This window comes from Lytechinus pictus, chromosome 16, assembly GCF_037042905.1.
Source record: "Lytechinus pictus isolate F3 Inbred chromosome 16, Lp3.0, whole genome shotgun sequence".
Classification (NCBI taxonomy): Eukaryota; Metazoa; Echinodermata; class Echinoidea; order Temnopleuroida; family Toxopneustidae; genus Lytechinus; species Lytechinus pictus.
This window is the reverse complement of record NC_087260.1, coordinates 1292113-1433695: the sequence shown is the minus strand read 5'-3', so window position 1 is coordinate 1433695 and position 141583 is coordinate 1292113. Positions and strand designations below refer to the sequence as shown.

Below are 141583 nucleotides of genomic sequence, written 5' to 3'. Positions count from 1 at the left end.
TCAGCAAGGTGTGTTGATATATCCCTCCATCTTCCCTTGATTTGTTAGATGGCAAATTTTTTTTTAGCTAATCATGGATGTTAACTTAAAAAACCTCACCATCAATTCTAACAAAATATAGTGTGTGGTTGCCTATATTAAGTGGTGTTTTTAGTAGAAAAGTTTGGTAAAGTGAAAAATAAAATAAACATTATTTCAAAATACTGTATTACTATAAGGAAATATGTTTTTTGTCTTTGGTCTTCATTTTAGTCTATTGCAGTTGATAAAAGTCTGAACAACTATACACATTCATATATTAAATATTTAGTGCTTTTCCATTAACATGCTTAGAGCGCTTTACAATAATATGACAAAAAAGTAAATTCTGCTCTTCAAGTTCTTAATAAAAAAGATATGTTTTAAGTTTCTTTTTGAAAACACGTAATTAAAAACATGAACAGATAGGGAGATTATTCTAGATACTGGATCCAAACCCAACAGAGTGAAAGGGGGGGGGAGTTGTATACATACTTATTGGACCACTCTTGTTTCCTTCTCACAGGTCCAATTCATTTGATATGATTCCTGCAGTAGCCAAAATTTCCAGAATCTGCTACTTTCAGTCACTGTACTCCCTTTGCTCCTCGACCAGACTTCTTCCTAATTAGTTTTCCAACACTTGTGTATATGGAATCAATCCTACCTTCAATTGCTTTGATGTATTACTCCTTCAGCTCTGAAGTAGTCCTCTAGCTCAGACTGTCCTACCATTCAATTGCTTTGATGTATTACTCCTTCAGCTCTGAAGTAGTCCTGTAGCTCAGACTGTCCTACCATTCAATTGCTTTGATGTATTACTCCTTCAGCTGTGAAGTAGTCCTGTAGATCAGACTGTCCTACCATTCAATTGCTTTGATGTATTACTCCTTCAGCTGTGAAGTAGTCCTGTAGCTCAGACTGTCCTACCATTCAATTGCTTTGATGTATACTCCTTCAGCTCTGAAGTAGTCCTGTAGCTCAGACTGTCCTACCATTCAATTGCTTTGATGTATACTCCTTCAGCTCTGAAGAAGTCCTCTAGCTCAGACTGTCCTACCATTCAATCGCTTTGATGTATACTCCTTCAGCTGTGAAGTAGTCCTGTAGATCAGACTGTCCTACCATTCAATTGCTTTGATGTATTACTCCTTCAGCTGTGAAGTAGTCCTCTAGCTCAGACTGTCCTACCATTCAATTGCTTTGATGTATACTCCTTCAGCTGTGAAGTAGTCCTCTAGCTCAGACTGTCCTACCATTCAATTGCTTTGATGTATTACTCCTTCAGCTCTGAAGTAGTCCTCTAGCTCAGACTGTCCTACCATTCAATTGCTTTGATGTATACTCCTTCAGCTGTGAAGTAGTCCTGTAGATCAGACTGTCCTACCATTCAATTGCTTTGATGTATTACTCCTTCAGCTGTGAAGTAGTCCTCTAGCTCAGACTGTCCTACCATTCAATTGCTTTGATGTATTACTCCTTCAGCTGTGAAGTAGTCCTCTAGCTCAGACTGTCCTACCATTCAATTGCTTTGATGTATACTCCTTCAGCTGTGAAGTAGTCCTGTAGATCAGACTGTCCTACCATTCAATTGCTTTGATGTATTACTCCTTCAGCTCTGAAGTAGTCCTGTAGCTCAGACTGTCCTACCATTCAATTGCTTTGATGTATTACTCCTTCAGCTCTGAAGTAGTCCTCTAGCTCAGACTGTCCTACCATTCAATTGCTTTGATGTATACTCCTTCAGCTGTGAAGTAGTCCTGTAGATCAGACTGTCCTACCATTCAATTGCTTTGATGTATTACTCCTTCAGCTCTGAAGTAGTCCTGTAGATCAGACTGTCCTACCATTCAATTGCTTTGATGTATACTCCTTCAGCTGTGAAGTAGTCCTGTAGATCAGACTGTCCTACCATTCAATTGCTTTGATGTATTACTCCTTCAGCTGTGAAGTAGTCCTGTAGATCAGACTGTCCTACCATTCAATTGCTTTGATGTATTACTCCTTCAGCTGTGAAGTAGTCCTGTAGATCAGACTGTCCTACCATTCAATTGCTTTGATGTATTACTCCTTCAGCTGTGAAGTAGTCCTCTAGCTCAGACTGTCCTACCATTCAATTGATTTGATGTATTACTCCTTCAGCTGTGAAGTAGTCCTCTAGCTCAGACTGTCCTACCATTCAATTGCTTTGATGTATTACTCCTTCAGCTGTGAAGTAGTCCTGTAGATCAGACTGTCCTACCATTCAATTGCTTTGATGTATACTCCTTCAGCTATGAAGTAGTCCTCTAGCTCAGACTGTCCTACCATTCAATTGCTTTGATGTATTACTCCTTCAGCTGTGAAGTAGTCCTGTAGATCAGACTGTCCTACCATTCAATTGCTTTGATGTATTACTCCTTCAGCTGTGAAGTAGTCCTGTAGATCAGACTGTCCTACCATTCAATTGCTTTGATGTATACTCCTTCAGCTATGAAGTAGTCCTCTAGCTCAGACTGTCCTACCATTCAATTGCTTTGATGTATTACTCCTTCAGCTGTGAAGTAGTCCTGTAGATCAGACTGTCCTACCATTCAATTGCTTTGATGTATTACTCCTTCAGCTGTGAAGTAGTCCTGTAGATCAGACTGTCCTACCATTCAATTGCTTTGATGTATTACTCCTTCAGCTGTGAAGTAGTCCTGTAGATCAGACTGTCCTACCATTCAATTGCTTTGATGTATTACTCCTTCAGCTGTGAAGTAGTCCTCTAGCTCAGACTGTCCTACCATTCAATTGATTTGATGTATTACTCCTTCAGCTGTGAAGTAGTCCTCTAGCTCAGACTGTCCTACCATTCAATTGCTTTGATGTATTACTCCTTCAGCTGTGAAGTAGTCCTGTAGATCAGACTGTCCTACCATTCAATTGCTTTGATGTATACTCCTTCAGCTATGAAGTAGTCCTCTAGCTCAGACTGTCCTACCATTCAATTGCTTTGATGTATTACTCCTTCAGCTGTGAAGTAGTCCTGTAGATCAGACTGTCCTACCATTCAATTGCTTTGATGTATTACTCCTTCAGCTGTGAAGTAGTCCTGTAGATCAGACTGTCCTACCATTCAATTGCTTTGATGTATACTCCTTCAGCTATGAAGTAGTCCTCTAGCTCAGACTGTCCTACCATTCAATTGCTTTGATGTATTACTCCTTCAGCTGTGAAGTAGTCCTGTAGATCAGACTGTCCTACCATTCAATTGCTTTGATGTATTACTCCTTCAGCTGTGAAGTAGTCCTGTAGATCAGACTGTCCTACCATTCAATTGCTTTGATGTATTACTCCTTCAGCTGTGAAGTAGTCCTGTAGATCAGACTGTCCTACCATTCAATTGCTTTGATGTATACTCCTTCAGCTATGAAGTAGTCCTCTAGCTCAGACTGTCCTACCATTCAATTGCTTTGATGTATTACTCCTTCAGCTGTGAAGTAGTCCTGTAGATCAGACTGTCCTACCATTCAATTGCTTTGATGTATTACTCCTTCAGCTGTGAAGTAGTCCTGTAGATCAGACTGTCCTACCATTCAATTGCTTTGATGTATTACTCCTTCAGCTGTGAAGTAGTCCTGTAGATCAGACTGTCCTACCATTCAATTGCTTTGATGTATTACTCCTTCAGCTTTGAAGTAGTCCTCTAGCTCAGACTGTCCTACCATTCAATTGCTTTGATGTATTACTCCTTCAGCTCTGAAGTAGTCCTCTAGCTCAGACTGTCCTACCATTCAATTGCTTTGATGTATACTCCTTCAGCTCTGAAGTAGTCCTCTAGCTCAGACTGTCCTACCATTCAATTGCTTTGATGTATTACTCCTTCAGCTGTGAAGTAGTCCTCTAGCTCAGACTGTCCTACCATTCAATTGCTTTGATGTATACTCCTTCAGCTGTGAAGTAGTTCTGTAGATCAGACTGTCCTACCATTCAATTGCTTTGATGTATACTCCTTCAGCTCTGAAGTAGTCCTCTAGCTCAGACTGTCCTACCATTCAATTGCTTTCATGTATTACTCCTTCAGCTGTGAAGTAGTCCTGTAGATCAGACTGTCCTACCATTCAATTGCTTTGATGTATTACTCCTTCAGCTGTGAAGTAGTCCTCTAGCTCAGACTGTCCTACCATTCAATTGCTTTGATGTATTACTCCTTCAGCTGTGAAGTAGTCCTCTAGCTCAGACTGTCCTACCATTCAATTGCTTTGATGTATTACTCCTTCAGCTGTGAAGTAGTCCTGTAGATCAGACTGTCCTACCATTCAATTGCTTTGATGTATTACTCCTTCAGCTGTGAAGTAGTCCTGTAGATCAGACTGTCCTACCATTCAATTGCTTTGATGTATTACTCCTTCAGCTGTGAAGTAGTCCTGTAGATCAGACTGTCCTACCATTCAATTGCTTTGATGTATTACTCCTTCAGCTCTGAAGTAGTCCTCTAGCTCAGACTGTCCTACCATTCAATTGCTTTGATGTATACTCCTTCAGCTCTGAAGTAGTCCTCTAGCTCAGACTGTCCTACCATTCAATTGCTTTGATGTATTACTCCTTCAGCTCTGAAGTAGTCCTCTAGATCAGACTGTCCTACCATTCAATTGCTTTGATGTATTACTCCTTCAGCTGTGAAGTAGTCCTGTAGATCAGACTGTCCTACCATTCAATTGCTTTGATGTATTACTCCTTCAGCTGTGAAGTAGTCCTGTAGATCAGACTGTCCTACCATTCAATTGCTTTGATGTATTACTCCTTCAGCTGTGAAGTAGTCCTGTAGATCAGACTGTCCTACCATTCAATTGCTTTGATGTATTACTCCTTCAGCTCTGAAGTAGTCCTCTAGCTCAGACTGTCCTACCATTCAATTGCTTTGATGTATACTCCTTCAGCTCTGAAGTAGTCCTCTAGCTCAGACTGTCCTACCATTCAATTGCTTTGATGTATTACTCCTTCAGCTGTGAAGTAGTCCTCTAGCTCAGACTGTCCTACCATTCAATTGCTTTGATGTATACTCCTTCAGCTCTGAAGTAGTCCTCTAGCTCAGACTGTCCTACCATTCAATTGCTTTGATGTATTACTCCTTCAGCTGTGAAGTAGTCCTCTAGATCAGACTGTCCTACCATTCAATTGCTTTGATGTATACTCCTTCAGCTGTGAAGTAGTCCTCTAGCTCAGACTGTCCTACCATTCAATTGCTTTGATGTATTACTCCTTCAGCTGTGAAGTAGTCCTCTAGCTCAGACTGTCCTACCATTCAATTGCTTTGATGTATACTCCTTCAGCTCTGAAGTAGTCCTCTAGCTCAGACTGTCCTACCATTCAATTGCTTTGATGTATTACTCCTTCAGCTGTGAAGTAGTCATGTAGCTCAGACTGTCCTACCATTCAATTGCTTTGATGTATTACTCCTTCAGCTGTGAAGTAGTCATGTAGCTCAGACTGTCCTACCATTCAATTGCTTTGATGTATACTCCTTCAGCTGTGAAGTAGTCCTCTAGCTCAGACTGTCCTACCATTCAATTGCTTTGATGTATTACTCCTTCAGCTGTGAAGTAGTCCTCTAGCTCAGACTGTCCTACCATTCAATTGCTTTGATGTATACTCCTTCAGCTGTGAAGTAGTCCTGTAGATCAGACTGTCCTACCATTCAATTGCTTTGATGTATTACTCCTTCAGCTGTGAAGTAGTCCTCTAGCTCAGACTGTCCTACCATTCAATTGCTTTGATGTATTACTCCTTCAGCTGTGAAGTAGTCCTCTAGCTCAGACTGTCCTACCATTCAATTGCTTTGATGTATACTCCTTCAGCTGTGAAGTAGTCCTCTAGATCAGACTGTCCTACCATTCAATTGCTTTGATGTATTACTCCTTCAGCTGTGAAGTAGTCCTGTAGATCAGACTGTCCTACCATTCAATTGCTTTGATGTATTACTCCTTCAGCTGTGAAGTAGTCCTGTAGATCAGACTGTCCTACCATTCAATTGCTTTGATGTATTACTCCTTCAGCTGTGAAGTAGTCCTGTAGCTCAGACTGTCCTACCATTCAATTGCTTTGATGTATTACTCCTTCAGCTCTGAAGTAGTCCTGTAGATCAGACTGTCCTACCATTCAATTGCTTTGATGTATTACTCCTTCAGCTGTGAAGTAGTCCTGTAGATCAGACTGTCCTACCATTCAATTGCTTTGATGTATTACTCCTTCAGCTGTGAAGTAGTCCTGTAGATCAGACTGTCCTACCATTCAATTGCTTTGATGTATTACTCCTTCAGCTGTGAAGTAGTCCTGTAGATCAGACTGTCCTACCATTCAATTGCTTTGATGTATTACTCCTTCGGCTGTGAAGTAGTCCTGTAGATCAGACTGTCCTACCATTCAATTGCTTTGATGTATTACTCCTTCAGCTGTGAAGTAGTCCTGTAGATCAGACTGTCCTACCATTCAATTGCTTTGATGTATTACTCCTTCAGCTGTGAAGTAGTCCTGTAGCTCAGACTGTCCTACCATTCAATTGCTTTGATGTATTACTCCTTCAGCTGTGAAGTAGTCCTGTAGATCAGACTGTCCTACCATTCAATTGCTTTGATGTATTACTCCTTCAGCTGTGAAGTAGTCCTGTAGATCAGACTGTCCTACCATTCAATTGCTTTGATGTATACTCCTTCAGCTGTGAAGTAGTCCTGTAGATCAGACTGTCCTACCATTCAATTGCTTTGATGTATACTCCTTCAGCTCTGAAGTAGTCCTCTAGCTCAGACTGTCCTACCATTCAATTGCTTTGATGTATACTCCTTCAGCTGTGAAGTAGTCCTGTAGATCAGACTGTCCTACCATTCAATTGCTTTGATGTATTACTCCTTCAGCTCTGAAGTAGTCCTGTAGATCAGACTGTCCTACCATTCAATTGCTTTGATGTATTACTCCTTCAGCTGTGAAGTAGTCCTCTAGCTCAGACTGTCCTACCATTCAATTGCTTTGATGTATACTCCTTCAGCTGTGAAGTAGTCCTCTAGCTCAGACTGTCCTACCATTCAATTGCTTTGATGTATACTCCTTCAGCTGTGAAGTAGTCCTGTAGATCAGACTGTCCTACCATTCAATTGCTTTGATGTATTACTCCTTCAGCTGTGAAGTAGTCCTGTAGATCAGACTGTCCTACCATTCAATTGCTTTGATGTATACTCCTTCAGCTGTGAAGTAGTCCTCTAGCTCAGACTGTCCTACCATTCAATTGCTTTGATGTATTACTCCTTCAGCTGTGAAGTAGTCCTCTAGCTTAGACTGTCCTACCATTCAATTGCTTTGATGTATACTCCTTCAGCTGTGAAGTAGTCCTCTAGATCAGACTGTCCTACCATTCAATTGCTTTGATGTATTACTCCTTCAGCTGTGAAGTAGTCCTGTAGATCAGACTGTCCTACCATTCAATTGCTTTGATGTATTACTCCTTCAGCTGTGAAGTAGTCCTCTAGCTCAGACTGTCCTACCATTCAATTGCTTTGATGTATACTCCTTCAGCTGTGAAGTAGTCCTCTAGATCAGACTGTCCTACCATTCAATTGCTTTGATGTATACTCCTTCAGCTGTGAAGTAGTCCTCTAGATCAGACTGTCCTACCATTCAATTGCTTTGATGTATACTCCTTCAGCTGTGAAGTAGTCCTGTAGATCAGACTGTCCTACCATTCAATTGCTTTGATGTATTACTCCTTCAGCTGTGAAGTAGTCCTCTAGCTCAGACTGTCCTACCATTCAATTGCTTTGATGTATACTCCTTCAGCTGTGAAGTAGTCCTGTAGATCAGACTGTCCTACCATTCAATTGCTTTGATGTATACTCCTTCAGCTCTGAAGTAGTCCTGTAGCTCAGACTGTCCTACCTTCAATTGCTTTGATGTATTACTCATTCAGTTGTGAAGTAGTCCTCTAGCTCAGACTGTCCTACCTTCAATTGCTTTGATGTATTACTCCTTCAGCTCTGAAGTAGTCCTGTAGCTCAGACTGTCCTACCATTCAATTGCTTTGATGTATACTCCTTCAGCTCTGAAGTAGTCCTCTAGCTCAGACTGTCCTACCATTCAATTGCTTTGATGTATACTCCTTCAGCTCTGAAGTAGTCCTCTAGCTCAGACTGTCCTACCATTCAATTGCTTTGATGTATACTCCTTCAGCTGTGAAGTAGTCCTGTAGCTCAGACTGTCCTACCATTCAATTGCTTTGATGTATACTCCTTCAGCTCTGAAGTAGTCCTCTAGCTCAGACTGTCCTACCATTCAATTGCTTTGATGTATTACTCCTTCAGCTGTGAAGTAGTCCTCTAGCTCAGACTGTCCTACCATTCAATTGCTTTGATGTATTACTCCTTCAGCTGTGAAGTAGTCCTGTAGATCAGACTGTCCTACCATTCAATTGCTTTGATGTAGACTCCTTCAGCTGTGAAGTAGTCCTCTAGCTCAGACTGTCCTACCATTCAATTGCTTTGATGTATTACTCCTTCAGCTGTGAAGTAGTCCTCTAGCTCAGACTGTCCTACCATTCAATTACTTTGATGTATACTCCTTCAGCTCTGAAGTAGTCCTCTAGCTCAGACTGTCCTACCATTCAATTGCTTTGATGTATTACTCCTTCAGCTCTGAAGTAGTCCTCTAGCTCAGACTGTCCTACCATTCAATTGCTTTGATGTATACTCCTTCAGCTGTGAAGTAGTCCTCTAGCTCAGACTGTCCTACCTTCAATTGCTTTGATGTATACTCCTTCAGCTGTGAAGTAGTCCTGTAGCTCAGACTGTCCTACCATTCAATTGCTTTGATGTATACTCCTTCAGCTGTGAAGTAGTCCTCTAGCTCAGACTGTCCTACCATTCAATTGCTTTGATGTATTACTCCTTCAGCTGTGAAGTAGTCCTCTAGCTCAGACTGTCCTACCATTCAATTACTTTGATGTATACTCCTTCAGCTCTGAAGTAGTCCTCTAGCTCAGACTGTCCTACCATTCAATTGCTTTGATGTATTACTCATTCAGTTGTGAAGTAGTCCTCTAGCTCAGACTGTCCTACCTTCAATTGCTTTGATGTATACTCCTTCAGCTGTGAAGTAGTCCTGTAGCTCAGACTGTCCTACCATTCAATTGCTTTGATGTATACTCCTTCAGCTGTGAAGTAGTCCTCTAGCTCAGACTGACCTACCATTCAATTGCTTTGATGTATTACTCCTTCAGCTGTGAAGTAGTCCTCTAGCTCAGACTGTCCTACCATTCAATTACTTTGATGTATTACTCCTTCAGCTCTGAAGTAGTCCTCTAGCTCAGACTGTCCTACCTTCAATTGCTTTGATGTATACTCCTTCAGCTCTGAAGTAGTCCTCTAGCTCAGACTGTCCTACCATTCAATTGCTTTGATGTATTACTCCTTCAGCTCTGAAGTAGTCCTGTAGATCAGACTGTCCTACCATTCAATTGCTTTGATGTATACTCCTTCAGCTCTGAAGTAGTCCTGTAGCTCAGACTGTTTACTGGACTGAATCCTGCTGAGTTGACATTGTCCGGCTCTCTCTGCATCTCTCTCTGCAATAAAAGTCATGAAACTGTTTTTAACAAGCAATCCATCCACCTAGTGTGATGGTCGAGGGGACAGGTCAAAGGCCAAGCATCCCTACCTTATTTTCATTCTTTCCCCATGATGATTTTGATTGATGTGTATGATCGGACCTCATGAGTCATGGCCTTGGGTGCGAGAGATCGAGACGATGAGACATGCATCCTATAGCTAGCCGGCCAGCCATGCACACGTGTAATATTGTGTGTGCATGTGCACACACAGCACAGCAGCCATGTGACATAATGCAACTGGTCATGTAATTCGCTAAGAGTAATGGTTTCACTGGGTGAGAATGTCCAATTTGTTTACAGGTAAAGGCTAGTCGGTCCATTAGGCCTGGTGATGACTGTGATGACATGCAGAATATTTCTTCTTTTTTTTTGGTAAAATAATCTGTTCAGTGTATTCAGATATCTTTCATATTATCTGATTATCTGACCATACATGTAGATAGCCCCCCCCCCCCCCCCCAAAGAAAACCCTGTAGAGTTCACGTATTCCATAAAGTCGGTGATCTGGAAATAATAGCTCAGCTGTGTGTAAAACATTTTGATTTGGGGCCCATTTAAAGAAAACATTAAGATGGTAGATGGAGACGGACAAGAAGACGAGGTGAGTTAGAGGGAGAGAGGGGGGGGGGGTACAAAAGAAAAAAATGTATCAGATAAAGAGATGAGAAGACTAAATTGATGATCTGGGGGTGGGATGATATCAGGCTGATAATTTGATTGTCATTTTTTTTTTAAAGGGGAAAAAACACTTTTTTCTAAGAGTAATTTGTTTCAGATTATTCTTCTCGATCAATAGGCCTGTCACATTCAAATGAGTGTCTGTCCATGTACTCCGGGCTGAAGGATGGGGCCGGATGAGTAACCATCCCTGATGGTAAAATGAATGACCCAAGATTGACAATCTGTTAGGATGGATAGGGGCCTAAGGATAGAAAAAAAATGTTTATGTTCTGGGGCGACACCAGGGTATTTTGATGGGGGGGGGGGGGGGGGGGGGGTCAGGTCAATTTAGAGGTTACATATCTTTCCTCAATTTGTGGGTATGAAAGCATAACATGATGCAGATCTCGTTTTTCAGTAACCTTTCTTCCTTTATTTTGCTTCTTTTACCGTAAGTAACAGCCTATTAACTGCACCTTTTTCTGGGCGGGACAGAAGCAAAAGTCGGGGCGGGGGGCGGTTTATCCACAGTGATAGGTCTGAGCCAGTCGGCCTGAAAAACAAACCATGTCCATTTCCCCCTAAACGAAGGTTATTCACAGGGAAATTGGTTTTGGTTTATTTTATATAGCCAACATGATATTTGATGTCTGTTATGATGACAAGGCTTGAGAAAGACTCAAGAAAATAATAATTAGCAGCCTGTCGTAACCCCTTCTGAACATGTACCGTAGACATCTGCCAATTCACAACACATCGGGTGGCCGGGCATAGCCGCCTAGCCCTAGGGCAATGTCATTTAGAGGGGTATGAGCCGTGGGTGTAGATGAATTGATCAAGAACAGCAGATTTCCGTATAACGGTAATCTTTTTTTATACTTTGAAATCTTTATTAACTTTGTTTCTTGGTATCTCAAATATGCATGTAAAGGTGAGAAGGATTTAGAAAGAGAGTGTGGTGATTTTTTTTGTGTGTGATAAGTTCAAAGTTGGGGGTGCGTTTTATATTCCGTTACAGTATTTTCTTTTTGTACACTATTTGAAACATCACTAGCTTGATCATCCACTTTTGTTGTAACATTTAACCTGGACCTAAAAAATTATTTTCTGTTACAGTGATTTCATTTATTCTATGATGAATGTTCAGCCCTCATGTTGTCTGTTTCAATCAGGGAAGGTATCCAGTTCAGTTTGACCCCTTTGGAAGACCCAACCAACGAGTATGCACCTCCTCCGAACGTTGGATACCTAGAGATATTAACAGAGTTCAGCAGTAAGCTGATGAGGCAAGATAAACGTACTGTGTAAGTCAGCCTTTCTTCATATCATGTATTAACCCCTAAAAGAGCCAGGTTATTTGGACCCATCTCACAGCCCGGGGGGGGGGGGGGGGGGGGGGGCCTTCGATCTTAAGAGTGCCGTGAACATTTGCACAGTGGTAGTGTGCGATACAATCTACAAGGCTGTATGGTTAATTTTTTTATAATAAGATTTTTCATTTAATGAATCAATTATGCTAATTTATTCATGAAATAAAACATTTTCTCTAATCAACTATCATACTGCCTCAAAACTGCTAATTTTTATTCACAGACTCTTTGTAGGATCCCAATCAAATGTACTTTAAAAAAATTTGGTATCGCCATTTTTTTCTTATGTATTTTATTGTTTTTTTTAATTTCTTCTGTATTTCTTTGTTTTTCGACGTCTGTTTTTTATTGTTTGTTTTATAGAAATTGTTGCAGACTTTATTCTGATCATAAACAAGACAAAATTGATAAAGTTAAAACAGTAAAAGTAGAAATAATGATACATTTATGAATTTTGGCTAAATACACAATTTGCATTGGATTTGTACATGAATTCACGTTTTTGAGCAGTGTTGGGTCCGACATGCAATTACATAATGTTGCATAATTTCATACCCGCGTACCTGGGCACCACAAATTTGGTCTCAAAAGTTGCGCGAGATTTGAAAGTAAAAAGTAAGCGAGCGGCGCGATTGAAAAATTTTGCGCGGTGTACTTTATCGTGAAAAATGTAGAGGGGGGGCGGAATCCGCCCCCGGGCCTTTTAGGGTTAAAGCCAAGTGTACAAAATGTGATGCAATTGCATTAAGATCAAATTGAAACAATGTTGCCAATCGCATTGCATGTCTGTGCACATATTACAACAGCTTGGCAGTGCGCTGCATCTCATGGCGCCTCTTCGTTTGTGCGTATGTTGTCTTCGCTTCAGCAGCACAGCAAATTGGCCATGATGTCATCGTCTAGGACAAATCTGATTGGCTGAAATTGGCAAAATCACAGAAAGATTTGACATCTAAAATTTTTGGTCTGCGATCCTACCGCACCGCAACAAAGCGGGTAGGAGTTGCAGCTCGCTGTAGTTTGACGCATACACTGTGATTTTCTTGCAATTGGAATTTGATGCGTCAGGGCTTAATAATAATGATTATAATAGCGCTATTATAATATAGCGCTCTATACTTTGTGTTTCTAAGTGCTTTATTGTAATTAAGATTACCCTGGGTCATTGGATCCATCACTGTTCCGTTTTCTCATCAATGTTGAAAATGTTGTTCTCTTTGATATAAAAACGGTATCTTTCATTGGAAAACCTTGGTCTCTTTCATATGAAAACATCATCTTTGATGATCATAGATTGCAATACTTGGACAAGAACTTAAAGCAGGGCATGACTGAACAGGAAGGGGAGGAATGTACTCCTCTCAGGATCTATAGACATTCCTTGCTTCAAGGTGACCTGATAGAAAGACCACCAGAAATGTGATAACAGAACAACACTTAAACATCAATTCAGAAAATATTGTTATTTTTTATGTGAAAATGCTCTTTTTTATGTACAAACCTTTTTCTTTTTCATATGAAAACATTGCCTTTGACAATATCTTTCATAGATTGCAATACTTGGACAAGAACTTGAAGGAGGGCATGACTGAACAGGAAGGAGAGGAATGGGCTCCTCTCAGGATCTACAGACATTCATTGCTCCAGGGAGACCTCATTGAAAGGCCTCCAGAGATTCCAAGGGTACAGAAGATGGGCAAGAAACAAGCCAAGGGAATGAAGAGGAAGATGGGCTTGCATGGAGGTAAGGGGGCTATTAGCTTAGTGGTTGATCATAGGGCTGATTGAACCTACACAATAATTAATGCAATCAATCATAAAAATCAGCTCCATTATCAATCTCCAAGCCTTATGTTACGAAAGTTTTAGCCAGGGCATGCCGACACATGTAGGATACAAATTGTGAAGTTTAAAAGATATGAATTCCGATTTAACTTAGTTTGGGTATAAACTGAATCTGTAGCAGTTGTTTGTAAGATGCGGCCTGTTTGACAAGAACTTACAGTATAGCCAAATCAAATTCGAACTAAGATTGATTTCAAATTTTGAGGTTTTCTTAATTCATATACTGAAGACAATATGCTGAGAGTATTTTTTAGCTTTGGCCTTCTCATTTTCTTGCTGTAGATGAGAGTTCCAACGACCAATGGTTATCACGAGATGCTCATATGAACGTTACCGGTGCTGCAAAGAGACTACGAGGAGATGAAGAGACATCACTTCAAGGATCCGATAGAGATTTTGAGTGAGTACATATAGTTTTAGTCCTTATAATACATTACATGTATCTATAATACATAATGGTCGATGGGCTGTATTTCTGTACCTATAGATTTGACTTTGACCTGAACTTGTATAAAAAATACCTCTATGTTGGAAGCTGATATTACAGGGGCCCTTTGCAGTAAGAGTTGTGATCATTTGCAACTTAAGAAATCAAACACAACAACATTTTCATTCAATGAAACATGGGTATTAGGGACTTGCACTTGATTTCTTGAGTTGCGTTTAAATGCAACTCTTTCAGCAACAAGCTACTTATGAAGCAATTGTACTGGCGAATCCAGGGCACATCCGCCCCCCCCCCCCCCTTTGAGAGGCATAGTCAAAATTTGTAATGTAAATTTGTTGTTCTAACACAAGTGTACCCCCCCCCCCTTGAAAGCGAGGACCTTTTTTCTTTTGCTTGTCAAATTTTCCATGGGAAAATGTGCCCCCTCCTTTTGAAAATCCTGGATCTGCCCCTGCCTAGAACTATTAAACCTTTCATGAATTTCTATTATCCATGTCTTATGATTGGGCTGAAGTTCCTTATACCTTTACAGCATCTGTTTCTGTGTCACACCCTCTTCACTTCTGTGTGATCTTTAATTCTTACCCTCAGTCATCTTTTCCCTCTCATTATGCTGTACATCTGAGCCCCATGTTACAAAGATTTGCGATTGATCCGATCAACTACAACTAAGGAAGGCCAGCAACGTCACCATATAAAATGCATGTTTGTTTAAAAAAAAATTGATATGATATACATTGATTGTTTTCTTAAAGATTCAGTGTGATTCTCTTTGTTTACCAAAGAGCTTGTGCAAACTTCCTGTAGAAAAAATTGTGGTATGGATGGATTTCCATACAGTTGAGTTTGATTGGATCAATCGTAAGTCTTTGTAAGACGGGGCCCTGTATTCTTTCATTTATGTATTTCAATTGAAGGGCACGACCTTGGAAGCGTTTCATCAACATTTTTTTTCAGGTCTGAGAAGCAAAGGTTGTATGGAATCTATTGCAAAAAGCTCTTTCATGAGAAGCCCCCTAAACCTAGAGGAGGATCTACCCAGATTAGCCACAATATTTTGGATGGGCCCACCATCGTGCAAAAACAATGTTGCCCATGAAATATTCTCATATTTTACCCAGCTGGATCTGCCACTGATCTGACCTCCCCCTCCCTTGGTAACAGTGTCATCCAATGTTCAAATCCAAGGATTCAATGCTAGTTATCATCAGATGGCAATGATACAATCATAACTATTATACAGCAGGGTTTAGAACCTGTGTATATTATCCCCGTAACACTGCAGCTAACATTAGATGAGAATGTATAACCCATGATATGCATTGCTTTCACAGGATGGAAAGCACAGACCCAAGCTCACAAGCCTCCTTGGCCTCTTGGCTTAATAGCCAGAGGACCAGGACCAGGAAAGCTAGGGCTAGACATAGTTATCAAGGCAGAAATCAAGCAAGCAAGGCTAAGACTAGGGACAGGTACAGGGTTAGATTTAAGTCCAGGAACAGATATAGGATTGGATCTAGTCCACAAATGTGGGGTTTTATTATGAATATTTTCCCCTCGGAATTTCAACAAAAAACAATTTACATAAGAACATACAAAGAGAAAAGGAGCTAGGATGTTTACACTGCAAGACCATGTTGAATAGGAAAAGAAAAAGTACATTTTTTTACTATAGCTCTTGTCGTCAACTGTTCAACAGGATTTTTTATGGGACCACATTAATTCGAAACTATTGGTCATGGGGCCCTTCATCAGAGTCTTTAGTCATCTACTGTTATGCGCCTAGGAATAGAATATTTCTAGATAGATGGCGCTATATAAATGCCTATTATTATTATGATTTTTAAAGTGTCTTTATTGTCTCACCTGCATAGCAGAGTGAGACTATAGGCGCCACTTTTCCGGAGGCGGCGGCGTCAACATCAAATCTTAACCGAAGGTGAAGTTTTTGAAATGACAGCATAACTTAAAAAGTATATAGACCTAGTTCATGAAACCTGGACGTAAGGTTAATCAATTATTACTAAACATCAGGTCACATGACCAAGGTCAAAGGTCATTTAGGGTCAATGAACTTGTTGGGGAGTCAAAATCGAAACCATAACCCAAGTTTTTGAAATGTCATCATAACTTAAGGCCACCGCACACCTTACTTGTCTACGACTGGCTTGCGACTGAGTGAGGGGAGATGTGACGTCACAGCTCTTGTCAGCTTGAGAGTCGCATACCGGTCAGAGACAAGTCGTAAGGATTTGACATGTCGAATGCTTCTGACTGAATTGCAAGCTCAATCCAACTTCCAGCCAATCAGACAGCAGAGTTGCATGACGCGTATATGAAATACAACGCGCATATGCTGTAGTAATCGCCATTTTCTTAGTTGATATGGCAAGAAGCAAAAAGCGCATGCGCGAGTCGCAGACAGCATGGTAGTCGAATCGCAAGGTGTGCGGTGTCAGGTTTATGACTACCTTGCGATTCATCTCAGTCGCAAGCCAGTCGTAGACCAGTCGGGTTGTAAGGTGTGCGATGGCCTTTAGAAAGTATATCATGGACCTGGGACCCGTTTTATAAAGTTGTTCGTAAGTTATGAATGACTTTACGCATGACTGGTGACCGTTTCTTGAGTTTAATAATCCCTATGTAGCTGACTTAGCACCTAAAAACATGTTTCAGTCGTGCGTAAAGTTGTGCGTAACTTTACGAACAGCTTTATGAAACACCACCCTGGTTCATGAAACTTGGACATAAGGGTAATCAAATATTACTGAACATCCTGTGCGAGTTTCAGGTCACAGGATCAAGGTCAAAGGTCATTTAGGGTCAATGAACTTTAGTCAAGTTGGGGGTATTTTTTTAATTACCATGATAACTTTGAAAGGTTATGGAACTGATTCATAAAATTTTGACATAAAAGTAATCAAGTATTACTGAACATCCTGTGTGAGTTTCAGGGCACATGACCAAGGTCAAAGGTCATTTGAGGTCAATGAACTTTGACCATTGTGGGGGCATTTGTTGAATCACCATCATAACTCTGAAATTGTATTGGTCTAGTTCATAAAACTTGGACATAAGAGTAATCAAGTATCTCTGAACATCCTGTGCAAGTTTCAGGTCACATGACCAAGGTCAAAGGTCATTAAGGTCAATGAACTTTGGCCATGTTGGAGATGATCATTAAATTGCTGCCATAACTTTCAAAGTTTATGGATATAGGTTATGACTTGTGAACATAGGGGTAATCAAGTATCACTGACAAATTTTAGGTCACATGATCAATGTCAAATGTCATTTAGGGTCAATGAATGTAGTATTGTATCATTATATGAATGGTGTTTTTTTTTTTGAACAATTATTTTACAGTAGTATTCAAAGTCAGCACTGCTGCTATCTCAAATCATGTAATTCAGATGAGACTGCCAGACCCCCCCCCCCCGGCCCGGGGGGGGGGGGGGGCTTTGGGCCTCAGAGGCCCCCCCCCCCCTCAACGATTTGGCAATATTTTTCGCCGCGCTGATTTTTTTTACCGCGCCGCTCTCCCAATATACCCCAGCCTAGATAGGGTTAAATTTAGGACAAATAAAAAACTGAAACTAATGGCCATGGGAGTCTGAGGGCCCTATACCAAGGAATTAAGGGACTTTAGTCAACTGTTCAATGGAAATTTTAAGGATTCTAATGCATGTAAGTCAAGGACCACAACTATTGTTTATGGGATTCTGGGTCCCTTCATCAAGGAATCTGGGAATTTTGTCATCAACTGTTTAAAAGTTTTTTTTAGGATTGTTTTTTCAAGTCTAGGACAACAAAAATTTGAAATAATTTGTCAGAGGAGTCAGGGATGACTTTTGTCAAGGATATTTAAAATGATTACATGTTTTCAAATTTGAAAGTATAAGCTCTTCTTTTTTTTCTTTTTGCCTTGAATTTTTTATTCAGAAAAATAAAATCATTCCTGAGAAAGTGCTAAATATCCTCAAATTAGGAATTCAATTATTCAGAGAGTATCAATAGATATGGAAAAAAAGGTATAATGCAGGCAAAAAAATTAATTTTTAATTTTCGGGGGGCTACTTTTCACAACTTACTGCCTAAATCTACAATATTGGATAAGCTTTAATATTGCAATGAATGGGGTTTTTCCAGGTCTTTTTTTAGCTTCCTTAGCTCTTCTGAGAATTTTAGAGGCAAAATTGCCCCATCCCTCGTGTAATCATTTTCCCTGGTGTAATTGTTATCTCACTTTCGTAAAATAGGGGTGTAAAAGAGATATCCCAATATAAATCATGTTATTGAATCTTTATCAAACCAAGAAAAACTTTGATGTGAATTACATTTATTTTCTGAGGGATATTTTGGTGTTTTTTTACATTGGGGCATCAGCGATTGCTGATTTTTTTATTTTTTTTTGCTATTTCTCTTATTTGAAGGGCTACTTTTTGCAATAAACCAATTATATGTTAAATGCAACCTACAAGGAGAGGGTGTGAAACCATGGACTTTGCAGATTTGATGTATGATTGCATTTATTATTGGGCCCTTCTCAATGTATATGATGATTGATTTTCTTAATGTTCTCGAATATCGCTTGTGGCAGATTTTAGGGTTAATCTAGTAAAGATAATCAAATGATATAATTATTTGTAAAATTTATATAGCACAAAGTGTTTCTAAGAGTTGCATGCTATTAGCCCGGCTTCAGCATGGCTTACTCTCATCGGGTGCTCAAGCATTCAAGGAATTCCTTCCTAGTGAGTACCCATTTACTACACCTGGGTGAAGAGTGGTAAACGTACATAAACTCCTTGCAAAATGATGGGAGTACTGCTTTGTAATTCGAACCCCCGGATCTTGTGGTTCAATGTCTGGAGACTTATCCACTGAGACACAAAATCTCCAAGATAGACGCCAAAAGCATTCCGTTTTGGGAATTCTAGGGGCAATTCAGGCTATGATGAAGGCAAAATCACCCGTCACCTTATGTATTTCTTAAGCTGGATCAGACTCTAATCCTGAATTATTTCTTTAAACCAGGCACCCTATGCACCAAGAGGTCGATGAAGAGGATGAGGAGGAGGAGGATGAGGAGGAGGAAGATGAGGATGACTTCCATGAAGGACAGGCCATGCAGGTTTTGGTGAGTGTCTGTGTATGTACATGTACTGTCAGACCCTCCTGTCTCAATAAGTAGAATGATCAAAATGAATTTTGGTAAAGTCCTTATGTCTGCCAACTTTAATTCTCTTATGCTATTTGATAAATCTGTTCATATTAATCACACATGACTCTATAAATAATTGGTATATGAAGTGCCAAAGTGGAACAAACAAATATCTAGCATCTTTAGCTCATCCGTCACATGATCATGGTCAAAGGTCATGTTGGGTTAATGGACATAGTATTTCTTTATCATATGAGTGTTTTTTTTTTTGTGAATAATTATTCAGTAGCTGTTTTCAATGTCAGCACTGCTGCTACAATACATGTATATTGAATCGCGTAATGCAGGCAAGACTGCCAGAGGCGCTCCACTTGTTTTTAAATTTGATAGACATTTCAATTTAAAAAAAAAAACTATGACTGTCCACAAATGTTATCTTGATTTGTATTATCAATCATTGTCTTTCTTTATAAAAAAGTTGATGACCACTCCCCCCCCCTTCCAAAAAAATATCATACCAAAAAAAAAGATAAAATAAGTTAAAGAATAAAATAATTCATTTATTACAAATTATAGAATATTTAACTTCAATACTCTTGCACATTTTTTGTATTTGCTAACTTGATTAGTTTAATCCTTGTGTTTTATTTCATGTTTAAAATATATGTACATGTGTAATCTTTATCTGGCTTTGTTATTATCACCATGACTCTTACTCCCCCCCCCCCCCCAGTCATCAAGGTACCGTTCTACCCCTAAAGAATTCCCAGCCCATGTACACAGGCACAAGCCTCTTGCGTTTGAAAGCAGTGGGCGCGCTACCAAGGGCGCTCTGAAGGAATCCTTCAAAGGCACCTTCATGGGTGCAGCTCCTACAGGTTGTTTCAGGAGGTCCAGGAGGAGTAGGAGAGTGATTCTTCCAAGCTATGATGAGGATCAGATGATGGCTGACCTGGTGGAGGACTATGATTCCTCAGAGGACTTCATCTAGGCAGTTTGCTTGTTCAGGTTGTTGGCTGTTGTGTTTAATTCTTGTTGCCAAACATGTTCAGTTCCAGTCCTCAAAAGACTTCACCAAGGCAGTTTGTCCTGCTTCAGGTTGTTGGCTGTTGTGTTTATTTCCTGTTGCCAAACATGTTCAATTCAATTCATGTTTAGTTCCAGAATACTTCATCAAGGCAGTAAGGTTGTTGGCTGTTTTTTTTCTTGTTGCCAAACATGTTCAATTTGAAACAATTAATGTTCAGTTCCAGTTTGTTGGAAGTCCCCAGAAGACTTCCTCTAGGCAGTTTGTCCCACATCAAGTTGTTTCCTGTTGTGTTTATTTCCTGTTGCCAAACATGTTCAGGGTTTCAGCTTGTTGGATTGGAAGCATGGTTGGCTGTTTTCCCAGCCAGTTCAAGTTCAGGATTTTTTAAACAAAACTTATTCAGTTCTGTAGTACTAACCCATCCCGTTTAAAGCCTGTCTGTTCTTTTCAGTTTTAAATTTGATGTTTTTTATTCATAATAATAATAATAATAATATAGGGTATTTATATTGCGCACATATCCACCTTGTTAGGTGCTCAAGGGCCTCCTATATTACCCGGCTAAGCTAGGCGTTCACAGCGCACACAGCTTCTTGAGGAATAACTTCCTACCGGTACCCATTTACCTCACCTGGGTTGAGTGCAGCACATTGTGGATCAGTTTCTTGCTGAAGGAAATTACGCCATGGCTGGGATTCAAACCCACGACCCTCTGTTTCAAAGTCCGAAGACTAATCCACTGGGCCACAACGCTCCACAAAAAGAAGCTGCTGAAAACTGCTTATCTAAAAAAAGAGCCAATGGAGTAAATTAGAGAGTCAAAAGGGGCCTAAGCTTTCGATCCTAGCAGAATCTTCGTCGGAGGCAAAATGACAAACATATAAAGTGGAACAACCATAATATAGACCACAGACATTAAACAGCAACATTAGAAACAGGGAGACAAAAGGGGCATTAGTGAGAAGAGATGACCAATCAGGTTAATGAAGGGGATGAAAGAAAAGGAGAAGGCAGACACAAAGGGAAGTCCCTGGTGTAAGTAAGGCCAAAGAAAGACATCAAGCCAAGAGGGATTAAGATTTAGTATTAAGTATTCATTTTTACCCTCTTTTTCATTTAATTGAAAACATGTTCACCTAGATCATACCTACCAACATCTAGAAATTGAAAATCCTACTCTGATCTTAATCCCTCTTGGCTTGATGTCTTTCTTTGGCCTTACTTACACCAGGGACTACCCTTTGTGTCTGCCTTCTCCTTTTCTTTCATCCCCTTCATTAACCTGATTGGTCATCTCTTCTCACTAATGCCCCTTTTGTCTCCCTGTTTCTAGTGTTGCTGTTTAATGTCTGTGGTCTATATTATGGTTGTTCCACTTTATATGTTTGTCATTTTGCCTCCGACGAAGATTCTGCTAGGATCGAAAGCTTAGGCCCCTTTTGACTCTCTAGTTTTTTATTTATGCGTATTCAGTCTTTGCCGTTTGTTTGTCTTTTCCTCGTCTTTCTTTTTTTTCCCCTTCTCATTTGTATTTTGTTTGTCTCACAATAATTGAATTCTTGGGTTTCTTTTCCATATTTTTGTGTTTTATACATTTTGCATGAACACAATTTGTATGTTTATTTGTGGTTCTCTAAAAATCAAGTACCCGGTATTCATTTTTACCCTCTTTTTCATTTAATTGAAAACATGTTCACCTAGATCATACCTACCAACATCTAGAAATTGAAAATCTTACTCTGATCGCGCGATTCCCAATTTTTTCCGGGAAGGTCAACATTGTGCAGAGAAGATAACCAAAATTAATAAACAGCAGCGAACGAGCAAAAATTTTGTCCTTTTCAAGACAAATGTCTAATTTTGTAATGGATTCAGACATAAAACAAAATCTTGATTTCATTCTTTACTTTTATTTTCTACTAGTTGTCACTAGAAAGCAGTATAGAAGCACAGAAAGCAGCAATGTTTGTGCAATTGTAATTTTTTTTTTTTTTCCATTTATCTATTGACATGTAAAAAAATATACATTTTTGAAAATAGAGATGAATTAATATTGACAAAAATAGTCACAACACTTAAGATGCATTGTGAAACTTACTAATGAAAATTTGTATTCTTTTTGTTTGAAATAGACATGAAATGAAATACTCCAAAAATTTGTTTTGCCCTATTGATCGTTGGCCCGGCAGCTGCTAAATGTGAATTTTCCCCCTCCAATATCAAAATTGTATTTTACGTTTTAGCCCACTTTTTAATCGTAAAAATCGTAACAAAAGCCCCAAAATGCGATTTTATAGTATGGGTTGGTAGGTATGAGATACCCAAATTTTTTATTCTAAAGGGGAAGTTCACCCCAATGTCATTTTTTTAATTGAGAAAAAAAATTATGAATGTGTGGCAAAAGATCAGTCAAAGAATAACAGAGTTGATCAATTTCTAAAGTGAGCAGCTTTCCCCATGTCATATAGAATTAATTCCATAACATTCAAATAAAGTTGAATGGTTTTTCAAGTACATTCATCATCAGGCACATCATCATTTACTAGTACTCAATTCAATTTTCAATTCAATCATGGTTTATTTCATATAAAAACAATACATGTTACACAGCCAAAAGGCATGTTTATGATAAAATTTTCACAAGTCATACATGGGTAAAAGCAACAATTACAATTTAAACAGGTACATGTAAGGATTTGTTATGTTTATACATGTAGATAAATAATTTTTGAAGAGCAAGTGTGATAAAAATTCATTAAATATAATGAAATAGAATTTTAAAAATACAATGGTGGTGGTGGTTATTTTTTACCTGATTTCTAAGAAAGCATGAATGCTTGTAAGCAAGCAACCAGAGGACCGACGGCTTAAGGTCCTCTCCGAAGGACCTGGTACTGAGGATTAATGCCTTACCAAAGGGCACTAGCGCACCAAGTGGGAATCGAACCCGGGTCACCGGAATACGAATCCCCCGCTCTACCGACTGAGCTATCGCGCCTCCAATGTTATAAAGTGATGAATAGTAAACAATTAAAAATTCAAATAGTAATTGGATTAAAATTGACACGAAACAATGACAAAAATTTGAGTTGATTACACGGCTATGAAAGTAAAACTATTCAGAATTTAGTGAATCAATGAAATATGGTATTGCACTATTTTAAAAAAGATCTGTTGTGCATTTTATCTGAGCAAAGTTTGGAACACTTCTTAATGATATTGAGACATTATTACTGGTAGCCAGTTATTACAGTGAGAGTTTTTTAAAGACATTTAGCAAACTCCACACACAGATTTTTTTTGTCTTCATTCTAATCCACATTTTGTTAGTGCATTTTCATAGTCTATATAATTTTAACCAAGAATTATTATGCAAACTTGCTTTAATGAAAAAAAAATTGAAAAATTCATTAAAAATTTGGAATTCATGTCATAAATCATATGGAGCCGCTGCTTACTCTATGACATCACAATTTCTTAGATGGATTTTCGTCAAACCTTCATCCAAAACTTTAACTAATTTTTCCGCTGTTATTAGAACCAAATTATGAAAGGTGAACTTTCAGTATTTTCATGAGAGCAACGAAGCACCTTACGATATTTTTTTTTTTTTCCATGGTAACAGGAGGACATGCAGATGGGAACATTCTAAGGATCTGAGTCATTTGGAACTCTATCGGCATCTCTCTATCCTGTCAATGCCCAGCTCACACAGATGGTAGAAAATTAATTTGCTATTTATTGAAACTGAAGGAAATGATAGTAATGATGGTATTTATCCCATGTTAAAGAATGTCAGATTAAGAAACGGATTTTCATTCATGAGCAGTTGTTTTAAAAGAACAAACTAACATCAAAGTAATACCTCAAATTTATCTGTTCTTCAAAATCAATTCATATTTAAAGAATGTAGATTATTTGCAACTCTAATTATTATTTCTGATTACATTTAAACATTCATAGGCCTGAAGAGTTTGTGTATGTGTGACTTGATCATATGCTTTATTTTTAATTGTTCTACTCCCAATATGTCCAATTGCCAACTTGTCTACTATCATTTGGTCTACCATCAGTTCGTCCACTATCCACATGGTCTACTTGCCATATAACTAGTTGGTCCAATAGCCATTTAGTCCATATACCATTTAGTCTAATTGGCCTAAGTGTTAATTGGGTTAAATTAATGAAAATAAAATGGATATTAGACCAACTGCATATGAGACAAAATGGTCGTAGATTTTGCATACATTCGTAATTCCGAAGGTTTGGATATTCCGAAGGTTCGTTATTCCGAAGGTTCGTATTACCGAAGTTTCGTAATTCCGAAGGTTCGTTAGTCCGAAAACGAAATGAGGTTCGTAATTTTGAAGGTTCGTTAGTCCGAAAACGAAGTGAGGTTCGTAATTCCGATGGTTCGTTAAACCGAAAACGAAATGAGGTTCTTAATTCCAAAGGTTCGTTTGTCCGAAAACGAAATGATTAACGAACGTTATTTCATTTTCGGACTAACGAACCTTCGGAACAACAAACCTTATTTTGTTTTTGGATCAACGAACCTTCCGAACAACGAACCTTATTTCGTTTTCGGATTAACGAACCTTCGGAACATCGAACCTTATTTCGTTTTCGGATAATCGAACCTTCAGAATAACGAACCTTCGGAATAACGTCACAAATGTTCGGATTAACGAAACCTTTTACGTTTTCAGATTAACAAACATCGAGGTATAGGCAATTTACGTGTTTCGGAATTACGAAGTGTAACCGTAGATTTACTGGTGATTAATTAGACCAAGTGATGATTGGACCAAACAGATTTTAGGCGAAATATTGATGGACGGAATGGCATTAGACAAAATGAAGATAGACCATGTGTGGAGTGGACGAGTTGGCAGTAGATGGATTGGCAATTTACCACAAAATATTGCTATAAAATGAAAACCATTCCATTAATGAATGGGTAAGGGGGGTTATTAGATTAACAATGAAAACCTATACTTTGCCTTTGATTCTTTATTCATTTTTCAATTAAAAAAAAATAAGTTTTACATTAAATTAAAGCCCATCTTAAGCTATGGTAAAGGATCAAAATGAATTACACTCTAGTTATCGTCTTACATTCCAATCTTACAAAAGTGTAGTGGTTGTCAAATCTCTTGTTTTTCTTATAAATGTTTAGTTTGAATTTTCTTACTGCCCCCTCTCAGTTATATATTTTTTTCTTTAAAAGGGCTTTAGAGCATTTCCTCTTGTCATTTTCATCTCATTTCATTTTCTTATGAAGTGCTTTATTATCAAGATGACAAAAAAAAATGCTGTTTTGCGATTGACCACCAGATAAACTTGAAATCATCTCAAACTGCAAATTTTATAATCGAAACACCTTACAATATTTAATCCTCAATATCATAAATGTTTTAGGGCATATTGTCTAGTAATGGATTGGATTGGGGACGTGTATTTTTGAGGGAGTCGCCAAAACTTGAATAGGCTTTAATGCTGATTAATTGATGAATGAAATATAAATGTTTCCTGGTTCCAGGATACGTGTATATTATTGATTTTTATTTCGTGTTTGAATTAGATAAACGAACCATGTAAATATTGTATCATACCTTTTTATGATATGTGTTCTCTTAGTAGTTATTGTGTTGTCACATACAAACCATTATGTGAATGAAATTATTATGTCATGAATACAAAATCATGCTGTTCTTGTTTATAGGTTATTAAGTAATATTAGTAGTGATATTGATACACAGTCCTTTTATTGTGCATATTTATCCCTGTCTGCTTCCAAAGGATACTTTTACGCTAGTTTTTAGCATTGTGACCTTACAGCACACTAGCATTTCATACGATCAAAATCCTGCAGGTAGTCACCCGGGTTGAGTGCAGCAAATTGAGGATCAATGAAGGATCCATGGCTGAGATTGGAATCCACAGCCCACTTAACAGCAATACTCCACTGAATTTTGAATGTTGGAAAGGAAAAGAAACTGCTATATTGCATCTCTAGAAAAAGTGGTCGACCCAAAGGCCTCTGATGGTACTAAATGTTGTTGACATATGTATTATGGAATACACAAATTACAGAAATATGTCCTTGTATTTATTGAAACAAGCCATTTATGGTAATGTATATTTAATTGCATGTTGGTGTTTTTGTTAACTGTTATTGAGACTGTGTACAGTATTGTACATATGAATGGGTAAGAATACCAAATCCATGTGTTCTACTACTAAAGTGAGTTTTTAATAGACTTCAAATTTATGTATTAGCATAAGCATGTTGGTTTTTTAAAAGTTTTTGTAAAAAAAAAAATGATGAAGCTGTGTACGTGTACAGTAATTTAGATTGTAATATTGTACGAGTTCAAAAACTTTTGTGGAAAGTTGAATAAAAAAAAAAGTTGAATTATACAGCATTTTATCAGATGATCATATTTTGTCAGCGTCAAAAGACATATGAATTGGATACACTTTGATTAATGTTGCTGAAGATGAAATTGACAATGAAGATGATGATGTTGATGATGATGATGGTGAAGATGATATTGACGATGAAGATGATGATATTGATGATGATGATGCTGAAGACCTGAAGCTGATATTGATGATGATGATGGTGACGATGATATTGATGATGATGATGGTGAAGGTATTGATGATGATGGTGATAATAAAATGACAACAGTGATTATGGTGATGACGATGAAAATGATCGTGGTGATGTGTTGGTGACATACTTTATGTAGAAGTGCACTGCAATTTGAAAAGTCCATATTTGATGAGAAAAACGGAGATCAGAGAGTGATTTTTTTTTTTTTTTTTTTTTTTTGCTCGAAACTGAGAAGTCCATGAAACGGGAGACTGAATTGTTATGAGGAGTAAAACCTTGAAATGGAGGGGGGGGGGGAATGATGTTTCAATGAGCTTGAAGCATTAAATAATTTATTCATATATTATTCTAATCCACCCCCCCCCCCCTCTGTACGTCTCCACACTGTCTTTCATATCGTGTCACTGCACAATCACCTTTGGCAAAACATTTTTGCTCACCGCAGACAAGCCCTAAGGCTAATATGCCATTCAATTATCTACGAAAATGTGGCATTCTTGCACCGACACGATGATACGACTCTTTTGTTGTTCCCTCTTATTACTAACCCTAAGGTTATTTATGTATAACTCTTATTTTATTTATAACTCCACCCCATCATTCTTATTTATAACTCTACCCACGTACATGTACCCCTCCTCACTCTTATTCATAACTCTACCCCACCCCTCCCTCCCTCCAGCATCCTTACTCTTTTATACTTTACCCCACGTACCATCCCTCTTATTTACTCTACCCCACCTCTCCTCACCTTTTATTTATAACTCTACCCTACCCCTCCTCACTCTTTTATTTCTCTACCCCCACCCCTTCTCGCTCTTATTTCCAATTCTACCCCACCCCCGGGGGGGGGGGCACTCGACCAAAAAAGTGGTAGGGGTGTGCCGCGGGCGAGACAAAAAACGAAAAACGGGGGCCTTGGAGCGGGCTCATTGTAAAAAGGAGGGTCCTCGGAACGGGCTTCGGAACTACAAATGTTTGTATGTGAAAACGGGGGTCCTTGGAACGGGTCGCCTGCGTACGAGTGCGTTTGCATCCCTATGGAACGTATATGCAGCTAGCCCGACTGCACGACTGACGGGCGCGCTAGCGCAGAGGCGATGTTCGGACAGCGAGCTGCGGCCGCTTTTCACCAAAATTGCGACCGGAACGGCGTAACGGAAAATATGCGAAGCCATGGAGCGGATTTTTTTCTTCTTTTTTCTCGAGAAGAAGAAAATGCTATGCTCTGGAGCGGCTTTCTTTGGTTTTTTTTCTCAATAAGACAAAAATGCTATGCCTCGGAACAGAAATTTGAGTGTAAAAATGGGGGTCCGCGGCACATACCCACTATGCATTATATACTGAGTGCCCCCCCCCGGACCCCACCCACTCTCTTATTTATAACTCTACCCCACCCCACCCCTCATTCTCTCTACCCCCACCCCCTCCTCGCTCTTATTTCCAATTCTACCTCACCCCTCACTCTCTTATTTCTGACTCTATGCACTCACCCCCTCTTTATTCATAGGCGGATTCAGGGTGCCGCCTCCCCCCCCCCCCCCTATTGGCGGAGCAAACAAAGGAAAAAAGGGGGAAAGAAAGAAAAAAAGAAAAAAGAAGGGAAAAGAGAGAACAAAGAAGGGGAAACATAAGAGAAGGAAGACGAGTGAACGAAAAAAGATGAGGGGAAGACTTGGAAAATAAGTTTAAAAATCTTTCATGTCACTGTTAGTGTACAGTATAGAATTTCGCTCGTGCTTCGCTATCGCATTGCCTTTTAGGTGATTTATATATCTTGCTCAATATGGAGCATAAATATCAAATTTTGAAGTCAATATACAAAACATATTTCAGCTCAGATATTCGAACTTTCATCATTTTGTTTGATTTACAGTTTGATTTTTAAAAAGTGCTCTGTAAGAATTAGTTTTATCTTCTGAATATTAACATTTTCTGCTCGCGCTGTGCGCTCGAAAAATTTGATTTGTCAGGTACCTATTATTTTCCTGTATTCCATAAAGTTCTCAAAATATATCTCAATATTAATTCTTTACTAAAAATCCCAATATCATGACAGTTTATCAAAAATCTCGGCTCGCGATTTGCGCTCGCATTGATTGTTGAAACTATATTAACTCATGCATCTTATTTTGTAATAGTTTTCAGGCCATAATATAAATTAACAGATTTCGCGTTCTCAAATAAGATAATTTGATAAAGAAAATTGCCCCTTTTTTCAGAATGGAATATCGACAAGTTTCATCTCCCGCTTAGGAAGAGAAATATGAAGATATTCCTCATTTTCATATGATGACATACATGTAATGTTCTTAGAATGTCCCTGTCCTATGTCAAAACTCAAAGTAATAATGAAACATATCAGATATTTTTTTTAACTGATTCATATCCACCTCGATAATTTTCCTATAAGTGCTTGAAATACAGAGCTTAAATTGACCCTTTTTCAGATTGGAATATCAAATATCGCGCTCGCTTTATTGATTTTCATGATGAAAAAAAAAGGGTATTTAGAATGCCCAAATTCTAGGTCGAAACTCGCGCACGCATGTTTATTCAGACACGCAGCTTGTTTTCTTTTTAAATCATTATGAGGCTTTTTTCATGATTATATCCAGTTTCAGATCAGATATCAATTTTTTTCTGCTCACCCTTTGCGCTCGCATTATTAATGTAGGTCCAAATTGTAGGATATTTTCCTACCCAATTTTTTTCATGATTTACAAAACATGGAGAGAGTGTCCCGTTTTTAGGTTTGAAATCTCAAGTTTTTTCAAGTTCACGATCAATTGTTTGGTTATACACTTATACCGTTCATGATTACAAAAAGTGAATAGAACGTTAATTTTTTTTAGGCCGGAACGTCAAAAATTTCAGCTCGCGCTTCGCGCTCGCATTATCTAATCAGTGAAATATATGGCTGACTGCAAAACGTCCTTACAGTTCCCTCTTCGACAAAGCCAGAACGCATAAAAATTTCTGCTCGCGCTTCGTGCTCGCAGTATATTTTAATTGTTCAGGTTCACAAACATTGCCCAGAATGTTAACTGAATTTTCAGGACAAAATACATGAAATTTCAAAATTGTTTAGCTTGCACTTCGCGCTCACACTATTTAAATAGGGCTTATGACATTATTACACATTTATGTTGTTTATAAGAACAAAGCTAAAAATTACTGTTAGGTCATGGGTATTTTGCCCCCCCCCCCAAAAAAAAAAAAATAAATAAATAAGAGAAAAATTTCACGATCACGAAAAAAAGAGAAAAGGGTGAAATATATTATTTTCCAAATATTATGTTAAAATCTATCACGAACTTGGATTTTTGTAATAAAAATCTCAAAATTTTTGCTTGCTCGTAACTTCTTATTAATTTTACGCAATATGCCATATCAAGCCCCCTCAAAATTTCTGGCTCATTTACGCCACTGGGACGACCCCTTTAAAGAAACAAACAAAAATCAACTTTGAACGGCAGATGGGCCAAAATATGGGTGAAAAAAATTCGCCCCCCCCCCCTATTGGTGGAGGCTGGATCTTCCCGTTATTTATAACTCTACCCCAACCCTCTCTCCTATTTCTAACTGTACCCCCACATCCACTCTTCTTTCCAACTTTACCCCACCACATCACTGTCTTATTTTCTGACTCTACCCCCACCACCCTCTCTTATTTATAACACTACCCCCACCACTTGCTCTTATTTCTAACTCTACCCCACCCCTCATTCCTATTTCTAACTCTACCCAACCCCTCCTCTTCACTCTTTTATTACCCCCACCCCTCACTCTCTTATTTATAACCCTACCCCACCCCCGGCCTCCTCTCTATTTGTCTTTCTCCTGCTCCCCCTCCCATCCCCCCCCCCTCTCTCTCTCTCTTCAAACTTCAATTTTCTGCCCCTGTTTCTATCCCTCTTCAAAGTATTATTTAAAAATCCATCCACATGAATACTCTTCTTTCCAATATACAAATCTTTTGGACTTTTCTTGAAATGAAGTACATGTAAATAATTTGTTCTAAATACTCGTAAATCAAACACAAGGACATATCTGAGGTTTCATTGTAAATTGTTTCTGTTTTGTTTTGCATTTATTATAATAGTCCATGTTTCAAGGAGTATCTTGTCAATGAATTCAACAGTCAAATTTTCCTTTAGCCCAGATGATGCAAGGATTTCAGTAATTTATCAAATAGTCAGGGAAAATAACTGATTATTCATTTAACCCTAAAATGGCCGGGGGGGGGGGTTGAATCAATCCCCCTCAACATTTTCTGCGATCATTCTGCCGGGCGAAATTTTTTGACCGCGCCACTCGCAGAGTTTATACTTTTAAGTCTCGCACATCTTTTGAGACCAAAATTACGACACCGGGGTACGCGGTTCCGAAATTACGCAACATTTCGTGAGTGCATGTCAGACCAAAAATTGTTCCAAAAAGTGATTTTGTGTACAAAGTCAATGCAAATTGAGTTTTCTCATCTTATTCATAAAGATATGATTATTTTTACTTTGAACCGCTGAAATCAATTGAGTTTAGCATAATTATGCTTCAAAAAGGCTGTGCAATAAATCTGTTGAAAAAAACAAAGAAAAACAAAAGGTTGAAAAACAAGGAAATACATAAGAAATTCATAAAACAATAAAATACATAAGAAATCGATTTCCAAAACGAAGTTTTTTTCAATTGATATTGTTAAGAATGCTACAAAGAGTATGTTTGCCAAAAATTAGCATTCTAGGAGCTTTATTTAGTGAATTAGAGCAAAAAGTATGATTTATGCACAAATTAGCATAATTAATTCATATAAAATAAAATCTCATTATTTTGGAAAATTTTACCATACAGCCTTGTAGATTACATCGCACACTACCAGCGTGCAAATTTTTGCGGCGCTCGCGCGATCGGCGGCCAAGATCTCGGGGGGGGGGGGGGTGAATCAACCCCCCCCTCCCCCCGGGCCACAGAACAGCCAAAAAAGCCCGGCCTAGTTTATAGGGTTAAAGAAGCAATCAGCCTACCCAGGTCCATCTGATTCTTCTTCCTAATGTCAGCAGCCAGGGGCGGATCAAGGATTTTCCAAGGGGGGGGGGGGGGACATTTTTGTACAGGAAAAAATTGACAAACCCCCCCCTCCCCCCAGAAAAAAAAAGTTCTAAGTAATGAAGATCAGTTTGTTCCAGAAAAAATTTGACAAGCCAAAAAAAATTCTCAAGGAGGGGGGGGGGTACAAGCTCCTACTTAGATCTGCCAGTGGCAGCTGTTTACCTTTTTGTAAATAACACACAATGATTCATGCCTGGATCCAAGTACAAGTTAGCCTCTTGTCGAGGCCCTGTCGGCTGCTTTCCGAGCGAACATGGCGAAGCAAGGGAGGGAGCGAAACAGAGCGCCGCGAGACAGGCTCGCGCCAGGCCTAATTCGCTTCGCAAATTAGAAAATCCCTTTCTTCGCTCGGGAAGCAGCCGCCAGGGCCTCAACAAGAGGCTAAGTACAAGTGGGCACATTCAGCATAGAATGGTGTGTTTACTTCATGCACGCAAACACACACACATTAAATAATAAATTAGATACACAAATGCACAGTGGCACACACTGAGGGAGTGAGCGTACCGTGCAATGGAAAAAAAATGTACGGTTACAGTGCAATGGAAAATAAAAATATTAATGCAGCAATGTACTGAACAGCTTTCAGTATGAATATGAATGCAGATCATGTACTTCCAACCAATCAAATGACAAGAATCTGAGTTGTATAAATAAAGATATTGCGTAAGCTTTCCTGACATAGCATTCTATGGTATTAAAACTCTCAGAAAAAAAAAAAAAAAAAAAGTGGCAAAGACCAGTGAGCTGTAATGACTAATCAGATCATCTGTGCATTGCCTTCCTCCAAACATTAGCTATTATTTGGGCTCCTGTCTATCATTATGAATACTTTGTTGCCCTTCACCTATAAAGGAATATATAACCAATGTCAGTGAATGTGAACACCACCTTGAATGGGTGAAGTTTAGTGTTGACCTTTAGGTGTTAGTGTAATGTCAATTTTTAGGTTGGTGCTAGGTCAACAATGTACATAAGGCCAAATATAAAATGAAGTCACTCAAAGGTTAGCAATTAATCGTACAGTCAATTTTTGCGATTGATTGAACATTGTGGCGAATGGAATCAATCATAGATAAACGTTCTACGACCATTGCTAATCTTTGTGTTACGTGCCCTAGGTCCATTGTTCAATTCTTGTGTTCTTGGATGTTTGCTAAGGTGTCCTATACTGATTTCAGCCCCGATTATAAAACTTCAGCATTGAGCAGACTGTTGGAGTTAACAAACTTTGTCGGATAAAGCGTCTGGCAAGTCTTTTCATGAAAAGCTTCCACAGTCTCTCAGTAATTGTTTGATCCATAGAATAGTACTGACTGATGATCTTGTGTTCTTCTGTAGACCTCTCTAATCTTGGAAACTTCTTGATGTGTTTCACAATGTACTGCTTAAGTTTTGGCATGGTGGAGAACTCCCAATTTGCAAACATTGGGTGATTTCAAGTCCGGTGTTGGCGTTGGTGTTAGTGTTGGAATTTGGAGTGCTTCCCCTAGCTCCAAAACCTATTCTGAATTTGTAGAACTGATCCAGATCACATTATTGACATCTCAACAACCAGTGAGTGACTTTTCAGGACCATCTTCATTTTATGTTTAGTGTTGTACTCATGTAAAAATTGACCTAACACCAACACCAAAAGGTCAACACTGAACTTGAAATCACCCAATGGTAGTAATAGCAAGAAACTATCCATTCCAACAATTCCATCCAGTTCTCTCTGTAATTGTTCAATCCATACAACAGCACTGACTGAAATTCTTGTCCTTTGTATTCTAAAAACTTGGTCACTTCTTGATGTGACTTACAATGTGTTGTTTAAGTTTTGCCATGGTGGAGAACTTAAGTTTGCAAACAACCTTACTGATAGCAAGAAACCATCCGAACACGATTTCAATCCAACATCCAACATGTATTAATAGGCCCGTATTCTGAAGTCGGGTTTAACTTAAACTCAGGTTTAAAGTTGTGGTTTAAGTATGGATAGCCAATTGTTACATAAATCACTAACAGTAGAGATATCATATTTCAGCTCATTTGGCTCTCAAATCACTCATAATTGTCTTGGAAGTATAAATACATGATTGTCTTCACCATCGATAAATCAGGAAAGAGCACAGTAAACATAAGAAACATACAACTTAATACAAATTTTGACACTTTTGGCTTCCCATAATTCTAGCACAGAGTTAGACCATGGTCTAATTTAAACCTGACTTCAGAATACGGGCCATAGAGTCTAAGGACAATTCCATCCAGTACACGCTGGTAAATGTTCAATCCATACCACAGCACTGATTGTTGTCTTTTTCCGCAGACCCACTGAATCTTGGCCGCTTCTTAATGGGTTTAACAATGTGTAATTTAAGCTTTGGCATGGTGGAGAACTCCTATATAAAAACATCAGTAGTCATATATCGTCTGAACACAATGCCAACCCTCTCTGTATCATTGAAGTCTAATTCCGTTCAGTTCTCTCACTTATCGTCCAATCCGTACAATAGCACTGACTGATGATCTTGTTGTCCTCTTCCGCAGACCTCTTTAAACTTGGTCACTTATCAATATGTTTTACAATGTGTTGTTTCAGCTTTGGCATATTTGAGAACTCTGATTTGCAAACATGGCATCTGGAAAACAAAGAAATATAAAAATTTCAATTAAATCAAGCACAAGCAGTGAAAGAAAAAAGAAAAAAAATAGACTCAAGTATATGTTGTGACCCCATCATTGTAATTATTATGCGGAACTAGAACAATATTCCGCCCTTTAACCCTGTCTTAACTGGGCTATTTCAGACCAACATATACTGGGGGGGGGGGGATCAATTTGACCCCCTCAGATTGCGCAATCGCCACGCAAAAATCTGCATGCGCGTACATGTAGATCCGGATGTAAACTCCAAGACTGTACAGTAAAATTTTCAAAAAATTAATTGCTTATATTTTTATATTAAAGCGTATGAAATTTGCCCTAATTTGGGTTTTTGTGTATGTTTTTGCCTTTAACACAATTTATAAAGCTAGTAGAATGCTAATTTTGGGTGAAAATATAGAATTTCACATTTCTAACAAAAATCTACAAAAAAAAAATGCCGACAAATAATTAATTTTTTATGTATCTTGTTTTTTTAATCCTTATGTATTTCTTTGTTTTTTCAAACCTTTGTTTTTTATTGTTTTTTCAATGAACTTTGTCGGGGATCCTTCTGCGATCATAAATAACATAAAATAAATCTAAACCAACCAAAGTAAACAAGTGGAATGCCTCTGGCCGTCTCACCTGCATCACGCGATTCAATATAGCAGCAGTGCTGATTTTGAAAACTACTATAACTCGCACAAGATGTTCAGTGATACTTGGTTACTCTCATTTCCACGTTTTTTGAACTAGACCAATACACTTACAGAGATATGATGGTAATTCAACAAATACCCCCAACGTGGCCAAAGTTCATTGACCTTACATGACCTTTGACCTTGATCATGTGACCTGAAACTCGCACAAGATGTTCAGTGATACTTGATTACTCTTATGTCCAAGTTTCACGAGTCAGATCCATAAACTTTCAGTTATGATGGTAATTCAACAGATACCCCCCATTATGGCCAAAGTTCATTGACCTTTGACCTTGGTCATGTGACCTAAAATGCGCACAGGATGTTCAGTGATACTTGATTACTCTTATGTCCAAGTTTTATGAACTAGACCAACACACTTTCAAAGTTATGATGGTAATTCAACAAATACCCCAATTTGGCCAATAGATCAAGGTCAAAGGTCATGTAAGGTCAATGAACTTTGGCCACGTTGGGGGTATTTGTTGAATTACCATCATATCTCTGTAAGTGTATTGGTCTAGTTCATAAAATTTACCCCCATTTGGGGAATCAAAGGGTTTGATTTCCCATTAGTCCGCTAGTGCCCTTTGGTAAGGCATTTAAATCCTAATAACCAGGTCCCTTGGAGAGTACTTTAAGCCATCGATCCTAGCATTCATGCTTTCTTAGCAATAAGGTAAAAAAATCACTACCATTTACCATTTTAAAGTCTGTTGTAAACCATGCGATAGCTACAGTACAAATCTGTGAAAACACTTTTTTGATGAAATAATAGATATATAAAAGCATTCTCCCAAATAAGCAGAACTTTGTTATTACTATTTATTACTCAATATGGTTGTCAAAAAGAGGAAATATGGAATTAGGGATTCAAACATTTGATCTTCATTCTGAAATTCAGACTACATCCACCAAGTGACTCTTTTGTATCCTTTCTTCAAATTATTTTACTCATTCACACACGAATAAGAATCACCTAGATTATACCACACAAAAAGGAGACTCTAAGCTTCACAATGATAAACATAACTCATTTGTAATACTTTATATATAGTTATATAGCACTTAAAACTTACTTTATCAGCAGCCCCTACTACTCTACAGTAATACACTACAGCATAATTATCCTGGCTTTACATGTAGCAGAGCAGCTGTTACATGCAATGCATATCAAGGAATAAATTCCTAACAGGTAACCATTCACCTAACGTGGGTTGAGGGCAGTACAATGTGGGTAAATTTCTTAAAGGAAAACATGCCATGGCTTGGAATTGAACCCATGTCCTTCAGAGTGAAAGACAAAGAGTTATATCCACTAGACCAAGACCCCCACACAATTTGTATGTGATTCCACATTCATATCTGTGATAAAGTTAAAGGACAAGTCCACCCCAACAAAAAATTGATTTGAATAAAAAGAGAAAAATCCAACAAGAATAACACTGAAAATTTCATCAAAATCGGATGTAAAATAAGAAAGTTATGACATTGTGATTTTCGATTGATTTCACAAAACATTTATACGCACATCCTGGTTTGTATGCAAATGAGGAGACTGATGACGTCATCTACTCACTATTTCTTTTGTATTTTATTATATGAAATATGATATATTCTAATTATCTCCTCATTGTCAAGTGAAGCAGTAATTAATTCCTCCATGAACATGAAGAATTAGCACTGTTTAATATTATATGATTCAGTCGAGTCGGTCCCTTTGGTCAAATCTGTAAAAAAATGAAATATTGTATAATGCAAACAATAAAAAACAAAAGGAATAGTGAGTGACTGACATCACCGAATGACTCATTTGCATGTGTGAGTTGTGCATATCATTATTTTGTGAAAAATAAGCGAAACTTTAAAATGCCATAACTATTTTATTTTACATCCGATTTTGATGAAATTTTCAGTGTCATGCTAGTTTGATTTTTCTCTATTTATTCATATCAACATTGTGCTGGGGTGGACTTGACCTTTAAGATAACATATTTTTAATTTAATTTCATGGGGGAAGCACTGTATAGTTCAATTGTACCTTAAAGGTAGCTTTAAGAGTTCATCTCCCTTCCGTCCAGAGGTATCAACACAACCATTTTCTTCCAACTCAGCTATCAATTCTGAAGAAAAAAAATATGGGATGCTGAAGTGTAAATGAAAGAATAACAGCTTAAAATTATATGGGCAAAACTTGACCTACTTGCCCGACTAACCAATCCTGAATGGAAAATCCCCATTGCTATTTATATTTGTTCTAAAATTCTGCTTTTCTTTATGCAGTGTAGCTCTTTGAACAAACCTATAGAGATCATTTGAGTGGTACTAGTACTCTTCTTATTTTTTATATTCCTTTTATATTACAAGTATGAATATGAGAAGGACCATCTCTTGGCTAAAGTGAGTTAAACCTGGTATATTGCTGCTTATAATACATGAGCCCACCTTGTATGTAAATTAGGTATATCAAGGAATTCCATCCAAAAGTGCCCCTAAACGAACAAAAAAGTGACATACACAAAACTCATCCCATTTTTCTTGATTTACTTGAAATGAACTTTCATGAACTAGGGTCTTTCTTACATTTGAAAAGCATTGGCAAATCAAGAGCAATGTTACATGTGCATTTCTTATTTTACAGGAACCAATCAGATGTGTTCTTACATAGTTGTTATCCAGTGGAAACTTCGTGTTACAGGGCCATAAACCTAGTGACATTTGATCCTGCGACAATTGCTCCAGGCTTAATTTTGTAGGGTTATTATGGTTAGGGATGCTATAGGGTGGTTTAATGTCATGTTTAGGGTTTTGGGTTAAGGGAAGGGTATGGGTTGAAGTTGGCCATTCCATTAGTGTGTGGAATTTAGAGTGGAGCGATTGTCACCAGAACTAATGTCATGGAACTTACCCATGGAGTCTACAAAGTAATCCGTTGTGAATGAGTTCCAATGCTTCTTGGTTTTGAGGCAGGGTGAATCAAAATCCCTTGAAATGGCATGTAGATGAAGGTGGCTATATGCCGAAAATAAGGAAATTTAAACAAAATCAAAGATCAAATTCATGTCAATGATTCCACAAGTTGGGATAATCATCAAGAAGTCTATGTAGTATGCCTGGCAATTGAGTTTGTAAACTCCCCAGGGAACAGACAAAGTGCATAAACTGTCAGTTGACATGCAATAATATATATCTGTTGACACTTACAGACGTATTTCATGAGGAATCAAAGCAATTTTTTAAATTCAAATAACATACAAACATACAAACAAATAATGAATGCTTTTGAGTGTAATGGATAAAATATATTTCATGAGGTGAAAGATGAAATGATCCATTCAATAAGGTGTAGCTCAGTTGAATGGATCATTCATTTTTATCTTTCACCAAATAAAGTATTCTGCCCATTTCACAAATGAAAGAACATTCATATTTTGTTTATATGACACCTAAAAATAGATCTTTGTAATTTGACATTTACAAATTTGAATGTAAAAGTGCATAAAGAGCAAACGAGGTCTGCTCATTGTTGCATACAAACAACTCAGGAACTGCAACAATTTGTAGCATCAGCGGTCTCAGTGAACATGGATCAAAAATTGAATGATCAATCGATTCCAGAAATTGCACGGATGAAGACAGCATTGTAAAATGGCTGAATAATTGACATCAAACAAACGATCAAATGCCAAGATTTTATCTAGGATAACGATATGTCTAGGATGGATACCTAGACTGATAGCTATTAAATGACACAGACAGACAGACAGACAGACAGACAGATAGATAGATAGATAGATAGATAGATAGATAGATAGATAGATAGATAGATAGATAGATAGATAGATAGATAGATAGATAGATAGATAGATAGATAGATAGATAGATAGATAGATAGATAGATAGATAGATAGATAGATAGATAGATAGATAGATAGATAGATAGATAGATAGATAGATAGATAGATAGATAGATAGATACAATGTAGACAGATAGAAAGAAATTAAGATGGATGGATAGATGGATGGGTAGATAGATAGATAGATAGACAGACAGACAGACAGACAGACAGACAGACAGACAGACAGACAGACATATAGATAGATAGATAGATAGATAGATAGATAGATAGATAGATAGATAGATAGATAGATAGATAGATAGATAGATAGATAGATAGATAGATAGATAGATAGATAGATAGATAGATAGATAGAAATTAAGATGGATGGGTAGATAGATAGACAGATAAGAGGGAGGGAGAAAGGGTGTCCACATCATTAAATATCTCAACATTCAAATGCTGATAACTTTCTTTTCAATTTCTTCTCAAATTTTCATTGATTAATTTCTTCAATTTTTTATTTTCACAGTACATGTAAATTGAGATAATTCCATTGTGAATATCTCTTTTTTAATAATAAGCTCAACAATAAAATAACAAAAAAAGCTCGACAATACCACTACTTTCTTATTTTACATCAGAATTTGATGATATTTCAGTGCTATGTTCCCTCAATTTTCCTATAATTATTTGATTCCACTTGAGCTTCATAAATGATGGCAAATGGGAGCATAAAGGAAAGAACAAATAAAATTGACCAATATGGTCACATGGTGGTAGAAAAAGACTTTTACCTCATACTTGGTATTGCATGATATCCAAGCTGGTACTTTAAACCTTCCTCACTTATAGACCTGTAAAGATTTTTAAAAAATAATAATACAAACATCTGTATAAATGCACAGTACAATAGCAAATAGGCATAAAAGCAATGGTGCTGTGGTAAGGTGCTTAACAAGACATTTGAAAGTCCAGGGTCTGATCCCTACCCACAGCACCTACATACATGAGCAAGGCATTGGATCAATAATGCTCTTTTTATGATGACATTTCAAAAACTTAACCTTCAGTTAAGATTTGATGTTGACGACGCCGCTACCTTCGGAAAAGTAGCGCCTATAGTCTCGATCTGCTATGCAGGCGAGACAAAAATGGATTAATAACATGTTTCTAAAGCAATTCAATTCAAGGAATTACCTCCTACCAGGTACATGTACCCACCTACCTACTCACCATAATTTTTTAAAAAGACATTGAATATTTCATAAGTTATCATTTGGAAACCAACTCGCATATTTAATGAGCTGTGACCTTTGACCTACGGACTCCGAATTCAAACTTAGCCTATATTTTGGTGTCATCTACCTACACACCAAATTTTTTTTAATCCATTGAATATTTTTTTAGTTATTGCGTGGAAACCAAGTGGGGGGACAGACGGAAGAAAGGATGGACGGACAAAGCCAACACTTAATGCCCCCTCCGGACTTCATTTACGGGGCATAAAAATATAATTTTTTCACTATTTTTAGCCAATTTGAGGAGTGAAATAGTTAACGGTAATCTAAAGTTCATACTACATTCCATGGGTTAACCCTAAATAGACAAGGCTATTTTGATGCCTAAAAAGACTGAGGGGCGGCTGATTCAGCCCCCTCTCCATATGATCTCAGCCGTTGATTGCACAATCGCGACGAAAATTAGCACACGCGTTACACATTGGATAATCTACAAAACTACAAGATAAAATTCTGCGAAAAATGTCTGATGATTATGCTAATTTATGCATAAAAATTTTGCTCTAATTAACTAAAAATAATGCCCCTAAAAAGCAAATTTTGGGTAAACACTTTAAATGAATCTGATCAAATGTACTACTTCTTCAACCGGATGCTTCGGATTATGCTGATTCATCTCATATCTCTCCTTCTCTTGTCCAACATATTGAATGGCTTGGAATCCCCAGAAAACCTTTAATATAGGAGACATATCGCTCATAGAGGCAGGAAAGGGGGTTGTCGGAGAAGAAAAATCCCTTCAAATTCCACACCGTCTTGTATCCCTGATCATCAACGTTTAATGGAATGCACATTCTATAAAGTCTACTGCTCTATGTGACTTTGTTATTAGTCATCGATTGGATTTTTTTTTTCTTGACCGAGACATGGTTAACTGGTGATCATAGTGATTCTCGCACCCTAGAACACACTTTGTAATTAAATTTTTTTTTAAGCAGGTATTTCTGCATTTATTAATAAATCAAAATTATAAATATATAACAATGACACATGTACAAGGTGACAATTGTCATAGAAGTTAAGTAGATATAGACATATTTCATGTAAACAATAACAAATAAATTTAAATGCAGAGGCCAGCTATCGTAAGCTGAAAGCTTGAAATAATGTTGCATCACTTTGTACCACGCGGTCACTCGAGAGCTGGTGGTGTTATTTTTCTCTGTCATGATGGGGTTAAGATGAAACTCAATGTTGGTCAAAATTTTAAATCTTTTGATCATTTGGACATGAACATTAGTTCCATGAGTACTTCATTCCATTTAGTAGTTATTAATCAACCCCCCTCCTAATCAAAGAAGAATAAACTTAATAGCGCGATGTTTTTAGATGATTTTGGTAGCTTTGTTGAATCACTTTTGTCACAACCTTGCAAATTTCTTCTGGCTGGAGATTTCAATGTCCATTGGGACTTGGCAAGAGATTCTGAAGCAATTATTTTCCGTGATGTGGTGACTGCTCCTGGTTTTATGCTTCTACCCACATTGCTGGTCATACTTTGGATCTTTTAATAACTGACAGCGTTGACTCATTTTTTTCATAAGTTTCTATTATTGAGGAGCTTTCTTCTGACCATGCGGCTGTGAAGTGCCTTATTGATATTGCCCACCCTCCCCCAATGTGGGAATTTCTTTGCTATCGCAAGTTATGCTACGTGGATATATCGTCTGTTAAATCTGAGATTGTGCACACTTCTCTTACAGTCTCTCCTACTAGTGACCTTGATTCTCCTGTGGCCCAGTACAACAGCGTACTCTGGGGTATACTGGATCATCATGCATCAAAAATAGCGAAAGTAATTGTTGTTCGTCCACACTCTCCTTGGTTTACAGATTCTCTTCGTGTAGAAAAGCAGAAAAAACAGCAACTCGAACGGAAGTGGCGAAAGTCTGGTCTGACTGTTGACTAAGTCATTTATCTAAAACAGTGTAGCATTTATCGCGACCAATTGTCAAATGCCAAATTCAACTATCACATCAATGAAATCTCCCAGTGTGATGAACGCAGCCTCTGTAAAACTTTGTCATGGTAACCAGACTCTTAAGCTACCGCAGCATGAGAATCCTACTTGGAATTTGCAGACAGATTTGCAGATTTCTTTGAGCAAAAGATAAGAATGTTGAGAGCTAAAATTAATGCAACACCCTTACATGTACCTCCACTTTCGGTTCAATTGCGTGAGGCCTATCATTCTAATTTTACTTCGTTTGACACTATAACACCTTTGAATGTTTTGAAAATAATTAAGAAAGCTTCTCAGACAGCCTGTGATCTTGATCCATTGCCATCTTGTCAACAGCTGTTTTTCCTTATAAATTTAAGGAAGCTTCAGTTCAACCCTTGTTAAAGAAACCACATTTAGGTCCTGAAGTTTTGCGTAACTATCGTCCTGTTTCTAGGATCTTTTGTATCTAAGCTCATTGAAAGAGTGGTAGTCAGTCAAACTACGAAATATCTTGATGAGAATAATTTGTTTAATTCTGCTCAGTCTGCATATAGAGCTTTCCATAGCACTGAGACAGCCCTAGTCCGTGTCCAAAATGATATCTCATGTCGCCTTGACAAGAAGCAAGAAACCATTTTAGTACTTTTAGACTTTTCTTCCGCTTTTGAAACAATTGATATTTGCTTATTGAGCAGGTTATCCTCACAGTTTGGCTTTGGTGGTACTGCTTTGAAGTGGTATGTATCTTACTTATCTAATCGTTTCCAGACTGTGTCTGTAAAATCTGTGAATTCTGACAGACGTAACCTGTGGTCTGGAGTCCCATAGGGCTCTGTGGCTGGTCCGTTGATTTTTAAAATGTTAATATCTCCCCTTCAGGACATCATAAGGGCACACGGTATTTCTTGTATGATGTACGCTGATGATGTTCAATTATATACCACTTTTAGTGCTAGGGATCGCTCTTGTGCTATCCAAAAAATGGAAGACTGTTTGAAGGATGTTAGAACTTGGTCATTTCAGAATAAGCTTTCTTTAAATGATTCTAAGACTGAACTTGTTCACTTTCATTCTATTAAAAAGCATTGTTCTGATGTTCCGAAAATTAGTATAAGGATCGGGCAGTCTGTAATCAAGCCTTCAAATAAAGTGCAGAATCTTGGTGCTGTCATGGATTCATCCCTTTTCATGTCTCAAAATGTTGATGTTATATGTAAGTCTGCCTTTGTAGCTTTAAGAAAAATAAGTAAAATCTGTAGGTTTCTTGACCAGAATACAACCCATCATCTTATTCATGCTTTTGTCACATCTCGCTTAGATAATTGTAATTCCCTTCTCTTTGGCCTTTCCACAAAAATGACTTCAAAGCTCCAGCGCATCCAAAACACCGCGGCTCGTCTTGTTTCCTGTGTCCCTCGTTCTTCCCACATTACTCCTGTGCTTCGCAAACTCCACTGGCTTCCTATTACTTCTCGTATCACCTATAAAATTCTTCTTCTTGCTTTCAAGTCATATCATGGTCTAGCTCCTTCATACCTTTCTGAACTCCTTCCTCGATATCAGCCAGTTCGAGTTCTACGTTCTGCTTCTCAATCTCTTCTTTCTCGATCTCATACTTCTTACAAACAATACAGTCACTGAGTCAGCTTTCTTTTTCTTATGCAGCTTCATTTCTTTGGAACAATCTCCCCCTACAAATTCGCAATGCTTTGTTAATACATTTAATGTTTGCTTAAAACTCATCTTTTTAAGTGTTAAATTGATCATATCATATGTTTATTGGCCCATTTGATGGTATTTCTTTATTCATGATCTGGTGAGAATGAGTTGCAAATTGTAATATTAGTCTTGATACATTTTATTGTGCAAAGTATTTCTATTTCTATTTCTTTTATACGTCATATTTCCTTTCTCTTAACCACGTAGAGGCAGTATGCGGTATATAAAATTGTTATTATTAATTATAAAATAATAATACCTTTACGAATTTGGCTAAAAACACTATTTGCATTGAATTTGTACACAAAATCACGTTTTTTTAGCAATTTTTGTTCTGCATGCACTTATGAAATGTTGCGTAATTTCGGAACCGCAAACCCGGGGGTCGCAATTTTGGTCTCAAAAGGTTCACAAGACTTGAATGTAAAATGTCATTAAACGCGGTCGAAAAATTTAGCATGGCGAAGTTATCACAAAAAAAGTCGAGGGGGAGCTAAATCAGCCACCCCCCCCCTCCTCCCCCAGTCTTCTTAGGGTAAAAGACAGACTTACTCCTTGATGATCTTCTTGCCTATTTTATGCATGTGATTTAGAAGAGGAAGATGTTCAGCTTTAAGAGCCTTCAAATTGTTGATCTTCAGTCTTGGACAAACTAAGAAATGGTGTCTCGCCTATAAAACGAAGCAAGATATTAATACAGTATCAGTTTTCATTATTTCATACAATCTAGATTTATTATTTAAATTTTCTCATTGATATTTACTACTGTGATCATCATCATTACATTGTTATCACTATCATCAACAGCATCATCATTATTGCTTTATTGTTAATAATAATAAAAACACAGCATTTATCATGCGCCATCCATCTAGCAAACTATTTACGATTCCATTATTATTATCTTCATTTTTGCTTTTTTTTATTCATAATCAAATTAATCAGCATTATCATCATTATCAATATCTTATTATTATTTGTAAAGGCCTATCTATTTATTTTAATCATTATCATGACTGAAATATTATCATCATATCATCACCATGAATCTCTAAAAGGGGGTCTTATTAAAGGTCAAGTCCACCCCTGAAAGATGTTGATTTGGAAAAATAGAGAAAAATTAAACTAGCCTAACACAGAAGATTTCGTCAAAATCGGATGTAAAATAGGAAAGTGTGACATTTTAAAGTTTCTCTTATTTTTCACAAAACAGTTATGTACAACTCAGTGACATGCAAATAAGACAGCCGTTGATGTCCCTCACTCACTATTTCTTTTGTTTTTTATTGTTAGAATCATAGAATATTTCATTTTTTTAGATTTGACAGTAAGGACCAACTTGACTGAACCATATAGCATTAAACAGTGCTAATTCCATATGTCCAGTGAGATATTAATCCTTATCATTCACTTGACAGTGAAGAGAAAATTAGAATATTCTATATTTTGTACTCTTGCTGGAGGACCAAAGAGCGGAAGTACTGACAAAGTAAGAACCTTGTCAGTTAGAGGTCAGGTGAGCGTATTCCATCAACTCAGAACTGCATTATGTGTAATGCCAGCCATGATCTTTTTGGCTGTCAGGAGTTCAAGAACATGAATGCTGATGACCGCTTTGATTTTGCCTTCAAGAAAAGGTTATGTTTCAATTGCCTCTTACCTGGCCATATTTCTTCTAGATGCAACATCAACAGAACCTGCTCTGTTAGAGGATGCGATCAAAGACATACAAGGTTTCTACATACTGGGAGAAGGATGACATCATCTCCACAGCGCCCTACACTTCTCAGTACAAGTGACGCGTCTACCTCATGAGGTTAAATGTTCAGAAAGGCTTCTCATTAAAGGGGGTCGGGATGTCGTGTACAGGATGAAGTTTTTTGTAATTTCTAATTTATGATGACTCTCTTTGTTACATTTTGTAAATTGATTTTATTTAGATTTGAACTCACTGATTGAGGGCGTATTGTTTTTTGTACAGTCATGGAAAGTGTGTCGCTTGTCCGAGTATTTGTTAAATTTCTCTCAATTTGGTGATACGAGCCCAATGACATTGAACCATGAAGTCTCATTGCGCACACATCAACACACTAGACTCGGACTGATTCTTGGATTTTGTTTTTACGTATCACACGCCACATTGTCCTTGGGGACAAATGCTTGAATTTTTCTTACACTGTTTGTTTCCATTACAGCTATTCATCATATAACTTGGCTCTTAAGTAGATTTAATTCTTTTAATATTTTTTTTCTTAATCAAAAATAAAGATTGAAAAATGACAATTTTCTTGCAATATAATTTTCCACCAATAATGGACGTACATAAAAATATGCCCAAAATTTTTTTCCTTAGTTTTTGAGCGCTCTGGTGAATACAAAAATGATCCCCAAGTTACTTGTTAAAAATTAATTGCAACTGATTATTGAAATTAGAATTTTTGGTCACAAAAGTGATATTTTAATTAACTTTTTAAGTGTGTGCTGTGTTGGCTTACCACAGATCTACATACATGTAGATTCCCAACAGGTAGGGTGGTTGCAGTGAACAAATGGCCTACCATACATGTATATGGGATATAATGAATAAAGACATACCTTGGGATATTTATCCTTGATAACAACCACCTTGTCATCAGTAAAATGCTGCAGGGCAGGATCCTTCATAGAGTCCAATAATCCCATCATCCAAAGTCCTTTCTTCTTAGCTGGCTCTCCATCTGTACCTCCACTGGCAGTAGAACTCCTCTTTGTTGCCATATCAAACTGACTCTTGAGTTGAGACCAGAAGCTTTGAAATCTTACCTTGGTACAAAGAAAATCAAACACATGTTGGGAAGAGTTCCACATGCACCCTCCAATAAAACTCAAATTGAAAGTAAAAATATGGAGAAGGTTTAAAATAAAATATCTCGCCCTAACTTAAAACATATGATGGGAGAGTGGAAATACATACCAAAATATGGCTTTATCCCGTCAAATCTTTTAGCAGGATCGTGTAATTGGTGATGGGCAATTCCACAGGTTGGTGGACATGAGCTTAAAAATTCAAATTCAATATTTTCTTGAATTTTTTAATACTTTAAGTCCTTCATGCATGATAGTTTCAGGAACAAGAAATAAAAAGTTTATTTTCATATGTATACTTTGGAAAAATGGTCAAAAGTTGTGTCTTCCATTCTGTACCAAAATACAAGGAAAATAGTGAAAAATTAAATATGCCTTATTACCATTTTGTTATTGCAACAACATACCACTTTATATATTTCTGAAGTTTAGAAGAGTCAAATTACCTAAAATACACAACAGCTTTTCAAGTAAATTTGTAGTACTCATTCAAAAATGAATATTGCAACCTGCTCAGGTGATGTAACGTGAGTAACCGAAAAAACTGACTTTGTTTTCTGAGAGAAAAATTCTTCACAGTTAATTAGTGGGATTTTAAATTCTCTTCCTTCAAACAATCTTTGACACAGTGATGACTATCAAAATCATTAAAAAGTACAATTTTTTTATAAAAATGATGAAGAAAAACTGTAACGTGAGTAACTTTGTAACGTGAGTAACCATCATGTAATGTGAGTAACCAGTAAAAATTATGCAGTTAGGTAACATTTTCTGTGGGATGTCAAGTTTTAAGTCTCATGGTGAGTTGTGAAGTTATTTTTGATTAATTAAAAGCAAAATGAGGGTACACATCTTTGATGTGACTCTTTGTTCATCAAAATATCAGTGGTCATACAATCACACAAAAAAATTGAATATTAGTAGAAGTATTCACAATGCGAGAGTGCATTAGTAAGACTTGGGTTTCGATTAACCAAACTTTAAAGAGTGTTCGAACAACATATTGAATGTCCTTACCTGTAACCCTATCTAGGCTGGGGTATTTTGGGAGTTAATATGGCCCGGGGGGGGGTGGGTGGGGCCTCCCAGGCCCCCCTTGAGATCTCGGCCATTGGCCGCACGATCAGGCCGGAAATTTGCATGCAGGTTGTCTTGGACATAATCTACAATACTATACAGTAATTTATTTCATGCAAATTGGTATTAAGCAATTATGCTAATTTATGCATAATTAGTAAGCAAAATCATACTTTTCCCTCTTACTCCCTAATAAAGCTCCAATATTTCCAATTTTTTGTATAAAATCTCTTTTTGATGTTCCTAGCAATGATTTTTACACACATTATTGAATTTTTAAAGACATTTGTGTTGTTAACCATACATGGACAAAATGTAACGTGAGTAACCGTAACGTGAGTAACCATATTATCTGCACCCCAAGTAAAAACCATGTGTTCTTTATTTTTTTAACTATGTACAAAGTTTGTCTCCCTAATATACTCAATATAATCAACTTTCATAAAAGCCTTGTATGAGGAGACTTTTCACTTATGTCAACTTTTCATTTTATGCATGTCCAAATCATGTAACATGAGTAACCAACACATTCCAAAGATTCTCCAGGAGCATAATAAAATTTCCCAAGTTTTGTTTTTATACAAAGGATAGTCAGACTGTGTACTTTGTTGTGATAAGGAGATGTTTAGTTCCTATCAATAATAATGGAGTTACAGCTCCAAGTATGAGTCAAGGTGTCTCCAAATGTAACGTGAGTAACCGTGGAATAGCCCTGATGGACATTTAGTCAGTAAAGAGTCTGTAAGTCTAGACAAGTCAAACTTTCGGCTCACAATCGCTACAAACCTCTTCCTGTATCAGCGATTAATTCTCGATAGCCTAGCACATGCATAGCAGGAACTTGAAAAAGATCTTCACTGCAGTTACAATGAGGTGAGTTTGAGTCCGAAGTACCTATAGTACTAGTCCACCACTAAACAAGTGGAGCGCATCTGGCAGTCTCATCTCCATTACGCGATTAATAAAAGTAGCAGTGCTGATTTTGAAAACTACCGGTGCTATAATTATTCTCAAAAAACAAAATTCATATAATAATAATATTGCATTCATTTACCCTAAAAAGGTTTAAATGACATTTGACCTTGATCATGTGACCTTGTCAGTGATACTTGATTATCCCTATGTCCACAGTTCACAAACTTTCAAAGTTATGATGGCAATTCGACTATTACCCCCAACACACGGCCAAAGTTCATTGACCCTAAAAGACCTTTGACTTTGGTCATGTGACCAGAAACTCAGGCAGGATATTGTACTTCATTACCCTTATGTTTAAGCTTCATTTCAAAACTAGGTTCATATACTTTCTAAGTTATGACATTTCAAAAACCAACATGAGGTTAAGGTTTTCATGTTGACTCCCCAACATGGTCTAAGTTCATTGACCCTAAATGACATTTGACCTTGGTCATGTGATCTGAAACTCACGCAGGATGTTAAAAAATACTTCATTAATCTTATGTCCAAGTTTCATGTACTAGATGACTGAAGCCAGTGCGTTGTGTGTAAACGTCTCTCCCCTGTTTCATAGATGCAGGCAATATTACAGTGGAAAACACTGTCCCTCGGATAGGATGTTAAATGGAGGCCCAGGCAGTGTAGTGAAGAATCACCCCTTTGCATGTTAAGAACCCACTGCACTATTCGAATAAGAGTAGGGGGAAACCCCGGTGTAGTGGTCCACCTGCATTCCCCAACCAGTTATCGGGAGGAGAGACCTGCGGGTCACAGTTCTGTGTGCACGCCCTTCTTGGCGACCCAGATTGACTGGCTCCTCCAATGCGCCTTTTGAATGTCTTTGACAGATATATGGCGCTATATAAATGCAGTGCATCATCATCATCTCTAGTATACACCCTTCGAAGTTATGATGTCATTTAAACAAGTGGAACGCCTCTGGCAGTCTCGCCTGCATTACGCAATGCAATAGAGCAGTAGTGCTTCCTTTGAAAATAGCTAATGAATATTATCACCCGTATCAGACACCTGAGCTGGTCCCCGGGGGGGGCACTCAGTATATAATGCATAGTGGGTATGTGCCGCGGAGGGGACCCCCATTTTTACACTCAAATTTCCGTTCCGAGGCATAGCAGTTTTGTCTTATTGAGAAAAAGAACAAAGAAAGCCGCTCCAAAGCATAGCATTTTCTTCTTCTCGAGAAAAAAAAAGAAAAAATCCGCTCCAGGGCTTCGCATATTTTCCGTTACGCCGTTCCGGTCGCAATTTTGGTGAAAAGCGGCCGCAGCTCGCTGTCCGACCATCGCCTCTGCGCTAGCGCGCCCGTCAGTCGTGCCGCCGGGCGCTGGCTGCATGCACGTTCCATAGGGATGCATACGCACTCGCACGCAGGCGACCCGTTCCAAGGACCCCCGTTTTCACAAACATTTGTAGTTCCGAAGCCCGTTCCGAGGACCCTCCTTTTTACAATAAGCCCGCTCCAAGGCCCCCGTTTTTTGTCTCGCCCGCGGCACACCCCGACCACTTTTTTGGTCGAGTGCCCCCCCCGGGAGCTGGTCATTTACAAAACCGTATTGCCCTACATTTTCTGAATATCGGGAAGGTATATTGTTTGTACTTTCCTGGTCTCAATGCGCATATTTACTTTGCATGCAGAGACGACGCAAAATATACCTTTGTATTTTCCCTGGTCTCACATCCGGGCATTTGTGGATGCGTATAAAAAGAGATACGCTTCATAAGGATCCGCGCACCAACAATATAAAGACAACGCTGGATCCGAGCGCTTGCAAGTACGTCATAATGGTAAAGTGCAGAGCCTAGACCGATATTAACATGACACAATAGAACTCTATTTTTAAAAGAAATATCCCCATTATCATGATTTTTGATCTAGATTTCAGTATTATTCTTTGATGAGATTAATTTCAATCAATGAAAATTAATTCTTGGATCATTGGGATAACTTGAGATGTAAAACAGTGAAACAAAACAAAAATCTGCAGTAACAAAATAGCTAATTGAATTTAAGATACAGATTAGGCCTAGGCTATAGCTTCATCCATCACAATCATTACAAACGAAGATAAGTTCATCAAATAAAAGATCATGGAAAGTCCATACGAAGAGGCGCATTTTAAATCGTAGGCCCCTTTTATTTCGGCTTCTATGTCATGTTTAAGCAATCACCGTAGTCTCTACTCCTAAACCTTGAAATGTTGAAAATATATGTTTTATATATATATATTCATATATATTTTTTATATTCTTAAACCTTCTTTTATAAACTTCCAAAATTAAGTGATCAACTTTAAATATGACCAACGCTTAAGATCATTGTAATTTTTAGCATTATTTCTGCGGTATTTTATAGATGGCAAATATAGCGATCTTCAACGCTTATATATAAGCGTCGAAATTTGTAGCCATCTCCTTGTATTAGTCTATAATATACGACGTGTCAAATTGTAGCGAACTAGTTCGCTATTTCCAGATCTCCTCTATATATATATATACGAGGGGGAATTGTAGCGAACTAGTTCGCTATTTTCCAGATCTCCTCTATATATATATATACGAGGGGGAATTGTAGCGAACTAGTTCGCTATTTTCTAGATCTCCTCTATATACAAACGACGGGAAATTGTAGCGAACTAGTTCGCTATTTTTCGGATCTCCTCGATATATATACACGAGGGGGAATTGTAGCGAACTAGTTCGCTATTTTCCAGATCTCCTCTAGATACATACTACGGGATTTGTAGCGAACTAGTTCGCTATTTTTCGGATTTCCTCTATATATATATACGACGGGAAATTGTAGCGAACTAGTTCGCTATTTTCCAGATCTCCTCTATATATATATACGACGGGAAATTGTAGCGAACTAGTTCGCTATTTTTCGGATCTCTTCTTTTGTAGCGAACTAGTTCGCTATTTTTCGGATCTCCTCTATATACGACAGAAAATTGTAGCGAACTAGTTCGCTATTTTTCGGATCTCCTCGATATATACACGAGGGGGAATTGTAGCGAACTAGTTCGCTATTTTCCAGATCTCCTCTAGATACATACTACGGGATTTGTTCGCTATTTTTCGGATTTCCTCTCCCTATATATACGACGGGAAATCATAGCGAACTAGTTCGCTATTTTCCAGATCTCCTCTTTATATATATACGACGGGAAATTATAGCGAACTAGTTCGCTATTTTTCGGATCTCTTCTTTTGTAGCGAACTAGTTCGCAATTTTTTGGATCTCCTCTTTATATATACGACGGAAAATTGTAGCGAACTAGTTTGCTATTTTTCGGATCTCCTCTATAAAATTTTATACACGAGGAGGAATTAGTGAACTAGTTCGCTATTTTTCTAATCTTTATATATACAAGAGACGGAATTGTAGCGAACTAGTTCGCTACAATTCCCCCTCGTGTATATAATTTTATAGAGGAGATCCGAAAAGTAGCGAACTAGTTAGCTACAAATCCCGTCGTATGGATATAGAGGAGATCTGGAAAATAGCGAACTGGTTCGCTACAATTCCCCCTCGTATATATATATAGAGGAGATCTGGAAAATAGCGAACTAGTCTGCTACAATTTGACAATATGGCATCAATATATACAGCCAAAACCTGCAGATTTTCACTTTGAAGCCTTCACAATAATGTAAGCTTTGGAAAAAATGACAACTAGTTCGCTACAATTTCCCCCTCGTGTATATGAAGAGATCAGAAAAATTGCCAACTAGTTCGCTACAGTTTGCCATGTTTATATTTTAGAGAGGAGATGAGAAATGGCGAACTAGTTTGCAACAATTTCCTGTCGTATACATGTAGAGGAGATCCGAAAAATAGCGAACTAGTTTGCTACAATTCCCCCCTGGTGTATATATAGAGGAGATCAAAAAAATAGCGAACTAGTTCGCTACAATGCCCCCTCGTATATAGTTCGCTACAAATCCCGTCGTATGTATATAGAGGAGATCTGGAAAAATAAAAAAATAGCGAACTAGTTCGCTACAATTCCCCCTCGTGTACATATCGAGGAGATCCGAAAAATAGCGAACTAGTTCGCTACAAATCCCGTAGTATGTATATAGAGGAGATCTGGAAAATAGCGAACTAGTTCGCTACAATTCCCCTTGTGTATATATCGAGGAGATCCGAAAAATAGCGAACTAGTTCGCTACAATTTCCCGTCGTTTGTATATAGAGGAGATCTGGAAAATAGCGAACTAGTTCGCTACAATTCCCCTTGTGTATATATCGAGGAGATCCGAAAAATAGCGAACTAGTTCGCTACAATTTCTTGTCGTTTGTATATAGAGGAGATCTGGAAAATAGCGAACTAGTTCGCTACAATTCCCCTCGTGTATATATCGAGGAGATCCGAAAAATAGCGAACTAGTTCGCTACAATTTCCCGTCGTTTGTATATAGAGGAGATCTGGAAAATAGCGAACTAGTTCGCTACAATTCCCCTTGTGTATATATCGAGGAGATCCGAAAAATAGCGAACTAGTTCGCTACAATTTCTTGTCGTTTGTATATAGAGGAGATCTGGAAAATAGCGAACTAGTTCGCTACAATTCCCCTCGTGTATATATCGAGGAGATCCGAAAAATAGCGAACTAGTTCGCTACAATTTCCCGTCGTTTGTATATAGAGGAGATCTGGAAAATAGCGAACTAGTTCGCTACAATTCCCCCTCGTATATATATATATAGAGGAGATCTGGAAATGGCGAACTAGTTCGCTACAATTTGACACGTCGTATATTATAGACTAATACAAGGAGATGGCTACAAATTTCGACGCTTATATATAAGCGTTGAAGATCGCTATATTTGCCATCTTATTATTTCCCTTATTTCTGTCAATAGTATTTTTTCCATTGCGGATTGCACAAATTTGTCTGTGTTTAAATTATTATTGCAAAGCACTACTTTATTCACTTAGACATGTTTGCAGCAATGTTCACATTTGCTCTGTCTTCGGTTACTCGTCATGCAAATGAGGTATGTTTATACTCTAAACACTCACATTTGTCTGACAAATGAAATTAATAAATTAGATTTTTCACAAGCAGCCATTCATATTTTCCTTTTAGTCTCATACAATCAGACTCTGTTGATTTTGTTTACTCCATTCAAACCCTATTTTTACCTCAACAAATAACATATTAACGCATAATTTGCAAAATTATCATTATATATAAGTATTCTATATAAAAACAGAATATTGAACTAATAAAATGTCGAAATTACTTAGTTAAATAATTTTTTATATTAGACAAGGGTCTCTTTCGTTGAAATATCAATGAAAGGTGTCTCTAAAAGGACACCGTCACCGTGTTCTAAATAAGGGAAATAATGAAAATGTTGATTTTATTCAGTAATATAATGTTTGTGAATCTTACGTTTTATCAATTCTACAATCAGTAATAAATAAAACATCATTTGATCTCCTTTTATTGAAATAGGGGGGCCTAAATGATTTTATGAAAAGTCGTCATTCCGAACTAAAAGGTTCCGGTGACGATGAAGACTAAAAATTTTTCTGATAGTCAAACGATGTCGTGGACAAGTCTTGGAAGACAAAACTGCCTTCGTGAAACGGAAAGTGCTGATTTGTCGCCAATGATCCAATCTTCCTATCTCGGAAGAATGGTCCTAGGATAAGTAGGAGGCGTAGGACGCTCTTAGTCTTACGTATCGCTCATCTCGTCATGCAACAGGCCTGGGCCTGGGAGCGGGCGTGAGCTCCCAGGGTTAACTCCCCAGAAGCCTCCGCTCCAGCCTAGCTCCAGGCTAGCTCCAGGCTAGGTATATCGAGCTAGAGTAGAGCCAGAGGCCTGAGCCAGCCGCAATGCCGGCTACGATTGCCAGTCCCATACGGTGTCTTCACCGTACGATACTGTAATGTAGGCCTAGGCCCTATGTTTAAATTAAACTTTAACTTATTAAACGTTCATCTACGGATCGATAGTCATTTTGGAAAAAATATTTTAAAAAGCATGGTAATATAAAAATCATTCAGTCAGACCGCAGCTCGCGCGATAATGAGCATATTCACGGAAATTTATTCAGCGGCCCTCTAGCGGTCTCCGAAGGAAAACGTGCGATCAATTTGGCTTGATTTTCCAACTGAATTGGAGGGGCTGAAGTTATAGCTCTGTACTGGTCGCTAACTTCAGTTTACATCGAGACGAATTGTGGTAAGTTATTCTCAAGACCTTCATCTACAGTTTGGTATATAATTTTCCATATTTCGACATTTTCAACCTACCATTTTTACCTCTTTAATTGATGCTTATTTTAGTAATATTTTAACTGCGATTTTGTAGTCGGAATTTCACTTTTGGTTCCTGACTTTGCTACATAACCAAATTGTTTCGATCAGGATTTTTTAGAAAGAAGAAAAGTCACTGTTCAAAATATGTCAGAACCAACTTGACGCAAACTCACCTTATATTTTAATTTTAGAGAAAGTGATACCCTAAAAATCGAGAAATTTACGTTTTACCCGGAAGTAACCTTCTCGTTCACTCCACGATGGCGCGAAATAATGCCAAAATTACGTTCGTCGCGGGTTGGTAGAATTTCGCCTTTGGTCCCATACGTTGAAACTTCTGTAATGATGGCAGATGGCTCGCATTATATGTGTCTGTGGACGGTGGACTTGTTTTTTTTTAATTAAGACTCGATATAAACGAAGCTTAATAAGTAGATCCCTTCTAAAGTTTTATTCAATGATTATCAGGTTTCCGAATTCCATCAAGTTTTTATTATACTTTATAGATTGAGATATTTCTTGATTTATGTTGAAAATTGTTAACCTTTTTTCTTAATTACTAAATTAGTCGAAGTTGAGCCCCATGATGATTTTTGCCCCAGCCCAGGCTGCGGTTAAGAATTAAATGATGATTAGCTCAGACAGTCTACTCTAGAGACTATAAACAGTTTAAAGTCAAACTAAAAAGTCTGGTACTACCGTACTCAGTAGTCAGTAGTATTTATAAACCATTTTGTTCAAATAAAAAAATTGTGGCTGTCACGTACAGTACTTAGACTTAACTTAGTTAGTCTCTTAATTGACGTACATGTAACATAATTCATACTTTGAATGGTTATTTAGTAATTTAGACTATTTCTCTCTTTTTTGTCTCTTCTACACACAGATCTGCATACTTGCTGACTCTGGTCTCTGCTTGCTACTTCATTCTGGGAGAGTCCATCATGTACTATAATGGTCAGACCATGATTTCGACAAAGCCCTTATTTCGTTTACAAATTTTGGACTGATACAACATAAAATTTATCTTTATCGATATTGGAAACAAAAAAATTAGAGCACAGTTTTGGGGAGGACTAAGAATACTGACTTGGACAGGAATACAGCTTGACAAAAATAAAAATTCACAATTCAAAACCAAAGGACATTTTTAATGTTACTAATAGTGCATTGCAAGAAACTTTCTACTCAATCACACATTCCAAAATTAAGGGTAAGTCCTTTGATTAAACACAAACATGTAGTTGATTTGCAATTGAAATTGAACATAAGTTTCTTGCAATGCCCCATAATCATATTTTGTTCTCAAGCAACTCTGTTATATGTTATCTAATGTGCTGAAGGTTAAGTGCCATGTATGTTCACAATTTTTTTTTTCGAAGGTATAATATATTTGTCCTTTTAAACGGTATTTGAATGTGGTTACGCCTTGTTTTTGTTTTCCACAGTAATTATTGCATATATGAACAGAAGTGAAATATTTGTTGTGAAGCACTGTATGGATGTTGTGTGATCATGGAGCTATGGTGTGATGGTATTATAATTAATTCATCATTTTTGTTATAAGACTGTAAACCTGGTGGATGTGAGGGAGTGGCCTGGATGAAAGGAAAGTGAGCATGTGTCCAATTACGGATTTGCATATGTTTAGACAATTTTGTTCGTGGATAAATATTAATGTGCATTCCCTATTCCAAGCAAAGAGTAAAGGAGAAGTCCACCCCACCAAAAATTAATTTGAATTTAAAGAAAAATAAAGTATTGCAGAAAATTTCATAAAAACTATGATTCAAAATTAAAAAAATTACTATTTTGACATTGAGAAATTTGCCTAATTTTATAAAACAATTATATGCTCATCTTGGTCAATGTGCAAATTACAGACTCGATTATGTCACAAGCACTCTAATTTCTTGTGTATTTTTTTGTTTGATACATGTACATGACATGTATATTTTATTTTAATTTTCATTAACAAATTTTGAGAGGGATTTTAATTCCTCCATTAACATTCGTAGTTTCCATAAATGTAACCTATTGTGATTCGAGGAAGATTTTTTAGATCAAATTTGCTAAAATTTATATAATAAAAATGCAACAAAAATTTAAAAAGTAATGTGATGTGAGTGACATAATCAACTCTATTTGCATACCATTGTTTTGTGTATATAACTGTTTTGTGTTAAAAAAGGGAAATTTCTGTATTTATTCAAATAATTTTTTGTTGATGTGCACTTGACCTTTAACTCACTTCCCTTCCCACCCCTGCCCAAATAAGTGTAATCAAGAACTTGAAAATCAAAAGCAGTGATTAAGAAGAAGTAAGAATTAATCATAGAGCTATTAATAGCTCCATGATTTAATAAATGCAGGCCTAAATAGAACTTCACATGAAAGTAAAAAGAGAATAAAGCTGGGTAGGAACGATGAAGGAATATGATTTAAAGAAAAAGCATAAACATATCCCCATCACCCCCCCCCCCCCAAAAAAAAAAAAAAAAAAAACAGTCCGGCGGGTTCGAACCAGGGTCCTTGCACACGCCAAAACAATGCGCTTACGCAATTCGCCATCGATCTATTCCGTACTACTTCCGGGTTTTTTAAGCTATATAAAATGTTGCAAGTCTGTGCGCCGCTGTTGACCAATCAGAACGCGTCGGCAATTCTACTGCAATTCCAATCATTTTGCGATGGACATTGCCGTGGTTTTTTGTGGTTCCTGACTTTGCTACATCATGAAATTTCATAATTCTTTTTCAGTCGTAAAGAAGAATGTCTACGCTTTATATTGATTATAATATCAATTTGACGCAAGTATAATTTCGATGCAAAAATGCGCTCTGTTTATTCACATATATTTCTTGAAAAAAATCATTTTTTCTAAGCTAAATATCGGTCTTCAAAATACATTAAATGTGCATTTTATTTAGCTGATCAGAAATTTCAAAGTTTTATCTATAAAATAAGACCAATTTTGTGAGGAATAAACGATTCTAAGAGCAAAAAACACCGATCGGAAAGTTCGTCTTCACAGCTCATTACGTATGCATAACCACGGACGGCTATGCATACCGCTGAATAAAATAGAGCACTTTCGGACGGGCTGCGGACTGACTGCATTGCAAATCAATCGGCAATCAATCATATCAAAACGGAGCACATGATGTTTCCTTTAGAAACTATCATTTTATTTTAATAATAACAATTGTAATTACCTGCTGAATTGACTTGCTGTCGAAAAGTTTCCCTCACAGTCACACGACTTTGTAAACAAACTTACGTGGGATCGGAGAGTAGGTGCCAGCGGGAGGCAATTATTTTTTCAGTATACCCAGTTGTTGTGTGTCCGGACGGGTTGTGTGTCCGGACGATCAATTTTAGAAAGTCATTTGGAAAAATTTACAAGCGAAGTTTCATCAATTTTTAGTGCAAAATGTAAGGAAATATTATAGAGAACAAAATGGAAGATGATTAGGCCTACAACTATTGAATTCATATTTTTAGTGTAATCCAAAGACAAAAAAGAAGGCTTCAAAAATATAAAGTGTCCGGACACTCGACCCCCCATCCTACATGGAATCGCTATGAATTGAAACATGAATTATTCATATGTTGAGCTAAAAAAAGAAGTGCGGGGAGAATGGCATGGAGTCCATGCCATTCTCCCCGCTTTCTCAATTGTTTCGATTAATATCAGCAATCAATGCAAAATATCGGCATTCAACAAAGAAATTGGCAAAATACGAAAAAGGGGATGGGTGACTTGGGGCAGCCCCCTGAGAGGGTAGGCTTTGTTGTGCCCTCACTTCTTTAAATGTAGCTGATAGAGAAAAGCCTATATACTCTTTCGTCTCCAAGTAATTTAAGAAAATATAAGTTGTTTTTTACCTAACAGAAGCATCATTTTGCCACATTGAGGGCTCCAAAAGGCAAGATATTTTAGTAGTCAAGCTTCGGATAAGGGTGAGGTACCTTCGACAGGCTCTTGCGGTACTACTTTTTGAGGTGTCCGAATGTAATTGCTTGCGACATGCAGAGCAATCCCTCCTCTAACTTTTCCAAGAGGTTTCATTAACATTAAAGTTGCTTAAATGTGCAAAAAGCGCCTTTTGCCCTCATATCCATAATGTAATATACACTTTTCTCTCGCGACGCTCATTACATGCATTAATGCGTGCTAGTCACACCAACGAAGGCGAGGCAAGACCGATTGAGTCTATTGTACTCTTTTGAAAGGCAAGCTAGCGAGCGCGTTGAAATCGGTATTGCTAGTGTGACTAGTGACGGAGGTTGCTTTTTGGTGTCATTTTATCGCAATATCGGGGAATGCACATGGAGGTATTTTCCCTATATCTAATCAAGTTAAGACATTAATACTGTCATGAAGCAATTCAATGTCCTCGTTAATATATTCTCTTTCGTGTTGAATGCCGATATTTTGCATTGATTGCTGATATTAATGAGAAAACAGAAAGATATCAATGCACATGCAAATTTTTGCCTAAAAACATGAAAATTTTGGCATAAATTCTTATATTTTTCAAAAAATATTAACCGGACTGTCCTGAAAACACTTGCAATCGATTTCTACTATCTAAATCAATGTGAAATGCGTATTTATTTAATATTTTTCCATTGTTTGTGCAAAAATATGAAAATAATTGATTTTCATGTAAACAATTCAAGATGGCGGACAAAAATGGGGCCCTGCGGGCCTTCCGTACAGGATTTGGCCCGGCAGCAACACATTTTCTTGACCACTGATATCATGCCAACATCTTGAGACCATCAAACCTTTTGTACCCGATCAGCTGAATAAACTCTCCCAGCCCCCGGACTAATTCTCGAGTATCTTGGAATCAAACGTACGCCGTAAGAAAGCTGTAAAATTGAGCTCCATCCATAGGCGGATCCAGGGGGGCCGAGGGGCCCGCCCCCCCCCCCCCCCCCCCTATCGGCAGAGCAAAAAAATTAAGAAAAAAAGGGGGAAAGAAAGAAAAAAAATAAGAGGAGGGAGACGAGTGCAAAAAAAAAGGTCAGGGAATGACTTGGAAAATGATTTAAAAATATATTTCATGTCACTATATTAATTTTTTCGCTCGCGCTTCGCGCTCGCATAGCCTGTTCGATGAGATACACATCTTGCTAAATAGGCTTTTGAAGTCGATATTACAAAACATATTTCAGCTCGGACATTATTCATACTTTTGGTTGATTTACAAACTGATTTTTAAGTGCTCTGTTTAATGTCTGTTTTATGGTGTAAATATAACTTGCAGCTTGCGCGATGCGCTCGCATTATTTGATTTGCCAAATTATATTTCAAACTACTTAAAACCCCCCTTTTATGACAGTTTACCAAAAATTTCGTCTCACGATTTGCGCTCGCATTTTTGTTAAAAATATATCAACTCACAAATCCTATTCATGATTACAAAAGTGCTTAAAATATATAGTTTTCAGGCCTCAGTGTCAACACATTTTACTCACTCATTTAGGCTTATTACATTAATAAATATGATGATAAAATTTTCATGAATTCTTAATGACTAAATTGTCCCTTTTCAGAAAAGAATATCGACAATATCACAGTTTCATATGTTTCATATCGCGTTCAGGAAGAGGAATAAGAAAGTTGTCATCATTTTCATATGACAAAATGTCCTTAGACCTAGAATGTCCAGGTCCTAGGTCAAAATAATAATGAAGATATCAGCTCGCGCTTCACACTCGCATCATTTATTAAGTGCTTTCCACATCCACTTCACAATTACCATACACAATGCTTTAGATAGTGCTCAAATTCACCATTTTCATACCGGAATATCAAGTATTTTCCGCTCGCGCTTCGCGCCCGCATTGCTTTTTCAATGAGATTAATATCTTGCTCAATATAGGCTGATATGGAGCTTAAAATATCAAGTTTCGAAGTCAATAAAAACATATTTCATCTCGGATATCGAGCTTTCATTATTTTTAAATTTACAAATTGATTTTTAAGTGCTCTGTAAAATGTCCGTTTTATGGTCTAAATATTAATATTTTCAGCTCACGGTGCTCGGTCGCATTATTTGATTTGCATAGGCCTACTTCTTTATAAATTCTTACAAATCGTCCTTAAAATGCACCTTAAACGAATTGTATACTATCATGATTGCCAATTTGTATAGAAAAAACACTGTATTTGATTATGTCATATTGTTTACTATTTAGTAAATTTGGTACTCAATTACCTACTTTAATGTTTAATTACTTTCACCCAAGAATAATACACACAAAAACACCTTGTAATTTACAAGGTGTTCTTGTGTGTATTATCTTTACATAAAGTTTTTTAGCTTACTGTATTAAGTTATAAAGCCACATCTTAATCTGGAATGTGCACCAATTGTTTCATAATTCTTAGCTTCTTGTTAGTTGAACTGTTTCAAAATAACAGATTTATAGGTCTAATTGACAGTGTTAGTGTTGATAGTTACGTTATCGACTTTCAATATTTCTACCTATAAAGGTGTTTTTTTTACGTTTTATCTATTTGCCTGATTTCTTACCTGAAATTAAACCCAAAATGAATATTAAAAAAATCACATCAGTTGGAATCAGAGATATTCAGCATTTGTGATTATTATGACTAATCGTGTTCAATTGTTCTATGAAAACTTAGAATGAGGGCCAGTTTACAAATTTTCTGATGTATATATGCATAGCCAAACGGGAGGTTTCGGGTGCAAGCCCCCCCCCCCCCCAATTTGATGCAGAAGGCGCCGCTAAACAAAAACAAAAAAGGAAAAAGAAGAAAGTGAGAGAACAGGAGAAAGAGCAATATAAAAGAGAAAAAAAAGTTATTAACGTAAGATAAAGAAGAAAATATTTCGGAAACCTGTGCCACCGACCAAAACTTACAATGGGTCCCGCTTAATTCTAACATTGATATTGGAGAGAAGGGGGGATTTTCTGAAGGTAATTGTCTGGGGGGTAATTGACCGGGGGTAGTTGTCCGGGGGGGGGTAATTATCCGGGGGTAATTGTCCGGGGGGTAGTTGTCCGGGGGGGTAGTTATCCGGGGGGTAGTTGTCCGGGGGGGGGTAGTTGTCCGGGGGGTAGTTGTCCGGGGGGTAGTTATCCGGGGGGTAATTGTCCGGGGGGTAATTGTCCTCGGGGGGTAGTTGTCCTCGGGGGGTAATTGGGGGTAATTGTCCGGGGGGTAATTGTCCTCGGGGGGTAATTGTCCGGGGGGTAGTTGTCCGGGGGGTGATTGTCCAGGGGGTAGTTGTCCTAGAACCGTTGAAACATAAAAATAATTGTAGTGTTTTTGGAAATTATTTTTTGCTTATGATCGACACCACGCGTTCCGTCCATCTCATACCGCTAATTTTACCATCACTTTTTTTTTATGACCATGTCGTCGGCGATCATCCAAACCGTCGCACAGCTACGACAGTGCAACCCCATTTCAGAGAAATTTGACTTCAAAGTTTATTAAAATTCTAACACTAGTCCTAGCTTTAAAAGATTTTCAATCTCTTATTATTATGTCTTATTATGTCTTGCTTATTGAGCATCCTGAGTGTATACCTCCATTGATTAGGCCTATAACTTTTGGAAATGCATTGATGCCTATACCTTTGGAAATAAAAAAAGTTAAATGTTGATTAGAATTCATGAAGACATGAAATCTCAAGAGCTTCAAGCTAGTAATTTAAGTTTGAGTGATTTATGATTTAGTTATACTTCCCCCAAACCCACACGTCACATACCCAATAAGTCAAAAGCTTTCAATACCAATGAGCCCCCGGGGTGCACTTCCATTCACGAGTGGATACCATGCGAGATCATGGGATCTCAAAAAGCACCCTAAACACGTATTTTCCATATTCTGAAAATGCACCCCTTTACAAGTATTGGCGTGTGATAGGGTGAAACACATGCCATTGAAGAATTGGGAATATATCTAGCAAACCCATGCAAACCGTATATATTTATTCATATATTTTTATTTATTAAAATATCTTTATACAGGATAACGAGCTCAGAATGACTGTTTTTCAATCTGGCTCGGTGAAAAATGGCAGAGGTAAGAATGGCAGAGGTAAAAATGGCAAAGGTAAAAATGGCAGAGGTAAGAATGGCAGAGGTAAAAATGGCAGAGGCAAAAATGGCAGCGGAAATAATGACAGAGAGGTAAAAATGGCTGAGGTAAAAATGACAAAGGTATAAATGGCCAGTCCTAAAACCCCCATGCCAAAAAATCCAAAAGCCCCTTCATGTACAATAGATTAATAAGAAGGGTTCTGAGAACAAAATTGAAATTATAATGTTGGACAAATGGAAAGGGTAACATTTTTAAATGATACTGTAGATCTTCTGCACCAAATTGATAACACTTGAGTTGGTATTTCTTTTTTTTCCTGGACTTCTCATGTCAAATCGGTCTTCTAATATTCAAATTGATCACACTTTGGATCCCAGGTATAATTAATTACAGGGGCAATTCACACTGACATAAAGTTCATTTAGAAATAGCAGAAAATAATCAAACTGATATTGGTGAGGATTTTAGGGAATCCATCAAAGATTTAAAAGGCTATTAGAATTTTACATTTTAATAATGACGTCATTTGCGAGAAATGTCATTTTCTAAAAAAATGAAAATGTTTTTTTTATTGTACCTTGAGTATCAACATACAAATCATTTCACATCTGCTCCTGAAAGTTTTTTTAGCAATCATGAACCACTGATTAAAAAAATGGAAAGTATAAATTTTGTGCATAAAATACGGGGCAGCTGCTAGTATATGACGTCACAGATCAAAAACTCAAACTTCTAATAGCTTTTTTAATGTTTGATGGATTTTCCGCAAACCTTCACCAATATATTTTTCTGCTAATTTTACATTAAAATCCGTTTGGTATGTATGTGATGAAGTGCTATTCTATTATACGAACTGGCTAAGATAAATCCTTTTATCACTCACTAATTGACATAATTTTGGCATGAAAATGTTTGAGTTTAATCATATCAACGATAAAGTATAGACCTATAAAACGCTGAAAAAATTCAAATAATATCTAATCAGTTCATAATATTAATTTCGTTCTTCTGAGTCCATTGAAGGTTAATAATTATAACTGATATTAACCGGAAAGGCTCTGTCTTTTTCTTGTTGATGTAGCATGTCATGATCTTTACCTCTGTCATTTTTACCTCTGCTATTATTACCTCTGCCATTTTTAACTGTGCCATTTTTACCTTTGCCATTTTTACCTCTGCCATTACCTTTGCCATTTTTACCTCTGCCATTTTTACCTTTGTCATTTTTACCTCTGCCATTTTTACCTCTGCCATTTTTACCTCTGCCATTTTTACCACTGCCATTTTTTACCCGGCACCTTCAATCCTATTGTAAGACTAAAAATATACCTGTTACTCAGTTTAGATACTTGTATTATTTTGCTCATACACAATTTTATAATTAGCTTTGGTCTAGCGAGGTAAGATTTTAAGTATTCTTAAGTCGCTAGAATCTCTCTATTGTCCTTCTGACCAGCTCTGACCCATCCAGTAATCCTCACCTAATTATTATCTTTTGTACCCATATTAGCAAAACCCAGAAAACCTTCCAATTCTCACCGCACATATTACCCACATCAGTTGTACAAATACAACTGGAAATTAATAGAACTGACATCTTTGTATTTCTTTCTCTTCTCCTTCATTCTTTTGTCTGAAATACAAAGATGTACTTATCCTTCACCTAGCTGGTAGCGATTCTTTCCCACCTTTTAAAAGAACTAATAGACCTTTCATTTGGTTAGGATTTGGACCAATGTCGAAATCCTTTATTCACTTTCCCCTGTTAATTACTACTCGTAGCTTGTACAATGCAATATTAAATAAAAGAGTAGGTAAATTGTCACTCTGGGTTCTTTTTGGGTTTGTGACTGCGCGGATCGCGCGTTTCCGTTTTACACCCTGGCGAAGGCATTTTCAGCAAAAATAGCCACAAAGCGACTAGTGAAGAGTCTACACACGTCGCTGGTTGCAGCGTGCGACACAGGCAAGTCCCACACCACCGCATGCAATCTACACAGTTACTGATCAGAGCACAGAGTTCCTGGGCACTTCATTTACAGAGAGGAGTCCGAACATGCTTTTGCAGTTGCGTTTTGACAGACAAAATCAAAATAAACCGATACCTATAATAGAAAGACAAATTGGAGTTTGATGGATTGATACACTTAGTGTTGTGTTGGGGTTGGATCGAATGCACTTTTACTTTCAACCAGACTTAAATGAGACGAAGCAATACAAAGCCTGTACAGTTCATATATACATTTATTGAAGATTATAAATAAGTTGATGATGATAACAAATAATACAGGAACATGAGTAAGTCTGATGGTGACTATACTCTGAAGATAAACATAATATAAATTCTGCAGTATAAAATATAAACTCTTCTGTAGCTGTCTGTATGCTGGAACAATCTCTAAAGTAATCTGTAATAATCTGTATTCTGATTTGGGTTCAGAAGTGAACCCCTTTTATATTGGTCTGGTCTAGACTCTTTACAACCAAACAGGTGTTGGTCAACCTTGGACGCTTGACCAAAACAATCTGTACGTCATAACTTTACTCTGAATTGGGGGAGTTGACCTTGTAGTCCAAATTTCATCCTACTTCATTTATCAACTTTACCTTCTATTACTCATACCCTTGGATACCAGTTACTTCCACTCCTTGGCAATAAACATGCCAACAAGTGGTCAAGAATGACCCTCAGCACAGCACATTCACCTGTGACTCACTGTAAATTCTCTGAATTGGTACCTCTCTCTCCCCTCTCTCTTTGTTTACATCTATTTGGCATGGGTGTCGATCGGTATTCTTGGTTGGGGGGGGCAGTGATTGACACAAATGTTCTTGTGGATGGGGATCTTTCAACATTACCCCCACTAAAATCACAAGTTAGGACATTTGGGAGTGGTTGATCTGCATGGTGTTCTTGCAGTGGCGTACCGTGAGTCACAGCATTGGGGGGGGGGGGGCACCAGCAAAATTTTTGAGTCACTTAGCAAGCGCGCGAAGCGCGCTCAGTTGCCAGGTATACTGACCTAATCCCGGGGGGGCCACTTCCATTCACGAGTGGATACCATGCGCGACCATGGGGTCTCGAAAAGCACCCTAAACACGTAATTTCCATATTCTGAAAATGCGCCCCTTAACAAGTATTGGCGTGTGAAACCCTACCCTTAACAAGTATTGGTAACAAAACAATACTCTTGTCTAATGTTCCCTGAAATTAACCCCTAAACAAGTGCAGGAATGTTTTATTGTTACGGGTCCTTCGGTCGTCGGCTTTACCTTATTTGGTTTAGTACGACCCCACCTTCTACACCTCGCGCAAATCGGACTCTAAACACGAAGTGTTGGGGCAATAAGGACATCCTTTATAAAACATTTAATTTTGTATTATCATCCCCGCGAATTCGACCCTAAACACGTATTTTTCCTAGCGAAATAGATACCCTTTTTTCATTATTTTGGTGTTTTTGACACCCTTATCACGTTACGTACGTAACGTGCCCTATCGTGAAAAAGACATCCTTTTTACGTGTTTTTTTGGTCGCGCATGGTATCCACTCGTCAATGTAAGTGGCCCCCCCGGGGACCTAATATAGGGACATTTTAAGGACAGTGCCATTAAACGGATATGTATCTCACTGCTCAAATAATGCGAGCGCAAAGCGCGAGCTGAAAATTTTTGATATGCAGACCAAAAAAGGACATTATAAGCAAATTTTTGTAATCATGATACATACCTGTCTTGCTAAACAAACAATGCGAGCGCGAAGCGCGAGCTGAAATTTTTTGTAAATATTGACCCCAATGCCCCCCCGTAGTTATGCCACTGTGTTCTTGGAAATTCTTTCATTGTTGCAGTGTACTGTACTTATATAATTTTTTTCAAAATTCAATTTGTGTTACAAGTAAGCCTATTCTAAACTCATACGAAAGAAAAAATGACAAAAATTGTCTGGACCATGTACAAAGTGATCTGTTTATTGAACATGATGTATACAACTTCTCTTTTAAATCTAACCCGACTGGCATTATCTTTTTTCTTCTTAATGCATGATGATAAAATGCAGATTCGGACAAATTAAGACTAGCACAGATTACAAACTGTGTGGCTTCTAGTGCGCCATCGGGCCCCGCATCGGGCTTACCGTCATTCCTTAAACGATTTTAACCATGGATTTTAACATGTTTTAAATGCTTTATAAGTGCATGAAACAAAAACAAACATAAAAACAATCAAAACTCAACTGTCATGTTATGATATTTCTCCCAACATTTTCTTGAAACATCAGTGTGTAATATCAGCTAATATATGTGTTAAAATGAAATTTACGTACCGCATGAGTGTGCTCATATAGAATGCAAAACTGTCATCCCTTTCCAAACTCAAAACAGATTTCTTTTTGCCAAAATAAGAAAAAATCAATCAAGTTTAGTTATTCAAGTCCATAACAATAACAAGAATAACATGGAAAAAAAACATCCGATGTTCATATCCGAAGATACGCTTTAGAGAGAAATGAATGATTATTCTTTCTGAAACCATTAATTGATTTCACTTATTAAAAAATTGTAAAAATATGATCATATTACCACTGGTGGGATGGAACACCCTATAAACAAAAGTTGTTTTTCGTCAGGGTCCTTTTATGTCATGTGTTAAAAAATATCATATACATAAACATTTAATTCTTTTTCATCTTGAACCTCCACCCATCTGTTTAAAAGTCCTGGAAAATAATGTTTTTATTTAATAACAATATACACAAATTGCGAGGGAAACAAACTGATTGATGGCATACTATAATTATCACTATAATCATCATGATCAAACTTTTCATTTTTTCATCATCATTATTATAAATTTTCTACCCTAAATTATTGGGGGGATGATAATACAGGCCACCCCCCCCCCACTTGAAATATTGGGGGGGGGATATATCCCCCCCATCCCCCCCGTGATCGACACCCATGACCATCATTATCATTGTCGTCGTCGTTTTGCTTATGCGGAAATCAAACAAAAATGATTGTGAAAAGGGTTATGGAGGGAAAGAGAGAGAGAGAGAGAAAGAGGGTGAGTGAGTGAGAGCTTGATGAAAAAAGGAGGTGTATGACTTATTATTTCTGAATATCGCGATTTCTGTTTATTCATGGGATTGAAATAGAAGGATAAACTTAACAAGTTCTTGTCATTATCATTTTTTTATATGATTTGAGAGTAGTGTCATTTTCAAAACCTTTCTTAGCAGCAAGGAATACTGAATCTCATTTCCACAATGTGCATCTGAATGCACAATGCCTGTGTTTCTAACATGTACCCAAATTACCAAATTTAAAGAACACATGTTAAGATCTAATGAATCAGCAAAATAATCCGTTCTATCATGATCAGCAGGCATAACAGCCTATATACTCTTCAATACTTCAATTACAGTTTGTCGAAAGAAATAACACAAAGAAAAGGAAATATATAGAATTGTAACTCTGGTAAATATATCAAAAATATTCAATTAACGCATCGTGCTCTCATTTCTTTTACGAGATATCTCCCCCCCCCCCCGAGATATGCTTCATGTTTACAATTTAAAAAAGGCGTATATTAATGTCCCCTTTCCATGTCAATAACAGCTCGTGCTTTGTGCTCGCATTATAAATTCAGTGAGATGCGTATTGGGTTTCATGAATTTGTAACTATATTATTGCTGGTATATATATTATTGTCTTTTAAAAATAACATTATTTGTTTAGACGTAATGAGAGAGATACATACATATATTCATTTATTATAATATATTTATATTGTCGCTATTGCACAGAATAGAACAAAAATACAACCGAAGTCTAGTTTTATAGTAACTCACCAGTAGCGTAATGAGCCAACAACAAAAAATGGAGGGGGCGAGACAAGGATGACATTTATTTTCCTTTCCTTTATTCTTTTTTTTTGGTAGGGAGAATGGGGGGATCCTAGACCCCTAGCACGCCCCTCCCCCATCTGTACGCCAGTGATGATCATACTTTCGTTTGAAACAAATTGAAAGAAAAAAAGTGCAAGGGTAGATAAGGCCGAAGACGTAAATAAAAATTATTGATAAAAATATTAATAATTATAATACTGATAAATATACAATAAATCAAGCGGTCACCAATAAAAATAAACAACGTGAAAGAACAGAACGAGAAAGAGAGAGAGAGAGAGCCCGCGCGAATGTATGGTGTATAAGTTGCTGGAAAGCAGAAGAGATATTGTGTCCAGCACCCCCCCCCCCCCGAAATTCTCTCCCCGCTCAAGACCGGAGTGAAACCAATGATAATAATATATGAACAAAAATCCAGATTCACAATTTCAATGGGGAGTGTGTCATTCCCCTTCTCCGTTACAATTTGTCAAGTGGCAGCGGCATGGAGAACAATTTGTTTTGTTTTTTAAGCAGAAAGATGTGATGATAGGGGGAGAATAAAATAAATTAAACATTAACGAATAACAAGAACAAAACAACGACAAAACAATTTGTATCAGGATGAATTTTTTATCATTTAACATAGACCAACTTGGAGAAATAAGATGTTCATGCAATTGTCGTATAATCGGAGCAGATGTCGGCGGAGCAAATATCGGCGGAGCAATTGTCGCGGAGCAATTGCCGTATATCGGAGCAGATGTCGGCGGAGCAATTATCGGCGGAGCAATTGTCGCGGAGCAATTGTCGTATAATCGGAGCAATTTTCGGCGGAGCAAATATCGGCGGAGCACATGTCGGCGGAGCAAATATCGGCGGAGCAAATAACGGCGGAGCAAGTGTCGACGGAGCACATATCGGCGGAGCAAGTGTCGACGGAGCAACTGTCGGCGGAGCAATTGTCCGGAGCAATTGTCGGCGGAGCAATTGTCTTATTTTGCGTAGCAATTGTCGGCGGAGCAGATGTCGGCGGAGCAATTGTCGGGTCACCGTTGCCCCATGTGTTATGTAATATAAAATGCATGAATTTCAAATTTTGCATGGTTCCTGATGACTTTAAGGACAAGTCCACCCCAACAAAAACTTGATTTCAATAAAAAGAGAAAAATTCAACCAGCATAACACTGAAAATTTCATCAAAATCGGATGTAAAATAAGAAAGTTATGGCATGTTAAAGTTTCGCTTCATTTCACAAAACAGTTATATGCACATCTCGGTCGGTATGCAAATGAGGAACTTATGACATCACTCACTCACTATTTCTTTTGTATTTTATTATATGAAATATGAAATATTTCCATTTTCTCGTCATTGTCATGTGAAATGAAGTTTCATTCCTCCCTGAACACGTGGAATTCCATTATTTTAACATTTTGTGCTTCAGGCAAGGAGGTCCTAATCGTCAAATTCGTGAAAATTGAAATATTGTATGATTCAAACAATAAAAAACAAAAGAAATAGTGAGTGAGTGACATCATCGACTCTCTCATTTGGATGTAACTGGCTCGTTCATATAACTGTTTTGTTAAAAATAAGCGAAACTTTGAAATGTCATAACTTTCTTATTTTACATCCGATTTTGATGAAATTTTCAGCATTGTGCTTGTCTGATTTTTCTCTATTTATTCAAATCAACATTTTTCTGAAGTGGACTTGACCTTTAATTTTGTTTTCTATTCACGATCGGTTGTGAAATGATTTGACAATTGATATACAAAAGGTACAGTAAAAACCATTTTCAATTTTCTGAGAAAATGACATTTCATTGATTTTTTACCATTCGCTATGTAGGAATGCTGCTCGCATATGACGTCACAAATCAAATAATTGAAGTTCTAATAACTTTTTAATTATTTGTTGAATTTTTCTCAAACCTTCGGCAATATTTTTAATTATTTTTTCTGCTATTTTTACAATAAACTTTTTTGTCAGGGTGAACTTCCCCTTTAATACATTTGTGGATTCCGGCCATCATCTCACTTGGAGCAAATTCATCAATTGCATCTTCCACAGCATATCATTTCAAATTTGCGTACTACCCTTTTTTCTCCGTCATTTTCACTAAGAGAAAATCCAAATACCGCTTGTGCTAGCCAAGTTATTTTTTGTGATATAATCTTGTGTGATTTTGTGTCATTGGGATTGTGCAATAATTGGAACACTTTGTTATATTGGAGGATTGTCTGTCGGATCTCTACACGCATAAAGTCGGTAAGTGGAGATTGGCTTATTACCATTTCATCTTATAAACCAGCCCCCGCTTCAACCTTTTAGGGAGAACATGAAATGTAGTGAATAAGAAACTAATAAAATGTGTGTGCGTCAGAAGTTTAGCTGGAAGAAGAATGAGTAATACTTTCTTATGAAAGTTGGAGCTGCTATACTTCCTGTAGAAGTATTGATTAAGTATTGATTATGTATTGATATATATATTATTGAATATGTGAGATAGGTCTTATCATCACATAACATCCCCTTTTGTTAGAAAATATGGCTTTCCAAAATTTGTTTAAAAAATATTGAAATAATGGTCCAACAGAGTTAAACAATCAAAATTCATATAAAACAAACTAATATTTGTGAAACTTTTTAACTTATCTTCTTAACACTCTACAATATAGCAATGATAACTATCCTACATCAACTAAACTAAATAACATCATATAAAAATAGAAGATGTAAAATATTACACACAAAAAAAATACTTTAGTCATATAATTATTTTTTTTTTCACCTTGATAAACCTAAATGAATCTGAAAAATTATATCCTTCAATTATTCAAAATATAAGCAATGAAATGTTTGATTACTAATTTGTAACAAAATGTTCTTGTAAAATGATATTTTGTTCTTACTAAAAGTTAATTCGTCAATAAGATTTGGGCAATTCGAGATGTCTCAGAACAGTATCTGTACATTATGATATGTTACAACTAAGTGTTACTCAACAATAAATCAATCATTTTCGAGCTGCGGGCATCCTCATAACTTAGGGAGATGTGCAACTATTTCCACTTCCAATTCTGAAGTATATAATCAATAGTTTTACGCACTAAACAAATCATCCTAATCTGTATGAGTTTCACTCCAAATTTGCTCGGATAATGTCTTATATCGGTCATTTCAAGTACTTTCAAACTTGATTTATATTCATGCTATACACAAAGCGTTGAAATACTCTAACATTGGAGCGCACAATGTAATTATGGTATTCCTTACACATTAATAGTGTAGTCCAGTATCATTCTCACTGGAAAAAATACTTTGCTTTACATGTTAACCATTTGACATTATATAGATTCAACTGAAATACATAAGTTACCGTTTTGTAATACCTGCTTTCATAATACCATAATGTAATTTTGTCCTGAACTGTCAGTTAAAATACAACATAAATCATATCGGAAGATGAAGTCAAGCTTATGCGTGTTAGCATTATTGTCATCAATGCAATCAAATTTCCCCTAAAAATGGGAGTTCACGCTTATCTCTCTTGTATTTCCTTCATCACTTTGATTTATGTTATCTCTGAAGTTACATATTAACCTTGTATTGAGTAAAGAAGCTACATTGATACTAAAACAAATTGTGAATGAACTATGAGACTTGAAACAGAATTAATTCATACGGATTTATAAATAACCAATTATCACTTTCGCTTTCTAATATACACTAAATCGTATTGAAACCCTGTCAATGCATACAACTTAAAATATCTAAAGTATATGAAATTCTAAAGCAATAATGAATTTAGTTTTGTATTAAACAATAAACACATTATCAAAAAAATATTATGAAAAGTGGTCTGACTTACTAGAGCCATCCAAATATCAGCAAAAGAAATATTAGGCTATACATGAACATGAAACATTAATAGAAATAGAAATTGTCCACCGTCTAAACAGTCTTCTGACAGTCAATAAATCTTTTATGTCGCCTCCTGTACAGTCTTGGCCGAATGGCCGAATGGCCGAAAGATAGATATAGAAGACTGATAAATAGATAGAGACATAGATAGATAGATAGATCGAAAGGGAGAGAGAGAAAAAAGAAAGAGAGAAAGACAGAGAGAGGGAGAGAAATAGAGCCTAAAGACAGACTGGATAGATAGATAGATGGATAGATAGATATATAGATAGATAAAGAATGAGAGAGACAGAGAAGACAGACAAATTAACAGATAGGTACTGTAGTTACAGAGATAGATAGATAAATAATATATAGAAGATAGATAGATAGATGGGGGAGAGAACTTGAGAGATGGAGAGATGTTATAGATATATAGATATATGGACGGAAAAAAGAAAGAGAGGAGGGAAAAAAGACAGGCGGATGGATAGATAGATAGAGGGAGATAGAGATTTTGAGAGATATCATAGAGCTATTAACAGCTCTATGGATAGATGTTCTGCGGATATCTTCGGTGCGGACTTTAGGATCGCGCGCCCAGCTGATTATGTAAACAAACGTAGACATAGACTCTTCACTAGTCGCTTTGTGGCTATTTTTCCGGAAAATGCCTTCGCCAGGGTGTAAAACGGAAACGCGCCTACATCCCAACTCCAGGCCAAATATGGCCGGTAACGGAGTCACAGCTCATAAATGCTATTCTATCTGGAATACCAGTATCTACAATATCGTTTATATTACAAATTACCTTCTCTACCTTTAAGAGAGGTAATAAATACCTCGGAACTTTAAATTCAATTTTTCCTGTTTCATCTGTGTGCATCATAATAGTGACGCTCGCCAACGCTAACTCTATATCACTAAAATAGAAAGATACAGAGTGTTACATCATGTATAATATAAATTATTGTAATACCATCCATTGCACAAATTGAATGTTTAAGATATTGCATAAAAAATTTAGAGCTATTTGCCAGCAGATAAAATTCATGAAGATATAATATCCTAAAAAATGGCAAGGCTTGCAATCAGCCTCTGACCGTATCGGGGGTGTTTTTTTTAAGTTATCTTTTGTTTTGGTTTTATAAAAGTAGGCTTACTAGGTGTATCCTTTTGAAAGGGTAGGCTATATCTGTCCCTGTTGTTAAACTTTGGTGATCATTTGGTATAGCTCTTGGATATAACCAGCCAGTGGCGTAACTACGGGGGGGGGCATGGGGGGGCACGTGCCCCCCCAATCGGCTGGCAAAAAAAAAAAAAAAAAAAAAAAAAAAACGGGGAAAAGGAGAAAAAGAGGGAGAAAGGAAGAGAAACGTAGTGGGAAAGGAGAAGTTATTGTTCATTATAATGTTATGTTATATTACATAAGAAACATTTTTTGATAACTTTATGAACATAATTTGCTCAAGGCCTATGTCTTCATTGTTCCTGGTGCTTGAATTGTCTGTTTAACGAGATAATCCTGTTATACTAAAACCTCACGTTTTCAAATTAATATAAACCAAATATATTTCCTCGCACTTCGAGTTATTATTGTTTTATGTACTGACATATGCTTCTTTTTCATGACTCCTTAAAGTGATTGCCCCATTTTAAGGTCTTAATGTAAAACATTTCCTGTCCATGCTTATGTTCGCATTAGTGGATTGGATTGGTATCTGCTCTTCATGAATTCTTAAAATCGGTCCTTAAAAATGTCCCTTTTTCTGATCTGAATATAAAAAAATTTCAGCTCGCGCTTCGCGCTCGCATGTTTATGCTGATAAAATATGGTCTTAGTGAATTCCTACAAACAAGCCTAAAAATGCCCCTCTTCAAGTCTGAATTTAATAAATTTTCAGCTCGCGCTTCGCGCTCGCAATATTTGATTAGTGAGATGCGTATGTTATTAAATCATGATTATAATGACATTTGCTTCATGTGTTTAGATGTATACAAAATCAGCTAGCGCTTGGCACTCGCATTAGATGATTATTGTGAGATATGTATACTCTTAATGGAGTCCTAAAATATAGCCCTTAAAATAACCCTGTTTGGGGTCAATATATAAAAAAACTCAGCTCGCGCTTTGCGCTCGCATTGTTTGTTTAGCTAGACAGGTACGTATCATGATTACAAAAAAATTTGCTTATAATGTCCTTTTTTAGGTCTGAATATAAAAAATTTTCAGCTCGCGCTTCGCGCTCGCATCAGTAAGTGACTAAAAAAAATTTCGGGTGCCCCCCCAATGCCGTGACCCACGGTACGCCACTGTAACCAGCCACTTTATCAGTATCAGTGGCGGCACTATGGGGGAGGGGGCATTTGCCCCCTGTCAAGATCGTTGCCCCTCCCCCCAAATTTTGAAAATTAAAGAAAAATGAAGGAAATGCTATCATAAACATCCTACTCAAGCTATAAAGTGCTCCAAAGCAACATATTGAAATTTGTTTATCATGCCTTTGTTAGCTCCCAACAATATTACTTATTAGTCTCTAACACAAATCTTTCTGGTCCTTCACAAAATCAAAATTTCGTCGCGCTTCGTGGCTGTCGATTGAGATAGAAAAATGCACTCAATAGAAAACATGTCACTTTAAAATCCAGTTTTTTTTATCGGTTTGCACAAATTCTTCTTCTCGAGAATCGAGCTTTCATTATTGTTCTAGCAAGATATACGCATCCTGCACATTCATAAATAAAAACAAATTGTTGAATGTTAAACATTTCCATCTACGTGCTCGCATCCATTGTTTAATGAGATACCCATGCTGTTAATGGTTGCAAAAAAGTGCTTAAATAATGTCAAGTTATCATATCAGGATGCTTTCTAGCAAGCGCTTTGCACTCGCATTATTGGAGAGATATCATCTTTACAATTCTTAACAGGTCCATTTTCCAGTTAATAGTGCCTATATTAGAAATGTTAGCTCGTGCTTCGCGTTCGCAATTTTGTGAAACACTCACTTTGCCCCTATATTAGTCAGCAGATAGTCAGTAGGGGGCCTACATGTGAAATGATCCCCCCACATGCCCCAAAGAATGAAAATACATCACTACATCATAATTAGTAACAATTTTATTACTATTATTATTATTTTTTTTTTTGGGGGGGGGGGGCTATCATCCATATTCTTGTTGTTGTTGTTATAATTATTAATATTGTTATCATTATTATTATTATCATTATCATCATCATTATTATTATTATCATCATCATCATCATCACCATTATCATCATCATCATCATTATTATTATTGTTATTATAATAATCATTATCATTATTATCAATTCCTGATTATACATGGTAATATAGCCTGCAGACTGTTCACCAGAGGGCCCTAGCTGTCACAATATCTACAAATACAAAAAGCAAAGGACAACAAAAATAGAACGATTTTTTTATTCAAATTAACTTTTAGTTGGGATGGACTTGGGTTATCACATCAGGATCGTTTTTTTTTAGCTATAGCGCTTTGCATCTTAGAGAGATATCATATATTTACAGTTCTTAGCAGGTCCATTTCCCTGTTGAGTATAGCGCCTATATTAGAAATTTGAACTCGTGCTTCGTGCTCGCGATTTTGTGAAATAGGCAAAAAAAAAATCATGTCCGTTTGAAAAGCCTGGTGCCTCCACTGGGAACAATAACTTCTTCAATTTGTCAGCAGATAGTCAGTAGGGGTCCTACATGTGAAACCACCCCCGGTCCCCCCACATGCCCACAAGAATGAAAATACATCCCTAGATTACAATTATTAAAAATGTTATTAGTAGTGCACTATAATTTTTTTTTGTGGCTATTATCCATATTCTTCTTAATTGTTATTATTATTATTATTGCTATCATTATTTAGTAGTAGTGGTAGTATCATCAATATTATTATTATTGTTATTATTATAATTCTTCTTCTTCTTATTATTATTATCATCATCATCATTATCATCAAGTCCTGTTTATGCAGGGTATATAGCCTGCAGACTGTTCACTCAGAGGGTCCTGTTACATGTCCACAAATACAAAAAGCAAAGACAACAAAAAATAGAACGATGCAAAAAAAAAAAAAAAAAATAGGCCTATAAAACATATTGTAAGTTTTCAAGAAGACATAATAAAAATCACGAAGACAACTTATAGTTTTCAACAAAAAGAAAAAATATCATGGTAGCACTTGGAGCTAGTAGGCCAGGGTTTACAAATTATTAAACTACGTCTTGTAAAAGTAAAATGAATGAAAAGCGATTATACCTGAAAAAAAAATCGAACAAAGTGATTGTGTAAACCAATACATGTATTTGAGAAAGTTGCCTTTGCTTGAGACCCGTGATTTTCTTGACAGTTGAGGAAAACTGTGCGAATATTTGGCTGTTATACAGTCAGTCCGCAGCCCGTCCGAAAGTGCTCTATTTTATTCAGCGGTATGCATAGCCGTCCGTGGTTATGCATACGTAATGAGCTGTGAAGACGAACTTTCCGATCGGTGTTTTTTGCTCTTAGAATCGTTTATTCCTCACAAAATTGGTCTTATTTTATAGATAAAACTTTGAAATTTCTGATCAGCTAAATAAAATGCACATTTAATGTATTTTGAAGACCGATATTTAGCTTAGAAAAAATGATTTTTTTCAAGAAATATATGTGAATAAACAGAGCGCATTTTTGCATCGAAATTATACTTGCGTCAAATTGATATTATAATCAATATAAAGCGTAGACATTCTTCTTTACGACTGAAAAAGAATTATGAAATTTCATGATGTAGCAAAGTCAGGAACCACAAAAAACCACGGCAATGTCCATCGCAAAATGATTGGAATTGCAGTAGAATTGCCGACGCGTTCTGATTGGTCAACAGCGGCGCACAGACTTGCAACATTTTATATAGCTTAAAAAACCCGGAAGTAGTACGGAATAGATCGATGGCGAATTGCGTAAGCGCATTGTTTTGGCGTGTGCAAGGACCCTGGTTCGAACCCGCCGGACTGTTTTTTTTTTTTTTTTTTTTGGGGGGGGGGGGGGGTGATGGGGATATGTTTATGCTTTTTCTTTAAATCATATTCCTTCATCGTTCCTACCCAGCTTTATTCTCTTTTTACTTTCATGTGAAGTTCTATTTAGGCCTGCATTTATTAAATCATGGAGCTATTAATAGCTCTATGATTAATTCTTACTTCTTCTTAATCACTGCTTTTGATTTTCAAGTTCTTGATTACACTTATTTGGGCAGGGGTGGGAAGGGAAGTGAGTTAAAGGTCAAGTGCACATCAACAAAAAATTATTTGAATAAATACAGAAATTTCCCTTTTTTAACACAAAACAGTTATATACACAAAACAATGGTATGCAAATAGAGTTGATTATGTCACTCACATCACATTACTTTTTAAATTTTTGTTGCATTTTTATTATATAAATTTTAGCAAATTTGATCTAAAAAATCTTCCTCGAATCACAATAGGTTACATTTATGGAAACTACGAATGTTAATGGAGGAATTAAAATCCCTCTCAAAATTTGTTAATGAAAATTAAAATAAAATATACATGTCATGTACATGTATCAAACAAAAAAATACACAAGAAATTAGAGTGCTTGTGACATAATCGAGTCTGTAATTTGCACATTGACCAAGATGAGCATATAATTGTTTTATAAAATTAGGCAAATTTCTCAATGTCAAAATAGTAATTTTTTTAATTTTGAATCATAGTTTTTATGAAATTTTCTGCAATACTTTATTTTTCTTTAAATTCAAATTAATTTTTGGTGGGGTGGACTTCTCCTTTACTCTTTGCTTGGAATAGGGAATGCACATTAATATTTATCCACGAACAAAATTGTCTAAACATATGCAAATCCGTAATTGGACACATGCTCACTTTCCTTTCATCCAGGCCACTCCCTCACATCCACCAGGTTTACAGTCTTATAACAAAAATGATGAATTAATTATAATACCATCACACCATAGCTCCATGATCACACAACATCCATACAGTGCTTCACAACAAATATTTCACTTCTGTTCATATATGCAATAATTACTGTGGAAAACAAAAACAAGGCGTAACCACATTCAAATACCGTTTAAAAGGACAAATATATTATACCTTCGAAAAAAAAAATTGTGAACATACATGGCACTTAACCTTCAGCACATTAGATAACATATAACAGAGTTGCTTGAGAACAAAATATGATTATGGGGCATTGCAAGAAACTTATGTTCAATTTCAATTGCAAATCAACTACATGTTTGTGTTTAATCAAAGGACTTACCCTTAATTTTGGAATGTGTGATTGAGTAGAAAGTTTCTTGCAATGCACTATTAGTAACATTAAAAATGTCCTTTGGTTTTGAATTGTGAATTTTTATTTTTGTCAAGCTGTATTCCTGTCCAAGTCAGTATTCTTAGTCCTCCCCAAAACTGTGCTCTAATTTTTTTGTTTCCAATATCGATAAAGATAAATTTTATGTTGTATCAGTCCAAAATTTGTAAACGAAATAAGGGCTTTGTCGAAATCATGGTCTGACCATTATAGTACATGATGGACTCTCCCAGAATGAAGTAGCAAGCAGAGACCAGAGTCAGCAAGTATGCAGATCTGTGTGTAGAAGAGACAAAAAAGAGAGAAATAGTCTAAATTACTAAATAACCATTCAAAGTATGAATTATGTTACATGTACGTCAATTAAGAGACTAACTAAGTTAAGTCTAAGTACTGTACGTGACAGCCACAATTTTTTTATTTGAACAAAATGGTTTATAAATACTACTGACTACTGAGTACGGTAGTACCAGACTTTTTAGTTTGACTTTAAACTGTTTATAGTCTCTAGAGTAGACTGTCTGAGCTAATCATCATTTAATTCTTAACCGCAGCCTGGGCTGGGGCAAAAATCATCATGGGGCTCAACTTCGACTAATTTAGTAATTAAGAAAAAAGGTTAACAATTTTCAACATAAATCAAGAAATATCTCAATCTATAAAGTATAATAAAAACTTGATGGAATTCGGAAACCTGATAATCATTGAATAAAACTTTAGAAGGGATCTACTTATTAAGCTTCGTTTATATCGAGTCTTAATTAAAAAAAAACAAGTCCACCGTCCACAGACACATATAATGCGAGCCATCTGCCATCATTACAGAAGTTTCAACGTATGGGACCAAAGGCGAAATTCTACCAACCCGCGACGAACGTAATTTTGGCATTATTTCGCGCCATCGTGGAGTGAACGAGAAGGTTACTTCCGGGTAAAACGTAAATTTCTCGATTTTTAGGGTATCACTTTCTCTAAAATTAAAATATAAGGTGAGTTTGCGTCAAGTTGGTTCTGACATATTTTGAACAGTGACTTTTCTTCTTTCTAAAAAATCCTGATCGAAACAATTTGGTTATGTAGCAAAGTCAGGAACCAAAAGTGAAATTCCGACTACAAAATCGCAGTTAAAATATTACTAAAATAAGCATCAATTAAAGAGGTAAAAATGGTAGGTTGAAAATGTCGAAATATGGAAAATTATATACCAAACTGTAGATGAAGGTCTTGAGAATAACTTACCACAATTCGTCTCGATGTAAACTGAAGTTAGCGACCAGTACAGAGCTATAACTTCAGCCCCTCCAATTCAGTTGGAAAATCAAGCCAAATTGATCGCACGTTTTCCTTCGGAGACCGCTAGAGGGCCGCTGAATAAATTTCCGTGAATATGCTCATTATCGCGCGAGCTGCGGTCTGACTGTATATCATTCAGTGAAGAGGATGCGCCTGCGCATTTCATTTTTAAGCTCAACTTATGAATAATTCATGTCCATAGCGGCCATGTACGGAAAAATAATACTAGTAACGTCCTTTGGGTTTGGGTACGTGCAGCGCACGTGCGTCAGCGCGCGCATGTTATGCAATGCATTTAATTTTAGCGCGAAAATAATCACTGAAATCACTAGAAGCGTTAAGCATGCATATCATGCAGCGCGCGCAGTGGAAATAATTTGAGATTTCGCAGATAGCAAACGTGATGCAGCGCATCGACGCCGACCGACGTGCAGACATTACGCAACGACAACATACGCTGCCTTTTCTTGAAATTGACCAACTTCTAGAGTAGAGACATCAGATTCGTTAGCTAGTAAGTGCCATGAATGAATTAAAAATCATTTTCAATTCTAGGATAAGATTTATCTTATTTAACTGAAACTTTACCCCCGATTGCAGCTGGTACCAGGCCAGGCCAGGTGAGCAGCAGCTGAGCTGACTGCATGCGGCTAGTTAAGCGAGGCCCGAGGTGCAGGTGTCGCGTCGTAGCCCGCGGCCCGGCCGCAGGCGCGGGGCTGAGCTGAGCCTGAATTCAATTAGTGTTGTTGACTGTTCGTAATGCTTCACGGTTTCAAGGACTTTGAATTGTTGAAATTACTTTTTGTCTCACCCATGTAGGATACATGCACGTTCTTACAGTTACACTTAGTATGATGCAAACTCGACCATGGACATGGTGACTTTTGTGTGTTCACTGTTACTGTTAGTACTGACAGAGTGAACAGTGGAGAAGGACATGCTCTATAGCAGGGGTTCTCAAACTACGGCCCGCGGGCCGGATCCGGCCCGCAGAGCTTCTCAATCCGGCCCGCGAGACTCTGCTGGGATTTTTTTTATCACTTTTAAGTCACAATATGAAAGAGCTCAATATGATTACATCGTGTATCCACGTAGACCTAACCGTAATAAAAGTAATGGCAGTCAAATTAATTCGACTTTTAAACAGAGTTTAGTGGAGTCTTTTCTGTCTGTTTTATCTACTTTCTTATTAGATGACCAGCGCAATTGTCGCTATGTTTGGATCTACATACAGGTGCGAAAGTGCATTTTCCATAATGAACATTTCAAAGAACTCACTCATACCGAAGTACCTTAGTGGCCACGGAACGGTTTTCAAATGGGGGGGGGGGGGGAGGGGGGTCTGGTCATGCAAAAAATCACAATCATATGGTCATTTTTACTTTTTTGTACATGGTTTTTGAAAAAAGGGGGGGCAGCCCCCCCCCCCCCCTTTCACGGCCCCTGCTTGACCAGTGAACATTTGCACCAGTGTCTTCGTCTGGCAATTACACCTTTTGTGCCAAGGTTCATGCAACTTGTTGCTGTCACATTTCCCATATTAAAAGTGACTAGTAGACTGACATCCTTGTTATAGTCTACAACAGACATGGTCTATTATTCATTTTACTTTGACTACAAAAAATATTGATACTTCAAGACATTATCTGTCTCCCCAATACCAGGTATGTAAAGGTACTATCTAGATTCCTTTTAATATGTTTTAAAGTACTACAATTTGTTATCATTAATATTGACTCTCGCTGTATTTTGAAATCTTTTCTTATTTTGCCTGCGTTCCATATGAAACTGTTATAAATTTGTTAGATTAAATGCTCCCAAAATAAGGGCCAGATTGCACAAGAGGGCATCTAGGACCCCGACCGCAGGGGTCTTTGCGCTTCGCGCACATTTTTTTCTAAGTATCCACTTCACGCTGGCCCTTTCAAGTTTACTTGGAGTCTCATCTGGCCCTTCAAAGAAAAAGTTTGAGAACCCCTGCTCTATAGTTTCCCTGTCTCTGTTGCAACTGCAGTTAGGTGAAGGGTGGTTGTGAGGGAAAATTCTGTGCATATTGTCATTGAGTTTGGTATGTCCTGTGAGCATCCTATTCAGCTTCACTTCTGTGGATCTTGGAAGAGAGCTGTGTGCATTCTTCCTGGCAACTGTGGGCTGGAGTTGGTATGTCCATCTTCCTTTTGTAGATCTGTCCCATCGTCGTTGCCACAGCTTCTCAGTGTTCTTACGGATAATCTTGGCACTTTCCTTGTGCAGAGTAATTTCAGAAGCTAATGATGATGAGCTTGCAGCTTCCAAAGCAGCATCCTTGGCTAGTTGGTCAGCAAGTTCATTTCCCATGATATTTGCATGCCCAGCGATCCATGTGATGGTGACAGTAGTGCCTCTACTTCTTAGAAGAGTGATGTTTTTATTAGTGCGAGACACACCCTCTGGAGCCTGCACGAACATCGCCTGAGGTACTGTTATGGTTATGTATTGTTAGATTGAAGAAAAAGTCAGAAGTTGATCTGGCTTGCATAAAAGTTGCAATTTGATCTGTGTAACCATGGCATGGTAACTGTAAGTCAGTGTAAAGAGTTGATAAAAATGTGTGCAAAATCTAGTCTTGAGGACGCAATGATGATGACTTTTTAAATCCTGTCATAATTCTTCATCATTGACGTCTTGAACAGGCCCACATAGACATAGACATGTAAGAGAACCAGGTAAATAAAGGTGGATTTCCCTTGGAAATCCATCTTTTGATGAAATAGTCACGTAAAATATTTTTATTTTATTAATTTCTACACCTTCCTACACCTAATGCGTAGGAAGGTTTAAAAAAATCTTCGGTAAAAATGATACAAAATGAAGGTTTCTTACCAGATCGATGTCGCGTAGACCCCTCGATCCACATGTAAACAACGCAAATACAATGGCGTTGACCCTTGAACCGCTTATGTATTACGCACTTCCGATAAGCCATGCCGTTTTAAAGAACAATTTATAGATAAAAAATATTATTTCACGAATATTAAAATTTATTACGTGATTATAAATAATTAGTCTAATATTGATAATTATTTATAATCACGTAATAAATTTTAATATTCGTAAAATAATATTTTTTATCTATAAATTGTTCTTCAGAACGGCATTGCTTATCGAAAGTGCGTAATACATAAGCGGTTCAAAGGTCGACGCCATTGTATTTGTGTTGTTTACATGTGGATCGAGGGGTCTACGCAACATCAATCTGGTAAGAAACCTTCATTTTGTATCATTTTTACCGAAGATTTTTTTAAACCTTACCTTCCTACGCATTAGGTGTAGGAAGGTGTAGAAATTAATAAAATAAAAATATTTTACGTGACTATTGCATCAAAAGATGGATTTCCAAGGGAAATCCACCTTTATTTACCTGATTCTCTTACATGTCTATGTGGGCCTGTTCAAGACGTCAATGATGAAGAAGTATATGACAGGATTTAAAAAGTCATCATCATTGCGTCCTCGAGACTATGCAAAATCAGGATCGAAATTGTGCTACTTCAAAAATTATTGGTTGCCCGATTTGGGCCACCAAAACTTAGCATTATTCAATAATCATTGATATTTGATAATGGTTGCCCGAGGTGAATTTTATGTCAACATGGTCAAGCCTTGTGTGCACAGAAATAAAAATGAATATTTTTCTATACAACACAATATTTAACATTTATTCCTTACAATTAATGCTTTCAGAAAATAGGCCTATAGTTTTGCATAGTGAGTTAAAGACTTATGAAGTTAAAAAGGCAATGCAATTTAAGCAAGAATCACCATGTAACGCAAAAATAGGCGACCTCGTGGCACATGGTCACATTCGTTTGAAAGGATTTTCCTTGGCAGCATATGTCCATGTCATATTCAGACATCTCATAATTCAAATGAAATTGCTCTCTTTTTTAAAACAACTTGAAGGTCAAGTCCACCCCAGAAAATTGCTGATTTGAATTGATAGAGAAAAATCAAACAAACTTAATGCTGCAAATTTCATCGAAATCTGATGTAAAATATTAAAGAAAGTTGTGACGTTTTTAAGTTTCCCTTATTTTTCACAAAACAGTTAAATGCACAACTCAGCGATATGCAAATGAGAGAGTCGATGATGTCCATCACTCACTATTTCTTTTGTTTTATTATTGTTTTACCAATACAACATTTCAATTTTTACAGATTTGACAATAAGGACCAACTTAACTTAACCATAAACTGTTAAAATGATAGACAGTAATTCTACATGTACAGGGAGAAATAAAACTTCTTTTTACTTGACAAGGAGGAGAAAATTAGAATATTTCATATATTTCATATAATAAAATACAAAAGAAATAATGAGTGGGTGACGTCATCAGTCTGCCAATTTGCATACCGACCAGGATGTGCATATTACTGTTTTGTGAAATTAAGCGAAACTTTAAAATGTAACTTTCTTATTTTACATCCGATTTTGATGAAATTTTCATTGTTTTGATTGTTGGAATTTTTTCCTTTTTTTTTCAAATCAACGTTTTGTTTGGGTGGACTTGTCCTTAAACAGAAGAATGTCAGGAAATGTATCAATGTACTTCATGGATTGTGCAGAATTGAAATAACACACTTGCTAATGTTCTTACATCCCATTTTCAGCTGGAGCCATGTCGTCACTAGACATTGAATCAAAATTCTCCCTTAAATTTTATTCACTTTCCTCAAACAGAAGAGTGAAATTTCACAATGTCTGGACAGCAAAGTGATGCAGTTGAGAGCCTCTCAGCATCAGATGACATGATGGAATCACTTCCGTGTAGCCAACCAGGGGTCCTGACACCTGGTGAGATAGATGAAGCGTGCAATCATTCAGTCTATTTGGTAGTCTGTTGAAAACCATGCGAAAAAAGTTAATAATTGATCATATAAAAATATAAAGAATGATGGCATATGCACCTCTATGTTACAGAGCCAAGCAAGCCTTGGGCCAAGATCTAGAAATAATCTTGAGAGAGTTGACCGTGTAGATCAATTATTCTTGATGCATTGTATGGCTCATTAAATATCCCAAATATCTTAATGAAATATCATGTAGGAATGCTGATGGCTCGTAAAGTCTGAGTTAGTGAAAACGTATTGCTTCCCCTTTATACTCTAACTTTCACTCCCTTCTGAGCAATACCATGAATTACAGGACATTTCCCAAAATTTTGTTATGCACAATAATATTCAGGTCAATATTGTGAAATATACATGTACAGTATACTCTTTTCATGTATCCAGGATTGAAATGTATGTATTTTCTGATTTTGGAAATTTTGATACCCTTTCACTATAATGCAGGTACATCGCCAAATCATTAACTTCCTTTCATACATGTACATGCTCTTGTACTGTGTTCATCTTGTATTTCACCTCTGAATGTGAAATAGATTTTGTCTAAATATAAGAACAAAGAATAATAGTGAGTAACGAAAAAGTAAATTAGTTTAGATTAAAAATTATCAAGAAGTGTAATATGTAAATTGTCCTTAAATTTTACAGAGAAACTGAAAGAAGCAGAAATGGCATCTACTGGTGATGAAGCAAGTGAATGTCAGATGCCTGGTGGAACATCTGGTCGAACATCCCCAGCCAGTAGTACTGGACAGATCAGTGATGTAAACGTTGGTAATGATGAGAAGATCATGATCACTGACAGTATGCTTGCTGAAGAAGAGAAATTGAAACAGAATGCAGAAGAAGAGCAGAAATTACAGGAGTTTGAGGTAGGGCTTTTCAGGTGTTAATGGAAATAAGTTTTGTTCAACCTTATGACACAACTGGGACAATAACTGATCAGTTTCAGATATCAATCCATTCATTCATTTTCGTTTCTACCATGTCAGTAGTCCATTAGCAAGGTGACTTACACAGTCTCACTAGAATTTTTTTTTCTCTTTGGACTCTGGTCCTTACTTCGGTTTATGCAGATTTTATTGATTATGCTTGACTTGTAAATATCAAGGGAGAGTGTTCAGTAATGCATGCATGAATTTGACATGGCATTAATTTTTCATGCTTTTTTTTCAGAGTTTCCATGCTATCCAGTCCATTGTTTCATTACTTGACTCTCAATATTTGAGTCAAATTAAGCTTAACTAATTCATTAAAGTCTGCATAATAATGTGGTTTCAAATGAAAGCCACTGATTCAAAACTTCTTTTATTGATTTGGGCTTGAGTTTTTATCAGTAGCAAGGAAACACTTTTTTTCAGTCATCATGTTTTTTTTTCCCTCTGTTGGTTTTGATTTTACTTTTTAATTAACATTCTAGTTGACTTAATTACATTTGCAGTCTGGTGACAGTTGGAAAAAGGAATTGGAGGAGCAGCGATACAATAGACTTCAGCATCTGCTTCAGAAAAGCAGCATTTATACTAACTTTCTTCTCACTAAGATGGATGAACAACAAGCTAAAGAGCGCAAGAGACAAGAAAAACAGGCTCAGAAAAGGAAAGAAGAGGAAAAGAAGCAAAAGAAGGAGAGGGAAGCAAAAGATGATAAAGAGGTAAGCCAATTCTTTTCTCTGTGATAATGAGACTCTGTTATTTTGTCACATGTAGATACGTATTAAAGGGGAAGGAAATCTTTGGAACAAGGGAGCTTGTTTGGTAACAGAAAAATCTAAGATTGAGATCAAAGAAAGTTTGAGAAAAATCAGACAAATATTGAGAAATTTATGAGAATTTATAGTTTGTGATCACTAATGCTATTGAGATGCTCACATAGGCAATGCGACAAAGATTTGAGATGTATGTTTCCCTTTGATGGGCTATAAAATACCCCAAAAATGTCTGATTTTGCTGTTTCTTATGGTGATACAAACCATCCATTCTTTGAAAATCTGTATTACATACCCTCCTATAGAAAGAATACAAAATCAACTGATAGCTGTGATAAAAGAGGCAGTTTGAGTGAAATATATACAGAAGTAATGGGAAAGTTGTTCACATGTGGCATCAGACATCTTTATCACATTGCCAATAATTACAGTAATGATCCAAACGTCAAATGCTCATAACTTTCTAATCAACTTTCTTTGATCTGTTTCTTTGATGTTTCTTTTTTTACACAAGCTATCCTGTTCCAAGGGTTTCATCTTCCTTTAAGTGAATGAGAAGACTTTGATTTAAAGGTCAAGTCCACCCCAGGAAAATGCTGAATTGAATAAATGGAGAAAAGTCAAACTAGCATAGTGCTGAAAATTCATAAAAAAGTGGATGTATAAAAAGTTATGACATTTTAAAGTTTCGCTTATTTTTCACAAAACAGTGATATGCGCAACTCGGTGAGTCTGTCGATGATGTCCATCACTCACTATTTCTTTTGTTTTTTATTGTTTGAATTATACAATTTCATTTTCTATAGATTTGACAATAAAGACCAGCTTGACTGAAACATATAGTATTGAACAATGCTAATTCCACATGTTCAGGGAGGAATTAATCTTTGTATCACTTGACAATAAGGAGAAAATTAGAATATTTCATATAATGAAATACAAAAGAAATGGTGAGTGGATGACGTCATAGTCTCCTCTTTTGCATACCAGCCAGGATGTGCATATAACTGTATTATGAAATTAAGTAAAACTTTCTTATTTTACATCCGATTTTGATGAAATTTTCAGTGTTATGCTTGTTGGATTTTTCTCTTTTAATTCAATTCAACATTTTGTTGGGGTGGACTTTTGTCCTGTAAGTTTCTTTCAAGATATAAAAAGCCTTTGTAGTGTAAATTAGATTACTCTTGACCCAGTGAAAAGTGTGTAATTTGCAGTGTTTGCCGTTTTTATTATTCCAATTCTGATTTTCTTGTTCATCTTGGAAGTAAATTGAGAGACTTGCTTGATGTGAATGGACCCTGGGAAATATGTCTTAATGTAGTCACAGAAAGTTTACTTTGTTGGTTGTGCCTCTGGTCTCATTTATGTTTTTGTGAGCTCTAGTGCTCAAAGCATCTTCCAATAATACCTCTTTCAATTTTATTTCTACCTCATAATACTTTATAAAAGATTAAGGGTGACAGGTTAATCACTAATAGAGTCTTAGGTTTCTAAAATCAAATGCCTGTCATATCCAATCCTAATCATGTTTTTTTTGCAGAAGGTTGATACTCCTAAAAGATCAAGAAGAAGTGGAAGAAAACAGGACGTAGATGGTAGCCAAGGTATAGATCATTCACTACAGTTTACCTCCCTTTCTTAAAATCTTCATGAATTTTCAATTTCTAAGACAGGAGCGTAGAGGAAAAGGTCATGTAGGCTTAAATAAAGCAAGAAAGACAGACTTACATAAATGACTAATATCCAACTTTCTCCAAACATAGTGTGGCTGGGTTTAATGAGATTTTTCCCGCACCACAAATTTGACATTTTTTAACCCTTCTCACAACTTATATTAAAAAAATTTCCTTTTAATATGATGTCCTTGCGATTATCCACAAGAAAATTTTACAAAGCAATCAATAGTTTTCTGTTAGACTAAAATTTAATGAAAAAAATATATGTAGTCCCATGTACATGATTTTTTTGTATGGTTTGGATTCTCCTATGTATGGAGATGCCTAAGGAAAAAATTGTGGCTAATTGTGATCATCATTTGTATTTATGAACTTATGAGTTTTACTTTTAATAGAAAATTTTCGTCCAAATTTAGAAATAGAGGCGATATCAACGTTTGGAAAATGTCCGCTTTTGCTTAGAATCGCCCATGTCAGTATCTGGCTGACTACTAGTAGGAAGTGATTTCTCGTCCAAGGCGTCACATTAATTTATCAAAGCAATATAATTTATCTGGTATGTTGAATTTTTTCTGGCATGTTAAGAATCGATCCTTGTCATATTTTTTAATTTAATATAGAAACAATGTGATCCAGATTAAAATTATGTTGGAATTACATGTATATGATTGTGTAGCCAATAATTCTAGTGAAATTTGAATGCAAACTCTTCTTTGAAATACATTATTTTCATGCTAGATATTTTTTTTTCCTTCAGAAAGCGGTAGTCAAGAAGGAGCAGGAAAGAAAATCTCAAAGGGAAAAACACAAAATAGTGAAACAGGTAAGTTCTGTGAGGATACGTTTGGTGATTTTTTGTTTGGCTATTTAGGGACGGTGATTTTCCGCGATTGCGGAAAAGGACGGAGTTCACGGAAGTGGCCTTTTGAAAAGGAAAGAGGCATTTTCATTAGAAAATCACAGAAAACATTTTGCCTCAAAAATACACAGAACGGCAACAGAAATTACTCTAAAATATCAATAATAAACCAATATTAACTGGCCACAAAACATCTCAATTAGCTACAATCATGACAATCCACGCATAGTGACTGCACTCGAGTCGATGGTACACCTCGCCCACAGCTGGCTGTATCAATAACATTCACATACACACATCGTTTGATTTTGACAACACAGCTATGTGTTGCTGCCCTCTACCATGGACCTATTACTAATGGACATTCAACCAGAGCACCTGTTTCCAGCTGTCAAAACTGCTGTCACACAGTTAACTCTCTCTTTGCGCTTTTTTACGACGAGCGCCCGGGGCGGTTGTTTACTCAATCCCTTCTCGGACATTGACAGTTACCGCCCGATCTCTGGCCCTCTTTCGACCAGATGCGGTCATGTGAGCTCGATTGCTGCGATCAGGGAAAGTCCCTGCATTACCTATAATGCAATGCGCAATTTATTTCCAGTTTTCAATACATTATTTCACGTTGTCTGATCATCAGAAAAAAATCCTATTAAATTTCGCCAATCCTCTCGAATTTTACGCCCAAATGAAAATCAACTTCTGATCGAAGGTAATGTGGAACCTTGCCTGTCGGATGTAAAAATTACAGTGAGCACAACAAAATAATGAGATGTATAGTAGGAAAGTACACGACGGGTACATGTATGAATAGGATTTTTGTTTAAAAATAGGATTTTTGGGGTGAAATAATAGGATTTTTGGTCAAGTGTGGTTGGCAGCTCTGGTCGTAATCTTGGTCTCAAAAGTTGTGCGAGACTTGAAAGTAAAAAGTCAGCTTGTAGCACGGTAAAAAAAAATTTGTGCGGCGATTTATCAGGAAGAATGTTGAGCGGGTCGAATCAGCCCCCCCCCCCCCCCGTCTTATTGGGTTTATAGGGACAGTGATTTTCCGCGATCGCGGAAAACGGACGGAATTCACGGAAAGGGCCTTTTGAAACGGAAAATGGCATTTCAAACGGAAAATCACGGAAAACGTATTTTCCCTCAAAATACACAGAATAGCAACAGAAATTACTCCAAAATCACAACAAAATGAGAATATTAAATGGCCAAAAAAACCCAGAAAACACGATCTCACTTCGCTACTATCATGACAATTCACACATCGTGACTGCACTCGACATCAGCACACTCGATTGTACCCCGCACCGTACCCGTACGTACCCGGCCGGCCGGGTTAGGCTTCACATGCACACATGTATCGTTCAACTACATGTACACAGTTGTGTGTTGCTGCCCTCTACGTTTGAAGATGTAACAGCACGATATCGTGGTCTTAAAATCAGGGATGCCACTTTTCCGTATTTATACGGAATTCCGGCTTTTTTCCTGCTATCTGTCTTATTTCCGTATTTCCGACTTTTCCTGTTTTCTGTGTATTAAAAAAAACGGAAAGCCCTCCTTTTTTCCCCCCTATTTCTTCCGATTGCGATGCATGTCGATCGACCGAGTGAGAGATATTTCCCCGAGATATTTGCTTTTATACAGTACATAAATTATAAACCCGCGCACTGCCTACTACGTTCATTGAGTTATGCTTTTATCAAGGCTTTCTGATTAGAATTATCGATATCCTGGCCAATCAATGCGAGCGACAAGTTCCAAACGCACGCACATAGACAAGCGCAAAGTAGCGGCACGAATCGCGGTATAATAGCGACTGGTAAATACGTCTGTACAGATGATGACGTCATCCAAGATGGCAACTTACGATGACCAACGAAGGAATCAAGGATGACTAAGTTTTGATCATCATTTGAAAGGAATTAGCGGTAACTGCGGTCTAAGGTACGATGTTTCTGAATTTTATATATTTTCTCGTAAGTTTGGATGTAATTATTTTTTTATAATGTGACATTTTATGTACCAAAAACGATCCGAAAATCGGGTTTCCGCCGAATGTTAGATCTAACGTTACTGCTGCATGCTGATACGGAACCCAGGGAGCTCCGGCCCGGAAAGCGGACCGGAGCTCCTTGGGTTACGTATCAGCTAGCCCCGGCCCGCTTTGCCGGCCGGAGCTCCCTGGGTTAGCTGATACGTTGTCTTTATGTATGGGCCAACAACTCTTCAGTCTATGTATTGGTGAGTGGAGCCAACGCGGTTCAGCTGAACAACCAAAATACAGACTGAAGCTTTTGGTCTAGCGTTCTATGAGAAACACACAACTAACTACCGTCAGTTTTTCAAACCTAATTGACTTCAAAGTCATCGATCACAACAAGGTAAGAAACCACTTGGTCCTCCCCCCCTCCCCTAAATTTGAGGTGGGGGCGGACCCCCCCCCCCTCCTAATTTTTTTTTTTTTTTTTTTTTTTTTTTTGTTTTGCTAGTCCAATTTTTTAACTGTGACATGTGTCCATCCCAAACTTAAAGGTGGACCCCCCCTAAAAAATAAATTTCTTGGACACTATCCCGGCCCGCGAAAAGTTTCAGTATTTTTGGAGGACACCTAGTGGCATCCCTGTAAAATCCAAGATGGCGGATTGGGAAAAGACGTTGACTGATGATAACGATGTCCAAAAACCCCCAAAATTGTCGATGAAATATCATTTCACCGTGAAATAATGCTAATAATATGAAAGGTGAGGATGTATGCATGCAAAATGGGTGTTAAAATATTTTATTCACCCGCATAGATCCGATTAGAACGGATTTTATTGTGTTGTTGGTACAGTAGCAGATACAAATTTTGACCAGTGCGAGTGTGCATGTAAATGTGTAAACGGAATTGTCACTTTTCCGTGTGTACAAAGTCTATGGGGAAACGGAATTTCCGTTTTCTGACATGCTGAAACGGAATTTGAGATTTTCTGAAACGGAAAAGGCAATTTTTTGAAACGGAAAATCACTGTCCCTAGGTTTATATTGAAAAACCTTTTAAGCATGGTACTTATCATTCATTTCGATGATAGAAGTTGGCTAATTTATGTTGATATATTAAAAGCTTGAGCTGTTTCAAGCTATTAGATTTGTCATTCAGAAAACTTCATTTTCCAAGGAAAGTTTCAAATATAGATGTTGATTTACCATCTTACTAATAGTCCAGTCAATCTAGCCAGAATAGGGGGGTAACCCACCACTAATTGCAACACGTGATATTCCACTGAAATGCTTTCCAGGAAGGTCCCCTAAACAACATACTAAAAGTCCCAAGAAATCCAAGCAGTGGAAATTTATGAAATTTGCATATTATGCAAATTAGCCATTAAAAATTGAAAAATAAGGGAAATAATCCAAAGATTACAAATTAAATGTCCAAATTAATTTGATTTGAATGGAAATTCATGATAAATAAATGAATTCAATGTTTTCAATCAAAAGTGCAAAAATTTCTACCTCATTTGCATATTATGCAAATAAGCATCCTTATATGGAAAAAATGTCAAGATATTGTGATTTTTCTCATATAGACTGCTTGAAAACATTTCATTAATGTTGACATTAATATGCTACTATATCACTAAGCATGAGAATTCATCCCAATGCCTGAAAATTAATTTGCATATTATGCAAATTAGCCATTAAAAAAAATAGAAAATGAGGAAATTAATCCAAAGATTACAAATTAAATGTCCACAGCAAGTAATTTTGAACATGATGAATAAATAAGTTCAATGTCTTTATTTAAAAAAGCTAGCAAATCTGCCTCATTTGCATATTATGCAAATAAGTATCCTCATATGGAAAATGTCAAGAAATTTAGATTTTTATCACATTGACTGCAGTGAAAACATTTAAGTTTTTCAAATTAATATGCTGCTATCACTAAGCATTCAAATCTATCCTAATATGATTTATATTCAAGGAAAAATACTGGAAATATGTTCTTCGCTTCCTAAGCGTTAGTCTGACAAGATGATGGCAAGAACAAAGCACAGTATTTGAATTGGTGTGTAGTTTGTTAGAGTTGACAACCCTTTCTTATATGGATGGGAACGACTTAGACTTTCTTGAAATTTCACCGCATAAACATGATAAAGGAAGGCCAGGAAAAGCAAACTTATTGCAGGTAAGATCTGATGAGTAGTCTCATTAAGAAGTGCAGCAGAGATTCCGTCTGGCCTAGTAGCTTCATGCAGGTTGTTTTCTTTAACAATATCTTCAGTAGTCTGGCTACACCTGCTTGACTAAACAATATGTTATCTGGCCATATCTGGGTCAGGACTGGGTCCCAGGACTTCAGCGTCGTCATGATCAGTGGTGAATACTTAGACTAAAAATCTTTGCCTTCCTTTAATAATGATATTCCAATGTAGTCATAGCTATTGATATTAAGGGCTCCCAACATGCTAATTGTTACAGCCTGGATCATTGTCAATCCGGTCAACAAATTATGTATTATATGCTTGTCTACAAACCCTCTTATGGTCCTCTTTAATGCATTGTAGCAATTCTGAGCTTTACCTAAAGTACTGATGCTTTTGGAGCTCTTAAATGTGCAAGCCTTCCTAGCCTTTCTCTAAAACTTTTGACATCTTCCGACACAACTTATGTCCATTCTCTCATTGAGGCAACTTGTGTCGGAAGAAGACATGGTTAACGGTGTGTTCTTGTTAAAGTCCTCTTGATTGGCATTCAGTCTCCTATGCTCGACTTGTCGGATTTCAGTACAGAGAGTTGTATGATTGTCCAAAGTACATCTGCATGACACTATTAAAGTCAGCATTCCTCCAGAAGAACATCCTTAGTCGTACCATAAAATGTTTATTCCTCTGGATAACCTCACAGTATACCCATGAGTAGCACATTGTGGCAAATAAATCTTGTAAGTGGTACACACTGTCTAATCAATGTTGGATGGTATTTGATGGTGATGTTAAGGGTGTTCCATTACGTTGTGTCCTCTTGTTGGAAAGGCAATAATCTGGCTTAGTTTTCCATCTGGTTTGTTCATTGTCTCACTGAGGAATTTCTGTTTACCATTAATATCAGGAAATTAATATTATTATTTGCATACGACTTACTTAGAAACTATAGCTTTAATATTTGGAGATGGTTGCCATAGGAGATTTATGAAAGAGGAGAGAACAGAAAATGGATGCTTCATCATGAAGCAGCAACTGGATTCAGCAAGAACGTCTAATTACGAATTTACGATTCCTGTATCTGAGAAAGATGCCTATAATGCACTTTAAGCCTTCATCATGAATTTATGAATGGCTTTCATGTCGCTCGTATAGGCAAATGCCCATTGTTACTCTTATTAAGCATGCCCAGAGATCTTGTGATCCAAGCAAGTACTCATATTCACCACCAAGACAAGTGATGATGATGATGATGATGATGGGCTCTTGTAAAGCGTCGGTATCCGCCTCAGCTAGGCGCTCATGGCGCTTGCTCAAAAATAGGAAATATCTCCCTAATTTCAATGTCTTCAAACAGTGCTTAGGATCATCATTCAGTTCAAGTATTGTCCTAGTAATGCTACAATTGAGTTATTCTTGTCTTGGGATAATGTTGGAGTGGGGAACAGAAAGGTCTTCAGGTAAGACTCAAAAGTTGATTGGGTCTCTGCTCTCCTGATAAATTGGAGAAGGCTATTCCACAGCTTTGGTCCAGAGATGTAGAAGGCCCTGTCACCCCAGGTTGTGTGGCTGAGAGATTCCCTCAGCAATGCTTGAGCTGCTGATCTGAGACTGCGTGTTGGTCTATGCTGAGATAAGAGCTCTGAGATGTAGGGTGGAGATTTATCGTTAAGCGCTTTAAATACAAGGACCCCAAGTTTATAAGCTAATTGGTGTGCTACAAGGACCAAATATTCGAAGCTAATGGGCTTTTATTTGTACGGGTGTGACATCTTGTGCTGATCACTTGGCAATCCAGGAGTTGCTAGCGTGGACTATACTCGCAAGAAACGCAAAGTCTCTATACAAAGTCAAGAAGAGAGCAAGACTTGGATGGAAATAATGAAACATTCAAGCAGTGGGATCCATGTAGAATTGACTCATCATTGTACAATATTAGTGGGGTAACTGCTCGTGACAAAACTCAATATCAACCAAGCAAGAAGTGTAGGGAAGGTCATCATGGTTAATACACATAATCTACATGGAATTTTAGAGGAAAGTATCACTTATGTGTTTCCTTGAATATTTATAACATGTCGGATGCTTATTTGCATAATATGTAAATTACACTTCAGATATTAAGCTGATTATTAATCTATTTGCCATTCTTAGTGATCAAATCATATTGATCTAGACTGAAATGTTTTCATAACTGTTTTTGTGAGAAAAATCAAAATTTCTGGATTTTTTCCATATAAAGATGCTCATATATATGCAAATGAGGTAGATTTATTTACGATTTTTTATTTAAAACATAAATAAATTTGTAAAACTTGTCATGGGCTTCAGTTCAATTCGTATTGATTGCACTTGATTTCCAATATTTGGATTATTTTCCTTATTTGTAATTTATTATGGCTAATTTGCATAAAATGCAAATTTTGTGATTTTCCCATATGCTTGTATATTTAAGGACTTTTAATATGGTGTTTAGGAAACCTTTCTGTAAGGTATTGCCTTATTCCAATTTCAATAGATAATCTACTTGCAATTTTTTAGGGATGTATCACCAGTGTGTTTTCTTGAATAACATGTTAGATACTTTTATTTGCATAATATGCAAATTACACTACAGACACTAAGCTGAATACAAATGTATTCAACGTCCTTAGTGATAGCAGCATGTAAATTCCAACATTAATGAAATTTTCAAGCAGATCGGAGAGAAAAATAACAATACCTACACATTTTTCCATATAAGGATGCTTATTTGCATATTATGCAAATGAGGTAGATTTTTTTGCACTTTTGACAAAAAACATTGAATACAGTTATTTGTCATGAATTTTTGCTCAAATTAAATTGTTTTGGACACTCAATTTGTAATCTTTGGGCTATTTTCCTTATTTTTCTTACTTTTTATGGCTAATTTGCATAATATGCAAATTTCATAAATTTCCACTGCTTGGATTTCTTGGGACTTTTAGTATGTTGTTTAGGGGACCTTCCTTGAAAGCATTGCAGTGGAATATCTCGTGTTGCAATTAGTGGTGGGTCAAACCCTATATTGACTGGACTATAAAGTATGAATCCGATATGCTGTTTTTTTTTCCAACTTGAAAATGGATTTTAGATGATTTATTGAAATTTATTACATTTGGATAGAGCATGAAACCTATAGACTATGTCTATGTAGCGGCACAACTTTGCAAGACGATCAGTGGCCGCCCGCCGTCTTATGCTGCCCATGTACAGAGAAAGACAGAGTCAAGAAATAACAAGTTTGAACGAAGAGATGAAGTAGAGTTGTACATAATGTTTATTTAAAATCAGTGTCAAATCAATAACCTTTTTACCAAACAGGGTTGTTGATTTTTTAAATTTTTAAAAAAAAAATAAAAAAAATCAGATTTTTTTAATTTAAATCGGATTTTTATGATTTAAATCAGATTTTTTTTTTTTCCAACGAAAAATAATGGTCACACTTAACAAGTTTTAAACTATATTTAAACTGTTTTACACCAATAATAGTGGTCAAGTAGTCTTTTGAACATTGTGTATTGTACTATTTGACACAATAATCCACTTATATACAGGTAATTTTTTTAATTTTTTATTTATTTATTTGCATTATAGAGAGGGACATTTTATGGAAGCCCAAGTAATGTTATGTATTATGTATACATTTAATCTCTTGAAATATTTATATCAGTCAGTTCAAAACATCCAAAGTGTTACTCCAATGCATGAAGTACTCAAAGAACTTGAGAATTTCCAACAAAATTGACATTATTAAAGGCCTGTTAGGGTTCCTATACTGCCCTTGGGAATTCTAGCTGGGAATATTTCCTAGAATTATCACATGGGGGATTTTAGCTAGGAATATTTCCTAGAACTATCACATGGGGGACTTCCCAACTAACAGCTGGTAATAGCTAATAAACAAAGGGTTTTGCAGCTTTTGTGATGCATGAATAAGCATCATGTCTGGAAGAAAATCAGACCCCATTTGGTACTTTTTTGAGAAACTGCCATCAAAATCTGCAACTGGATGCAGAGCAAAGTGCATTCTTATCAAATGTACACATATGCCTTCAACTTAAGTAATTGAAAGAATGGGTATTACATGTAATAGTAACAAGAAGGAGGTACATACAAGTAGTTCAGCTGTTTTGTAAAAGTATCCAAGTTGTGGACTTTGAGCACCTTTGTAGATTTTATATATTATTTTATTGAAGATTTAACAGTTTGGTGTACATACAGATAGTTATTTATCATTACTTTGTTAGAAACTTTTTGTTTTCATCAGTTTTGCTTGTTTTACAATTTGAAAATAAAACAGTGGTGTTAAATCAGACTCCATGAGGGTGTATCATTCTTTTAAAGTATCTCTAAAGCATGTGGAACAGAAATGAAAATGATTACATTGAAAGTATCTGTTAAGAAGAAGAGAAAATAGAGAAAACTAATTTTTTTCATAAAAGTTGATTTAAAGCAGTGATTTTTTTGAAAAAAAATCAAGTGATTTAAATCGCGATTTAAATCATGATTTAAATCGACATGATTTAAATCAAACAACACCTGTTACCAAATCAAACAAATCTCTATTTTCCACCGTGCTATATCTACATGTGCAACATTTCAATTTCACAAAGCAGAACTGACATGATTCATCCACTTCAACTGTATGACACGTTTTGTTTGTTATTTTGTTTTGTATTTTTTTTTGCCACGAGGTAAAACCATGTGGGTTCCCATGAGGTAAAACCATGTATGGTAAAATGCCAATTCGTCTACTGCCAACTCGTCCGCTCATCTCATTTAATAGCGTACTTTCGTTTAGTCTCGTGACATTTCATCCATCAACATTTTGTCTAACAACCTTCTAGTCCAATAACCATTTGGTCCAATCATCTTTGTCTAATCACCAGTTCTTTATGACCATTTCATCTCATAACCAGTTGGTCTAATACCCTTTTTCTTTTCATTCACTTTGCCGAATGAATACTTGCAATTAGACCAAGTGGTATATGGACTAAATGGTAGAATGGATAAACAGGGGGTAAGTGACATTAGATGAGTTGTTAAGTGGATGAATTGGCATTTTAAATAGACCAATTGAAAAAAAAAAACACCTTGAGGTCGAAGAACTGCAGAGTATCTTTTCTGTTTTTAATGTAGATTTAGCCAAGAGGGGCAAGAAGAGAAAGGCAGAGACATATTCAATTGCTGATTATTTGGACAAAGAGGTGAGCTCTGCTAGTGTTCATATCATTGGGCATCATTTTGTCACTTTGAATATCATTATACAGTGTGTCCTACAAAATATGTTAATGGCACTTTAGATGGGTATAATGTGAAAATTACACAATTATATGGTTTATACCTTCACATCCGTCAACTGCAATTTATTTTCTACAAGTGGATGAAATGGATGAAAAAACAATTTCATATCCACCAAATTAAGTGAATCCAGAATACTTTGAACACATTTGTGCCAACTAACCAATGACATCAATCATTGTGACTCATGATGTCACAATGAATGCATGATGATGTCATTTGGCAAGTGTCTTGACAGAATAATGAGATCAATATGTCATGAAGTGTGTTTTTTTTTGTTATGCACAGCTAGACATTTAAACAAATTGTAAGTGAAACAAGCATTTTATAGCATAATAAGAGTGATTTGCCTCATGTCTGATCCCTACATTGCTGAGATTCCCACCATACATGTATTTGGCAAGGCTTTATGTAGTGTTTGACTGAAATTTCATGTTCAAGGTGCTGACCAATACATCAAAGAAGCAGAGTGTAGATTGCACAGACAAGGAGGCCGATACAACAACTGTTGGTGATGAGACTGTCAAAGCTAGTAAGAGTGGCTTTGTTGATACATTCAGTAGAGAGATCAATGGGGAGAAAGTCTCTGATCTGCAGCCTGTACTGTTCTCTGGTGGTGTGCTTAGGAAATATCAACTGGATGGCATGGAGTGGCTCAAGGTAAATAAACATTGCAGTATATCATAACACACTTCAGCCTTAGTCCACCTTCTCTGGTACTGTCTTCAGACTGGCTTTGAAATTCATTCTGGTGCTGTCATGGGACGGCGACAAAGCTATAAATGCAGCAAGTGATTTTTATTACCTCTGTTACAAAACGTGTGTAGGCTTGCAACCCCATGACTGAACCGACTCTGATACACTGAAAATACTCGAGGACAGGGAATCGAACCCACGTCCTACAGATTGAAAGACAAGAATCATAACCAACCACTAGACCACAATGCCCCTACATTATTGTAAACATACCACAAGTGGTTTATCTCGGTACACTGAAGGAACACCGCGACAGTCGCGGGCCTGTCCCACTGCTATTACTATGGCTTGCCTAGCGATATTTTGTTGCAGAGTTATAGCGAGGCTAGGTTACCCCGGGGTAGTTTATTGCTGGTCTGAGAATTCACATTGAAGGCAAGATGGCTACAGTCTCTTGACAGTCCCGATACTGTAGCAGTATTTATGGCAAGTGTTTAGAAGGTATAAGTCTAAGTGTCACCCAAGTTGAAGCAATTTGTCAGACAAGACAATGCAGGTAAGACTGCGCTCCACTTGTATTATACATTCATAGATATCTTCCTTGTTTACCCCAAACCACACATACCTACTGCATTTTCTGATACTTTTCTTGTGCCAATGAGGGGAGTTAACTGCACAAATATAGCCATGGAGGGTTTCAATTAGATGAAATATAGCAGTTAGCTCTGTACTTTCCATTTTATTTTCTGGCAGTATACCTGAGAATGAAATAGTAAGTAATAATGTTGAATGCTGGTCAATATGGATACTTAGCATGTTTCTAATTGTGTTTTTATATCTACAGGTGTTGTATGAGAATGGTGTCAATGGTATCTTAGGTGATGAAATGGGACTTGGTAAGACTATACAGTGTATAGCTCTATTTGCCTATGTGATTGAGATGGGAGTACCAGGCCCATTTCTAGTGTGTGCTCCTCTGTCAACTCTGCCTAACTGGGTGTCAGAATTTCAGCGTTTCACCCCAAAGGTAAATTTGCAGTGGCATCGAGCAGGTCAAAATAAAGTTATGGAGATTATATGAAATGCAACACTTAATTTAAATCGGATCATAGGCTAATGTAGCTTGGATTAAAAACGCAAACAAAAGTTTATATTGTTTTTCATGTTGCTCTATTTTTTAGGATTAGGGAAGATAATAATAACATCACTTACATATACTTTCTATCTTTCTATCACTCTCTATCTTAAGTAGATGGCACTTCAAAAGAAGAAAAAAGAATATATACAAAACTTCATTTGAGGATTTTTTTTCCCCAAAATTGACAACAAAATTTGCATACATTCTGATTTGGTTCAGATCTCGGCCGCTGATTTGCGTGATCACCTCAAAAATTTGCTCACACGTAAAGCATAAATTGTATAAACTCTATAGTAAAATTTTCACAAAATTGTATTTTTAATTAATTAAATATGCCAAAAGTTTGCACTAAATATATATTTTTTCCTTTAACTCACTTCATGTAGCTAGTAGAATGCTAATTTTTGGTAAAATAACAATTATTACATTTTCAACAAATATTTACCCCAAAAAGGCCAAAACATGATTAATTTCCTATGTACTTTATTTCTTAATTCTTATGTATTTCTTTGTTTTTTCAAACCTTGGGCCCTTTGGTGATCATAATCATACATCTATGATTTTTCGTTGAAAAAGCAATTTGCATTGACTTTGTACATGGAATCACATTTTTGCCTAATTTGGGTCTGCCATGCACTTACAAAATGTTGCATGATTTTGGAACCGCAAATTTGGTCTTAAAAGATGCTTTAAGGCAACCGCACACCTTACGATTGGTCTACTACCCAATTTCAGAATAAAATGTAGTAGAATTTGATGCTAATATTGAGACTTGGAATATCTTACTGAGTAATGTTCTAAATCATCGTACGAATACCTATGTTTTAGCGAATTTAATATCTAGTTGTAATGACATCATAGCAGTTGTACAATTTGAAACTAATAATTTGGCCTTTACTCCTATATAAAAGCTTGCAATCTTTCAAAATGGTTATAGAAGTACTCTTTCAATTGATTTCAACCTCAAATAAAACGATTTGTTCCAAAATCGGATCGCGAACAGTCGTAAGGTGTGCGGTGGCCTTAAGACTCAAAAGTAAAAAGTCACTGAGTGGTATGGTAAAAAAAATTTACGCGGTGGCGAAGTGATGAAAGTCGTTGTTGACCCCCCGTTGGTTAGGGTTAATACTGAATTAATGTTGGCATTTTGTGACTGTATTTCATGTACAGATCCCAGTGTTGCTATACCATGGCACCAAAGATGAAAGAACAAAGAAGAGGAAGCAGATTAGGAAGAAGATTGGTGAGCACCAGTCTCACCCTATTGTCATTACATCATATGAGATTGTCATGAATGATAGAAACCATCTACAAGGGTTACAATGGAAGTATGTCATCGTAGATGAGGGACATCGTATCAAGAATCTCAACTGCAGACTTATTAAGTAAGACTTCAGTCATCCTCTTTAATTCCCTTTTTGTATCTCTTTATTAAACACTGGGCACCTTTTTTTCTCAGAAGAAACAAAGATTGACATTGCTGTAACCTATTGTGATTTCTCCTTATTGGCAAGTCTAAAGTAATGAAATAATGTATAATTGATACAATAGAAGACAGAGCTATCATTGAATCTTAATTTGGAAATAATTGTGTTGCCCACATGATGTTATATGAAAAATAAACAATTTTTAAATATCATGATTTTATATCTGATTTTAGATGAAGTGGTCAGTGCTACATGTTGTTGTTTCTCTATTTATTGTTTTGCCCGAATGAAGTTGGACAGAGACCTACAAGCCATTTTTGCTGTTGGTCCGTTGGTTTGTTATAAAAAATTTATTTTGTTCAACTTTCTTTTTTTCATCAATTGTGTTTATACTTGGTACATATGATCCTCATGTAATACTACATGTGATCCGATGAGAATGATGGGGTCAAAAGGTCAAATGATATTAGGACATATTCATCCTTATTGTCTCATCCGCCAGAGGTGAAGGTATGCCTAAGGGATCCAAATGTTGTCCGTCGTCACAAATATTGTGACATATAACTCGGCAATCACATGTCACTTTTCAACCAAACTTGGATGGTTAAATGTACGGAGAAGACCTGCATGTCACTGCGCAATCAGAGGTCACATCATAAGGTCAAAGGTTATTTTCAGGTCAACGTTAAAGTTTACATGCAAGACTCTTATGACACCTAACTCCGCAACCGCAAGTCACTTTTCAACCAAACTTGAATGGTAGATGGACTTGGGGGACCTGCATGTTAGGCTGTAGTCGGAGGTCACATGGTAAGGTCAAAGGTAATTTTTAGGTCAACGTTAAAGTTTACATGCAAGACTCTCTCATGACCACTTTTCAACAAAACTTGGATGGTAGATTGGCTTGGGGGACCTGCATGTTAGACTGCAGTCGGAGGTCACATGGTAAGGTTAAAGGTCATTTTCAGCTCAACGTTAAAGTTTGCATGCAAGGCTTGTATGACACTTGACTCTGCAACCGGAAGTTACTTTTCAACAAAACTCAGATGGTAGATGTACTTAGGCGATCTGCATGAAATGCTGCAGTCGGAGGTCACATGGTAAGGTCAAAGGTCATCTTCAGGTCAACATTAAAGTTTACGTGCAAGGCTTTTATGACAAGTGTTATTCCAACCCAGTCATTTCACAATGAAGTTTCGATACAATTCTGTTGCGTGCCCTCACAAATCACGATATTTCTGGTTATTTTCATAAGTGGCCGAGACACAAAATCGCTTTTGCCTTGTTTTATTATGACGGCACTATTATTGTTAAAGGTCATACAAAATAACAACAATTGAGAATCATGTACAGTATAAATGAACACACATTTAAAAGTTTATTTTCAACAACGTACATGTAGGCCTGAGTCATTACGTTTATTTTGAAAAAACTTTTTGCTTTTTATAAATTGGGCTTGATTTAAGGTAAAAAAAAAACCTTCACAAAAAGTTGCTAAAATTTCATATTTTACATCTTTAAATCCATGAAATGGTTATATATGTTTGCCATATTTCCTTAGAATTGTTTTGATTTACTTGGAAAATATAAATAAAGCCAGTGAAAAATATTCAGCTCTCTATTGACTCTGAAAAAGATTGTTTTATGATTTAAAAAAAAAAACTCATCGCTAAAGTGGGGTGGCTAAAATTTCACATTTTGGATCTTTGAATCCATGAAATGGTCATTTATTTTCTATATTTCCTTGATTTTTTGTCTCACCTGCATAGCAGAGTGAGACTATAGGCGCCGCTTTTCCGACGGCGACGGCGGCGGCGGCGGCGGCGGCGACGGCGGCGTCAACACCAAATCTTAACCTGAGGTTAAGTTTTTGAAATGACAGCATAACTTAGAAAGTATATGGACCTAGTTCATGAAACTTGGCCATAAGGTTAATCAAGTATTACTGAACATCCTGCCTGAGTTTCATGTCACATGACTAAGGTCAAAGGTCATTTAGGGTCAATGAACTTAGACCATGTTGGGGGGATCAACATCAAAATCTTAACCTAAGGTTAAGTTTTTGAAATGTCATCATAACTTAGAAAATATATGGACCTAGTTCATGAAACTTATACATAAGGTTAATCAAGTATCACTGAACATCCTGCATGAGTTTCACGTCACATGACCAAGTTCAAAGGTCATTTAGGGTCAATGAACTTTGGCCGAATTGGGGGTATCTGTTGAATTACCATCATAACTTTGAAAGTTTATGGATCCGATTCATGAAACTTGGACATAATAGTAGTCAAGTATTACTGAACATCCTGTGCAAGTTTCAGGTCACATGATCAAGGTCAAAGGTCATTTAGGGTCAATGAACTTTGGCCAAATTGGGGTATTTGTTGAATTACAGCCATAAATTTGAAAGTGTGTTGGTCTAGTTCATAAAACTTGGACATAATAGTAATCAAGTATCACTGAACATCCTGTGCGAGTTTCAGGTCACATGATCAAGGTCAAAGGTCATGTAAGGTCAAAGAACTTTGGCCACGTTGGGGGTATTTTTTTAATTGCCAACATATCTCTATAAGTGTATTGGTCTAGTTCATAAAACGTGGAAATAAGAGTAACCAAGTATCACTGAACATCTTGTGCGAGTTATAGTAGTTTTCAAAATCAGCACTGCTGCTATATTGAATCGCGTGATGCAGGTGAGACGGCCAGAGGCATTCCACTTGTTTTAAATTAGTTGGAAACTATCAAGAAAATTAAGAATATTCAGCTATCTCTTGTCTTTTCTTCATCATTTTATGATGTTACACTCGGTCAATAGATTTTTTTATTGAAGTCCCGCATGTAGACTTTCATGGGTTTTTTTCATGGTGTTGCAACATTAACAGAAAACGATCATTGATCGTTTTACACTTGGTCAACACCATGAAACTCTACATGTGGGACCACAATAAAAACATTTACCGAGTGTAACATCATAACATCATCATTAATCAGAGTGAAGAAAGAGCTGAATATTCTTAATTTTTTTGGTAGTTTCTATCTAAATTAAAACAATTTCAAGGTAATATGGAAAATAGATGTCCATTTCATGGATTTTTGCAAAATGTGAAATTTTAGCCACTTATGGTTTTTTTTTTTTTGCATCGGCAAATTGCTCAAGATACTTGCGCATGCGCAGTCATTGCACACATACATGTAGAACGTAAGATGCGATGGCATGGTTTTTCGAACGAGGTACCTGGCGATAATTATTGGTAATTGACACTGATTTTACATCAGTTTCCAGTGTTTTTTTTTTATTTGTTTGACATAATATGAGAGATAGTTGTGATTATCCAAGAGATATTGAAATTAATTTAGAGGGTCTACTGATATTTTATTTCCAAAACAACCACTTGCCCTGGGCAAGCGGGCAAGTGGGTTTGTCGCGCCCTGCCTATGGGATATTCATCGGATTTTGGTCTTTTTTTAGGGATACGCTCTGATACTGCACGAGCAATTGACACAGACCAAAATATATGTTTTTAACCCTTATTAAATTGACCCCCCTCGACAAATTTTGTCACTATGCTGTCGCGCAAAATTTTTTTGACCGCGCCACTCGCTGACTTTTGAGACCAAAATTACCTGGGTACGCAGTTCCAAAATTCCTCAACATTTTGTAAGTGCATGTCAGACCCCTGATTCAGAAGTGTATGATTGTTTTCACTTTTGGTATTTAAAATGGATTTATTTTATGCTATTCATTATTGCAAAAGGGTCCCCGACAAAGTTCATTGGAAAATACAATACAAAATAAAGGGTTGAAAAACAAATAAATTCATAAGAATAAAAAAACAATAAAATACAGTACATAAGAAATTAATTCGATTTTTGCAATTTTGGGGGAGATATTTGTTAGAAATGTAATACTTGATACTCCCACCAAAAATTAGCATTCAACGAGGAATATAAATTGAGTTAAAAGCAAAAACATACACAGAAAAACAAATTTAGGGAAAATTTCATACGCTTATTTGCATAATTGATTAATACAAAAGTATAAACAATTAATTTTTTGAAAATTTTACTATACAGTCTTGTAGTTTACATCCGGCTCTATGCGCGTGTAAATTTTCGTGGCGATTGCGTGATCAGCGGCCGAGATCTGAGGTATATACTAGTACATATATACCAGTATATACTGTTCCGAAATATATATCTACAATGTATATAGATGATAATATCCAATATGTCTTTTCTTCAGGGAACTAAAGATGTACCAGACAGCAAATCGTCTTCTCCTGACAGGTACACCTCTACAGAACAATCTTGCTGAGCTCTGGTCTATGCTCAACTTTCTCTTGCCAGAAGTCTTTGATGATCTCAACACGTGAGTTCCATGAATGAACATAATGTTCTATCAATGGCCTAAGACTAACTCTTAAAAAAAAATTGAAGCAAAGAGAGCCTGATTGACGGAATTTGTTCTTATTGATTTGAGTAAAATTATATCAAGTATGAAAACCATTGGGGATACTTATTGAATTACCATAATAACTTTTAATGTTTATGGATCTAGTTTATAAAACTTAGACATAAGAGTAAGCAAGTATCACTTAACATCCTGTACGAGTTTCAGGTCACATGACCAAGGTCAAAGGTCATTTAAGGTCGATGAACTTTGGCAATGTAGTAGGTAATTGTTTAATTGCCATCCAAACTTTGAAAATTTATGGATTTATTTGATGAAATGTAGACATTTGGGTAATCCAGTATCATTGCTCATCTTGCACAAGTCGTAGGTGACCTGATCAAAGTCAAATGTCATATAGGGTTAATGAACTTAGGAGCATATTATATGAATGGTGTCTTTTTTAAATAATTATTTTATAGTCATTTTCAAAGTCAGCACTGCTGCTACAGAGCTTCCAAGTCTCCCGGATCCTGTGGGAGAATACTGGATTTCGATCCAATCTCCCGTTCTCCCGACCCCATGCCAAAATCTCCCGGATAATTGTGATTTTTAGCTGTTAAATTGTAAAATTCATACAAACGACTGTTTTACGAGTCTAGCATGTTCAACTCCCTTTACACCCACGTGGAAACTCCTTATCACATTTTCATTTTACCCAGTTACTTTTACCAGTTTTTGTATAATCGTACATTGATTTCCAATGTAAATGAAGATAATTTTACCGAACGACTGGTGAATTAGTCTAACAAGCAATTTTTTTTGTCTGGTTCTGCAATGTGCATGTGCGTGATGGAAACACTTTAGCGGCACTCCATGCCTATGCCCCCCGACGCGCCGCGGCGCGGCACTGCCTGGTCTCCGGCAGACTGCGCGTCTGCGCCGCGGCAGGAGGCTATGCGAGAAGGGAAGTCCGATGTATATTTCGGAAGCATGTGTGCGCTTTATTCGAGCTGAAACTGTGGATCAACGATGGGTTACTATTATATAGTCCGGTCTGTTAGCGTAAAAAACACCCTACTTGTGGACACAGTGGACAAAAGCATGATTTTTTCTCCAGACCTTTCTTTATGTATAAGAATTAAAAATGGGGTATGCTCCAAAAAATCTGGCTGCAGGAACAGTGAAAAAATGGGTGAAAATGTCAGAATTTATGAGTTTAGATTGGTCTGATATATAGACTAGCGCTAGTGCAAAACTCAATAGCAGTGCATTATTTTGCATTGGTTTAGTTCTTGAATTCAGACCCTTTTTGAACAGATATTCTGTTTGTCCTCATATCTCAATGCACTAAATATCTGAATGCAGATGCTAAACAAGCCGAAGGGTGGCAGTGGAGGGGGTTGAATGTTGGTGTGTATGTACATATTTTGGTCTTGGTGTAAAGATGTGCAAGACACATTTTTTGCATGTGTTGCCATGGTAACAGTGTATTATGGCAAAATAAGGTTACAAATCTTGCAGTTAGAACTACTTCCTCTGTTTTCATCCGATTCTCATGAAATTTGGCACACACATTGGTCTTGAGGTGAAGATGTCTAAGACACATTTTGTGTGTCTTTCGGAAATTTTAGTTGCCATGGTAACAACATAACATTTGGTGAAAATTTGGGAAAAAACCTTACAATTCAAACTGCTTCATCAGTTTTAAATCAATTCTCATGAAATTTGGCACACACATTGGTATTAAAGTAAAGATGTACAAGGCACTTTTTGTGATTGTTTCAGAAATTGTGTTGCCATGGTAACAATATATTATATGGCAAAATTTGAACTACTTCATCAGTTTCAAACCAATTCTCATGCATGATATGGCTCACACATTGGCCTTGAGATAAAGATGTGCAAGAACCTTTTTTTTTTCATTTGTCAGAGAGTGCATTGCCTTGATAACCACATATAGCCAGAAATGCAGGGAAAACTCATCAATTGTGGATCAATCTACTTCTCAGTTTTCAGCCTGTGCTCAGAAAAGTTTACACAAATATTCATTTTGGGTAAAGATTCACATTCAGTGTTAAAGGGGAATCCAGCCTTGGTCATAAAATGTTGTGTGGAAAAGGAGAAAAATAAGAATGGTGAAAGTTTGAAAGCAATCGGACAAGCAAAATAAAGTTATGGCTGCTTTAAAATTAAGATCCCTAAGGCTACTAGTATGTAGATTTCAAATTGATAATGGGTAAGTAAATTATGACAAGGGGTGAGGCCGCAAGGACAACTTTCCCATTGGCCTTGTACTTTGGTTTTCTCCTAAATTTCATTGGGGCCGTAATATAAACCTGTTAGTATAATGCTTTATGTCCTCATGAAAGAAAGATACAATTTGAAGTAAAACTTTTGAAAAAGACATTTTAGTCAATTAATTATTTCTGTACATGGAAGAGTGGTCCTTCCCTTACATCATTATGACATCACATGTGCGGCCAATTTGAAGTCTTCATGGGTATATAGTGATTACCAATGTTTACAACTTTTATATATTCACAACTTTCTTATGGTTTGTCCGATATTGTTCAAACTTTGACCTATTGTCTGATTTTTTCTTTTCCTCATAAAAACAAGTGTTTATTTGGTTTGGATTCCCCTTTAACATCATAAAATAGCGCAGGGTATTCATGGTATTAATCACCTTCAATAATATTTATAGTTTTTTTTTTGGGGGGGGGCGGAGGAGGTCCTTAAAAACTGACAACATAAAAATATAGAAGGTTTTTTTTTTTTTTTTTTTTTGGGGGGGGGGGGGCTTTAGAAAATTGCCACATAAAGAGTAAAAGGAAATAATTACAACTAGGAACTGACCCCCCCCCCCCCAAAAAAAAAAGGGGGGAAGAAAAATCCTTTACACTTTAGCGTATTAATTTAAAGCCTAAAACATTCTGGTTTGATAAAAAATCATTTCCGGTGCCCAATTAATCAACGTTTTATTTATTTCCTTCTACTCAGTCTTTGTTCATTTCAGTGTTTACTCTGACTTTCTTACATCACTTTTTGCACTTTTTGCACTTTAGAGCTTTACCATACCTTCTTGTTTTGTTTCCCCCCCCCCCTCTTTTTCTCCCTCTCTAAGTACATTTTTTTTTTGCTATTTTAATTCATTATTATCTAGCAACAATTATTCCATTTTGAATGCTTACACCTACACTGAAATATAATACCATGACATTTATTCTTTTCTTCATAATCTTCTAAACTCTATTTTGGCTACACTCTGTCCTAAATAATGCTATTAGCTATATTTAATGTTTACTTTAAAGAATTGAAGAAATGGCTGTCATGATATTATATTTCGGTAAAGGTGCATCAAATTCATAGTTGCAGCATTCAGAATGGAATAACTGTTCAGTGTTGCTTGAAAAAAAATGGATTTAGTTGTTTTCCGAAAATCCTCTGTGAAAATTTTAGTTATATCACTGAGTTTTCCCATTCCTGCAGTTACCACCATCTGAAAGGGATATGACTAGAATATATGTAGAGAAATAAAAGTCATCATTTGCTCAATGAACAGTGAATACGTTCGTCCTTACTCCAATGCAAAATTATTTGCATTTTTTTGTGACAGTCAGATCTTGCATCCAACAATTTTGCTACTGAAACATAATATTCATTTTTTGACAATTATACTGAAAAAATTAAATGAAATAAAATTGAAGGCAAAACATTATTGTGCACATATGCATATTTTTGATATGGTATGCTATTGAGTCATGGATTTGCAAGTGAATTTCTAAAACAAGTGCAGAGATTTTTGTATATATATATATATATTTCTATAATTAGTTGCATGATTAAAGGTTCACTTTATAATATGTCAGAAAAAATATACTTGAAGAGAAGAGAGGGTAAAAAAGGAGAGAGGAAACATAAGATGGTATGGTGAAGCTCAAAATCAAGAGTGATGTGATATAGTTAAAAAGAAAGAGTAGGAATGGAATATGAATAAAAGACTGAGTATGAGAATATAAATAAACAATGATTAATTGGCTACTGTAAACAATTTTTTTACCAAAGCAGAATGCATTAAACATCAAATGAATGGTCTGAACTCTGAAGTGCAAATGAATCTTCTTACCTTTTAATGGGGGGGGGGGCATTTTTCTGCTCAAAAAATATATCAGCCCCATTTGTTTGCGGGGGGGGGGGTTAAGTTCTTAGTCATAATCCTTTACTAGTAACTTTAACTTTTATGAGGTCATTTTCTAAAGACCCCCCCCCCCCAAAAAAAAGGGAGTAATGTCTCGCTTTAAAATACAAAGACCCCTGAGGGGCAAAGGCGTAGACTGGTTGAGCATAGGGAGATAGAAGTGGTATGGGGAGGGATGCACATCTTGGGAAGGTGGAACTAAGGTTTGGAAAATCAGCCGTTGAAAGTAGAAGGGGTACACATTTTGTTTTGCTTGCCAGTGTTGGAACTCCTTTGCCAGAGCGGAAGGTTTCACATTCACCCAGTGTACCCCCAGCCTATGCCCTTGAGGGGATGCTTATTTCAAGAGTGTTAATGGACACCGCCTTTAACCTTTATTTTGAGGTCAGATTTTAAGGACCAATCCCGCTCCTCCCCCAAAACCTAGAAATATTACTGAAGGTGATTAATACCCCCACACTCATATATTTTAATGCAGTTTAGAATTTAATATGAATCTTTACCCAAAGATGAATATTTCTTCTAACTTTTATGAGCACTGACTAAAAAAAGGGGAAGTTGTTTGATCCACAATGAGTTTTCCTGCATTTCTGGCTATCATATGTGGTTACCCATACTCTGACAAATGCACACATAAAATGGTTCTTGCACATCTTTACCTCAAAGCAAATGTATGAGACAAATTTCATGAGAAATGGTTCAAAACTGATGAAGTTGTTCAAATTTCAAGGTTTTTACCTAAATTTTGCCATATAATATGTTGTTACCATGGCATCACAATTTATGAAACACATACAAAAAGTGCCTTGTACATCTTTACTCTAATACCAATGTGTGTGTCAAATTTCATGAGAATTGATTTAAAACTGATGAAGCAGTTTGAATTGTAATTTTTTCCCCAATTTTCACCAAATAATATGTTGTTACCATGGTAACAAGATTTTTGAAAGACACACAAAATGTGTCTTAGACATCTTCACCTCAAGACCAATGTGTGTGCCAAATTTCATGAGAATCGGGTGACAACAGAGGAAGTAGTTCTAACTGCAAGATTTGTACCTTATTTTTGCCATAATACACTGTTACCATGGCAACACAATTTCCAACACATGCAAAAAAATGTGTCTTGCACATCTTTACCCCAAGACCAAAATATGTACATACACACCAACATTCAACCCCCTCCATCACCACCCTTCGGCTTGTTTAGCATCTGCATTCAGATATTTAGTGCATTGAGATGTGAGGACAAACAGAATATCTGTTCAAAAAGGGTCTGAATTCAAGAACTAAACCAATGCAAAATAATGCACTGCTATTGAGTTTTGCACTAGCGCTAGTCTATATATCAGACCAATCTAAACTCATAAATTCTGACATTTTCACCCATTTTTTCACTGTTCCTGCAGCCAGATTTTTTGGAGCATACCCCATTTTTAATTCTCATACATAAACAAAGGTCTGGAGAAAAAATCATGCTTTTGTCCACCGTGTCCACATAATTCCGCTAACAGACCAGACTATAATTACACCCTGACTTTTAGGAATAATTTTATTGACAATCCTGAAGAACAGAAGCAACGTGGAGATTTTTTTTGCCTACTTTTACTTGGGTTGATCGGATCCCGGGGATCGGATTCGAACATTTTCTCTTTCGTGAGTGAGCTAGCCTGGCGCTGGCTGGCTGTGCGTGCTTGCTACAAAAAGGCAATTTTCACAGGAATCCCTCGGCCCTCAGACTTTAAACAGGCCACATATAAGTCTTTACAGGGCCAGGCAAGCTCATCTTCCACTACTGCAGCCCTTTCCCCCTCTGGACAATAAAGGTATTTTCTTGTTGAATGCATTCTTTTGTGAATCATTTTATGTTCTACTGTATTGCCTGAAATCAGGCTTGAACTTATTTTTTTAGTCATGACAATGACAGACAATTCATCATTTCATGAAATCTCTCTAATGTGCATTTAATCTATGTGCCAAAATTTTTGATGGTTTAGACAGCTGTCGGATACTATCAAATGTTGTTTCTTAATGAGTTTTGCTACCCAAAACTCCCGTCCGTGGGACATTTCGCCGCGTGCTCCCTCACAAAATCATACCTCCGCGAAATCTTCTGGATTCTATCATCCCAATGTTGGCAGCTCTGCTGCTATATTGAATCGCATAATGCAGGTGAGACTGTCAGAGGCGCTCCACTTTTTTAATGGAGCATTGCATTTCACATGTTTTATGGAGGTGATTGCAGATGTATTTTATCCTATACAATTTAAATATAACCAATACAATGTAAGGAAGTTGGAGATCACTGATGTATAGTAGAAAAAAATGGTTTATTATGTTTCAATTTCTCTAGATTCCAATCTTGGTTTGATTTCTCCACACTGTCTAAGGAAGGTGGTGATGAGGCTATCATTGCCCAGGAAAGAGAACAACATGTTATATCAATGCTTCATCAGGTTTGTATCCTAGCCAATGGTTTCTTTTTGATTAACAAAATATTTGTTTTTGTGTTTATGATAGTGAAGGATTTTTAAGGGTTTGAGATATTTCCAACTATATCCTCCAGGGTGGGCGATTCATATATTCTTTTTTATAAGAAAAATCAGATTTTTGTCTCGCCTGCATTCAGCATAGCAGAGCGAGACTAAGGGCGCTGCTTTTCATACAGCGACGACAGCGCCGTCAACACTGAAATCTTAACCAAGGTTAAGATTTTGAAATATAACTTGAAAAGTATATGGACACAGTTCATGAAACTTGGATATAAGGGTAATCACATATAACTGAACATCATGCCTGAGTTTCAGGGGGGCGTTTCATGAAAGGACTTGTCGGACGTTTTATCCGACAAGTCCCATTTTATTCGACAGTTACCATAGTAACAGTACCTCTCAGCCAATCAACATCAGAGAAAGATGTCAGATGAAAATGTTGATGAAACACACCCCAGGTCACATGACCAAGGTCAAAGGTCATTTAGGGTTTAATGAACTTGGACCATGTTTGGGGAATCAATATTGAAATCTTAACCTAAGGTTAAGTTTTTGAAATGTTGTCACAACTTCGAAAGTATATGGATCTAGTTCATAAAACATAGACATAAGGGTGATAGTGTGTAACTAAAGATCCTGCATGAGTTTCAGGTCACGTGATTAAAGTCAAAGGTCACTTAGGGTCACCAAACTTTGGCCATGTTGGGGTTATTTGAGGAATTGTCATCATAACTTTGAAATTTAATTGATCTAGTTCATGAAACTTGGACATAATAGCAATCAAGTATCCTTAAATACCCTGTGCGTGTTTTAGGAACATGGTGAAGAACAAAGGCCATTTGAAGGTCAATGAATTCTGGCCGTGTTGGGAGTATGTGTTGAATTGGCATCATCATTTAGAAAGTTTATGAATCTTGCTCATGACATATGGGTAATCAAGTATGAGACACATTTTTTCTTTATCATGTTTATATGAACGGGTTGTCATAATTATCAACCTGAGATATATAGATTCTATGTCAGTTTTCAAAGAACAAAAGTTTCTAAAAGATGGAGTGAGGGGCCTTCTTTTGGTTTCCGGGTTGTCAATATCAAACATGATTGCATGTCGAGTCCGATGCGATTTTCATATCAACCTTATATCATCATCACTCCAGTGTCTATTAAAATTATCATAAATTTGCGTGGATTTTTGCAAAATTGTAAACATTTTAATGCAAGATTTGTCTACTTTGAGAGTACTTTAACATCCGAACTGCAAGCCATCCCGCCTACAACCTCCAAAATTATGTTTACAACTCATCGGCCATTTTGATTTATGGATGATACCAGTTACTTTTAATACGAATACCAAGCTGTGTATGCCTGTATCATACTTATTGCATAAAATTTTGTAACAACGTCGACATACAAATACATATTTTATCACGTTTTCTCATTAGACCAATGATATGGTTGAACATATTCTTATTTTGCTTGATACAACGCTATGACCACCCCTCTCCAATGAGAGCGTGAATAATTCCGCTCTCTCATGAATATTGATTGTGGAGCGTTGTGGCCCAGTGGATAAGTCTTCTGACTTAGAAACAGAGCGTTGTGGGTTCGAATCTCAGCTATGGCGTAATTTCCTTCAGCAAGAAATTTATCCACATCGTGCTGCACTCGACCCAGGTGAGGTGAATGGGTACCCGGCAGGATTAATTCCTTGAATGCATGAGCGCTGAAAGGCAGCTCGAGCTAAAGCTGGGGTAATAATAATAATAGTAACAATGCGCCTTGGAATAGAATATTTCTAGATAGATGGCGCTATGTAAATGCCTATTATTATTATTATTGATTTCGATTTGGATCGGGAAACGCACGCCATTGGTCATTCAACAAGAACAGATGAATATTCATCGATGACAGTCTGTTTACATGAATATTCATCGCCTAATGGTGCCATGGCCATGTGGAATTGGTCATCCGTAGAGCGCTTTCATTCCATTGGCGGAATGCATGCTAAGCCCCGTCTACTGATGGCAACTGCATGGTTTCCCCGCGAAATGAAATCGTAAGGGGTGGTTCACGCATAGTATTTCAAATCGGGCAGAATGTAACTGCCACAACAAAAAATAAATTGTCAATCATTTGTACATGTTTCAGTGGTGATTTAAATCAATGATTTTTTTTTTTTTTCATCATAGTGATTTAAATTGCGATCATAGTGATTTATATCGCTACTTATATCGGCCAACTCCAAAGAAATAAAAAATAAACCTTGGTTCATTCCCCACCTGTAGATATTGACACCTTTCTTATTGCGCCGCTTGAAGGCTGATGTGGACCTGATGATACCACCCAAGAAAGAGCTCTTAGTCCATGCCCCTCTCACCAAACACCAAGAAGAGTTTTATAAATACACACTGGACAAGACTATCATGGACAGGATAAAGGAAAGAGATGTGAGTTTTCTGGAATTCTTAACCCTTATTGAACCCCCCCCCCCCACAAATTTTGTCACTACGCCGTCGCGCAATTTTTTTTTTTACTGCGCCGCTCGCTGACTTTTTACTTTCAAGTCTTGCGCATCTTGTGAGACCAAATTTATGACTCCTGCATACAATTCCAACATTACGCAACATTGTAGATATTTGTTAGAAATGTAATAATTGATGCTCCCACCAAAAATTTTCCAATATTCATGCTAAAACAGCGTAGTACATTTATATTCATGACCGATTGTGTTAAAAATAATGAAAGCTGGAAGTGCAAGCAGAATAATAATTTTTTCATTTTTATTTGAATATATCTCCTGCGTAATCTTCCTTTGAAATTTGTTTTCAGGCCCTGGATCCATTTGCCACTGGCATCCCTGCTAATGGTAGTTTGGCATTTTTAGTAATAAATTTGATTGCATGTTTTCTGCAGCCTCCATTTTCATCATATTGTTTGTTTGTTTTACGACTGAAATGCATATATTGTTATGGATTATTTCATTGGTAGGAGCCCACTCCTACTCCTGTTGAGCTGACACCTTCTGGGCGCCCTAAGAGAAGATCCAAGAATGTCAATTATGCTATCATGATGGAATCTGGAAAGAAAGAGAAAGAGAAGAAAAGCAAACAGAGGATCAACTTTGAAAAGGAAGAAAATGAAATTATCCAGTGGGTGGAGATGATTGAGAAACAACTAGAAAAGTAAGTTTATATGGCAAGATTGAATGAGGACTGCAATGGTTGATGCCCAGTATTAGGCCTAGGATTAAAAATCAATTGATCGAATGGCTTGCTGCCAATTGGTAATCAATAAGCAAAATTTATACTGCTCATATTGTTGGCGGTCATCCGAACTGTCGTATCAGTCAATTTTTGTCCAAAAAAAAATTGATTTTTAGATTTTTGCATAAAATGAAAGTACAAGTCCCATGCTATTCACAGCTAAATTTTTAGACAGCAATTCATTTTCTTTTCTGAGATATGAGAGGATTGTTGTTGCATTTAATTCAGCAGGCGCTGCTCCCGTTTCGAGGCCGAGGCCCACGATACCACGAGTATCGGATTGCCATGTCTTCTGATGAGGATTTTCCTCTTGTTGATTCGAGGGCCACTTTTTGCACTCCGCCATCACTTTCCTGTCTTTCCTCTTGGAAGACTTTTCATCTGAGGAGAAGAGTTTCCCTAAGCTCTGATGGTGGCTGCCTCTGCGCTTTCCTCTCCCTGTTCTCTGGCATTCTTTGCTTAAGACATGCCTCCCCACGGTTGAATCCGTGTTGGTCTAGCACAGATTAAAAGGATGTATCCCAGTTATTGATAGTAAATCATGAAAATACTTACCGTTAGTTTCTTATTTACGAAATAACTGGATACATCCCTTTAAACTAGGCCCGTTTCGGGTACACGTGTACACGCACGGTCAAGTCAGTGCACGTGTACTAAATTCCATCACCGTGTACACGGTAACAACTGCATAAAGCTTGCATGGGACTGTAAAGTCAGTGAACAAGCTCAAAGCCTCACATTAAATCTTAGTTCTCAGACACTGCACATGTTTTAATCACTAATATGTCAATATATTTCAATTAACCTAGAGTGAGTTTACTTCCAAACTCGCCGATTTAATCCACATTTATTCTGGAGACTCAAGTTTTTGTACCACGAAATGGGTCTGCTCCGGTCTCGAAAGCTCGAAAGTGTTGCTCAATCACACTCAGAGCCAATTTGAGAATCAACAATTGCGACAGCGATCATTGCTACAACTTACGTGTTATACGCTTGTACACATGTGCTACAAGCCTACGAACAAACACTTCTCAAATTGGCAATAAAATAATGAAAATCAATCGATAACTTCAGTTACACTTAATTCTGCAGCGATCTGTGCATGCACGTACGGTACAGTATACAAAATGCGCATCCAACGAACGTCGGCGCTAGCTAGGGCCCTGCACTGATTTTCTTTTGCATTCTTTATTAATTTAATGCGCTGCTAAGCTGAGTAAACTCGTTAATTGCACCAATATTTGTGGATTGATACTTCTAACTTAGGCTATATAGACCCCTTTTTATGTTATATTGACATGTTAATGCGGGTCCGTGTCGACATGAAAACATAACTCGCTCTCCCAGTGTTTACAAGGTGTACACGACCAAAACGCCGTGTACACGTGCATAAAAAATGGACTTTCAAAACGGGCCTACTTTAAACCCTCCCACCGGCCCCTCGCCTTGCATTGCAACATGTCTCCTTGTGTGTTATTGTCTTTGGGATAGCCATTCAAGTAGATGAATAGCATAGATTAAAGGGATGTATCCCGGTATTTCATAAATAAGAAAAAATTTTCATGATTGTGCTAAAAATAATTTGCATGTTTCAAAGTATTACATATCTTATTTTTCATTACAGGGAAGAGAAAGTTATGAAGGCCAAGAAAGCTGAATCTTCAGTTGTAAACATCAAACTCCAGAATGTAATGATGCAGCTGAGAAAGTGTTGTAATCATCCATATCTCCTAGAGTACCCTCTAATAGAAGCTACAGGGGAGTACCGGGTAGATGAAGAGCTGATTACTTCCTGTGGCAAGATGATGGTGGTGGATAGGCTCCTTCCTGCTCTCAAGGAGAGGGGTCATAAGGTCAGTTCATTTTCTCATGTTATACATGTACAGTGCGTATAAAAAAAACGGGACAGTTTTGAAAAGTCTATCAAAATTTTGTTTCAAATCATGATGTCTATATTTTGATGTCATTAGATGCTCTGGAGTCTTATCTTTGAAATGTCATTAAAAAAAAAATTTGTTCATGCTTGAGCGAAGTTGGCTCAGTCAGTATCGCGTCTGCCCATCAAACCTAAGATTGTGGGTTCAAGTCCACCCCGGGCAGATGACTGAAGCCAGTGCGTTGTGTGTGAACTTATCCCATGTTTCATAGATGCAGGCTATGTTACAGTGGAAAATACTCCATCCCTCGGATAGGACGTTAAATGGAGGCCCCGTGTAGAGGAGAATCACCACCTTTGCACGTTAAGAACCCACTGAACTATTCGATTAAGAGTAGGGGGAAATCCTGGTGAAGTGGTCCACCGGCACTTCAGTTATATCCTTATTGTTTTGCCCACCAGAGGTGAAGGTGAGACTTAGGGATCCAAATGTTGTCCGTCCGTCTGTCACAAACATTATGACACATAACTCAATGGTAGGTCACTTTTCAACCAAACTTGGATGGTAGATGGACTTGGGGGTACTACATGATATGCTGCAGTCAGAGGTCACATGGTAAGGTCAAAGGTAATTTTTCAGGTCAACGTTAAAGTTTACATGCAAGACTCTCTCATGACACCCAACTCCGCAACTACATGTCAAGTGAAATCTTAAATATTTGCATCTGTAGTGAACAATGGCAGACAACGATGTGAACTCGAATGATCAAACAAGTGCAACGCCGTTCTCGTCCACTGCTGCTAAAACTCTATTGTCTCGCCCACCAGAGGTGAAGGCGAGACTTCGGGATCCACATGTTCTTCATCCGTCCATCACAAACCTTATGACACATAACTCCACAACCGTAAGTCACTTTTCAACCAAACTTGGATGGTAGATGTACTTGGGGGACCTGCATGTTATGCTGCAGTCGGAGGTCACATGGTAAGGTCAAAGGTCATTTTGAGGTCAACATTAAAGTTGATGTGCAAGACTCTTATGACAAGTGTTATTCCATCCCAGTCATTTCACAATGAAGTTTCGATACAATTCTGTTGCATGCCCTCCCAAATCACAATATTTCTGGTTATTTTCTATGTGGGCGAGACACAAAATTGCTTATGCCTTGCATTTATAGTTACAAGTAAGAAAAAAATTGTCAACCCAATCAAGGATATATGCATTATTAATGGTAGAGCTTGTAATTTATTCAAATCCTTTCATTGTGTGCTACAAAGGTTGTGATGTATTCGAAAGACATGAACCTTTTCATGTAAAAAATTATATTTGTCCTGTCAAGCACCATGGCCCAGGGAAAGTGTATGGGGTGCTGAAGCACTCATCAAGATTTACCTTGGTGGGCTCTGTGTATTATTCATCATAGGCAGTACACCTGGAAAACAAATTAGAGAGAGGGGGCTGATTCAGCCCCCCCCCCCCTCAAAATTTGTCGTGATAAATCTGCCGTGCCAAATTTTTTGATCGCGTGGCTCACTGACTTTTTACGTACAAGTCTCGCGCAACTTGAGAACAAAATTGTGACCCCTGGGTACGTGGTTATGAAATTTCGCAACATTTCGTAAGTGCATGCAGACCCCAAATTGTTCAAAAACGTGAATTTGTATACAAATCCAATAGTGTTTTTGCCAAAATTCATAAATGTATCATTATTTTCCCTTTTACTGATTAAAATCAAATAATTCCATCTATTTTATGGTCATAATAAACTTGATTTTCATTGAAAAAACAAAGTAAAAAAAATCAAAGAAATACATAAGAAATTTAGAAAAGAAAATAAAGGTGATGTTGAATTTTTTAAAAGTACATTTAATCAGATTCTAAATGAATCTGTGTACCAAAAATTAACATTTGAGGGGCATTATTTGGTTAATTACAGCATATTTTATGCATAAATTAGCATAATTAATTAGCAATGAGATTTTTGCAGAATTTGTTCTTATAGTCTTGGAGGTTATGCCATGGGTAACGCGCGTGCCAATTTTCGTCACGATCACGCTATAAATGGCTGAGACCATACAGGGGGGGGGGTGGCTGAATAAGCCCCCTCCCCCTCCCCTCAGTCTTCTTAGGTGTCAAAATAGCCTAGTCTATGTCTATTGACATCAAAATATGGACATAATTAGAAACAAAATGTTGATAGACTTTTCAAAACTGTCCATTTTTTTTATATATGCACTGTATACAAGTCTCCCACAAATATTTTTCGGGAAAGAATCTTAATTTTTGGCCATTCCAAGCCACATTGCTTTATTCCCCTTTTTATACGCCCATCGTAGATGGGACGTGCATGTATTAGCGAGTTTTCGCAAATCTCTGGGATGCATCATTAGGGTCTGGTAACACAAAAGTTAATGATTCATCATACACTTGATTTTCAAGATTGATTTTACATTATAGTTATTAGAATCAAATGTAGAAGACTGTTCTACAATCATTGCTAAGCTTTGTGTTACAGGCCCTATAGATCTGCTTTTTGTGTGCAAAATTCTTTCATGCGACACCATGCATGCCTTTCCAAGATGCGAGATTAAATCCCGCTTTCGTGCATGTAAGACTGGTCATCAGCGTATGCCCGCCTGAGGCGGCGGCGGCGGCCTCTACTATGGTAGCTGGCTGGAGATAATCGAAATGCTAGGCCTACATGGTAGATTATGACATGGATAAGAAAGCTGTTTTTATATGCCCGTCCTAGACGGGATGTATTATGGTATTACGCTCGATATCCATCCGTCTGTCTGTCAGTCTTTTAACTTTTCCTTGTAAACACGATAACTTTAGATTAACTTAAGATTAACTTAGATTAACCTAAGCTCATAATATTTGGTGTGTATGATACTAGCATGGATTCCAGGAAGCCAATTGGATTTTGAGATCAAAGGTCAAGGTCACATTGACATGTTTTCATCTTACCCTTCTGCAGTCCTTGTTAACGCGATAACTTGAGTGTAACTTGACCTAGGCTCATATAATTTGGTGTGTATGATACTAGCATGGATCCCAGGAAGCCTATTGATTTTGAGGTCAAAAGGTCAAGGTCACAGTGACATGTTTTCATCTTACCCTTCTGAAGTATTTGTAAATGCGATAACTTTCGTTTAACTTAACGTAGGCTCATATAATTTGGTGTGTGATACTAGCTGGATCCCAGTAATTCTATTGATTTTGAGGTCAAAAGGTCAAAGGTCAAGGTCACAATGACATGTTTTCATCTTACCCATCTGAAGTCCTTGTTAACGCAATAACTTTAGTTTAACTTGACCTAGGCTCATATATGATACTGGCATAGATTCCAGTAATTTTATCGATTTTGAGGTCAAAAGGTATAAGGTGAAGTCGCCACATTCCATTTTTTCAGCGTTACTGACGGGCGTATTATGTTCTCACCTTATCGACACACTTGTTCTTACAATTTTACTACATACTGTACTTAAATGGAACTTCTGGAACCACTTCTATGTTTTGACTATTCCCTGAATTTTTTGTTGTGTTCAGATTCATCTTATGTATTTTGTTTTTTGTTATAGTTCGGATGAGTATTTTATTCTTCAAAAATTCAAAATTTAATGAGCATTTAAAAAAAGCTGTTTTTGTCTCACTTGCATGGCGCCGCTTTTCAGACAGTGGCGAGGCTGCATCATCATTGATATCTTAACCAATGTTTAGTTTTTGAAATGTCATCATAACATAAGTATATGGACGTAGTTCATGAAACTAATAGTGTAATGGTGTATCACTGAAGATTTCACTTATTTAATTAACATTTTGTTGTGAATGAGAAAGTTTTAGGGTTCATCTGAATCTACATTACTTTTGCGTAAAACAAGAGCTACTTGATACCAGCCACGTAATGGTTTAGAATTATGTTATCTGAATTGCTTAGTAAAATTTTGTCATACATATAATTTGCCAATTTTTAAGAATATTAAAGTATAAAGTATAGTAAAGTATACACAAATATTGTAGTGAAGTTATACTACAAAATAGATTCTCTTTTCTCCTCCAAGGTTTTGATATTCTCCCAGATGACAAAAATGATGGATATCCTAGAAGACTATTGTCATTTGAGAAGCTATCAATACTGTAGACTTGATGGTAGTACATCTATCGAGGACAGGCAGGCAAGAGTGAGTATCATTCCAGTATTATCTCATGTAGTACATTGTAATAGATATAAAGAGGTGATTGCCAGGATACTAATATAATATTTACATAGGTTGTTATTTTAACCTCTGCAGTAGTAAGTGGTTTGCTGGAGGCATTCTGTTTTCAGGTTATGGTTGAGTCTTTCTAATTTCCCTAAAGGGGGAGAAAAAAAATCTCACTAACAGGCATGAAAATTTCTCTGTTTTCATGAATTTCTGATGTCGCCTTTATGACAGCCCTAAATTCCCAAAATGCATCCTTTGGGGCGACCATTCTTTTTTTATTTGCCCCAAGATTTGTGACAAACAATTTTTAAAATTGTTTAGAAATCAATATTCTAACTATGGCAGAATAATGATATTTGGATTCATTGCAAAATTTGCTTGTTTCCTCTAAAAAGAAGCCCTTTAAAAGAAAGTAATCACCCCCACGTTGTGAAATCGCCCCAATGTGAAGATAAGAATAGCCCCTTAAAAATAAATATTATTTCCTACCCTGCCATAGATATTGCACTGTAATAATAATATTAGATATCAGTTCTTGTATAGCGCATAACACATTATGAGTAACGTCTCTATGCGCTTCCAAAGGACTGTAGCTCAAGCAGCTTTTACGCGCTCGGAATTTCAAGGAATAAATTCCTGCCAGGTACGCATTCACCTCAGCACAATGTGGATCAAAGGTCACAGCTCATTAAATATGCGAGTTGGTTTCAGCGCAATAACTCCAATAATATTTCATAGATTAAAAAATAATTTGGTGTGTAGGTAGATTACTCTAAAATACCGGCTAAGTTCAAAATCAGAGTCCGCAAGTCAAAGTTCAAAGGTCCCAGCTCATTAAATATACGAAGCGCCAGCCAATCACGCTCTTGTTACTATTTTCAGTTCATCATAATCCGAAAATGGTAACACGATCGTGATTGGCTGGCGCATTCGACGCTCCGAAACCCGTAAATAAATTGACTTTGTTCACGTCACGATAGATTCTACAAATTCACGAACGATGTAATATCGACGCTGCTTCATAAGATTTTGACAGAAAAGTAAGAAGTAATAAAAATTTGCTTACCTGTGCAGTATCGGTGAGAAAACAGATCCTCAAAGAATAACTTTCATAATTCATATGAAATATTGGAAAGTGGAAAGTGGAATTCTAGGTCGATTTTGGTACGAGGTGACAGAGTATTGCAGACTTGTTTCGATGGAATACTGCGTGGGGCACGGGAGGCTTGCAATGTGCATGCTTACTATATTTTCATTCATAAAATTGGCTTGCGTCGCAGTGGCTGGATGACGTCACCTATGGGGTTTTTCCACCAGTCACATGATATTCGGGTACCCTGGTACCCGCCCGAAAATTACCACGGGTACCCGAAGACAAAAAACCCAAAAGTCTCAGACCTAGAATCTCATGAAAGACTGAATTAGATTTTGATCCCCAAATTTAAAAAAGTCCACACCGTGGGATGGGGGACCCCTCTCCCACTCATTTGCTCTGCTCCCTCGCAGAGTCTCAAAAAATATTTTCAGTGTTTTTTAAACTAAGTTCTCATGCCTAAACTAAATCAGTGTACAGGGTTCTGAGTGTATTTAAGGTTACACCTCATAATGATGACCTACCTATCTGCCAATAGAGGGTTGCTGGTGGTTGTATTAATTTTCATCGCTAGAAAGTCCAGTTGATATAAATCACTTTTTTATTTATTCTGTGATGTTTTTATTTTAAAAAGATATATGTAACAAGCATTCTCTGATTTGCCAATTTCTTTTCCTCACAATTCAGATGAAAGAATTCAACACAGACCCAGATGTATTCTTGTTCTTGTTGAGTACCCGGGCAGGTGGTCTTGGAATCAACCTAACAGCAGCTGATACTGTTATCATCTATGACAGTGATTGGGTAAGCATTATATCTTCAAAATCGGATTCATAGATATAATGTCAAGTGAGTGTTTTTTGTATTATGCATTTCCAAGTACTGAGTGTTGGTAGTAAAGGGTTGCAAAGGACCAGAAATTTTTAGAAAATTTTTCATGGAAACTTTCGGGAATTTTCAGCCACCTGGAATTGGGGGAATGTTTTTTTTTAACACAAACTGAAAAATTGTATTTTATATACAAAATTGTCATTGACATCCTTGTATATTATACATTCCACATCAATATAGCTGTTGGGTATAATAAAGCCAACATTTATCAAAATGTAGGGGAGATTGGGGTTAAATGGAACATTTTTGACAAAAAATGGCTGTAAAATCCAAATAGATTTTATTTAAGAAACAATATATCTGCTTAAAGCTTATTTTTTCCAGTTTAAAATATTAAAGGTGTGTTTTCTGATTTAAACTTTTTTCTGATTTGAACTTTGTATTCTACTACACATGATACAGTACTTGGAATAAAGTAGACACCCCTCTGAAGGGTCACGCAAATGACGCAACTACCGCGAGACACGCGGTAATAAAAAATTACCGCCAGCCGATCAAACTAATATTTCACGCATGAAATTCATGCAGGCTGCTGGCTCAAGAAAGGCCCAATACTCAGTCAAACACAAGATTTTTTAAAGATTTGATCTCGATATGCCATTTATGTAGCTTGCGGCCTCAACTTACATTACGATACAGTTCGGTGCAGCTTTTGAGAACGGTGCGGGTCGGAGTAAATGCGTGTGATTCATGACGCAGTAAATTCAATGCCGCCTGCGTTGCCCAATCTGGCCCTTCATTTTCGGGACAAAAGAAATTCCCACGAATAATAAAGCTACAACTTTGCATCCCAATTAGCACTAACCTCCTATGACTCTTATTGCTATGTGTATTGATGCTGAATGGGATGTCCATGTGTGTGTGTTTGCCATATGATATGAGGGTATGCTGAAAACCACATGGTCATGTGTACATATTACAAGACATGCAACACTTGCCAGAAATATAAAGTGGAGCAGACCACATCAGAAGGGGGGTGAATATGAAATATGGTTGTGTTACAAGCTGTGTATCTCTTCATAGAAAGGAACCTGCAAAGTAGAGATAGATCTATGATTTATCTGAAGGGGGGGGGGAGGGGTAAAAAAAAAATGAGAAGGGCCCAGGACAGGTCAACAACAACATTTAGAGCTTGCTCTCACCAATCCCCCCCCCCCCTACAAAAAAAAATGTCTCGGGGTGCCCCTTTCCCCATCCCTGGATCCATGTCTAATAATTGTGCTGTAAGAAATCAAGTGGTCTTGTGTGTATTACATAGAGATATATTACTAGTTTGCTAGCGTGCGGACTCGCAATAGGCGCACGTCTGATTGCGTGGAGCATGGTCGGCCATTGCGCGATAGGTCTAGATTTGCAAAATTACCCGGATGTACACATACATGTAGCTTATACGTTGAAACGCTGTGAAAAAGGGATGCCGTCTCCGGCCTTCATCTTGAAGAAAAGAATCCGTCCTCATTACTTTTGAAAATATGAATGACAAATTGCATCTCAAACTATTAGTGTGATTACATGGGGATTATGCTATTACCGGTAATTTGCTATTTTTACCTGACTTCTCGGAATGAAATTCTCCTAAATAATTTGCATTTACCTGTCCTGGCCTATTATAGATAATAAATAAATGCTATTTATGTTTCTATTAAATAGTTTTTGTACTTGAATCTCATTGATCTAAATCGATTTTAAAGCATTGTTAGTACAGTGGCAGTTACAAAGTTTGACCAGCGCGAGCATTTTGACTTCGCTACTCATTGTGTATTGACTTTCTTTTTAAACGGATTTGTCACTTTTTCATGTACATAAAGTCTATTGCGAAACAGAATTTCCGTTTTCAGACGTGCTGAAACGGAATTCAAGATTTTGTGAAACGGAAAAGGCAATTTATAGAAACAGAAAATCACTGTCCGTGTACATGTCCATAATGTTGTATGATAATTTGATTAAAAAAACAAAAAAATGATTTTATTTGTGCGGGTGGGGAGATATCAGACACATTGTGTCATACCCCCTTGTACAGTATTAGAAAATTATATTATTCATCATGCTTCATTGAAGTAATGGATTGTATACTACTACATGATAAACATCGTAGTAGGGAGCTTCTATGATGTCACAACTCTCTTATTGAGCACTTATAGAAAAGTACATCGACATAGACGACTGGTATGAGATGATGTCATATTTTGGCCTGCCATATGCCTCGTCCACTGTTCCTAAAACTCTATTGTCTTGCCCACCAGAGGTGAAGGTGAGACTTCAGGATCAAAATTTTGTCCTTCAGCTGCAGTTGGAGGTCACATGGTAAGGTCAAAGGTCATTTTCAGGTCAACATTAAAGTTTACGTGCAAGGCTCTTATGACAAGTGTTATTCCATCCCAGTCATTTCACAATGAAGTTTCGATACAATTCTTTTGCGTGCCCTCGCAAATCAGGATATTTCTGGTTATTTTCATAAGTGGGTGCTTTTGCCTTGTTTGTGTTTGTGATCATAGAAAATACAAGCAAACTTTTGCTCTGTCATCTGCTTGTGCAACGCTTACCCTTCCAGCGCATACTGTCGCAGTGCGTGCATCGACAGCAGGAGCCAAAAAAAAATCCTTCAAAATTTGATGCATCGATGTTCGATCGAATGAAAGCTGTCGAACACTGGTTTTCGAAATAATCAATATGACTCAGGCTTAATAGTTGACTTTGAATTTGATTTCAATGAAATGGGTTTGCACTATCATATGTGTGATACAATGGTTTTGATTTTTTTTTTATATGTTAATGCAGAATCCACAGAGTGACCTTCAGGCTCAAGACAGATGTCATCGTATTGGTCAGACCAAGCCAGTAGTCATCTATAGACTTGTCACTGCTAATACCATTGATCAGAAGGTTGTAGAGAGAGCTGCTGCTAAGCGCAAGCTGGAGAAGATGGTCATTCATCAAGGTACTTAATAAAATGGATTTGTTGATGAAAGAACATGTTTATGCTTTCACCTTTTTTGGCGGTTGCTGGATGCATTGTGATTTGGATGATCCGTTCATTCATCTGGCCTGTTTTGTTAATAGATTGGCAGGCCTCAACAACAAAAAATTTTCGTCACTTGCCCTGTTGGGCAAGTGATGAAAAAATTTGCTTGCCCGATAGAAAAAAACTGCTTGCCCAATTTTTTTAAATAATTTTTTCATTATGACGGCACTACTCTTATTTTTATTAAGGTATACGAAATAACAACAATTGAGAATCATGTCCAGTATAAAAGAACACACATTGAAGAGATATTTTCAGCAACGTTGGCCTGAGTCTTTACGTTTATTTTGGAGAAGAAAAAAAATTGCTATTTTATGGGCATTTAAGGTTAAAAAAAAAAACCTTCACCAAAAGTTGCTAAAATTTCATATTTTGCATCTTTAAATCCACGAAATGGTTACCTGCTTACCATATTTCCTTAGAATTGCTTTCATTTAGTTGGAAACTATAAAGAAAGCCAGTAAAATATGTTCAGCTTTTTATTGCCTCGGAAAAAATTGTTTTATCATCAAAAGTGGAGTGGCCAGAATTTCACATTTTGCATCTTTAAATCCATGAAATGGTCATTTATTTTCCATATTTCCTTGATTTAAAAAAAAAAAATTAATTGGAAAACCATCAAGTCTTTTCTTCATCATTCTATGATGTTGCACTCGGTCAATAATTTTTATCTACATGTTTTTACATGCTACTTTTTTTCTATTTTGAGGAATACCGTTCACTTATTAATGAAGTATTACTAACATTGTTTAATATTGTATGATTTTTAAGTTATTTCTTTCATGCTTAGAATCTTGGGTATGTGTGTGTGTTTGTGTGGGTGTGACTGTGAGTTGAACTTGGATATAAATGAATTCAATATCTAATTTCTACTTCGCCTATTCCAGTACAATAACCTGTACTCGGCCATGTAATAAAGGCCCACATACCCTAACTTTTCCTGAAGTTCTTTGAAAACGCAGACTTCTACGAAAATTGCATTTGTCTATGGGGGAGTCTAAATTCGGTGAGAATGTATTCATTAATAACTTAAATATACATGACAATGAAGAAATCATCAAACTTTATTGGCAGTTTTGAATAATATACCCGAAATGTAAACTCTGTCTGAAACAGAAAATCACCATCATTGAGGCCTTTACTGAGCAAATTGTCCCCCAGAGCTCTGGCAGAGAGACAGAGCTCAGACTGGCTAGCTAGTGTGCGTACGAGTGTGAGCCTCCCGCCGGCCTTGTAAAATAGATGGAGCTTTGTTTGATGATTTATTGTCTGATATTTACCTCATCCCCTCAAATAGGGAAACAAATGAATTTTAAGTTATAATTATCAAATACGGCAAGTTATTTTGGATGTTAATAGGCCGTTTTGAAAAGCAAAGCCGAATGACAACTCACCAATGCAAGGTTACTAGACTCTGTGATTTATTTCCTGTGTAATTTGAATTATTTTATCACAGAATTGTGATATCGGAAGGGGGAAATGTGCATTAGAAATTGCACATGGTGGTAGTCATAATGGACCCCTTTATTATATGCAACTGTTTCCCGGCCGTTGCGTTGATATTTTTTTCATACCTGGTACCATATGTGTATGGAAATACGTGGTACAGAAAAAATAACGCAATTTCGGAATTTGAAACTGCGCTACTCGCTATTTTTAAGGATTACTCATGATTTTGAGTGTGGATTTTGGATGATTTATGGAAAAACGAGGTCCGGTACGGTAAAGAAAAAAGACGCAACAACCACTTGCCCGATCGGGCAATTGACTTTGAGAAGTGCTTGCCCGCACGTCATTTTCACTTGCCCCGGGCAAGCGGGTTTGTCGCGCCCTGAGATGGGTCAATATACAACCAAAAATACAAACTGCTACAAATGGTTTTTCAACGGTTTTTGGTACTATTTGACCTTAGGAATAACATACTAAAAATCTACCAAAATCCGCATCTGGAAAAATGGTTTAAAATGATTTGTTGATACTGGCTAGAGTGAATATAAACACTTCAGGGTATCTGGAAAATCCAAGATGGTGCCCCAAATGGCTGCCGTAGGCTAAATATCAACAAATCATATATGACTTACATAGGTGGCTTAGATTTGGTTTATATTCAATGGGTGAAGAAGTACATTAGAACAAGATCAGTCAGTGATCTGGTGGGTCCAAAAATCCAAGATGGCTTCCAAAAATGGAGTTTAGAATGGCTTTTGATACTTAAAATGGACATAGTTAATTTCATATCTGCCTGGTAAATATAAATTTGGTGTCTAGACCATGGTTTCAATGGTCAAAATACATTGGGAAAAGTTACAAGGACAGTCGGTGGTCCAGTATGTTAAAAAATCCAAGATGGCTTTCAAAACTGGAGTATAAAAATGACGTTACTACCCTCAAAGGACAAGTCCACCCCAACAAAAAGTTGATTTGAATAAAAAGAGAAAAATCCAACAAACATAACACTGAAAATTTCATCAAAATCGGATGTAAAATAAGAAAGTTATGACATTTTAAAGTTTTGCTTAATTTCACAAAATAGTTATATGCACATCCTGGTGGGTATGCAAATGAGGAGACTGATGACGTCATCCACTCACTATTTCTTATGTATTTTATTACATGAAATAGGGAATATTCTATTTTTCTCCTCCTTGTCAAGTGAAACAACGGTTAATTCCTCCCTGAACATGTGAAATGAGCATTGTTTAAAGGGGAATCCAGGGCAGGGAAAAAACGACGTCATAAGAAAGGCCTATCTTTGACCTTTCTAATGACATGTCGTTCATGTCTCCCCGATTCCAAATTGCAGAGAAAATTGCATTTAATTGAATCAATTTTTCTCACCCATGGAAGCCGCCATTGTTTGACTTCTCAGCGATATTCGTGATGTATGGCCCGGACTACGTAAAGACGTCTTCTCATTGGACAATAAATGAACACCATCATGATGATTGATACATGTATTTTTGTCAATAAAAAAAAAAAAAAATTGCCAGGTGCATTTAAATATTTATCGAACACATTTTATATTTTTTAAATTTTTTTTAATACAATATCAAAGAGAAAAATGAAAAAACAAAAAAATAAGAATGATTATTCTCAGATTGGCCACTCAGAAAAACGCGAAACGGCTTTATCACTTTGTCGCTCGTAGTCTTCAACGCTATACCGTACTCGATTGCACTCGGAACTTTCATTGTTTTTAAAAATATTTTACTTATTTGATCATTTACGAGTAAATCTTTCGTCATCGCGGGTTTTCGACTCTTGTTTTAATTTCGTGATCTTGAAATTGAAGCTCATGGAAGGGCCTCGTGGCTACGATTTCCAGCCAAAGTACACCGAGGAAGAACTGATGGTTCGTCGACGAGCCCGAGCGGCCGCCGCAGCAGCTGCTCCACCGGTGCAGCCTCCACCCGGACCTGACCCCGTACCAGCTCCGAATAGAATGGGCAACAATGACTGGTGTGAGTGTGGGAGCTGTGTGCCCATGCCGTCAGTGATTCAGTGTCGCTGTTGCCATGAAGTGGACAACTGTGATCGGTTCCTAGATGCAAGGATAACTTGCATTGTGAGACACGAGGACTTACAGAAAGTATGCATGGAGAGGGTGGTTTTGCGGACAGCCCTTGTCGCCAGACTTGATTCAAGAGGGCATCGAAGGAACTTGCCTGAAGTGCTTGATAACATGTAAGTGAAATGAAATGACAATATCTTTGACTTTTCGACCTTGCCACTTTCCAATAAAATACATGTTCTACTAGCCAAGATGTGGGACACATTCAGACGTGAACCCACCCATTAAAAAAAAATAATTTATACATGTAACCCGAGGGGGGGGGGCACTTGTTACATGTACTAGGCCTACATTGATTAGTGGATACGACCCCAAAAACATGTGAAAAGGATGTCTTTTTCAAGATAGGGCACGTTATGTACGTAGCTTGGTAAGGGTGTCGAAAACATAAAATTATAAAAAGGGTATCTATTTTTTGCTATAAAAGCTTCGTGTTAGGGTCAAATTTGGAAGGGTGTAATAGTAAAAACTTAAGACTTACTATTAGTAAAAATAATGTAAGGATGTACTTTTGCACCGAGAGCCAACACTACAGTACGTGTTTAGAATACGATTTGAGCGAGATGTGAGAGTTGGGGCTGTATTAAGCCCAATGATGGAGAAGGTAAAACCGAAGGCCGACAGCCGTGAAATAACAATAGAAATATTGCTGTACTTGTTAAGGGGGTCAATTCAGGGAACTTGCCAAATGCCAAGACTGGAAAGAGTATCGTTTTGTTTCCAACAGGTGCAAGGGGTGCATTTTCAGACATTTTAATGGAAATACCCAAGGCCCCGCATGGTATCCACTCGTCAATGGAAGTGGCCCACCCCCCCCCCCCCCCGGGGACATGTACATGTAATATGTCATCAGAAATTAATACTACCTTGCTATTGATGCATGTAATAATTAGGAGGATTACGGTAATCTACCCACAACTGCAAAGTCAATACCGTGTTTTCTAACATATGCGTTATGTGATGTTAAAATTCATTATCAATGTCAGTAATTATTTTCTTCCCCTTTTTTTCCAGTTCCTACAGATACGCAGCCTACAGGCTATTTACCTACTGGGTCCATGGCTACCTGGGAAAGGGCGTCCGTCGGGTGATTCCTGCCTGTGCTGTCACACGGATCCGCGAGGCTTTCCCTGAACCAGATGGAAATTACATCGGATTCAAGGAGGGAGATGATGGAGATGATATTCCTGTCCCTGAAGAATTTCTGATTTGAAAAAGTGGATGGACTCGTATACGTACAGTAGCATGATATTCTCTTACCGTAGCATGATTTTTTTTTCCTTTATCGATGCAATGATTTCTTTATTTACACATGCGACTGTGCACTTTGGTACAACCCTAAGTTGAGACTTACATTTTTGTGAAACACCCCTTCTCAGGTGGTACCTGCATGTATACAGTGCATTAGAAATGATATTTTATGTGAAGAATTTCTGTCTGTGTTCAAACATGCACTTTCTTTCAATATGGATATTTGTAGATATTTATTACTTTCTAGTGTTTTGTTTCACTTTTTACTTGAAAGAATGCTATCTGCTACTACGTGGTACAAATTTTGTAGAACAAAATGAGACACTGGGTTCTATCACATGTGTCTGTAATTTGTTTACACTGTTAATATTTACTAAGTACATGTATAAGCATCGACATTGAACTTTGAAGTAATGTTATTTTATGATTTATGTATGTCGCATTCACATGTTGCCTGTCTGTTTTTCAGATTACAGAAGATTGCTTACATGTATAACCCGTGAAGAGATTTTTTTTTATATATAGAAGCGTACTTTCAAGTTTCAAATCATACCTGTGATTGTAATGAAATATAAACATTAGTGATTTTAATTGGAAAATAAATGATCTTATACATGAACAGACTCATAAATTAGTGTTGAAGATAATACGAGTGTGGAGATAAATCTATCTATGAGACTTGTACAGAAGTAATAACACTGTTCATCCTTCACTTATCTGTCAATCGGTTAATTTATTAGATTCAAAGAACAACATGCTTTAAAAAAAGTATGATATATTAAGTATGGCTTTACATTTTAAGGTATGAAATTATTTGTAAAAAGTGAAACTATGAGGCAACTTTTCTAAACAGTACCAACAAGGCATTTTTCCTTTGATAATGCTGGACTTTCTCAAGCTTGAGGTGTACATTTAAATAACCACTGTTATATTTAATTTACAGTTGCTGTATTTTCATTTTGGTTTGTTTCTTTAGTTTAATCATGGGTTTTGCAGTAAAGATTGAGTCACATAAATTTTCCTGATTCTGATTTTTTTTTTTTATTGCACAATTCTCATGTCTGGTCCTATCTTAAATAACTGCAATTGATGATTACTGTATATTACATGTAGCTCCCTGATGAGAAATTCTTATATCTCATTTTATATGATTTCACTTGTACATGTACCTATTGTATTGGTTTTCAGTTATAAGAAAATAGTGAATATTAAATCTGATTCTCAATCCAAACATGATATCAATGGTGTGAAGTGTCATGTATACAAACTATACATGTATGTAGTGTTAATGATATAGACATGAAGATTATGGAATGAGAGTCTACTGAGCACAAATTGACTGCCTTGCCTTTATATACCTCATTCCATGTTCTCTTTTCCCTTATCCTATGTCGTGGATATCTTTTACGAATGAGAGGGAGTAGGAGATGAACATTAATGAGATACATGTAGCTGGAGGGAGACAGAAGTAAAGAGAGGGGGAGGAAAGAGATATTACAGAGTGTAGAAAGGGATAGAACAATGAGGGATGAATATGAAGTAAAGAGAGGGGGAGGAAAGATGTATGAAAGAGTGTGGAAAGGGGAAGAACAATGAGGGATGGATGTGAAGTAAAGACAAGGGGGGGGGGGGGGCTGGGAGGAAAGTGTAGAAAAGGGTAGCACAATGAGGGATGGACATGAAAGGAGAATTGATGGTATGGAATAAGAGTGATACATGTAAGAACATGAGAGAAAGGAGTACAAGCGAATCTGCCAAAGTCAAATCCCAACTTTGGACTAAAATTTCAAATTTGACATGAAGGAGAATGGAATCTTTAAAAACACAAAAAAAGAAGCAAATCAATTAAAGATCGGATGTAAAATAAGAAAGTTATGACATTTCAAAGTTTCGCTTATTTTTATTAAAATAGTTATATGAACAAGCCAGTTACATCCAAATGAGAGTCGATGATGTCACTCACTCACCATTTCTTTTGTTTTTTATTGTTTGAATTATACAATATTTAAATTTTTGAATTAAACCACAAAATGTTAAAATATGGAATTACACGTGTTCAGGGAGGAATGAAACTTCATTTCACATGACAATGACGAGAAAATAAAAATATTTCATATTTCATGTAATAAAATACAAAATAGTGAGTGATGTCATCAGTTCCCTCATTTGCATACTGACCCGAGATGTGCATATAACTGTTTTGTGAAATGAAGTGAAAGTTTAAATGTCACAACTGTCTTATTTTACATCCGATTTTGATGAATTTTTCAGTGTTATGCTTGTTGAATTTTTCTTTTTATTCAAATCAAGTTTTTGTTGGGGTGGACTTGCCCTTTGAACAAAATTAAACAAATACGATGAAAGTTATTGGCACTTGAATATTGAGATAACTTATGTGGACATCCTCCCATTTACATTTCGACCAACATGTACATTATCTACTTGTCACTCCCAATTTCTTTTCTACTCACATTTTCTAAATTCTAATTCTTAAAAAGACTATCCATAGAACATGACTTCTTCTTTTTCCATGAAAAAATGTTATGGAATTTTCATATAACATACAACCAAAAGTTTGTTGTATCATTAGAATGAACAGAAACAGATGCCTTGGTGTATATTTCACTGTACAAATAGGAGAGTTGGGCTTCTGTGACATCACAATTCTTGGTTGCTTGCCAATAGGGGGAAGGGGGAGGGTGTCTCCAAATCATAGGTGATTTCAATATTCATGTGTTCATGACTACTTGCCTAATTAATCTCAAACATTTAATTTTTCTTTTCCTAATGAATCTCAAACATTCAGTTATTTTTTCTTTTCCATACAAGCTTCCTTATTACAAGATGTTATGGAGAGCTGATGATGAAAAAGCTTGTTTTTGTCTACTTATCAAAGGTTGATGTATACAAAGACTATTCAAAAATTAATATTTTTCCCCTATCAAACCACACTTTTCATCTCACTTTCGTCACTGCTTTCTCCTCTCAATCTCACAAACTTCTCTCTGCTCTCTATCCATTTATATGGCCCTTCCCCCCTCTCTCTGCATGTGTGTATTTGTATGTATGCTGCTACCTCTTTTCCCCTCTGAAATAACACTCCCCCACCACATATCCTATAATGTAGGTGGCGGACGGCTGCAGGTATATATTTACAACTACACCAACATGAGCAATATTTGTGACATGGAAGACTGTGCACAGTGGCTTCAAAGGTGGCTACATTGCAGCTGCTTTGCATAGTCTTCTGCATCTTACTGACATTTTGAGAAAAAGTACCAGACTGGGGTACATAAGAGGCAAAGAAAAATACTGAAGACGCCGCCTAGATTATAGACTACCCCCTCCCCCCTCGTATGAAGATTGCCATGACAGATCACAAATGTATAATGTCAATTCAGTTAATTAATTAACAGATATAATTTAATGCTTTTATCCACAAAGTTGTTTACATATCATTTCATATGCTGCAATGGAACTCTGAACCTCAGATAGAATGCACTATTTTGAAGTGCATCAATGCCTGTCATCTGGAAACTACAGAAAGAAAAATGTTGAAACATAATTCCAAGACGGATAAAATTAAGGTCAGATAATGAGTCATGTGACCCTCACAGCCCATCCCCTATAAAACCACCTTTCCACCATTTACATGTACATTTATATCTTCAGGGAATACATACAAAGCAAATGCTCAGACAATGTGAGTCTGATTTTTATCAAAAAACGAATACCAGGTATCAAATTAATGACCACAGTTATGCTAATAGATGTCATTAAAATATCTCCTCCCTATCAATAAAACATGTAAATATTTTATATACAAACAAATAATAAATTTGATAAGCAACACACATTGAATGACTAACATCTTCACTCTGCTTGCACTTATATCTCAAAGGTATAAGTCAAAACAAACTGTTTAATTATACACTAAACATGTGTATTCTCAGAATCAAGTCTAAAAAATATATAACAAATGTGAAAGTGCTTTAATCCAGCGACTGCTTCCAATGAGAAACAATTTCATTTGGAGACCAATCTTAACTTGTGACTCTAAATCAGTATCGTTCCTCAACGTATCTACAATATGTGATCATGTATATACAAAAAAAATGTTTAACCTTCTTCCTCTCTAGCCCCTTAAGAAATCATGAGTACTTTATAGGATTTAAACCTGATCCCATTCTACCATTCCAAAAGATAGAAGGGTAAAAACAGTCATGATGTGCCTTTGAGGTTTCCCTTAAGGCACATTCAACACCCCCTCCCCCATGAGACCTTGGTCGTCAAAAGACAGTTCACACAGATGATGTAATCAGCCAGCAATATATTATTCTTACGTTATGAATAATTCAAATTTTGCTTTAATTCCCTAAATGATGCTTTAAATTCCATGAAGAAAACAAGTCTTTGAAATCAATTTTATTTCTGATGTATTTCAATTTGTTTTGCAAAGAAATTAGCTGTTCAATTTTCTTCAGCATAGAAAAGTCCAGGATAATTGTTTTTAATCATAAATTAATGCCAAAGCAATAATTGTGCAAGAAATCGTGTGTTTGAGTATATGTAATCTCCGAAAACAAAATGTGGTTTATCATCTGATTAAAAAAATTATCATAAAGACGGAAAGAAGCTACCAAAAGTCATGCAGTGCTGGTGAGAAAAAAATATGCATGAAACATCTGGGATGACCCATTGCCTTGTTACATCAATTTACAAACAGTGTTTGTTGGTAGATTGTTGGTATTTTACAAATTCACAAATACAAGTACTTGACCTTTTAGATTTGCTAGAAAATAAATCTAATTTTTTTCCACCTATTCCTTACCACCACATAAAGATGTGATCAGGAAGTGGTCCTCAAATGTCACCATATTCTGCTGAATATTGTAATTTTAAAAAATGTCAAGAAATGCATACATGTGGAAAATCTAGATTCAACCATCTCACATTTATTTTCACATAGAACAGATGAATGTATGATATACACGATCAAGATGAAAGCCTACTGTATGTTTTTTTCTTTCTCTCTCTCTTCTGACATTTGGCTTAAGGTTTATTTTTGAGACCCAGCAGGACACTATATTTAACTTTTCACCTCAATATTGCGATACATCATAGTCATATAAAGTGAAGTTCTATTTTATCAAAAAAATGCATACACTTTCTTAGGCAAACAAAACAAGCTTTGTTTACATCAATACAAGTATAATTAAAAAGTATATTCATTTTTTTAACACTAGAGATGAAGGCGAGACTAGAAATGTCTTGTCATATTCAAGTTCTTAATGAGCTGTTGATTACTTTCTGTTTCCTGCAATGTAGGAAAACACAATATTGCTATAGTAACAGTTTCGTTGATGAATATCATTTTCATTTGGTATGATTCATCAAATGTCTATATTACATAATTCCACCGATACGTGTGCAACTGACATACGTGCAAATAGCATGCAAATGTGTAAACGATCACTCGCCTCACGAAGTCAAAAGAATGAAAGACTGTCATTTGTCATCTAATAAAGTAGGTTGATAGAAAGCTGGAAACACTTCATTATTGTATCATCCTGAAGTCCATGATATCAATGGCTGAATCGTGATGTAGCCCGCTCTATGAGTTCTTCAGGAGGTGGACGTGGAATTGGTGCAATGTTCTGAGGAAGGATTGGATACTGCGGCTGTTTAAGGTCAAAGTTACCAGCCTTGACTTGTAGAACTGCAACAAGCATATCCCAAAGGTATGCATAGTTCTTGTCCTCTGGGATGCGCTTCAGAACCCACTCTTTGGTGGACTTTGACCACACATACCGAAAGCGTAGTGCCCCTTTCTTTGCAGTTCCAGTTCTTTCTCTCTTCACGGTTGCCTGCTCTCTGCCAGTATTAGCGTTATGGTCAAGAACTGCCAGTTCTGCTCTGGCCAACATGGCAGGGTAGAAGAAGTGTTTGCGTTTCGGGCAGTACTTGAGATACAATGAATGATAGGACTCTATCGCACCAGTATGGCAGGCCTTCGTCATCTGCTTTGTGTCCTTCATTAATCGTTGATTGAAGACGATACTCTGGACAGCTTCGTGAGGTTTTGACCCTGGTTCCAGCCACTTTGTTTCTTCTGTTTCCTCTGGAGTCAATTCCTCGTGTTCGCATTCATGGAACTTTTCAGCTGAATTCCAGGAATGGATGTCAGTGATGTGGTGTGTTACTGACTGGATCATCTCCCGCAGCATGACTTCGTCTTCATCACAGTTTTCTGTAGACCACCACAGGTGATTTGTGATAGACCTTGTCCAAGGCCACAGGACTTCGTTGTCCTTTTGTTTTGCCTTTTCGATGAGTTTCTTCTTTATTGATTTTGTGACATGCCAAATGTCATATTGATGGCACACTTGAGGGAATACCTCACGCATCATTTTGGCAATGCTTGCATGCCGATCAGTAGCAAACACACTGACATCCAATGATGCTAGAAGAAAGTCTAATACCCGCCTACAACCTACTTTCTCCATGGCAACGGAACTTGTTGCTTCGCTAACATGAACTAGCGACATGCCCAGTATTTTATTTGACTGAAGGTCAATACACGTGTAAGTGCAATATTTTGCATTATATCCTGGTGAATCGCATCTCCCATCACCACAGATAGAGAGTGGTCGATTCTTATGTTCTTCATGGGCGTCTTGGATGTCTTGTGTATAGAATGTGTGGATGACAGGAAGGAGGATCTTGTTGTGGATGTCATAGAAGGTGGTGTCTGAAATGAACTGTAGGTTAAAAAGATCCGCCAGTACTTTGAAGTCTTCATATGTCTTGCCTGTGAACATGATGGAGGCAGAAAGCAATAGATTCCCAACTGGTTGCCTGCCAATGGTTGGTTGAGATTGCCACCTGTATACAAGAGAACCACACACACATAGTACATTAACAACCAGCATGGTACCTACAGTATACTTTTTCAGTTCTGCAATGTGGCCATCAGAACAAGATTTACACTTAAGTCTATAAAACAGATCATTAAGTTGTTCATCAAAGACCACATATTTCTTCCCCATGCAGTATCTCATTTCATCAGGCTCTCTTTCTTCCTCTGAAGATGATGAATCCGACTCATCAGATGGTTTATACGAGTCAGACGACTGTCCACCACGTGAAGGAGATGTTGGTACAGAGCTTGTAGTCGAAGATGAGGATGAATCTGAATGTTGAGATGATACAGGTGAAGGACATGGGTCATCTGGCATGGTTACACCAGGTGTAGGCACAGTTGAAGAAGTATCTACCATGAACTCATCTTGTCCAGTAAGATCAGGTATAGGCTGAGGGGAAGTACTATCTTGACTGACTAGAGTCACCTCCATAATCTGAAGCTTGGGACTCTTCCGCTACCTCTACCATCACAAAGGCCGGTTTTAGAATGCGAGGGTAGCTTTCTGCATAAGTATGGTCCTTTCGTACATGGGAAAAATCATCCGGACATTGACACATCTTCTCCTCCATTGGTTGTGGACCAGATGACAGTGTCTGTGTAGTTGCGTTAGATGTTGCAACGCATTTCTGCCTCTGGATAAAAACATGAGGGGTATTAAGAAATTAGGTTTTACAAGATTAAAAGTCCCAACAAATGATAACAAATTTAATAAGTATAGCAAGGGAGTCTCACATAAGAGAAAAAAAAACAATTTTTGTTTCAATTCAATTACCGGTAACCTCCAACCTACAGACCTTGGTATGGTATTTGAATAATTTGCAAAAAAGAATGAAATAATACATTTTTGTATGATGTATATATTGCATTATGATGCAATGTTCTTTGTGCTTAATCATTAACCCAGCTTTAGCCCAGCTGTCAAGTCCAATTCTACCTCACCTATATAATAATGGTTGATTCTAAAATAGATTATCAAAGACTTTAATGAATAGAGGATCCCAAGCTCATATTAAGATCAACAAAACATTACATATAAAGGGAATTTCAGCCTAAATAAAGAAAGTTGTTTTTAGGAGAAATGGAAAAATTAGATAATTAAATAAGTTTTTGAAATAATTGACAAACAATGATAGTTATGATTTTTTTAATTTGCCACATTGATGAGGTTACAGTGATGTAGGGAAACAAAAAAGTCTTTTAATTAGTCTAATAAATATAATGGTTAAAACATTTTCTCCAATAATTTTTGCTTAAAATTATATCTTTCCATGACATTGGACAATATGCTACCTCTATACTCAGCCATACTTAGGAAAAAACACACAAATCCCTGATAATTGAGCACATGGTCTATATGAAAGTTGTCCCCACCACTTCTAGTAGTAATACTCTTATTAAGTTTGAAACTAACATTAAAATCAGCCATGATCTCGCTATTGCTTGTCTGTATTTTTTCCCATAAACTCTCCTCATTCTTTTTTTCTCTCTCTCTTCTCACAGAAAATCTTATGGCCAAAAAAATGGATTCCCCTTTACAGATTATAACTGATGAAAAAGGTTTACTATGGAAATATACCTTCTTAGATGAACTCCTTTTCCTTTTGCGACTTCCTTTCCTCCTTTTAGGTGTTGGCTCAGTACCTGTAGTCAATCCAGTAGCTGATCCCTGTGAAGTGATAAACAAAGAAATGTCTCGGGTGATATTTTTTCAATATGTTTTCATATTTTGGCACT

The 141583-nt window shown here is 36.9% G+C and overlaps 6 protein-coding genes and 3 long non-coding RNA genes across 13 annotated transcripts in view; 5 read left to right on the top strand and 4 right to left on the bottom strand.

Annotated features, from left to right (window-relative positions):
- Positions 1 to 11431: 11431 nt before the first annotated feature.
- Positions 11432 to 26574, top strand: LOC135156932 (cohesin subunit SA-1-like). The gene is made up of 5 exons (XM_064110888.1): positions 11432 to 11598; positions 13215 to 13408; positions 13792 to 13909; positions 18995 to 19097; positions 23777 to 26574. The coding sequence occupies exons 1-5, from the start codon at positions 11447 to 11449 to the stop codon at positions 23801 to 23803; spliced, it is 594 nt and encodes a 197-aa protein (XP_063966958.1). The 5' UTR covers positions 11432 to 11446; the 3' UTR covers positions 23804 to 26574.
- Positions 26575 to 30832: 4258 nt separating this feature from the next.
- LOC129279646 (aprataxin-like) lies at positions 30833 to 55001 on the bottom strand. 4 transcript variants are annotated; one of them, XM_064111086.1, is made up of 8 exons: positions 49627 to 49907; positions 48729 to 48940; positions 46617 to 46823; positions 44574 to 44692; positions 39854 to 39913; positions 38126 to 38229; positions 37259 to 37340; positions 30833 to 34509 (listed from the first exon to the last, which is right to left on the bottom strand). In XM_064111086.1, exons 3-8 carry the CDS (start codon positions 46776 to 46778, stop codon positions 34434 to 34436), a joined length of 603 nt encoding a protein of 200 aa, XP_063967156.1. In that variant the 5' UTR covers positions 46779 to 46823; positions 48729 to 48940; positions 49627 to 49907; the 3' UTR covers positions 30833 to 34433. The 4 variants fall into 4 exon arrangements, with proteins under 4 accessions (XP_063967156.1, XP_063967157.1, XP_063967155.1 ...); XM_064111087.1 differs by lacking the exons at positions 48729 to 48940; positions 49627 to 49907 and adding an exon at positions 54978 to 55001; XM_064111085.1 differs by lacking the exons at positions 48729 to 48940; positions 49627 to 49907 and adding an exon at positions 54948 to 54997.
- Positions 55002 to 55031: 30 nt separating this feature from the next.
- LOC135156966 (uncharacterized) lies at positions 55032 to 56607 on the top strand. Its single transcript, XR_010296019.1, has 2 exons — positions 55032 to 55119; positions 56083 to 56607. It is a non-coding gene; the product is annotated as an uncharacterized LOC135156966 (long non-coding RNA).
- Positions 56608 to 79214: 22607 nt separating this feature from the next.
- LOC135156929 (uncharacterized) lies at positions 79215 to 80790 on the bottom strand. The gene is made up of 2 exons (XR_010295984.1): positions 80703 to 80790; positions 79215 to 79739 (listed from the first exon to the last, which is right to left on the bottom strand). It is a non-coding gene; the product is annotated as an uncharacterized LOC135156929 (long non-coding RNA).
- Positions 80791 to 80959: 169 nt separating this feature from the next.
- Positions 80960 to 129502, top strand: LOC129279648 (lymphoid-specific helicase-like). Of its 2 annotated transcripts, XM_064110869.1 has the most exons (18): positions 80960 to 81270; positions 85477 to 85590; positions 86292 to 86515; positions 87085 to 87297; positions 88895 to 88958; positions 89788 to 89853; positions 99240 to 99307; positions 99843 to 100061; positions 100942 to 101124; positions 102406 to 102620; positions 106909 to 107034; positions 113610 to 113712; positions 116034 to 116195; positions 116737 to 116930; positions 118636 to 118864; positions 122953 to 123072; positions 124877 to 124993; positions 127859 to 129502. In XM_064110869.1, exons 2-18 carry the CDS (start codon positions 85494 to 85496, stop codon positions 128024 to 128026), a joined length of 2568 nt encoding a protein of 855 aa, XP_063966939.1. In that variant the 5' UTR covers positions 80960 to 81270; positions 85477 to 85493; the 3' UTR covers positions 128027 to 129502. The 2 variants fall into 2 exon arrangements, with proteins under 2 accessions (XP_063966939.1, XP_063966940.1); XM_064110870.1 differs by lacking the exon at positions 85477 to 85590 and having other exon boundaries at positions 81181 to 81270.
- On the top strand, positions 91337 to 92273 carry LOC135157119 (uncharacterized). The gene is made up of 2 exons (XR_010296156.1): positions 91337 to 91836; positions 92123 to 92273. It is a non-coding gene; the product is annotated as an uncharacterized LOC135157119 (long non-coding RNA).
- Positions 129503 to 131250: 1748 nt separating the features above from the next.
- LOC135156928 (P2X purinoceptor 7-like) lies at positions 131251 to 134159 on the top strand. Its single transcript, XM_064110871.1, has 2 exons — positions 131251 to 131786; positions 132688 to 134159. Exons 1-2 carry the CDS (start codon positions 131398 to 131400, stop codon positions 132884 to 132886), a joined length of 588 nt encoding a protein of 195 aa, XP_063966941.1. The 5' UTR covers positions 131251 to 131397; the 3' UTR covers positions 132887 to 134159.
- A 4350-nt stretch (positions 134160 to 138509) lies between these two features.
- LOC135157074 (uncharacterized) lies at positions 138510 to 140162 on the bottom strand. The gene has a single exon (XM_064111560.1). It carries the CDS (start codon positions 140160 to 140162, stop codon positions 138510 to 138512), a length of 1653 nt encoding a protein of 550 aa, XP_063967630.1.
- A 74-nt stretch (positions 140163 to 140236) lies between these two features.
- Positions 140237 to 141583, bottom strand: part of LOC135157056 (uncharacterized) — a 6966-nt gene continuing 5619 nt past the window's right edge. The window contains exons 5-6 of the mRNA XM_064111513.1: positions 141426 to 141515; positions 140237 to 140481 (exon numbers count right to left, since the gene is read on the bottom strand). Of these exons, the coding sequence (XP_063967583.1) occupies positions 140251 to 140481; positions 141426 to 141515 (321 nt within the window). The 3' untranslated portion in view covers positions 140237 to 140250. The remainder of the gene's footprint in view (positions 140482 to 141425; positions 141516 to 141583) is intronic.

Bases quoted from the DNA above. Each gene is read 5' to 3' on its own strand.
- LOC135156932 (XM_064110888.1), top strand. From the start codon at position 11,447: ATGTTGTCTGTTTCAATCAGGGAAGGTATCCAGTTCAGTTTGACCCCT. The intron at 11,599-13,214 runs GTAAGTCAGCCT...TATCTTTCATAG, and splicing joins AGGCAAGATAAACGTACTGT to ATTGCAATACTTGGACAAGA. The intron at 13,409-13,791 runs GTAAGGGGGCTA...TTCTTGCTGTAG, and splicing joins GAAGATGGGCTTGCATGGAG to ATGAGAGTTCCAACGACCAA.
- LOC129279646 (XM_064111085.1), bottom strand. From the start codon at position 54,971: ATGCTCATTATCGCGCGAGCTGCG. The intron at 44,693-46,616 runs GTATGTCTTTAT...TTCGTTTTATAG, and splicing joins TCAAGGATAAATATCCCAAG to GCGAGACACCATTTCTTAGT. The intron at 37,341-38,125 runs GTAAGTTCCATG...TTTTTTCTTCAG, and splicing joins TTACTTTGTAGACTCCATGG to AATTGATAGCTGAGTTGGAA.
- LOC129279648 (XM_064110869.1), top strand. From the start codon at position 85,494: ATGTCTGGACAGCAAAGTGATGCAGTTGAGAGCCTCTCAGCATCAGAT. The intron at 86,516-87,084 runs GTAGGGCTTTTC...TTACATTTGCAG, and splicing joins AGAAATTACAGGAGTTTGAG to TCTGGTGACAGTTGGAAAAA. The intron at 101,125-102,405 runs GTAAATTTGCAG...TTTCATGTACAG, and splicing joins TTCAGCGTTTCACCCCAAAG to ATCCCAGTGTTGCTATACCA.
- LOC135156928 (XM_064110871.1), top strand. From the start codon at position 131,398: ATGGAAGGGCCTCGTGGCTACGATTTCCAGCCAAAGTACACCGAGGAA. The intron at 131,787-132,687 runs GTAAGTGAAATG...CTTTTTTTCCAG, and splicing joins CCTGAAGTGCTTGATAACAT to TTCCTACAGATACGCAGCCT.
- LOC135157074 (XM_064111560.1), bottom strand. From the start codon at position 140,162: ATGCCAGATGACCCATGTCCTTCACCTGTATCATCTCAACATTCAGAT.